Genomic DNA, 121,554 nt, shown 5'->3' with positions numbered 1-121,554 from the left:
GAAGGGTTGGGGTAGGTACTACTGATGGTGATGCCCGTGATAATAGTAGGCGCCGTTGGTGGTGGTGGGCGCTTTGGGTCGAGGTAGCCGAGTGAACCGGGTGGCGATAAAGCTTCGCGCTACCCTGTACGAGCCGGATGACTTGGCTCCTTGACGTTGATTATATTACGCGGCAGCGTACTGCTGCCCCTGGAGGCGGAGGTGGTGTCGGACGCTTTTCCGCAGGTGGTGGTGTTCTTCGTAAACGTAGAGGAAGAGGTTTATCTCACTAAGTGTGACTGCGAACGCCGACCTACTTCAACTGGACCTTGTGTCCACACAACACAACCGGTGCAGAGTTTATTACCACCCAAAATAGACGCGTAGAAACGAGATTTGTCGGAAAGAACGGTTTCGGTGCTTTGCGCTATCGACTCTTTCCTAGTTTCTGGACAATTACCTGCGTATGTGCACAGCCGGCGAGGATGTTTTGTGATCACCAAATTTTTCCACCCTTCCACTTTTTTATCTTGCCGGAAACTCATGGCAATTTTCGCTAGTGATCGCCGTTCTGTTTTTTTCCTTGCTTTCGATACTTTTGGTATCGCAACTTTCGCCCCATCACTAGGTGTGTTCGCGCGCACACGCTCCCAAGTGAACCGTAACCGTAGACCGTAGCAGCAGACCCTAACAGCAGCGCAGTTTTGTTTCGCATCGTACCTGTAATATTACATGGTAAAGGCACCCAAGTTTCCACATACGCGTTCCTCGACGACGGCTCATCGATCACGCTTATAGACGCTGATCTACAACGCGAGTTGGGTGTGTGTGGCAGAAAACAGCCGCTTTGCTTACGGTGGACTGGGGACACCCATCGGTACGAAGATGATTCGGAAGTCTGCGATATAATATTATCTTCATCAAGCGGAAAACATTTTACACTTAAAGACGTGCATTCTATGCGTGATTTGGATTTGCCAAGCCAGTCGCTTGATGTCGCGTCCCTGAAGTCCGTTCACAAACATTTGAGAGATCTTCCGCTTTATTCATACCACAACATAAAACCGAAACTCTTGATCGGTGTTAACAACAGTGCGTTACTAGCAACCACAAAGAGTCGAATAGGACCATTATCCGAGCCAGTAGCTGAGAAAACGCGTATCGGTTTGTTACGGTCTGCTGCTGCGGTCTACGGCCATGATCCCCTTGGGAGCGTGTTCACGCGAACACACCTAGCGATGTGGTGAAAGTGGCGATAAAAAGAAAAAGATCGAAAAGAAGGGAACAGACAGAGCGGCCATCACGAGAGGTAAAAAAAAAAACCAGCACGTTTTTCTTGTGCCGGAAAAAAAAAGAAGGAAAAAAAGAGGTTGGAAAGGATCTAAGTGTCCAGAAATTAATTTTTATCACTGCCAAAACAAAAAGGAACAAAATTTATGGAATTACCAACATTTGCCTAGACGAGTTGCCGGAAAAAAAAAAATTGAGCTGAGTTGGTTAACTGTGGGGGAGTTGTGCTCTTAAATTTTCCAATTAAGGGCAAGCGTACTTCCAATTGAATTTTAAAGCCGATACGCATTGTGCACATGAAAAGGATCTTATACTACTGTTCGAACCTAAAACTGCATTAATTTTCTGCAAGTCACATTTGAGATCATCAAAATCGCAATTCCAGACGCGTCTGGAAGAAATGCAGCGACAATCAGCTCCGCAGTTACAACTGAACCGAGTTAAAAGCACCGTAGAATCAAAAGACTTCTCAAAGGCAGTGTAACTAATCCCCCACTAATAACCAACATTTGTTCACCGTACACAAAATCTTACCTGCATTCCAAAGTGGGACGGACAATTGCCGAGTCCAGAATTGGTCAATTAGGGATTAAGCGAACAAATTGGGAAATACCCTAAAGCGCATTCGTGTATGTATGAAGGTACACCAAAATCACCACAAACTCCATACGCAGTAGCATATGATACAACGCCAACAACAACAACAGCCAGGCCGCCAGCTATAAGCCTGCGGAATGCCACATACAATAACCACAACGTTAAAACAATGGGTGAGTTCGTTCCGTACTACGGACCATTATAATCTGCCAAAACCGAGTTCGACAGTAGGATACTTTGGAAACCACTTATAAGATTTAGTATTTAAAATTATAGAAAGTATTATACTAACTAGATTGGAGTAATTAACACACATACATTTACATTTTCATATACCCATAAGCATAGCCATTTAAAGATAAATTGAATGCATTTCAATAGCATTAGGAATGCGCTGCTTTAGACAAGCGCTTTAAGAAGGCCGTACGCCCATTAATTTTTGTATTGCTTAATTGAATAATTGGAATACATATTATAGAATACTATTTTATAAATGATTTGGCATATATTTATCTTATTTTGGCTATTCAATTCGGGGTGATTCAAATGTGACTCAGGAACGTAGCAAAACCAATTTTGTTACCACGTTCAATGAGTCCCAGGTGAACATATAGAAGAAAAAAAAAAAAACATAACTTAAGTTACGAATCAAATAGCAGTAAATTGATACATAAAGGTCAAAAGCGTGTATAAGTACGCCCTTTTGTTTGAGTGAAGTTGGAAGCATAATCAATAATTGAAAAAATGAGAAAAGGGTATTAGAAAAAAAACAGGAGGAACACTTTTTTTCCAAATTTTTTTCCACTTCCTAAAGTCCGGTTCATTTGGATATACGCTCACTTAGAACTCACAAATATCTATAACGACACGCTCGTACCCAGACAGCGTCATCAAAGTTGTATAAAGAAATGAGTCACATGTGACTTATGAACTCATTCCACTACGCTATTATGAGTCACATATGGTTCATCGAACAGGGAAGTTGCCAATAAACTTCCATGAATACTTTTTTTTGACTTCTAGTTTTCCTTCAACTAACCCGAAGTAAACTAAATTAGGATAAAATAAAATACAATGAAATAAACTAAATTAAGATAAAATAACCTCAAATGAAATAAACTAAATTAAGATAAAATAAAATAAAATGAAACAAACTAACTTAAGATAAAATAAAATAAGATGAGATAAACTAAAATAATTAACACGGAAATAAAACCGGGGAAGAAAATATATCAAATTTTTTCAACGCCTAGTAACTTTGAATTTCGAAACATTCCAAGACGTGTGAAATATATTAAAAAGGATTCCGTACGGATCCTAAAATTTCCGAATGGGTTTAATGATACAATTTTTAAGTTTATTGTATGCATCTGCAAGTTGAAGAATAGATAGAGAGAGATAATTTTAGTTCTGCATTTCATCAAAAAGAACCTACTGTAGTGAACGTGGAAGTACCCGCAAAAATTGTTAACAAATTTTAAAAGTTATTTAATTTCTTCTATTTACCTATATAAATTCTAAGTTATTACATAAGGTAAGCTATGTAAAAGAAAATGTCCACAACGATTTCGAAAAGAAAAAAAATTGAAAACTTGAGAACTGCTTTAGAACCTTGAACATTTTGGAATTTTCAATAGATTTCTGTCTATACCGTTTTACACGGATAAATAAAGCCCAATAACGTTACGGAGAATTAGAAGCAAAATTTTGGAATTTCTTTCGAAAACATTTTTTTTTCTGTTATTTTTAAAAGCTTTCAATATACCGCTAATTAAACTGGTTGTTAAAATTAGCGAAATAAAAAAGGGGGAAAAGTTCGTTGGTCTTAACCTCAGAGATTTATCTAGTATGTATTAAATATAAATATAGTCTAAGTTTCACAGGAATGAATTGTCAATAAAAACATTGTAGTAATGGGAATGCTGGCGTTCTTTTTTACTTAGAAGGCACGTAGGGTATACAGGTAAGGGGCCACCGGAATTTTAGGTGCGTCGGTGGCCATGGATTTTGAGGGTGGGCATAGCACCGGGCGTCGCAACACCACCCGCGGCGCCCCCTATGTATATTCGGCCCTTTTCTTTTTTATTTTTAATTTTTTCAGCTTTTTTGTTATTATTTAATTTTTCAGCGTTTCCGTTGAGTTTGATTTAAACTGTTAGTAACCGGTCATCTCCGGTTCGGTAATTTTTTTTTGCGGTTATTTTTTTTGAATTTTAAATTATTGAATTTTTTTTGAATTTAGATTTTGAATGTCAACGGTCTGTCCGTGACATCCGGTTCGGCCGGATGTTGTTTTATTTTGAATTTTTAAGCGTTTTGAGTTGTCTCTGCGCTTCTGTTAGGTTTTTTTTTGAATTTGACAGCTGCTCGTTTTGATAGGCATGATATGACCATTTTTTCTGTTTATGGCGCAGGAACAGTAAGGTTGGCAAGGACCCGCCCCAGCCGACAATGACTAGCCACTGTGCACCAACACATCATGCCGACCGCCTTCCTTACTGATTCCACTGTAGATGCGTTACCATAACAGATGGCGCCCAACGTGGTTCTTGAGGCGCTGGTCGCGGGGGTCAGTCGGGTCAACCTGTGAGGTTGACCATCCCACCAGTCCGAGTGCGCAGTCACAGAAGCTGCCACCTACGTTGCGGTGGGATGGTTAGACGGATCAGGTTGTCCGGGCTGGTCATCGGGGGCAGTGGCCGAAGGAGCCACGGACTTTACGTCAAGTCTCCGGATTTTTTTTTTGTTTTCACCCGATGAGGCAGTGCTAAACGCACTTGATTTTTTTTTGTAAGTGGGATTGTAGTTACCGGAAGTTGTCCGTTAGTCGGCTTTGGAATAATTTTGTCCGCTAATTGGGTTTTTTTTTGTAATGTTAAATTTTTTTCTTTTATTTGCCGAATTTTGTGTCGTCAGTGTGAGTGCGTGTATGTATGTGGAAAAAGAACCCCGGCTCATCCCACGCCCCAGGTGGTAGTTTAGAATACCACCTGGACTGTGGAGGGTTGAGCTGGGATTCAGAGTGGCACTCCTTCCTGTCCCGCCAGACTGGGGGAGCGGTTCCGAAACCGCTCCACCCATTGCGGCGGAGGCAGGAGGGGTGTCCAGTAAAAATGAACGGGAGGCCTCAACACCCCCAACCAGTCCCAGGGGCAAGCCCCTGGAGACTGCCCCTGCGTTGCGGCTGGGCGTGTTGAGACCAACCCGTGTGTGCCTGGAGTGACCCTAGTGGCCTCAGACCAGTCTCGGAGGGGGGCCTTAAGACCCCCTCGCACTGCGGTTGGGAGCACTAGGGCCAAGTATGAATGTGTTTGTAGTAAATTTTTTTTTTCTCAACCTGTAGCCCAGGTGCCTTCTGGGAATGGGATGTCAGCGTTCCCATTACAATTGCTACCAAGTTTTCTCAACTCCTCGCGTAATTTTTATATACACATTTTTTTTTTTTTCAAGGCATCGCCTAAAATATAAGGTAAAAGGGGGAATTCTGATTTTTTTTTGTTGACCCCTAACTGCGCTACGCGGCAAAAGTTTTTTTTAACTACTACGTAACGAGCTACATTTTTTTTATATAATTATTTTTGATTATGTCACGCGAGCAATCGTTCGGCCAACCGGGGCGAAATACTCCGTTCGGGAGTGCGGGAGGGTTCCGGGGAAACCAAAACCGGGTCGGTAATAGGGGGGCTACCTCCAAGGCCAAGCGTCCTTTGGTGGTGCATACCCCAGTAGGGGGGCAATACGGAAATCCCGCGGGGACTCATATAGGCTCGGGCCCGAACGACGACCGCGACAAACTGGACATACCTGTAAGCACCAGCAATTTAAATGCATCGCTGCTAAACACACACAACATCTCGGGGATAATGACCAATGTGTCGAACTATGCACCAGATGGAGCGGGTGCCTTACCACCAAATCAAGAGGTTGGAAATTTTGGGGACGCTACCAGCGATCAGGCGAACCTCCTAGGAATGCAGGACGAAGCCACTCGTGGAGGCTCGTGGGTGGACGTGCTACACCAACTGTTCCAGGCTTCGCAGGAGGAAATGCGGAGAGAGATGGGCTCAATTAGAGCCAACATGGCCCAGCTCAACGCCGCTCTCGAATCCACGCAGCAAGCACACCAGCAACACAGGAACGCAAGCAGGATGGACCGTAACCCATTGCCATCGGTAGTACCGCCAATGTACCCGACTCCAAGCAGCATAACAGTAAAACCGCAGGAGTGGAAAATCGCATTCGACGGCACTGGGAGTGTAAGCGATTTCCTCTTCAAATTAAACACCTTGTGTGAGCGCACACAATGCCCTGACGAACAAATAATGGCCAGTTTCCACTTATTCCTTTCGGGACGAGCCGAAGAATGGTACTGGCTGTTCACAAAACAAAACCCAAATGCGACATATGCCTTTTTGTGCTACTCCTTAAAAAGAGAGTTTGGCACCTTGAAAACGGACCACGAGATCATGATGGAGATCTCCATGCGCAAGCAAAAGGCAAGTGAGTGTTATGACGTGTTTCACGCGGACATAATCTCCTTGAACGCGCGCTTAAGGGAGCCGATGTCAGAGCTTCTACTGATTGACATAATAAAAAGGAACGTCAACAGTAGCCTTAAGCTAATGCTTTTTAATGCGGACGTAAGGAACCTCCATGATCTGCGCGATGTAGCACGCCGAGGTGAACAAGTGCTGAAAGAGAGCAAGCTGCTGGGAGCCAATTACCCAGGACGGCATGTAAGCGAGGCACGCGTGACAACCCCGGACATGAAGATGGAAGGTGAGGACGGCGAGATAGATCCGCAGATAGAGGCGCTGGAATATAGACGCAGCAGAAGGCCGGACTACTCGGGAATCCAATGCTGGAATTGCCAGGGAATGGGGCACTCCTATATATATTGTGAGGAACCCATAAAAAGTCCTTTTTGTTTTAAATGTGGGTATAAGGGTGTATTCACCCCTAAATGCCCTAGGGACCATCGCAGGCAGGGAAACCAGTACCCGAGCGAGAAGGCGGGGGAACCTCGTTCGGGTTCATAGCTCCCACATCAGCCAGTGCTCGAGGCGTCGTCCCGTGCGCTGACCCAGAGGGCGAATCTCTGCATGGAGGTGGTGAGCTTCCGAGGTGCAGTAGTACCCTGGCAGAAGAGCCCTCAAAAGTAATAATAACTTACCCTGACAGTACAGACAGTTCTGAAGCCGAGAGTCAAACGTCTTCATCCGCGATGAGCGAGCCGAGTAGAATTCTGCGACGCCAGCATAGGGATGTCGCTTGCCAGACGCAACTTTCACCAGACCTAGAAGAAAGGGAACATGGGTACGAACACATAAGACATACCATTTTTGAACACTACCCGGTATCGGAAAATATTTTGAAATGTAGGAAGAGATACCACAGGAGAGTACAGGAGCGTAGACTGCTGCAAGCCACCACGTTAACGCTTACAGAGGACGAAAGGCCTTTAGTAAAGGCTAGAATTAAAAATAGTTTTCTTGTAGGGTTGTTAGACTCGGGAGCCAACGTCTCCATCCTAGGGAAAAATGGAGTAGAATTCCTAGAGGATAACGGCTTCGAATATCAGCCCTTACATGCGTTCGTATATACCGCAGGCGGCAACAAGCAAAAAATTTTAGGCTCAGTATCTCTACCGGTCACTTTTAAAAATATCACAAAGATTATTCGTTTTTACCTTGTTCCCTCATTGCTCCAAGAAGCATACTTCGGGGTAGATTTTTGGAGAGCATTTGCGTTAGCTCCCGAAATATTCCCGAGCGTAGAGTGTTTAGAGACTAAGCTTGAAAAGGAAGAGGAACTTAACCTCCATGAATTGTCACCAGAACAGAAATCAGAATTGCGAAAAGTCATCGAGACGTTTCCTTCGTACGAGAAGTTAGGCCTAGGGCAAACTAAATTAGTGGAGCATCACATCGACACCGGTGATGCTGTACCTATAAAAAGCAAGCATTTTCCTCTTTCGCCGCCGAGGCAAGCCGAAGCTTTTAGAGAACTAGACAGGTTACTACAGTTAGGAGTTATCGAAATAAAACCGGGGAAGAAAATATATCAAATTTTTTCAACGCCTAGTAACTTTGAATTTCGAAACATTCCAAGACGTGTGAAATATATTAAAAAGGATTCCGTACGGATCCTAAAATTTCCGAATGGGTTTAATGATACAATTTTTAAGTTTATTGTATGCATCTGCAAGTTGAAGAATAGATAGAGAGAGATAATTTTAGTTCTGCATTTCATCAAAAAGAACCTACTGTAGTGAACGTGGAAGTACCCGCAAAAATTGTTAACAAATTTTAAAAGTTATTTAATTTCTTCTATTTACCTATATAAATTCTAAGTTATTACATAAGGTAAGCTATGTAAAAGAAAATGTCCACAACGATTTCGAAAAGAAAAAAAATTGAAAACTTGAGAACTGCTTTAGAACCTTGAACATTTTGGAATTTTCAATAGATTTCTGTCTATACCGTTTTACACGGATAAATAAAGCCCAATAACGTTACGGAGAATTAGAAGCAAAATTTTGGAATTTCTTTCGAAAACATTTTTTTTTCTGTTATTTTTAAAAGCTTTCAATATACCGCTAATTAAACTGGTTGTTAAAATTAGCGAAATAAAAAAGGGGGAAAAGTTCGTTGGTCTTAACCTCAGAGATTTATCTAGTATGTATTAAATATAAATATAGTCTAAGTTTCACAGGAATGAATTGTCAATAAAAACATTGTAGTAATGGGAATGCTGGCGTTCTTTTTTACTTAGAAGGCACGTAGGGTATACAGGTAAGGGGCCACCGGAATTTTAGGTGCGTCGGTGGCCATGGATTTTGAGGGTGGGCATAGCACCGGGCGTCGCAACACCACCCGCGGCGCCCCCTATGTATATTCGGCCCTTTTCTTTTTTATTTTTAATTTTTTCAGCTTTTTTGTTATTATTTAATTTTTCAGCGTTTCCGTTGAGTTTGATTTAAACTGTTAGTAACCGGTCATCTCCGGTTCGGTAATTTTTTTTTGCGGTTATTTTTTTTGAATTTTAAATTATTGAATTTTTTTTGAATTTAGATTTTGAATGTCAACGGTCTGTCCGTGACATCCGGTTCGGCCGGATGTTGTTTTATTTTGAATTTTTAAGCGTTTTGAGTTGTCTCTGCGCTTCTGTTAGGTTTTTTTTTGAATTTGACAGCTGCTCGTTTTGATAGGCATGATATGACCATTTTTTCTGTTTATGGCGCAGGAACAGTAAGGTTGGCAAGGACCCGCCCCAGCCGACAATGACTAGCCACTGTGCACCAACACATCATGCCGACCGCCTTCCTTACTGATTCCACTGTAGATGCGTTACCATAACAGATGGCGCCCAACGTGGTTCTTGAGGCGCTGGTCGCGGGGGTCAGTCGGGTCAACCTGTGAGGTTGACCATCCCACCAGTCCGAGTGCGCAGTCACAGAAGCTGCCACCTACGTTGCGGTGGGATGGTTAGACGGATCAGGTTGTCCGGGCTGGTCATCGGGGGCAGTGGCCGAAGGAGCCACGGACTTTACGTCAAGTCTCCGGATTTTTTTTTTGTTTTCACCCGATGAGGCAGTGCTAAACGCACTTAATTTTTTTTTGTAAGTGGGATTGTAGTTACCGGAAGTTGTCCGTTAGTCGGCTTTGGAATAATTTTGTCCGCTAATTGGGTTTTTTTTGTAATGTTAAATTTTTTTCTTTTATTTGCCGAATTTTGTGTCGTCAGTGTGAGTGCGTGTATGTATGTGGAAAAAGAACCCCGGCTCATCCCACGCCCCAGGTGGTAGTTTAGAATACCACCTGGACTGTGGAGGGTTGAGCTGGGATTCAGAGTGGCACTCCTTCCTGTCCCGCCAGACTGGGGGAGCGGTTCCGAAACCGCTCCACCCATTGCGGCGGAGGCAGGAGGGGTGTCCAGTAAAAATGAACGGGAGGCCTCAACACCCCCAACCAGTCCCAGGGGCAAGCCCCTGGAGACTGCCCCTGCGTTGCGGCTGGGCGTGTTGAGACCAACCCGTGTGTGCCTGGAGTGACCCTAGTGGCCTCAGACCAGTCTCGGAGGGGGGCCTTAAGACCCCCTCGCACTGCGGTTGGGAGCACTAGGGCCAAGTATGAATGTGTTTGTAGTAAATTTTTTTTTTCTCAACCTGTAGCCCAGGTGCCTTCTGGGAATGGGATGTCAGCGTTCCCATTACAATTGCTACCAAGTTTTCTCAACTCCTCGCGTAATTTTTATATACACATTTTTTTTTTTTTCAAGGCATCGCCTAAAATATAAGGTAAAAGGGGGAATTCTGATTTTTTTTTGTTGACCCCTAACTGCGCTACGCGGCAAAAGTTTTTTTTAACTACTACGTAACGAGCTACATTTTTTTTATATAATTATTTTTGATTATGTCACGCGAGCAATCGTTCGGCCAACCGGGGCGAAATACTCCGTTCGGGAGTGCGGGAGGGTTCCGGGGAAACCAAAACCGGGTCGGTAATAGGGGGGCTACCTCCAAGGCCAAGCGTCCTTTGGTGGTGCATACCCCAGTAGGGGGGCAATACGGAAATCCCGCGGGGACTCATATAGGCTCGGGCCCGAACGACGACCGCGACAAACTGGACATACCTGTAAGCACCAGCAATTTAAATGCATCGCTGCTAAACACACACAACATCTCGGGGATAATGACCAATGTGTCGAACTATGCACCAGATGGAGCGGGTGCCTTACCACCAAATCAAGAGGTTGGAAATTTTGGGGACGCTACCAGCGATCAGGCGAACCTCCTAGGAATGCAGGACGAAGCCACTCGTGGAGGCTCGTGGGTGGACGTGCTACACCAACTGTTCCAGGCTTCGCAGGAGGAAATGCGGAGAGAGATGGGCTCAATTAGAGCCAACATGGCCCAGCTCAACGCCGCTCTCGAATCCACGCAGCAAGCACACCAGCAACACAGGAACGCAAGCAGGATGGACCGTAACCCATTGCCATCGGTAGTACCGCCAATGTACCCGACTCCAAGCAGCATAACAGTAAAACCGCAGGAGTGGAAAATCGCATTCGACGGCACTGGGAGTGTAAGCGATTTCCTCTTCAAATTAAACACCTTGTGTGAGCGCACACAATGCCCTGACGAACAAATAATGGCCAGTTTCCACTTATTCCTTTCGGGACGAGCCGAAGAATGGTACTGGCTGTTCACAAAACAAAACCCAAATGCGACATATGCCTTTTTGTGCTACTCCTTAAAAAGAGAGTTTGGCACCTTGAAAACGGACCACGAGATCATGATGGAGATCTCCATGCGCAAGCAAAAGGCAAGTGAGTGTTATGACGTGTTTCACGCGGACATAATCTCCTTGAACGCGCGCTTAAGGGAGCCGATGTCAGAGCTTCTACTGATTGACATAATAAAAAGGAACGTCAACAGTAGCCTTAAGCTAATGCTTTTTAATGCGGACGTAAGGAACCTCCATGATCTGCGCGATGTAGCACGCCGAGGTGAACAAGTGCTGAAAGAGAGCAAGCTGCTGGGAGCCAATTACCCAGGACGGCATGTAAGCGAGGCACGCGTGACAACCCCGGACATGAAGATGGAAGGTGAGGACGGCGAGATAGATCCGCAGATAGAGGCGCTGGAATATAGACGCAGCAGAAGACCGGACTACTCGGGAATCCAATGCTGGAATTGCCAGGGAATGGGGCACTCCTATATATATTGTGAGGAACCCATAAAAAGTCCTTTTTGTTTTAAATGTGGGTATAAGGGTGTATTCACCCCTAAATGCCCTAGGGACCATCGCAGGCAGGGAAACCAGTACCCGAGCGAGAAGGCGGGGGAACCTCGTTCGGCTTCATAGCTCCCACATCAGCCAGTGCTCGAGGCGTCGTCCCGTGCGCTGACCCAGAGGGCGAATCTCTGCATGGAGGTGGTGAGCTTCCGAGGTGCAGTAGTACCCTGGCAGAAGAGCCCTCAAAAGTAATAATAACTTACCCTGACAGTACAGACAGTTCTGAAGCCGAGAGTCAAACGTCTTCATCCGCGATGAGCGAGCCGAGTAGAATTCTGCGACGCCAGCATAGGGATGTCGCTTGCCAGACGCAACTTTCACCAGACCTAGAAGAAAGGGAACATGGGTACGAACACATAAGACATACCATTTTTGAACACTACCCGGTATCGGAAAATATTTTGAAATGTAGGAAGAGATACCACAGGAGAGTACAGGAGCGTAGACTGCTGCAAGCCACCACGTTAACGCTTACAGAGGACGAAAGGCCTTTAGTAAAGGCTAGAATTAAAAATAGTTTTCTTGTAGGGTTGTTAGACTCGGGAGCCAACGTCTCCATCCTAGGGAAAAATGGAGTAGAATTCCTAGAGGATAACGGCTTCGAATATCAGCCCTTACATGCGTTCGTATATACCGCAGGCGGCAACAAGCAAAAAATTTTAGGCTCAGTATCTCTACCGGTCACTTTTAAAAATATCACAAAGATTATTCGTTTTTACCTTGTTCCCTCATTGCTCCAAGAAGCATACTTCGGGGTAGATTTTTGGAGAGCATTTGCGTTAGCTCCCGAAATATTCCCGAGCGTAGAGTGTTTAGAGACTAAGCTTGAAAAGGAAGAGGAACTTAACCTCCATGAATTGTCACCAGAACAGAAATCAGAATTGCGAAAAGTCATCGAGACGTTTCCTTCGTACGAGAAGTTAGGCCTAGGGCAAACTAAATTAGTGGAGCATCACATCGACACCGGTGATGCTGTACCTATAAAAAGCAAGCATTTTCCTCTTTCGCCGCCGAGGCAAGCCGAAGCTTTTAGAGAACTAGACAGGTTACTACAGTTAGGAGTTATCGAAGAATCCAACTCCCCGTGGTGTAGTCCTGTAGTACTGGTCCGGAAACCAGGCAAAGTCAGGCTGTGCATAGATTCGAGAAAGGTCAACGCGGTGACTAAGAAGGATTCGTACCCCCTGCCTCATATCAACGGCTTATTGAGCAGACTCAAGGACACGCATTTTATTAGTGGCATTGATCTGAAAGACGCGTTCTTCCAGATCAAATTGACAGAGTCCTCTAAGGAAAAAACAGCATTCGCAGTTCCGGGGAGGCCTCTGTACCACTTCAAGGTGATGCCATTTGGTCTGTGCAATGGACCGCAGACTATGAGTAGGCTGATGGACAAGGCGATCCCTTCGCGTCTGCGAGAGAACGTCTTTGTCTACCTGGACGATCTGATGGTATGTAGCACTAATTTTGAGGATCATCTAAAATTGCTAGCGGAAGTGGCGAACTGTTTGAGAGATGCAGGTCTGACAATAAATGTGGAAAAAAGTAAATTTTGTCAGAAGGAAATACGCTACTTAGGGTACTTGATAGGCAGCGGGTGTCTGAAAGTGGCTCCGGGAAAAGTAGAAGCAATACAAAACTTCCCGATCCCTAAATCCCCTCGGCAAGTGCGTAGGTTTGTGGGCATGGCGAATTGGTACCGAGCATTTATTACCAATTTTGCTGACTTGGCAGGTCCCTTGACCGACTGTCTCCGCAAGTCAGCAGGCCCGTTTAAACTCACTCCTGAAGCTATAGAGGCGTTCGAAAAACTAAAAGTAGCTTTGAGTTCCGCCCCTGTTTTGGCCCAACCAGACTTTTCAAGGGAATTCGTGATACAATGTGACGCTTCCAAAATAGGTGTTGGCGGAGTATTGTTTCAGGTCGATGATGATGGCGCTGAGCATCCAATCGCATTCGTGTCGAAAAAGCTGAATAATGCTCAACGCAATTATACAGTAACCGAGCTGGAATGTCTTGCAGCCATAATTAGCGTGAAGCGTTTCCGACCCTATGTCGAAGGATTACCTTTTCGGATTATTACGGACCACTCCAGTCTCAAGTGGTTGATGACACAAAAGGACTTGAGCGGGAGGTTGGCGAGATGGTCACTCTTACTGCAAAGATACGACTTTAAAATGGAACATCGTAAGGGCACCCTGAATGTAGTACCAGACGCGCTGTCGCGTTTTGATGTTGACGAGTTAACTTTCACTACCACACCCGGAGAAATAGATTTAGTCTCTCCCGAATTTTGCAGCAACGAATATTTAGACTTAATTCGGACCGTCACCGAAAACGAGGAATCACTTCCGGATTTACGAGTGGTGGACGGTGTAATTTTCAAAAGAGTTAAGTTTCGTAAGGGGATGGAAGGGGAAGAAGACTCGCTGTGGCGTTTATGGTTGCCAAAAGGGTTGACTGAGGAAGCAGTGAGATTAGCACATGACGCTAACCGGAGTTACCATGGCGGATGGCTGAAAACCTTAGAACGTGTTAGGCAGAAGTACTTCTGGCCGCAGCAGGCTAAGGACGTCAGGGACTACGTCCAGCGTTGTGACACCTGCAAAACGGTAAAACCCACCAATCAGCAGTCGAGACCACCTATAGGGAGTACCTTTGAATCCGAAAGGCCATTTCAGCGGTTGTATTGCGACTTTCTAGGGCCGTATCCGAGATCTAAGCGGCGAAATCAATTTCTTTTCATAGTACTAGACCATTTTTCAAAATACGTTTGGCTAAAGCCCATGCACAGAGCCACCACTGTAAACGTTATAAATTACTTCGCTTCAGACATTTTTCCGGCTGTAGGGGTCCCTGAGTTTATTCACAGTGACAATGGTAAACAGTTTATCTCGAAGGAAATGAACCAATTTTTAGTAAATTACGGGGTGACGCACGTGAGGACGGGGCTATATTCTCCCCAAGCGAACGCATCCGAACGCGTCAACAGAGAAATTGTTTCTAAGATTAGGATTTTCCTGAAAGATAAACCTGACCATACCGATTGGGATAAGCATATACCCGAGATTTTATCAGTTTTGAGAAGTGATTTTCATACGGCGATTCAGTGTTCTCCATACTTTGCATTATATGGCCAAAACATGGTCCAGCATGCCTCAACGTACAACATTTTAGGGAAACTCGGCAGCCTTCGAGAAGACCAGGTTACGGTAGTAAGCCGAGCTGACAAGTTGACTAATATTCGTGAGCAGATCCGTAGAAATTTAGATCATGCCAAGGATAGGGGAGTAACCACCTATAACAAGCGCTCTAGACAAGTCAACTATAAGGAAGGTCAGGAAGTTTTTCGGAGAAACTTTGCCTTAAGTAACTTCAAACAGGGCATTAACGCCAAATTCCTACCCAAATACCTGAAATGTCGCGTGCTTCGAAAGATAGGCAATGCATTGTATGATCTCGAGGACCTAAACGGGAAATTGATAGGTCGCTTCCATGCTTCGGATATTCGTCCGCAATGAACCAACAAGGGCGTTTCTTTTGCCAATTTACAATTTGATTTTTTTTATATATACTTTTTTTGTCTGGGCGTTTTGGCGGTCGGGGACATCTCGCCCAGTATTCTCCCCGAGCAATGACCTCATAGGTTGTTCACACGCGTACTCACCGAGGACCGTGAACACCCTGGCAGTCCACGCTAAGGTCGGACTAGCCTTTCGGAGTTTGGACGAGTTCTCCAGATCAAAATGTCTACACCTTTTTTTTGTTTTGCATTCCGGTGGGAGCTATAACCTCTAGGAATCATCTTTCGGAGTTTTGACGAGTTCTCCATAACAAATGTCTAATTGCCGCAAAGCCCGTATAACTAGGAAACAGAAATTATTCCCAACTTGACTTAATTTTTTTTTGATAGACCTATGTTGCCCGGCTAGCTTCGTAGTAGGACTTTGAGACTCTTATCTCAGGGGTGAGTCGTGCCCCACGTTGCTTGTCGTCGGAGATCCCTGGCAGTAGCTTCCCACAGAGGATCCGGTTTCCTGTTCGCTTCATCGTCAGGTCTTCAAAGCGAAGCAGGTTTGTTACGGTCTGCTGCTGCGGTCTACGGCCATGATCCCCTTGGGAGCGTGTTCACGCGAACACACCTAGCGATGTGGTGAAAGTGGCTATAAAAAGAAAAAGATCGAAAAGAAGGGAACAGACAGAGCGGCCATCACGAGAGGTAAAAAAAAAAACCAGCACGTTTTTCTTGTGCCGGAAAAAAAAAAGAAGGAAAAAAAGAGGTTGGAAAGGATCTAAGTGTCCAGAAATTAATTTTTATCACTGCCAAAACAAAAAGGAACAAAATTTATGGAATTACCAACATTTGCCTAGACGAGTTGCCGGAAAAAAAAAAAATTGAGCTGAGTTGGTTAACTGTGGGGGAGTTGTGCTCTTAAATTTTCCAATTAAGGGCAAGCGTACTTCCAATTGAATTTTAAAGCCGATACGCATTGTGCACATGAAAAGGATCTTATACTACTGTTCGAACCTAAAACTGCATTAATTTTCTGCAAGTCACATTTGAGATCATCAAAATCGCAATTCCAGACGCGTCTGGAAGAAATGCAGCGACAATCAGCTCCGCAGTTACAACTGAACCGAGTTAAAAGCACCGTAGAATCAAAAGACTTCTCAAAGGCAGTGTAACTAATCCCCCACTAATAACCAACATTTGTTCACCGTACACAAAATCTTACCTGCATTCCAAAGTGGGACGGACAATTACCGAGTCCAGAATTGGTCAATTAGGGATTAAGCGAACAAATTGGGAAATACCCTAAAGCGCATTCGTGTATGTATGAAGGTACACCAAAACCACCACAAACTCCATACGCAGTAGCATATGATACAACGCCAACAACAACAACAGCCAGGCCGCCAGCTATAAGCCTGCGGAATGCCACATACAATAACCACAACGTTAAAACAATGGGTGAGTTCGTTCCGTACTACGGACCATTATAATCTGCCAAAACCGAGTTCGACAGTAGGATACTTTGGAAACCACTTATAAGATTTAGTATTTAAAATTATAGAAAGTATTATACTAACTAGATTGGAGTAATTAACACACATACATTTACATTTTCATATACCCATAAGCATAGCCATTTAAAGATAAATTGAATGCATTTCAATAGCATTAGGAATGCGCTGCTTTAGACAAGCGCTTTAAGAAGGCCGTACGCCCATTAATTTTTGTATTGCTTAATTGAATAATTGGAATACATATTATAGAATACTATTTTATAAATGATTTGGCATATATTTATCTTATTTTGGCTATTCAATTCGGGGTGATTCAAATGTGACTCAGGAACGTAGCAAAACCAATTTTGTTACCACGTTCAATGAGTCCCAGGTGAACATATAGAAGAAAAAAAAAAAAAACATAACTTAAGTTACGAATCAAATAGCAGTAAATTGATACATAAAGGTCAAAAGCGTGTATAAGTACGCCCTTTTGTTTGAGTGAAGTTGGAAGCATAATCAATAATTGAAAAAATGAGAAAAGGGTATTAGAAAAAAAACAGGAGGAACACTTTTTTTCCAAATTTTTTTCCACTTCCTAAAGTCCGGTTCATTTGGATATACGCTCACTTAGAACTCACAAATATCTATAACGACACGCTCGTACCCAGACAGCGTCATCAAAGTTGTATAAAGAAATGAGTCACATGTGACTTATGAACTCATTCCACTACGCTATTATGAGTCACATATGGTTCATCGAACAGGGAAGTTGCCAATAAACTTCCATGAATACTTTTTTTTGACTTCTAGTTTTCCTTCAACTAACCCGAAGTAAACTAAATTAGGATAAAATAAAATACAATGAAATAAACTAAATTAAGATAAAATAACCTCAAATGAAATAAACTAAATTAAGATAAAATAAAATAAAATGAAACAAACTAACTTAAGATAAAATAAAATAAGATGAGATAAACTAAAATAATTAACACGGAAATAAAACCGGGGAAGAAAATATATCAAATTTTTTCAACGCCTAGTAACTTTGAATTTCGAAACATTCCAAGACGTGTGAAATATATTAAAAAGGATTCCGTACGGATCCTAAAATTTCCGAATGGGTTTAATGATACAATTTTTAAGTTTATTGTATGCATCTGCAAGTTGAAGAATAGATAGAGAGAGATAATTTTAGTTCTGCATTTCATCAAAAAGAACCTACTGTAGTGAACGTGGAAGTACCCGCAAAAATTGTTAACAAATTTTAAAAGTTATTTAATTTCTTCTATTTACCTATATAAATTCTAAGTTATTACATAAGGTAAGCTATGTAAAAGAAAATGTCCACAACGATTTCGAAAAGAAAAAAAATTGAAAACTTGAGAACTGCTTTAGAACCTTGAACATTTTGGAATTTTCAATAGATTTCTGTCTATACCGTTTTACACGGATAAATAAAGCCCAATAACGTTACGGAGAATTAGAAGCAAAATTTTGGAATTTCTTTCGAAAACATTTTTTTTTCTGTTATTTTTAAAAGCTTTCAATATACCGCTAATTAAACTGGTTGTTAAAATTAGCGAAATAAAAAAGGGGGAAAAGTTCGTTGGTCTTAACCTCAGAGATTTATCTAGTATGTATTAAATATAAATATAGTCTAAGTTTCACAGGAATGAATTGTCAATAAAAACATTGTAGTAATGGGAATGCTGGCGTTCTTTTTTACTTAGAAGGCACGTAGGGTATACAGGTAAGGGGCCACCGGAATTTTAGGTGCGTCGGTGGCCATGGATTTTGAGGGTGGGCATAGCACCGGGCGTCGCAACACCACCCGCGGCGCCCCCTATGTATATTCGGCCCTTTTCTTTTTTATTTTTAATTTTTTCAGCTTTTTTGTTATTATTTAATTTTTCAGCGTTTCCGTTGAGTTTGATTTAAACTGTTAGTAACCGGTCATCTCCGGTTCGGTAATTTTTTTTTGCGGTTATTTTTTTTGAATTTTAAATTATTGAATTTTTTTTGAATTTAGATTTTGAATGTCAACGGTCTGTCCGTGACATCCGGTTCGGCCGGATGTTGTTTTATTTTGAATTTTTAAGCGTTTTGAGTTGTCTCTGCGCTTCTGTTAGGTTTTTTTTTGAATTTGACAGCTGCTCGTTTTGATAGGCATGATATGACCATTTTTTCTGTTTATGGCGCAGGAACAGTAAGGTTGGCAAGGACCCGCCCCAGCCGACAATGACTAGCCACTGTGCACCAACACATCATGCCGACCGCCTTCCTTACTGATTCCACTGTAGATGCGTTACCATAACAGGTTGGACAGTTAAAGGGCAATTGGGAAAAAATGTTTCTACAGCCCATCATCATGTTTTTCACATATGTGACTGCGAAAGTTCCGCTTGTACAGAGTTAATCGACACGCTTAAGACTTATATTTGCATGGATAATTTGGGCGTTGCTGCTAAACCCGCAGCGAATATGTCAGAAGAAGACCAAAACGCATTATACCAGCTAGATAAAAACACCAAACGCATTGGAAATCGTTTTGAGACTAGCCTGCTATGGAAATACGATGAAACTGACATAAGACTTCCCGACAGCTTTCCAATGGCTAAACGTAGAGCGCTTTGCTTGCGCAACAAGATGCAAAAGGACCCTCTCTTGTCTCAAATCTTACAGGATAAGATTATAGACTACGTCAATAAAGGATATATACGGAAATTACTGCCGGAAGAAGAGAAATCACAAACATATTGGTACCTACCTATATTTCCGGTCGTAAATCCCAACAAACCCAACAAGGTGCGTTTAGTTTGGGATGCTGCTGCTAAGGTGAATGGAATTTCATTGAATTTATTGCTTCTAAAGGGACCGGACCAACTAACGTCTCTACTGTCAGTATTGTATCGATTCCGACAACGACGAATTGCCATCGGTAGTGACATAGCCGAAATGTTCCACCAAGTGGGCATCAGACCACCATAACGACAAAGAGCCTCCAACATATGTATGTCATGAGGATTATGACGTTTGGTGCCACCTGTTCCCCCAGCTGTGCGCAATATATTAAAAATAAAATTGCCGAACAATACAGAAATAAGTATCCTAAGGCCGTGCAGAGTATTATTGAGAACCATTACGTCGACGATATGCTCGACAGTGTAGACACCGAGGAAGATGCATTGCACTTAGTTAAAAGCGTGCAGCATATACATGCCAACGGTGGGTTTCTAATTCGAAATTGGGTGTCAAACTATGCAACGGTACTAAAGGCTCTTGACGCCAATATCCAAGGCAACATTAATCTCGACATTGAAAATGACATGAGTACAGAAAAGGTGCTAGGAATGTGGTGGTCGACCAGAGAAGACATGCTCACATTTAAAATGTCACAACGAATGTAAGATAGCGACATACTACGCAATAACCGGCGGCCAACAAAGAGAGAGGTTCTTAGTTTGATTATGACTATATATGACCCTTTAGGCCTTATTGGACACTACGTTATGTACGCAAAAGTAATAATGCAAGAGATATGGCGAAGTGGTTGCGCTTGGGATGAACAAGTTGCTGATGACGTATACTCAAAATGGCTACGATGGATGCAAAATCTTCCGAAAATGGAGTCTCTTAAAATTCCAAGATGCTATGGACAGTCGATCTGTGTGTATCCGGAATTGGAGTTACATACGTTTGTAGACGCCAGCGAAAATTGCTATGCAGCAGTAAGCTTCTTTAGATATAGAAAAGAGAGTGTGGTCAGATGTACGCTTGTTGCCTCGAAAACTAGGGTATCCCCGATGTACTGGGTGTTCGGCTTGCAAATAATATTGTTGACTCTCATTCAGTTCGTGTAATGAAGCGCTACTTCTGGACCGATTCTCGTACAGTTCTTTCATGGATCAATAGCGATCACCGCCGCTATAAGCAGTTCGTCGCTTACCGCGTCAGCGAAATATTGGAAACCACAGACTTTTCTGATTGGCACTGGATATCCACAGACGACAATGTTGCTGACGAAGCAACCAAGTGGAAGAAGATTCCTGACATCAGCTCAGATACTCGCTGGTTTACTGGACCATCATTCTTGTGCTGTGATACGCAAGATTGGCCAACACCGACCACACCACTGAAGGTTGTCACTACGGAAGAACTTCGAGCACAGTATATAGGTGTCCACCATGCAAAAACATTGAACGCATTTACTATATTGGAACCAAATCGTTACTCATCTTGGCGGCGTCTTCTAGCAATAACAGCAGCGGTAGTATGTTGTGCCCGTATATGGTTAAGCCGGGTCAAACAACGCGCCACGTGCACCACATCAGATATAAGTTACACCGCGCCACAAACCGAGGACTTCCGATCTGCTCAAATAAATTTGTGGAGGCTAGCACAGGCTGATGCATTCAAAGACGAGATATTTTCACTGATGGATAATAGATATGTTGAAAAGTCCAGTTCACTCTACAAGTTATCCCCTTGCCTAGATGATCACAAAGTTTTACGAATCAGCTCGCGGTTACCTTCGAATGGTGAATACGACGTAGTCATTCTCCCTAAAGATCACCAAATAACACGACTTATCATTGTTGACTTTCACGAAAAATATCATCATGGTAATACGGAAACAGTCGTGAATGAACTTCGTCAACAGTATTGGGTGCCACGGTTGAGAGTTGTTGTTAGAAAGATACAACGCCAGTGTCAATGGTGTAAAGTCAACAAAGCACGACCGCATCCCCCGAGAATGGGTCCTTTGCCCACGGCCAGGGTTGCCGCCTTTCATCGGCTCTTCTCATACGTTGGAGTAGACTACTTTGGACCACTGGCGGTATCCATTAGAAGAAGCCAAGAGAAGCGTTATGGTGTATTGTTTACGTGCCTTACGACAAGGGCAGTTCATATTGAAATCGCTCACAGCCTCTCGACTGATTCCTGTATAATCGCAATAAGGAATTTCATAGCACGACGAGGTAATCCAGTGGAGATTTATAGTGACCAATTTTAAAGGAGCAGAAAGGGAGCTACGTACCATATTTGATTTAATGGATAAAGATAAGATCATCAAGGAGTTTACTGGTCCGGCTATGAGTTGGAAATTCATCCCACCAGCATCGTCGCACATGGGTGGTGTATGAGAAAGGCTAGTGCGCTCCGTGAAAAATGCATTATACTAAGTACTAAACGGGCGTGTGACAAACGACGAGCTATTGCGGGCAGCGCTAGCAGACGCAGAAATGGTAATTAATGCTCGGCCTTTAACATACATGCCGATAACTCATGATGAAGACGAAGCCCTTACCCAGTATCACTTCCTCCTTGGTGGTCCAGTCAGTGCCAAGCCTATGTCGGAACTCTTAGCAGATGGAACCACAATTCGCAGGGGATGGCAGGCATCTCTGCAACTGGCAAATACCTTTTGGAAGCGGTGGCTCAAAGAATATCTTCCAGTTATTACACGGCGACCGAAATGGTTCGAGAATGTGAAGCCCATAGAACCTGAGGACATTGTCTATATTATTGACTGTAACAGTCCACGCAACTGTTGGCCTAAAGGCAAAGTTACAAACGTTCTGCTAAGCAGCGATGGACAGGTAAGGAGTGCGACCATTCAAACGATAAACGGGCTATATAAGAGACCGGCAACCAAGTTAGCCGTTATTGAGGTAAAGGAGTTGGTGGAACCTAGTCAGGTTACACCAGGGTAGAGTGTTGAGAAAGATCTGGTAACTCTTCATCGTGAGTGACAAGCTATGAATGACGGATAAACTTGTGTCCTGCCAACGTGTCAAGCTACGATTGACAAGTCAGCAGTAATCGATGAACGCCAAACTTCTGCTTCTGTCAACGTGGCAAGTTCTGCTTGGGCAATGAAGGAGTGAGAAAATTGCAATTCATGACAGTTGATATACATACGAAAGAAAAAATAGCGAATTTTTTTGGCAACTTCAGACACAGGCAAGAGAAGACAAGTTTTTTAACGTCGCTGATAACTTAATAAATTCTTTTTCAATGTCTTATATGTATATTATTGTTTAAATAAAATTTGAATTCAGTTGTACCGCGCGTTCAAAGAAAGTCTTCTTTTATTCGCCTAAACACTGTCAAAACCTTAAAAAGTAGCCATATTGAACATTCTGTCAGGTATTTGACAGATAAGATATCACACTTAGTTATCATTCACAATGTTGTCAATCGTTCTTTCTTTCAAAAGTGATGGAAGAAGAAAAATTTCACATGTAATTTTCGTCAACAAAGCCAAACCAAAAAAAGAAAAAAGTTGGTTTGCTGATGAAGCTGGAGGAAAAAGACATTTTTAACGGAAAACAAAGGTAATTAGCTGATTTTTAAATGATATATATTTAATTTATTGTTATTATTTATTTACATATAGCAGCTGAATCATTTCTTCAACGTTTCCAGCGCATCAACTCTTGGTAATTCTATACGACAGCATGACACTGATAATACGCGTCCACAAATATCGAGATAGGTGATAAAATACGCGCATTGACCTCGACAACAATAATCCGAAGGCGGAGGTAAAATATTTTGTGTTGGTTAAGAGATATTTGCCAATATTTGATAATGCCAGGTTTCGCGAGGCGAAAAAACTGGAGAGATCAGGGAGGTAGCCGTTTATTCTGTTGCAGAGCTCATCGATCTGTGGCCTGGGCCTATGGCCATTATTGTGCAGTCATCGGCGTATGAAACGATTGTGACTCCTTCTGGTGGTGAAGGTAGCTTAGATATGTAGAAATTAAACAAAAGTGGGGATAGGACACCACCCTGTGGCACCCCTTGTTTAATTCTTCTTGGTTTTGATGTTTCGTTTCTAAATTGCACCGATGCCTGCCGACCACCCAGATAATTTTCGGTCCACCTTTTAAGACATGGGGGAAGGGTGGAACCTTACAGGTCTTGCAGTGCCATGGTTGACCGTATCAAAAGCTGTTGATAGGTCTAGCGCTACGAGTAGTGTTTTATTTATCATTATTGATGGCCTTAAAAGATGTGGCATTGTCTAGTGCCTCAGGATGTATTTCTGCATCACTGGAACCTTTGTACGTACTACGTGCGATTGGAACTGATGAGGATTTGGCACATAGTTAAATAAGGTATACGAGTTTACCGTACTGAATTGTGTAGTTAATTTTAAAGTAATTTATTGTTAAATTTTTATAGGTTTGGTATTGGTCGTTTTACCATCATTGAAGAGGTTAATTATATTACCGATACATGCATCAAACATGTCGAACGTTTACGTGAAATGTCCCCATTATGGGAGATGGTGCTAGAACCAATTGATTTGAAAAATATCCAATGGTCGCAACATTAATTTTGTTTATGATATATAAATAAGGGACCGTTTTGTATTGTATGCATCTTTTAATGTATGTATTTATATTCCAAAGCAGTTTAATGTAAAGTGAGATACAACTTTTTAGGAAGTATATACATAGTTCCTACTTTATCTGCCTAAGGTCGTTATTTTTAGTATTAAAATTATATTGGGAAATGCTATTGCTATTGCTAAATGTTTTTTGTAGTGGACCTTATTTTCAATACATGTATGTATGAGTGCTAACGTTACTGTCTTCAAGGGATGTTGAAAATTTAGGATGAGATTGTATATAAAATGCTGAGTTAATAGTATGTTCATGAATAATTACAGATTTATTTTAAAATTTCATGTATTTTGTAAAGTGAAAATTAAGTAATTTAGTAACCTAATAAATATCGAAGACACATATATACATAATAACGTTTAACGTTGGAAACTCGTCGTGTCGGTATTTGAGGTGCAGATTTCTTTGAAGGATATGTACTCCATGTCTTGAGATGTAATCTTTTTTAATTAAAAAAAGCACGGGTGTGTTGAAAATTTCAAATTGAGTCGCTATACCACAGAACTTTCGGGTTCAGCGCCATTTCATGGTTCTTTTGATCCAATTTTTCTTTTGGCTCCTATGTTCGGAACCGATTTTGCTTTCGGTTTAATTTTTGGATACTAGTTCGGTTGTAGTACTGACTTCAATTACGGCTCCGGATTTTTCTTCTGGCTCTAGCCAGGAGGCTTTTGTAGCAATTTCGGCTTTAGGCTGGATCTGGTATCGGTACCTGCTATGGCAAAAGTTCGGCTTGGAATATTTGCGTTTTCAACTCCAGTATCGGTTATACTCCAGTTTTTTTCTTGTCATCATATGGATGATATAAATAATCCAAAGTAAATCTATAGTATGCAAAACATAATTGTCTACCAATATTTTCTCTTTGTAAACTGTTTGTGGCCCTGATAAGGGCCGCTTTTCTTAGGTATAATTGTTTAGCAATCTTTTTCTCTTTGTTGACTAGTGATGGTGAATATTTACATCAAAGACGGTAAATATAGCGATGGAGTGGAGTTGGGCATAAAATTTACTCTCTGAGCTCCCACAATAAGGTCACAGGCCTGAAAATGGAGCGAAAAAATTAAGCCATTTTAGGGAAGCTAACGCCACAAGCTTTTCCCAATTTTTCCTCTTCCTTGATATTGCGGGGTAATTCTTTACTTTAGCTCAAAAAATGCGTTTTGGACTCAGGACGACGAATCCGAAAGCAAAAATTAAAAATTTTATTTCTGCCAAAAAATATTTCCAAAAAACTGAAAAATGGCACCGGAGCGCTCCGAAACCGGGGGTGGAATCCATAGTATTTTTACGCAGATCACCTTTCTGCATTGGCGGCCTTTGCCCGCGCTTATAAAAAATTACCATGGGAGACCAAATCTATATCCGCGCAAAACACTTTTACCCACAGTTTTTTTTTGTGGGTACGCAACATTGATGGTGTTCAATTATATGGTTGGCTCATCTCATCAGCTGATTTTATTTATTTCGTTGCCTGGCCGATGGGATTGTCAAAAGGAAATGGCAAACTCAAAATGAAACCAACACATTGGCAAAATTTTCTTACACATACAAAAACTGCTAAGTTTTAGGTTTCCATTCCATACCATTCGCACTAACACCAATACACAGATTTTGAAAATTTGAACAGACATATTTTGTTATTGCACAGATGAGCCAAACATATAGTTGAACCATGATCAAAATTATAACAGCCACATGAAAATTTTCAACTTTCTTTGTAAATATATCTAGAAAGAAATAAAATTTTCAATTTCCGTTTTCGGATTCGAGGTCCTGGGTCCAAAGCGTGTCTTTTGACACCTATCCCGATATTTTTGGACGTATTTTAGTAGTTGTGAGCTAAAGTAAGGAATTACCTAATAAATTTTCACATCAAAAGTAAATAAACAAAAAATGTAAACATAAACAAAGTTTGACATTTTATAACTAGCTTCGAATGAACAAACATGTAAAATGCAACTCTGGTGCTTTTACCTGGGGCCTTATTCAGTAACTGTGAGTTTTAAAATGTACACTTTTTCTTCATATAATTTGTATGAAAGAAAAATGTACATTTCAAAACTCGTAGTTACTGAATAGGGCCCCTGAGGCCCTAACCGCTAACTGTGAGTTTTAAAGTGTACACATGAAATTGTGTAAACTTTGAAATTCTGATTCTGTAAAGCAAAACTGTGAACAAAAAAACTCACTTTAAAAACTTCGTGAGTTTTTTTTTTGGCAGCTAGTGTACACTATTGTGACATTCAAAACACACGCACTGTTGCAACGACTTTTTTGTTGTCATGGCGTTTGATGAATATTTTCTCACTGAAATAAGACTTTTACATTCAGCGCTCATTCACCAAAACAATGTGCACAATAATTTACAGAATCGCATGAAAATTTTAAGTGTAAATTGTGTGTGCAAATGAGTGTTCAATGAGTGTACATTTTTCAGTTCTTCACAGTTAGGGAATTGACCCCAGGTTATTGTACCATGGCACGCACTTTTAATATTGCGTTAAACACATCTATATTAAGGTCCAGTTAAACTTCCATAACCCTAACGTCATAGTCGTAACCATACCCATATCCATAACCATCTCCATTGTGATCGATTAATGGTGCCATAACCTTAAACAGGTGACATTTTGGTAGTAGTGCAATTTATGGTACCCACCGAAATTTGGGCCGAATTTTTCTAGTGAGGTATCAAAAGACGCATATCCACGCCTAGATTAAGAATCCGAAATCGGAAATTTACTTTTTTACCCGTTTAAAAGTTATCGGCGAGAAAAAGGTTTGTGTGATACATATTGTTCCCGTGTTGGATTTTATATAAGGTGCCACGATTATCAAACTTTTGTTGATTTGTTGGGTAGAGGGGGTCCTAAAAATCGCAAAATTATCATCCGCAGCTCTAGGAAACTCTTTGTTTATGAAATATAAGCTTTTTAATTTCCAAATTTAGTAAAATTTCAACTTAAGTCCTGGACTTAAAATTCGGGTCGCACATGTCGATAGCGGTATCAAAAGACGCGTATTTGCGTCAAGATTCAGAATCAGAAACTACAGAAACTACATTTTTTATCTCGTTTAAAAGTTATTCGCGGAAAATCCGTCGGTACTATTGTCGCTTTTTTCGTTGTTGCAATTAAACAAACGAAAACAAATGAAGGTGGTGAATAGTGTTGCCAGCTCGGCAACAATATCTTTTTATCTTGGTAGAACATTATAATGTGGTGGTACGTCGACATAAATGCAAACAAACATACACTATCAATGTATTTTGTTTTTGTAAAACACTTTTAATAATTTGTAGTCTAATATTATTTGGGGTGCTGCGCAGAAGGGTGTACTACGCAGAAGGACATCACCGTGGCGGTAGCCACGGTTATACCACACACCCGAATTACCGTTGGAATCAGCATAACAATCTCTAAAAAGTCCGATTTTTTAGTTTTTTTTTTTTGACAAATGTATGTATTCTGCACTTGTTCCAATTAAATATATTAATTTTCAATTATTCAGAGAATTACAAAACAAAATACATTGATAGTGTATGTTTGTTTGCATTTATGTCTACGTGCCACCACCTTATAATGTTCTACCAAAGAGGATAAATACAATAAGAGCCGTCACTCGTTATTTTTTAGGCATTTACTCGATGTATACTGAGAGGTAGTCGCTACTTTTTTTTTGGGCGAGATGCTTATAAATGTCTTCTATACATTTTCGTGGGGCTTTTGTGTTTATTTATTGTGTTTATTTACTGTATTTAACTAACTTATTTAATTCTCTTTCCAAAAATCACAGTTGCGCAATGGGCCTACACGGCATGGATAAATGCGAGACAATTAAAAATGTCCCTCTCAGAAAACATTCGGCATAAATTTTTTCAATTTCCAGCGAAATACTCGCCACAAAATAACGAGTGACGGCTCTTATTGTATTTATCCTCTTTGGTTCTACCAAGATAAAAAGATATTGTTGCGGAGCTGGCAACACTATTCACAACCTTCATATGTTTTCGTTTGTTTAATTGCAACAACGAAAAAAGGGACAATAGTACTGGCGTGTTTTCCGCGAATAACTTTTAAACGAGATAAAAAAATATAGTTTCTGCTTTCGGATTCTGAATCTTGACGCAAATACGCGTCTTTTGCGACCGAATTTTAAGTGCAGGACTTAAGTTGAAATTTTACTAAATTTGGAAATTAAAAAGCTTATATTTCATAAACTAAGAGTTTCCTAGAGTTGCGGATAATAATTTTGTGATTTTTAGGACCCCCGCCACCCCTCGAAAAAAAAAGTTGGAAAATCGTGGCATTCAAAATATTTCCCTTGTTCGCGCACGTTTACAATCTTTTAAGCGCACACATCACTTTACTTTTTATATTTAGTATATTAACATAATCCAACTTGCACGAATTAACGAAAAAATTATGTTAAATTTCACTAATTTACTTATAAAATATCAACACAAATATTGTTACCATTAGCAAATGATACACAGATAAAAAAAACTTCAAATACAGCAAAACAAGGCAATGCGATTAATTTTAAAATGCTCGAATAGAACACCTAGAAGTACATTGTTAAATATATTAAATTGGCTTAGTATAAAACAGTCCATAAATTACTTTACATTGAAATTTATTCATCATGTGAAATTAGGAATACTTTTGAAGTATCTAGGCAACAAAATACATTTTAATCATGAGATTCACAACTATGAAACTAGAAGTAGTAAAAATATAAGACTGCCTAGGGTAAGAACCGAGTTCGCTAAAAAGACTTCAGAATATATAGGTTATAAAATAAATAATGAATTACCAAATGAGATAAAAGGCTGTGAAAATATTAATAAGTTTAAAGAAAAGTTATTTTTATACTGTAAATCATTAAAGTTGTAATTTAAACTAGGTCTTAAAGACCGTGAATAAATACACACAAAAAAATAAAAAAATCTGTCCAAATGAAAACACATGAAAGTGAACAGTGTTGCCAGCTCAGCAACGATGAAAATTACCTTTGTTGTGTTCTGTTAGGATTAATAAAAGGCGGTTGCGGCTCAGCATAAATTTAAATAAACATACAATTACATTGGCCCGTAATCATAGTCGCTGACTAAAATACTCTTTAGTTAAAATCTTGCCTAAATTAAAAATGGGATTTAAAATTTTGGTCTGTCCTAGACATATTACACACAGTTTCCAGCTAAAATAAACATGGACAGGGTATCCGCATGAAAAAAATATATTGATTGGCGCTATGAAGAACTTTTTTGAAATTTTAGTTCACCCTGTTCCTTACGACCGTGGTTACTTGACTCCACGTATAAAAAATGGTAATTTTTTACTTAAAATACCACAAAAATTGTCAAAGGAGTACCTGAAAACGCGTTTTGATTATAATCCCGTGGCGGATAATTAGCATTAAATTCTATTTAAAAGTTATTAGCAAACGTTTTGTAAAAATTCGCTTTTTTTTATCAGCCGTCAATTTTTTTTTCTTTATTGATGGCGTATTTTAAAAATAATACAATGTTTTCTCGAAAAAAATACATTTTGTATGAGAAGATAGCTTAACATGTATGTATATTTGCTTCCTACGCCGTCAACTGCGTTAAGTACACTAGTTTACATTTAAATTATTTTGGTACATACTAACAAGTGTGTTGTGCCAGCTTAAATATACTGGCGCCGAATTATTTTAACATACTTATTTAGTTTTTTTTTTTTTTTTTTTTATAAAAAACATATAAGAAACAATTACATATATTTGTATTTTACAGGCTAAAGTTATAATCTAGTAACAAGAGGCTTTTAACTTGCCTCTTGAAATGCAAATAATTGGAACATGTTTTAACATTGTCGGGCAATTTATTAAACATTTTAGCATCATAGCTACGTATTGAATTTGTGCTTCTTTGAGTACGGAAAAAACAAGTGCACAATATTTTAATTGAACATGAACATACTTATTTAAAGAAAATTTACTTAATTTCGTTCTTAAAAAATTATTTAAATCTCGCAACATAAACGAATAAGTAGTTAAAGCGGAATTTCTGAGGTAGGGATTCTTAAGATCCTCATAAAACCAGGTTATATTCCGACAGTATTTTCAATTCAATAGGTTTTTCATGGCCCCACGCCAGTCACAAAATCAGTAAAGTTTTTAATATTTACTTTTCCACAGCTAGTGCAAAATACCATAGAGGCCAGAACCACGTGGAGCAGCTTGCGAATTGATGTCAATTTTTGTAATTGTTCGTAATTTCAATTGAGATTGGTATTTCGATGGCACCACGCCAGGTTATATTCAATTTGCCAATTTATTAATCAATGTTCACAAAAAGTGATTTTAAAATTTTTGCAATCAAAATTGCAATTTAATGTACATCGATATGCACTGAGTATTGCATAGATTTTAACACGAGCTGCTTATTAAGCATAAATTATATATTATAAGCCGTAATTTGTTCCGTTATAATTCCGCGAATTTCCTTAATTTCCAGTATATGGCCTGTTGCCATGTGCTAAACACTGTCCCGTTACGACAGTTTTATGTAAAGCGAGTTGGTTTTATGTCGCCCACGCCAGGTTTTAAATTCCAATATTTCAATATGCGTTCACTTCTAATTTCCCTGATTCCTGTTAGGAGTGCACAACACCATCTGACTCCAGGTCAGTAGAGCACTGCATCTCCCAACTCCGCCGAAAAGCCAGAAGGAAGCACAAAGCCAACTTTGGAGCCTATTTAAAATGTCCGGCTCAACTAAAAAAGCCCGACAAATTGCAGTTGAGCCGAGGATGACCCGCACGACCACTTCGACGAAACGACTAGAACGAAATGATTTAGGCTGCTTAAAGCAAAGGAAGCAACAAGGCTATCCACTCATACACTAGTATTCATGTTGAATAGTTTATATAGTTTGTAAGAATGTTGTAAAGAAAAGTTGTTTGCATTAAGACAGATGTGGCGGCCAAAATGAAGCAAACTTTAAACGGTAGGTGGCCCTAACCGTTAAAGCCGTTTAATTTAATAGGCCCGAAACCGAATAGGGATGCCTCTAACCTCGATACTAATAAGTATGCAGGACATTCAATGATAATCAGGTTAAATCAAATTTAGGTTTGTCTTCGCAAAGTCAGCATAAATAAAGGGAGTTTAATATAATTTTCCATAAGAAAGAAGTGACCTAGAATGTTGAGCCATTGTGCATGAACCTGCAAAGTGTAAGTCCCTTTTATATTGGAAAATCATTGTGTTTAACTGCAACAAAGCCATAGGCGAGTTTTTTTGATATTTGGGTTTCCTTAATAAGAATAAATAACTGAAATTCAAAGTTATTTTTTCATTAATTCGTGTATATCAAATAACATTAATATACCAAATATCGGAATTTAGTCGATTCATGTGCCTACAATAACGTAATTGTGCCGGAACAAAACGTGCGCAATGGAACAGTTTTTCGAGGATAACTTTTAAACGGGTAAAAAAGTTAACTTCCGCTTTCGGATTCTTGATCTAGACTTGAATACGCTTCTTTTGATACCTCACTCGAAAAAAGGTCCAAATTTCGGTGGGTACCATAAACTGCATAATTACCGACATTTTCATAAAAATGAGGAAAACGCAAAAAATTACAAATATATTCCACAAACAATTAGTCTCTTAGTCAAAACGTATCCTAAAAAAAATATACAAAAAGTTAAAAAATTCACCAACTCAAATATTTTTAGGTTATGGATATGGCGAAAAACCAATAACAAATTGATTGGAGTTAAGTAGTCTATTTGATCTATTTGGTTTTCAGTGCAAATAAAACAATTTTACTTCACTGCTGCAGCTCGACGTTTCGCTAGTCACCCTAGCATCTTCAGGAGCGAGTTCTATTGTTACGGTCTGCTGCTACGGTCTACGGCTACGATCCACTTGGGAGCGTGTTCACGCGAACACACCTAGCTATGTGGCGAAAGTGGCGATAAAAAAATATCGAAAACAAGAAAAAGACAGACCGGCCATCAGTAGGAAGAAAAGGCAAGGAGAAACGACACGAAGAAAGATAGAAAAAATTTTGGTAAGAAATAAAAATCGAGAAAAATCGCCGTTTCCGGCCAGATCGACACCAAAAAAGATGATGGTGGTAAAACGTATTTACCTAGTGTGTTTATACATGATTATTGGAACTTACAACGTGAACATTTTCCCATCAATGAAACAACGCCAGAATTAGATTTGCATTTAACCTATCAACCATTAGGCATGTTCAAGTGGCAATTGTATGCAGCGCAGCAAATGTAAAAAATTGGGTGGTAATAAATCTTAACCTAGTGAGGACACTACCACCGGCGTAAAGGCCAGCACGAAGCTTTATCGCCACCTGGGTCATTTGGTCACCTCGGACCACAGCGCCAACCGCCACCAACGGTGCCTACTATTACCACGGGCATCACCATCGGTAGTACCTCCCCCAACTCCTTCATAAGCGCAACCACGATCGCAACAACCATCAGACGTACCGCCACACCAGTTGCAACGCACGTAGCGGGGCCACGTACATAGGCTTGCGGCCACTAATGGTAACACCAACAACAGGCGGTACCACCGACCCAAATACTAGCCGCATCTTTATTAGCTGCGTTCATACCGGCAATAATACTACTAGTGCATCCTTATTGGCTGCGTCCATCCCGGCTATAACAATACTAGCACAACCCGTATCAGCTACGACCAGACGGGCTACAATAAACCAGCTACAATGACGATCACAGGGCAGCGAGTATAGGACTGCGGGCATTCCAATTGCGATAACGAACATCAGCGGTTAAAGCGGTGAGTTCGTTCCACTACTGAACTAAAGTTATGTATTTGTAGCCTTAACCCTATCTTTTAAAATTATATTTTTTGACTCCGCAACATTATGTACGTTCAAGTTGTTGCATACTGAAAAGAAATTTTAACCAACACAAACAAAGCATATTTTAATGGTCATAGGTGTGCAATTTATACTGCCTGTGAAACAAAGAAAAAGGTGTTTCAGGTATTGAAATTTGCTTTGCGTTGTGGTAGAATTTTACTATTACATTTTTTTTAATTGATGCCATCGTGGCGAATATGATTTTGGAGTGAGCAAAAGTGTTGATATCGTTTCGGTAAGGAATAAAGTTTTATTGGTAATTCAAGTTCAGTTGCATTATCAGTAAAATGCATTAACTCTATATTGAGAGACGCAAATAACAAGTAATGCGGGTTAGCTTGCGTTATCAAAACAAAACTTTTTGTTGTATACATTTTTTGGTGACTGAGTTGGACTAAACCCGAAACAATACCAACCCTGACTGTTACATGTAAAATAGTTAACGTTTCAACTGAACAAGTAAAACAATTTCATTAATTGTACTACAAGTTTAAAGGGTTCATGTTTTACCTGAACAGGTGAATGACTTCGGTAATTTTTCCATGAATCTAAAAGCTTACGTTTTACTTGAGCTTGTGAAACAATATTTTTTGAGGGGTAGGATTTACCCCAAGTTTAGTCCTAGTTGCGTTTATAACTAATTTCTTAGTGCATAGTACATATTACTGTCATTATACTATGTGTAATACCGAAATGATGTTCAGTTAAACTCAAAGTATGTTTAATACAACAACGATTAATTTTGTAAGGGGGCCCCAATTATCAGAAGTTGTATCCAAACTGTACAGCCCTAAGATAGATTTGTAAAACAAAAAAAAAAGAGAAAAGGGCATTTATCAAAATTTCTGAAAAAAAAGGATTTTTTTATTACATATATAGCCTTTTTGATTGCTATAAATTTAAAAAAAAAAAAAATTATTTATAAGCTTAAATATATTCAAAACCCGTGCAGTAAGAAGTAAGAGAAAAAAAAAGAGAAAGCTATGTTAGTAGTAATAATGAATTTTGAATAAAAGTTGTTAATAATATGGGAATGCTGGCGTCGCCAATGATTTAGAAGGCATAGGGTAAAACAGGTAAGGGGCCACCGAAAAATAGGTGCGTCGGTGGCCATGGATTTTGAGGGTGGGCAAAGCACCGGGCGTCGCAACAACACCCGCGGCGCCCCTCTATATATTCGGCCCTTTTGTTTTTATTTTAATTTTCAGCTTTTTTTTATTATTTGATTTTCAGAGTTGGTAACCGGTCGCTTCCGGTTCGGTATTTTTTTTGCGTTATTTCTTTTGAATTTGAATTTAAATATTTGCATGTTAACGGTCTGTCCGTGGCATCCGGTTTGACCGGATGTCGTTTTAATTGGTATTGATAAGCGTTTTGAGTCGGTCTCTGCGCTTCTGTCAGGTTTTTTTTGAATCTGACAGCTGCTAGTTTGATAGGCATGATATGACTTTTTTTTCTGTTTATGGCGCAGGAACAGTAAGGTTGGCAAGGACCCGCCCAGCCGACAATGACTAGCCACTGTGCACCACCACATCATGCCGACCGCCTTCCTTACTGCTTCCATCGTAAATGCGTATCCATAACAGATGGCGCCCAACGTGGTTCCTGAGGCGTCGGGTGCGAGGGTCACTCCTGGTCAACTTGTGAAGTTGACCATCCCACCAGTCCGGGGTGAGCAGCCGCAGGAGGAGCCACCTGCGTTGCGGCGGGATTTTAAATTTTTTTTCTATGCCGAATTTGTGTTGTTAGAGTGAGTGTGTGTGTGAATTGCAAGGACCCCAGCTCACCCCACGTCTCAAGTGGCAACCCATAGTGCCACCTGGATTGTGATGGGGTGAGCTGGGATTCAGAGTGACACCCCTTCCTGTCCCACCAGACTGGGGAGCGGTTCCGAAACCTTAAGACCCCCTCGCACTGCGGTTGGGAGCACTAGGGACAAGTATGAATGAGTTTATGTAATCTTTTTTTTTCGCCGGTAGCCGAGTGCCTTCGGGAGGGGGATGTCAGCATTCCCATTGATTTCACGATATATTTAAATTGCTTAATCGCTTTCTTTTCCACCTTTTGGAAGTTCTATTTTTTTGCATATAAATATATATACATAAACCTTTTTTTTGAATCCTTAACTGCCTTACGTGGCAATAGTTTTTTTTTGACCTACGACTTGACCATTTTTTTTTAATATGTCGCGCGACCAGTCTTTCGGGCAACCGAGCCGGAACACTCCGTTTGGAAGTGCAGGGAATTATCGGGGAAACCAGAACCGGGGCGGTAGTAATAGGGGGGCTTTCCCCAAGGCTAGGCGTCCCTTGGTGGTGCACACCCCAGTAGGTGGACCATATGTAGATCCCGCGGGGCCGAACATGGGCCCGAACCTGACTGACCCTCGCGAAAAATTGGACAGACCGGGAAGCAACAGTCAATTGAACGCGCCCCTATTAAACGCGCATGATATCTCGGGGCTAATAACCAATGCATCGATCTATGCACCCGAAGGAGCTGGTGCTTTACCACCAAATCAGGAGACGGGAAATTTTGGGGACGCTACAAGTGATCGGGCAAATACCCTAGGAATGCAGGGAGAAGCCACTCGTGGAGGCTCGTGGGTGGACGTGCTACACCAGCTGTTCCAGGCTTCGCAGGAGGAAATGCGGAGAGAGATGGGGTCAATTAGAACCAATATGGACCAGCTCAACGCCGCTCTCGAATCCGCGCAGCATTCAAATCAGCAAAATAGGAACGCAAGTAGGATGGACCGTAACCCATTTCCAACGGGGGTACCGCCAATATACCCTGCTCCGAGCAATATAGTAGTGAAGCCGCAGGAGTGGAAAATCTCGTTCGACGGCACTGGAAGTGTAGCCGATTTCCTTTTTAAACTGAACACCTTGTGTGAGCGCACACAATGCACGGACGATCAAATAATGGCTAGTTTCCACCTGTTTCTTTCCGGCGGGCCGAAGAATGGTACTGGCTTTTCACTAAACAAAACCCAAACGCGACCTATGCCTTTTTGTGCTACTCATTGAAAAGAGAGTTTGGCACTTTGAAAACTGACCACGAGATCATGATGGAGATCTCCATGCGGAAGCAAAAAGCAAGTGAGTGTTATGACGTGTTTCACACGGACATAATCTCCTTGAACGTGCGCTTAAGAGAGCCAATGTCGGAGCTTTTACTGATTGACATAATAAAAAGGAACGTCAACAGTAGCCTTAAGCTAATGCTTTTTAATGCGGACGTAAGGACCCTTCATGATCTACGCGATGTAGCACGCAGAGGTGAACAAGTGCTGAAAGAAAGCAAGCTGCTGGGAGCCACTTACCCAGGACGGCATGTAAGCGAAGCACGCGTGACAACCCCGGACAGGAGGATGGAAAACGAAGACGGCGAGATGGATCCGCAGATAGAGGCGCTGGAATATCGACGCAACAGAAGACCGGACTATTCGGGAATCCAATGCTGGAATTGCCAGGGAATGGGGCACTCCTATATATATTGTGAGGAACCCATAAAAAATCCTTTTTGTTTTAAATGTGGGTATAAGGGTGTATTTACTCCTAAATGCCCTAGGGACCGTCGCAGGCAGGGAAACCAGTACCCGAGCGAGAAGGCGGGGGAACCTCGTTCGGCTTCATAGCTCCCACATCAGCCAGTGCTCGAGGCGTCGTCCCGTGCGCTGAACCAGAGGGTGAATCTCTGCATGGAGGTGATACGCTTCCGAGGTGCAGTAGTACCCTGGCAGAAGAGCCCTCAAAAGTGAAAATAACTTACACTGACAGTACGGACAGTTCTAACAGTTCTGAAGCCGAGAGTTAAACGTCTTCATCCGCGATGGGCGAGCCGACTAAAGTTCTGCGACGCCGGCATAGGGATGTCGCTTGCCAGACGCAACTTTCACCAAACCTAGAAGAAAGGGAACATAGGTATGAACAAATAAGACATACCATTTTTGAACACTACCCGGTATCGGAAAATATTTTGAAGTGTAGGAAGAGATACCACAGGAGAGTACAGGAGCGTAGACTGCTGCAAGCCACCACGTTAACGCTTACAGAGGACGAAAGGCCTTTAGTAAAGGCTAAAATTAAAGATAGTTTTCTTGTAGGGTTGTTGGACTCGGGAGCCAACGTCTCCATCTTAGGGAAATATGGAGTAGAATTCCTAGAGGATAACGGCTTCGAATATCAGCCCTTACACGCGTTCGTATATACCGCGGGCGGCAACAAGCAAAAAATTTTAGGCTTAGTATCCCTACCAGTCACCTTCAAAAATATCACAAAGGTTATTCGTTTTTACCTTGTTCCCTCATTGCTCCAAGAAGCATACTTCGGGGTAGATTTTTGGAGAGCATTCGCGTTAGCTCCCGAAATATTCCCAAGCGTAGAGTGTTTAGAGATTAGGCTTGAAAAGGAAGAGGAACTTAACCTCCATGAATTGTCACCAGACCGGAAATTAGAATTACAAAAGGTCATCGAGACGTTTCCTTCGTACGAGAAATTAGGCCTAGGGCAAACCAAATTAGTGGAGCATCACATCGACACCGGTGATGCTGTACCTATAAAAAGCAAACATTTCCCTCTTTCGCCACCGAGGCAAGCCGAAGCTTTTAGAGAACTAGACAGGTTACTCGAGTTAGGAGTTATAGAAGAATCCAACTCCCCGTGGTGTAGTCCTGTAGTACTGGTCCGGAAACCAGGTAAAGTTAGGCTGTGCATAGATTCGAGGAAGGTCAACGCGGTGACTAAGAAGGACTCATACCCCCTGCCTCATATCAACGGCTTATTGAGCAGATTGAAAGATACGCATTTTATTAGTGGCATTGATCTGAAGGACGCGTTCTTCCAGATCAAATTGACAGAGTCCTCTAAGGAAAAAACAGCATTCGCAGTTCCGGGGAGGCCTCTGTACCACTTAAAAGTAATGCCATTTGGTCTGTGCAATGGACCGCAGACTATGAGTAGGCTGATGGACAAGGAAATCCCTTCGCGTCTGCGAGATAACGTCTTTGTCTACCTGGACGATCTGATGGTATGTAGCACTAATTTTGAGGATCACCTGAAATTGCTAGCGGAAGTGGCCCAATGTTTGAGAGACGCAGGGCTGACAATAAACGTGGAAAAAAGTAAATTTTGTCAGAAGGAAATACGCTACTTAGGATACTTGATAGGCAGCGGGTGTTTGAAGGTGGATCCGGGAAAAATAGAAGCAATGCAAAACTTCCCGATCCCTAAATCCCCACGGCAAGTGCGGAGGTTTGTGGGCATGGCGAATTGGTACCGAGCGTTTATTACCAATTTTGCTGACTTGGCAGGTCCCTTGACCGACTGTCTCCGCAAGTCAGCAGGCCCGTTTAAGCTTACTCCTGAAGCTATAGAGGCATTCGAAAAACTAAAAGTAGCCTTGAGTTCGGCGCCTGTCTTGGCCCAACCAGACTTTTCCAAAGGATTCGTAATACAATGCGACGCTTCCAAAATAGGTGTTGGCGGAGTGTTGTTCCAGGTCGATGATGAGGGCGCTGAGCATCCAATCGCGTTCGTGTCGAAAAAGCTGAATAATGCTCAACGCAATTATACAGTAACCGAGCTGGAATGTCTTGCCGCCATAATCAGCGTGAAGCGTTTCCGACCCTATGTCGAAGGAATACCTTTTCGGATTATTACGGACCACTCCAGTCTCAAGTGGTTGATGACCCAAAAAGACTTGAGCGGGAGGTTGGCGAGATGGTCACTCTTACTGCAAAGATACGACTTTAGAATGGAACATCGTAAGGGCACCCTGAATGTAGTACCAGACGCGCTGTCGCGTTTTGATGCCGATGAGTTGACTTTCACTACCACACCCGGGGAAATAGATTTAGTCTCTCCCGAATTTAGCAGCAACGAATATTTAGACTTAATTCGGACCGTCACCGAAAACGAGGAATCACTTCCGGATTTACGAGTGGTGGGCGGTGTAATTTTCAAAAGAGTTAAGTTTCGTAAGGGGATGGAAGGGGAAGACGACTCGCTGTGGCGTTTATGGTTGCCAAAAGGGTTGACTGAGGAAGCAGTGAGATTAGCACACGACGCTAACGGGAGTTACCATGGCGGATGGCAGAAAACCTTAGAACGTGTTAGGCAGAAGTACTTCTGGCCGCAGCAGGCTAAGGACGTCAGCGACTACGTCCAGCGTTGTGACACCTGCAAAACGGTAAAACCCACCAATCAGCAGTCGAGACCACCTATAGGGAGTACCTTTGAATCCGAAAGGCCATTTCAGCGGTTATATTGCGACTTTCTAGGGCCGTATCCGAGATCTAAGCAGCGAAATCAATTTCTTTTCATAGTACTAGATCATTTTTCAAAATACGTTTGGCTAAAGCCCATGCAGAGAGCCACCACTGTTAACGTTATAAATTACTTCGCCTCCGAAGTTTTTGCGACTGTAGGGGTTCCTGAGTTTATTCACAGTGACAATGGTAAACAGTGTATCTCGAAGGAAATGAACCAATTTTTTGCAAATTACGGGGTGACGCACGTGAGGACGGGGTTATATTCTCCCCAAGCAAACGCATCCGAGCGCGTTAATAGAGAGATTGTTTCGAAGATTAGGATTTTCCTGAAAGATAAACCTGACCATACCGATTGGGATAAGCATATACCCGATATTTTATCAGCTTTGAGAAGTGATTTTCATACGGCGATTCAGTGTTCCCCATACTTTGCATTATATGGCCAAAATATGCATGCCTCAACGTACAACATTTTAGGGAAACTCGGCAGCCTTCGGGAAGACCAGGTTACGGTAGTAAGCCGAGCTGACAAGTTGACTAATATTCGTGAGCAGATCCGTAGAAATTTAGATCAGGCCAAGGATAGGGGAGTAACCACCTATAACAAGCGCTCTAGACAAGTCAACTATAAGGAAGGTCAGAAAGTTTTTCGGAGAAACTTTGCTTTAAGTAATTTCAAACAGGGCATTAACGCCAAATTCCTACCCAAATACTTGAAGTGTCGCGTGCTTCAAAAAATAGGCAATGCACTGTATGATCTCGAAGACCTAAACGGGAAATTGATAGGTCGCTTTCACGCTTCGGACATTCGTCCGCAATGAACCAGAAAACGTTTCCTTGCCAAATTACAATTTGATTTTTTTTCTATACCTACCAATTGGACTTTTTTTGTCTGGGCGTTTTGGCGGTCGGGGACATCTCGCCCAGTATTCTCCCCGAGCACTGACCTCATAGGATGTTCACACGCGTACTCACCGAGGACCGTGAACACCCTGGCAGTCCACGCTTAGGTCGGACTAGCCTTTCGGAGTTTGGACGAGTTCTCCAGAGCAAAATGTCTACACTTTTTGTTTTGCATTCCTGTGGGAGCGATACCCACTAGAAATCATCTTTCGGAGTTTTGACGAGTTATCCATAACAAATGGCTAATTGCCGCAAAGCCCTTTTAAACTAGGAAACAGAATTAATTCCCAACCTGACTTAGTTTTTTTTGATGGACCTATGTTGCCCGGCTAGCTTCGTAGTAGGACTTTGAGACTCTTATCTCAGGGGTGAGTCGTGCCCCACGTTGCTTGTCGTCGAAGATCCCTGGCAGTAGCTTCCCATAGATGATCCGGTTTCCTGTTCGCTTCATCGTCAGGTCTCCAAAGCGAAGCAGGTTTGTTACGGTCTGCTGCTACGGTCTACGGCTACGATCCACTTGGGAGCGTGTTCACGCGAACACACCTAGCGATGTGGAGAAAGTGACGATAAAAAAATATCGAAAACAAGAAAAAGACAGACCGGCCATCAGTAGGAAGAAAAGGCAAGGAGTTTCCGGCTGCATACACACGAAGAAAGATAGAAAAAATTTTGGTAAGAAATAAAAATCGAGAAAAATCGCCGAGTTTCCGGCCAGATCGACACCAAAAAAGATGATGGTGGTAAAACGTATTTACCTAGTGTGTTTATAAATGATTATTGGAACTTACAACGTGAACATTTTCCCATCAATGAAACAACGCCAGAATTAGATTTGCATTTAACCTATCAACCATTAAGCATGTTCAAGTGGCAATTGTATGCAGCGCAGCAAATGTAAAAAATTGGGTGGTAATAAATCTTAACCTAGTGAGGAAACTACCACCGGCGTAAAGGCCAGCACGAAGCTTTATCGCCACCTGGGTCATTTGGTCACCTCGGACCACAGCGCCAACCACCACCAACGGTGCCTACTATTACCACGGGCATCACCATCGGTAGTACCTCCCCCAACTCCTTCATAAGCGCAACCACGATCGCAACAACCATCAGACGTACCGCCACACCAGTTGCAACGCACGTAGCGGGGCCACGTACATAGGCTTGCGGCCACTAATGGTAACACCAACAACAGGCGGTACCACCGACCCAAATACTAGCCGCATCTTTATTAGCTGCGTTCATACCGGCAATAATACTACTAGTGCATCCTTATTGGCTGCGTCCATCCCGGCTATAACAATACTAGCACAACCCGTATCAGCTACGACCAGACGGGCTACAATAAACCAGCTACAATGACGATCACAGGGCAGCGAGTATAGGACTGCGGGCATTCCAATTGCGATAACGAACATCAGCGGTTAAAGCGGTGAGTTCGTTCCACTACTGAACTAAAGTTATGTATTTGTAGCCTTAACCCTATCTTTTAAAATTATATTTTTTGACTCCGCAACATTATGTAATGTTAATGTACCACCATACTCAAATTTAGGGCTATCACCCTATTTTAAAATCAAAGCAAATGTGCATACGAATGCAATATGCACAATGACCGGAGGAAATGAAAAGTTAAAAAGAAAAGAAGCAATTCTTATTGTACGTTCAAGTTGTTGCATACTGAAAAGAAATTTTAACCAACACAAACAAAGCATATTTTAATGGTCATAGGTGTGCAATTTATACTCCCTGTGAAACAAAGAAAAAGGTGTTTCAGGTATTGAAATTTGCTTTGCGTTGTGGTAGAATTTGGCTATTACATTTTTTTTAATTGATGCCATCGTGGCGAATATGATTTTGGAGTGAGCAAAAGTGTTGATATCGTTTCGGTAAGGAATAAAGTTTTATTGGTAATTCAAGTTCAGTTGCATTATCAGTAAAATGCATTAACTCTATATTGAGAGACGCAAATAACAAGTAATGCGGGTTAGCTTGCGTTATCAAAACAAAACTTTTTGTTGTATACATTTTTTGGTGACTGAGTCGGACTAAACCCGAAACAATACCAACCCTGACTGTTACATGTAAAATAGTTAACGTTTCAACTGAACAAGTAAAACAATTTCATTAATTGTACTATAAGTTTAAAGGGTTCATGTTTTACCTGAACAGGTGAATGACTTCGGTAATTTTTCCATGAATCTAAAAGCTTACGTTTTACTTGAGCTCGTGAAACAATATTTTTTGAGGGGTAGGATTTACCCCAAGTTTAGTTCTAGTTGCGTTTATAACTAATTTCTTAGTGCATAGTACATATTACTGTCATTATACTATGTGTAATACCGAAATGATGTTCAGTTAAACTCAAAGTAAGTTTAATACAACAACGATTAATTTTGTAAGGGGGCCCCAATTATCAGAAGTTGTATCCAAACTGTACAGCCCTAAGATAGATTTGTAAAACAAAAAAAAGAGAAAAGGGCATTTATCCAAATTTCTGAAAAAAAGGATTTTTTTATTACATATATAGTATATTTTTATTTTTTTATTACATATATAGCCTTTTTGATTGCTATAAATTAAAAAAAAAAAAAAAATTATTTATAAGCTTAAATATATTCAAAACCGTTGCAGTAAGAAGTAAGAGAAAAAAAGAGAAAGCTATGTTAGTAGTAATAATGAATTTTGAATAAAAGTTGTTAATAATATGGGAATGTTGGCGTCGCCAATGATTTAGAAGGCATAGGGTAAAACAGGTAAGGGGCCACCGAAAAATAGGTGCGTCGGTGGCCATGGATTTTGAGGGTGGGCAAAGCACCGGGCGTCGCAACAACACCCGCGGCGCCCCTCTATATATTCGGCCCTTTTGTTTTTATTTTAATTTTTCAGCTTTTTTTTTTATTATTTGATTTTCAGAGTTGGTAACCGGTCGCTTCCGGTTCGGTATTTTTTTGAATTTAAATATTTGCATGTTAACGGTCTGTCCGTGGCATCCGGTTCGACCGGATGTCGTTTTAATTGGTATTGATAAGCGTTTTGAGTCGGTCTCTGCGCTTCTGTCAGGTTTTTTTTGAATCTGACAGCTGCTAGTTTGATAGGCATGATATGACTTTTTTTCTCTGTTTATGGCGCAGGAACAGTAAGATTGGCAAGGACCCGCCCCAGCCGACAATGACTAGCCACTGTGCACCACCACATCATGCCGACCGCCTTCCTTACTGCTTCCATCGTAAATGCGTATCCATAACACTATATTCAACAACGAAATCATTATACATATTTTGCATTACATTTTGAATTTTAACAATTAAACATTGAGTTACATATGACAAAAACAAAAACTAAAAAACTTACATTATTTGTTTATATTATTAACTAAAAAATTAACTAATTATTAGTGCCGCGAGCATTGGGTATCATTGTCATACTAAGGTGGTTATAGGCATAGTAGGTACGCAGAGGCAATGTGTTATGGAAAATAATTGGAATATGTTTTAACATTGTAGGGCAATTTATTAAACATTCTAGCACCATAGCTACGTATTGAATTTGTGCTTCTTTGAGTACGGAAAAAATAAGTGCACAATATTTTAATTGAACATGAACATACTTATTTAAAGAAAATTTACTTAATTTCGTTCTTAAAAAATTATTTAAATCTCGCAACATAAACGAATAAGTAGTTAAAGCGGAATTTCTGTGGTAGGGATTCTTAAGATCCTCATAAAACCAGGTTATATTCCGACAGTATTTTCAATTCAATAGGTTTTTCATGGCCCCACGCCAGTCACAAAATCAGTAAAGTTTTTAATATTTACTTTTCCACAGCTAGTGAAAAATACCATAGAGGCCAGAACCACATGTAGCAGCTTGCGAATTGATGTCAATTTTTGTAATTGTTCGTAATTTCAATTGAAATTGGTATTTCGATGGCACCACGCCAGGATTATATTCAATTTGCCAATTTATTAATCAATGTTTACAAAAAGTGATTTTAAAATTTTTGCAATCAAAATTGCAATTTAATGTACATCGATATGCACTGAGTATTGCATAGATTTTAACACGAGCTGCTTATTAAGCATAAATTATATATTATAAGACGTAATTTGTTCCGTTATAATTCCGAGAATTTCCTTAATTTCCAGTATATGGCCTGTTGCCATGTGCTGAACACTGTCCCGTTAGGACAGTTTTATGTAAAGCGAGTTGGTTTTATGTGGCCCACGCCAGGTTTTAAATTCCAATATTTCAATATGCGTTCACTTCTAATTTTACTGATTCCTGTTAGGAGTGCACGACACCATCTGACTCCAGGTCAGTGGAGCACTGCATCTCCCAACTCCGCCGAAAAGCCAGAAGGAAGCACAAAGCCAACTTCGAGGCCTATTTAAAATTTCCGGCTCAACTAAAAAAGCCCGACAAATTGCAGTTGAGCCGAGGATGACCCGCACGACCACTTCGACGAAACGACTAGAACGAAATGATTTAGGCTCCTTAAAGCAAAGGAATCAACAAGGCTATCCACTCATACACTCGTATTCATGTTGAATAGTTTATATAGTTTGTAAGAATGTTGTAAAGAAAAGTTGTTTGCATTAAGACAGATGTGGCGGCCAAAATGAAGCAAACTTTAAACGTTAGGTGGCCCTAACCGTTAAAGCCGTTTAATTTAATAGGCCCGAAACCGAATAGGGATGCCTCTTACCTCGATACTAATAAGTATGCAGGACATTCAATGATAATCAGGTTAAATCAAATTTAGGTTTTTTAATATGAATTTGGAGCTTTTAGGCCGATTTAATTAAATAAAACAAGTTTATTTTTTTATTTCCGACGCATTTCGACACATTTTCGTGTCTTCCTCAGGGAATTTATTTATTAAATACGAAAAACATATATGTTACATATACAATAATTGGTATTAATGTTCAATATTAAATCACTTACATTGTTTAAACCAGTGGTTTTTGTCACATTTCTTTAAAAATATATGTACACATATTAATAACAAACAAATAAGAACAATAACTAAAAATCACACCGACATTTGCTACATTAAAATACCGTCTATTAACATTAAAAACAATATTGCACTTGTCACCTCCAGACATGTTATTGACGTCGCATAGGCACAATTAATATTATCAACGACCTCTTTGAAGTTAATCGTTGTTGGTAGTTTTTGTTGTATGCGCAGTCCCTCTAGTGTCATCCTTCTACGCGTTCTGTTTTCCACATCCAGTATTGTTGCGTTGTCGAAATCAGCTGTGTGTTTCTTTTCCGTAAGGTGTTGGGCCAGTGCTGTGTTGCTTTTGTTGTTTTTTGCATCTAGTTTATGTTCCTTTATTCTCGTTCCTAGTGATCTTTTTGTTGTGCCGATATAAACTTTGTTACATTTCTTTCCTTCTTTACCATGACATCGAATTTCGTAAACTACGTTATGTAGTTGTTCCTTTTCAATTTTGTCCTTTGTTTTTGTATATATGCTTTTTAATGTATGATTTGGTTTGTGCGCATAGCTTGTGTTACTGCTTGGTATGATTTTGTGTAATGTTTTGTTGTCTGTTAGGTGTGGTATGTATGTAACGCTAATGTATGTTTTTTTGGTATTTTCGCTATTTGCTGTATTCAGATTCTTGTGTTTGTTTTTGTTTATTGCTGTTTGTATTAAATTTTCTATTGTATTGACTGGATAACAATTTTTGCGTAATATGTTTATCACTTTCTCTCTGTTGTGATTTATGAACTCCTGGTCGCTCAAGGTGTAAATTTTCGATATAAAATTGATAATGGTGTTCTTCTTTTGCGTCCATGGGTGGTTTGAATGATAGTTAATTAGTCTTGATGATGCTATGGATTTTGTGTACCAGTTAGTTGTTAGTTTGTTATTGGATTTGTATATTTCTATGTCCAGGAATGCCAGTTTGCTGCCCATTTCTTTTTCTATTGTAATTGTATCTTTGTGTATTGTCTATTGAATGTTCTTAGAATTTCGTCCACGTCTTTGACCTTAACTACGGCGAATATATCATCTACATATTTCGTTATGTATTTTATATATATGTCGGAAGATTTTAGCTCAGCGATGCAAATTTAGGTTTGTCTTCGCAAAGTCAGCATAAATAAAGGGAGTTTAGTATAATTTTCCATAAGAAAGAAGTGACCTAGAATGTATAGCCATTGCGCATGGATCTGCAAAGTGTAAGTCCCTTTTACATTGGAAAATCATTGTGTTTAACTGCAACAAAGCCATAGGTGAGTTTTTTGATATTTGGGTTTCCTTAATAAGAATAAATAACTGAAATTCAAAGTTATTTTTTCATTAATTCGTGTATATCAAATAACATTAATATACCAAATATCGGAATTTAGTCGATTCATGTGCCCACAATAACGTAATTGTGCCGGAACAAAACGTGCGCAATGGAACAGTTTTTCGAGGATAACTTTTAAACGGGTAAAAAAGTTAACTTCCGCTTTCGGATTCTTGATCTAGACTTGAATACGCGTCTTTTGATACCTCACTCGAAAAAAAAGGTCCAAATTTCGGTGGGTACCATAAACTGCATAATTACCGACATTTTCATAAAAATGAGGAAAACGCAAAAAATTACAAATATATTCCACAAACAATAAGTCTCTTAGTCAAAACGTATCCTAAATAAAATATACAAAAAGTTAAAAAATTCACCAACTCACATATATTTTTAGGTTATGGATATGGCGAAAAACCAAAAATAAATTGATTGGAGTTAAGTAGGCTATTTGATCTATTTGGGTTTCAGTGCAAATAAAACAATTTTACTTCACTGTTGCAGCTCGACGTTTCGCTAGTCACCCTAGCATCTTCAGGAGCGAGATCTATATTCAACAACGAAATCATTATACATATTTTGCAGTACATTTTGTTTGACGCATTATCAAATCATCAACAAATAAAAAACCAATCGATTTATTACACTTATCAGTATGGAGTAAAAATGATCTGATGGGTAAAACGATTCGGAGGGCCAAGGATCCTATTCGTTAGCACCAATGGAACACAGCTTTGCAACGTTTTGGCTATGCAGCTGACTTCACGTTCGCAAGTGACAAAACACTCATCTCTATATTTTCACTGGATACAGAAATACATTTTTCACTCTAATTAAGCTTTGTACTTAAATTATAAAACTAAAATTAAAGTTATTTATACAATAATAATTGTAAACCCAAAAGGTCTGAGTTTTAGTTAATTTTGTGGAAGTAAAGGTTTCAGCGTATCAGCATATCATACTACGACAGTAAATTGATCTACAATCCACTGTAATTGCCGCCAGAAGGTAGGGTGCTCCAGCATTTACCGGAAAATCTCAATCGGACTGTGCTCCTGCCATCCACGCAAGTGATAAAACAAATTTCCCTTTTTGTCAAGTTCAATATTGCATTGACCAAGCTGGTCCTTCGAGCCGGATATCTTGATCTGGCTAATCGAACACAAGCAACGGTTCCTGTTGATAAATTAGTTCCCCCAACATGGCCGAAGTCAGGTCCCTCGTGTCCAAAGTCCAATTACAACAAAATCGTTTTGAATTATTAAAAATCGCCGCTGAGCCTATATTAAAGGCCTCTGTAGCGGAGTTAACCAAAATTAAGATTCAATCGCGCCTTGACCACCTGGAAAACACTTGGGAAAAAATTGAACGTGAACACGAATCAATATACGCATTAAAATTTGAGGTTATAAAAGATAGCGATTACATAACCAACAACGTGTTCGCTAGTATGTACGAAGTTTACGATCAACAAAAGGTATTTTTATTAGAAAGGCTTGCTGATTTCAACGCAGCAAATCCACACGACGGATCTGTCCTCGCCAAAACTTCCTTAGTAGCCCCTGCCTTATCCACCCGAGCAAGATTACTACCTGAATTGGTTCTTCCCACGTTCGATTGAAACTTCAGAAATTGGAGATCTTTCAGCGATATGTATACTTCACTTGTCGGGTCGAGTACGATTCTCGACAATGTCACAAAGTTACAGTATCTTAAGCGAAGTTTATCCGGGGAAGCAGCGCGTCTGCTAGCCACCTTCGCAATCACTGCTGATAACTTCGTTCCCGCATGGAATAAATTAGTTGCACGCTATGAGAACAAACGTGTTCTTATTGAAACTCAACTTGAAGCCTTATTTAAGATTAAAAAGCTCACGCAGCCGTCTGCAAAGGGGTTACAAGGGTTGCTCTCAACTGTCTCCGAAACCCTGTCCGCTGTGAAAGCTCCTGTCGACTCTTAGGACATCATGATTGTCCACCTTGTGACTCGGTGCCTCGACTCAACCACACGTCAAGCATGGGCGCTTGACCAAGGTGCATCCGCAACCCCAACTGACCTTTCAGCTCTCACCAAGTTCGTCGAAGCTCATGCTGCTGCACTTGAAACCATCGATCGTCATGACTCCGTTAAGTCGCAAAATAGTAACAAGGCGAAAAGTCATGCCACAACCTCGTCAACTTCATCATCGCGATGTTGTTTGTGCGCCGAGAATCATAAGTTAATTCAATGCCCAACCTTTAAACGAAAATCTCCTACTGAACGCAGAGATTTTGTTAAATCAAAGCAACTATGTTTTAATTGCTTAGGCCCTCACGTGTTAAAGGATTGCTCGTCAAAAGGAACCTGCCGTAAGTGTAAACAACACCACAATACGTTGTTACACATCGTTTCATCAAAACCTACTAAATCGACTGTCAACCACGTGACAGCAGATTCTGATGACTTACAATCATCAACAGTTCAATCGAGTGATTTGCAGTCAAACAATATTGAGGAAGCCGCTGTCGTCAACCATGCCACCGCAGGAGCTTGTAAACGCTCCAATGTCTTGTTAGAAACTGCACTAGTAGAAATTCAAGTTGAGCACGTGAGTCACATCGCGCGCGCATTGATTGATCCAGGTTCCGAACTGTCATTTATCAGTGAAAGAATGGTTCAACTTCTTCGATTGAAGCGTACAGCGGCCGCAATTAGCCTTCTTGGCGTAGGCGCTTCCATTGTTTCCACCACTCGCGGAGTAGTATCTGTCAACTTAAATTCATTAGCAACAAAACGATACGCGTGCACTGTTACTGCATTCATTTTACCTAAGCTTACTGCATTTTTACCGCCGAGAGAATCTAAATCCACAGAATGGGCTCACCTTAAAGGGTTACAACTTGCTGACCCAACATTTAACACTGCTGGCAAAATTGATATGATTTTAGGCGCTGACGTCTACTCCGAAATCTTAAAAAACGGTCTTCGGAAAGGTCCAATACATACTCCGTTCGCTCAGGCTACAGTTTTTGGCTGGATTCTTTCTGGATCAATCGCAGAAAATCCAGCAATGCCTTCAGCCCGTATTCATTATTGCTCGCATGATGACGAAATAAATAATCTCATCCGAAGGTTTTGGCAACAGGAGGAGGTTACCACCCTAAGATCTAAGTTGACTCCAGAAGAGGAGGCGTGCGAAACGCTTTTCCAAAGGACGCACACACGCAACGAAACTGGACAGTACGTTGTCCGATTACCTCTGAAACAATCCGTTTCAGCATTAGGGGATTCACGATCAAACGCAGTTTGTATCCTATTTTCTTTAAATCGACGACTGAACGCCAGACCGGAATACGCCCGAATGTATACCGAATTTTTGAACGATTACGAAACCAGTCTTCGCATGTCCAAAGTCCCTGATGGCTACGTACCTAAATCAATCACATATTATTTGCCTCATCATGGCGTGCTCCGACCATCTAGTACGACTACCAAACTACGAGTTGTTTTTAATGGTTCAGCTCGAGCAATGAGCGGCAAGTCACTCAACGACATAGTTTACACCGGGGAAAAACTCCAAACTGATCTTACCGATGGTTTACATTATTTGCGTAGTTACAAATACGTGATCTCGGCTGATGTTAAACAAATGTATCGTCGCGTCTTGGTTCAACAGGATGATTGGGATTTAGTCGAATACCATCTCCGTACCGTAAATTATGGTCAAGCATGTGCACCCTTCTTGCTTGTTATTGACGAAGGACATCGATTTCCACTAGCGACTCCAATGCTATCACTCGGTCGATACGAATACGACGAATTCGGTGGAGCTGACACTATACAGGAGTGCATTTAATTGGTCAACCAAGTTATACAACTTTGCAGCGCTGGTCAATTTCACCTTCAGAAATGGAGTACCAATCAACCGACGATCCTCACACATCTGGAGCCCAACCTCTTGGCTACTGAAACCAACATCAAATTTGATTCAACAAAAATTATTCGAAGCCTCGGCTTAAGCTGGAATCCCGAGTCTGACAGCTTTCATTTTTATAACAACTTTATTCCTGTTAAGACCATAACAAAACGTAACGTCTTATCTAAGATTGCGCAAATATTTGATCCTCTAGGATTTATTTCTCCGATAGTCGTCACTGCAAAAATTCTCATGCAAAATCTCTGGCTTCACAAGCTTGAATGGGATCAACAACTCCCTGATTCGTTGCAAAAGTCTTGGAAGGATTTTGAGTCTAGCCTCCAAGACTTGCACATTCTCACTATTCCTCGGCATCTAGGTCTTGCTAAATCTGCTTTAGTCGAAATTCATGGCTTTTCTGACGCATCTCTAGCAGCCATGAGCGCAGTCGTCTATCTTAAAGTTTTACATGAGGACAACATTACAGTGAGTTTGGTTCAAGCAAGGACCAAACTAACTCCTGTTTGCAGAATGTCAATTCCTCGTCTTGAGCTCACCGCAGCAGTCCTGCTCACTCGACTAACACATAACGTTATTGATGCGTTCAATCTATCATCGGCATCTGTCTGGCTTTGGACTGATTCATCAGTTACACTCACTTGGCTCACGAATCAACCCTTAAAATAGAAGGACTTTGTAGCAAATCGAGTGAGCTTCGTTCAAGAAAGGCTACCAACGGCAAGTTGGAGGTTTGTTCCGGGTAAGGAAAACCCGGCGGATTGTGCATCATGTGGTATGACGCCTCGTCAATTGCATTCAAACGAACTCTGGTGGCACGGTCCCCAGTGGCTTAAGTTGGATAGCTCGGTTTGGCCGACGAATAAATTCACTCAATCCCAACAAGCAGAAACAGAAGCAAGGAAAAGGAAAGACAAATCCACATTTCACACCAAAACTGATGATTCCGAATCAGTATTACTCGACTACTATTCGGACTTAACCAAATTATTACGCGTCACCTCATGGTGTTTTCGATTCGCGAACAAGGCTCGCCGATTCCCAATGATCAACGATGACAAATGGCTATCAGTTGCAGAAATGCAGGATTCTTTACAATTTTGGATAAAATTCGTCCAGCAGATTGCTTTCAAGGAAGAAATAAAGCTTCTAGCTAAAACCAAAACCACGGTTGCAAAAACTTCTAGTTCCATTCGTAACCTCAATCCATTTGTGGACTCTGACGGCTTTCTTCGAGTTGGGGGACGCCTCGAAAACTCCGCGTTACCATATGACGCGAAACATCCATATATTTTACCACGAAAGCCTAACTTAGCTAAGCTGATTATTCTAGACATCCATCTTCGCACGCTCCATGGAGGCACAAGTTCCACGCTCGCCTTACTCCGACAACGGTTCTGGATCTTGGGCGGCCGCGCAGCGGTACGAGAATCAATTCTTCGCTGCATCGTATGTGCTCGATATCGTGCTGAACGCCAGCCACAAATTATGGGACAACTCCCGTCGTCAGGAGTCAATAGCGCTCGTTTGTTTCAGCATACAGGGGTGGACTATGCCGGTCCATTCACCTTAAAAGAACGTCGCGGTCGCACTCGAACTGCATATAAGGCATATGTTGCTCTCTTTATTTGTTCGGCTACCTCATACATACATCTTGAGCTAGTGACTGATTATACAGCTGAAGCTTTCATTGCAGCCTACAAACGGTTTTCCGGAATCTACGGTGTAAGCAAAACACTAACTAGTGATCAAGGAACGAACTTTATTGACGCCGACAAAGAACTTAAACAACTTTTCAGTTCAGCATCAAGCAAGATGTCTCGCCTATCTCATTTATTATCAAAGAATGGAACCCAATGGCGTTTTAATCCACCATCTGCTCCAAACTTCGGCGGTCACTGGGAAGCCGGAGTAAAGTCAATGAAACATCACTTGAAACGCGTCATGAAGAGTTATTTATTTTCATTTGAAGAGTTTACAACAGCCTTACGACAAATTCAAGCTGTACTCAACTCTCGACCCCTGTGCAGAATTACGGATGATCCTGATGATATGAACTACCTATCACCAGGTCATTTTTTCATTGGTGGACTCATTGCCAGTTTACCTGAGCCGAGTTTAGCTCAGGTGCCTCAATCTCGTCTTTTACATTGGCAACTAACAAAGCGGCTAACTGAACAATTCTGGGAAAGATGGCAAAAGGAATACTTGCAGCAACTACAATCGCGTTACAAATGGCAACTGCCCACTACCTCCATTGAAGTTGGTTCAATTGTCCTTCTAATCGACGAAAGATACCCTCCATCGAAATGGCCATTAGGGAAGGTCATAAAACTACATCCCGGTCGCGATGGGTTAACCCGAGTAGTTACCGTCAAAACCGCAATCACAACTCTGGATCGTCCTATAAATAAACTATGCTTATTTCCTAATCCTGTGAATCAAACAGAAGAAGAGTCTAAAGAAAAACGACACACAACTTAATTTCGCCTTTTTCGCAACTATGCATTTGCCCCTTCATTTGGTGCAACGCGGGGAGTACGTTTGACGCATTATCAAATCATCAACAAATAAAAAACCAATCGATTTATAAAACTTCTCAGTATGGAGAAAAAATGATCTGATGGGTAAAACGAATCAGATGGGCAAGGATCCAATTCGTTAGCACCAATGGAACACAGCTTTGCAACGTTTTGGCTATGCAGCTGACTTCACGTTCGCAAGTGACAAAACACTCATCTCTATATTTTCACTGGATACAGAAATACATTTTTCACTCTAATTAAGCTTTGTACTTAAATTATAAAACTAAAATTAAAGTTATTTATACAATAATAATTGTAAACCCAAAAGGTCTGAGTTTTAGTTAATTTTGTGGAAGTAAAAGGTTTCAGCGACCATATCATACTACGAAAGTAAATTGATCTACAATCCCTTGTAATTGCCACCAGAAGGTAGGGTGCTCCAGCATTTACCAGAAAATCTCAATCGGACTTTGTTCCTGCCATCCACGTAAGTGATAAAACAAATTTCCCTTTTTGTCAAGTTCAATATTGCATTGAACACGTTTTGAATTTTAACAATTAAACATTGAGTTACATATGATAAAACAAAAACTAATAAACTTACATCATTACCGCGCGCATTGGGTATCATTGTCATACTAAGGTGCTTATAGACATAGTAGGTACGCAAAGGCAATGTGTTATGGAAACGCATTTTCTATGGGAGCAGCAAGGAAGGCAGTCGGCATGATATCTTGGTGCACATGGGTCATGCCGGCTGGGCTGGGTTCTTGCCAACCTTGCTGTCCTGCGCCATAAACAGATTAAAGGTCATATCATGCCTTTAAAATGGTCAAAAAAACCGTCAAAAAGCGCGCAGAACTCATTCAAGACGCTTGAAATTCAAAAGAAAACGACATCCAGTCGAACCGGATGCCACGGACAACCCATTAAATATTCAAAACGAAATTCAAAAAAAAACTAACGCAAAAAAAAATTTACCGAACCAGAAATGACCGGTTACCAAACGCAGAAAATCAAAATGACAAAAAAAAAAACTGAAAATCAAAACGAAAAATATAAAGGCCGAATATATTTGGGGGCGCCGCGGGTGTTGTTGCGACGCCCGGTGATTGACCCACCCTCAAATCCATGGCCACCGATGCACCTGAATTTTTCGGTGGCCCCTTACCTGAATTCCCTATGTGCCTTCTAAATCAACAAAATAATCAGTATTCCCATTTTATATAACATTTATTCTATATACATTACTAGGACATAGGTATAATAGAAATACAAAAATATTGAAATATTTTCTTTTTGTTTATAAGTTACCCTAACTGATGATTTTACATTTTGTTTACGCACTTTTATTAAACAAAAATAATCTCAAAATAACTCAATAAAATTGAAAAATTTCATCAAAATTGCTGGTATGTATAAATATGCAAAAGGCTCAAAATAAATAAAAAGCCATATCAGATGTTTACGTTAACTACTGAATGCAAAACTAATAATACCAGAAAAAATTTTAATTTAAGTTTCTTTCTTCTCTTTTCCTAATATGTTCCTAATTATTTAGTTTAAATTTAGTTATTTGTATGGCCCCGTCCATTTGCTATTCATTTATAATTGGCCTTTTGTTTTGTTAATAATTCACTTTTTCACGAGGTTTTATTTTATTTGTTTATTTTATTTTATTGATTTATTGTATTTATTTATGTATTAATTGTATTTAGGTATTTATTGTTTTATTTATTTCCTGTATATATTTATTGTACTTTAATTTATTTTAATGTAGTTTTATTCTAATTTAATTTAATCTTATTTTATTTTATTTCATATTCGTTATTTCATTTGTATACGCGCAAATAATTTTCTTTGTTATTTCCCTAATTTTAAGTTTATATATTTCACCCCTTTTCTTTGTGTTTTGCTTATTAATTAAAAGTTTTCTCTTTATTTCTATTCATTCTCCCTTTCTTTTTGTTCTTATCTAGTTAAGTAAGGGTAGTCTTATTTAAAATTATCCTTACCCTTAGTTTTATTTAATATAGCCAAACCTGCCTTATCTTAATCTATTTTAAACTTAAGTTTTCTATTTATTTTCCTTCCATTCGGTTTAAATTAAATGTAAGGCGCGATAACCTCCGAAGAGATCTAAGGCCGAGCTTCTCTTCCAATTTGCGTCGTGCTCCTCTTGATTTTCCCTACAAATTGGCCGGACGGGACCTACATGTTTTATGCCGACTCCGAACGGCATCTGCAAAGCAGATGAGTTTTCACTGAGAGCTTTTCATGGCAGAAATACACCCGGAGTGCTTGCCAAACACTGCCAAGGGGCGACCCCGCTTAGAAAAATTTTCTTCTAATTGAAAAATCTTATTTCTAAAATTTTGATGTTGCTCTGCCCGGGAGTTGAACCCAGGGCATACGGTGTGATAGGCGGAGCACGCTACCATCACACCACGGTGGCCACGGTGGTCGGTTTAAATTCATTAACTGAAATAATTTTGCTTTTTTTTCGTTTCCGATCTATCTGCAACTTTAGTTTCCTAACTCCCAATTTACGATTATTTAATTAGATTGTGTTCAATTAAGCTAAGCACATTTTTCTTTTTTTTTCTAGCTTCTAACTTTTCTAATTTTGAAATTTCATTTTCAGTTTATTATATATTTTTTTTTTTGGAACGAACTCACCCAAGTCAGGCTGCAGGCCATTGGTGTTGCTCGCCGTTGTCGTTGCCGGTGCTGCAGGAGGCTGTTTAGGTGGGCCTCTGCCTTATGATGTCACTGCCGATGCTGCAGGAGGCCATTTAGGTGGGCCTCTGCCTTTTTGTGGACACTGTTGGTATTGCAGGAGGCCGTTTAGATGGGCCTCGGCCTTTTGATGTCACTATTGGTGGTGCAGGAGGCCGTTTAGGTGGGCCTCTGTCCTATGATGTCACTATTGGTGATGCAGGAGGCCCTTTAGAAGGGCCTCTGCCTTTTAGTTGTCACTGTTGATGCTGCAGGAGGCCGTTTAGGTGGGCCTATGCCTTTTTGTGGACACTGTTGGTATTGCAGGAGGCCGTTTAGATGGGCCTCGACCTTTTGATGTCACTATTGGTGGTGCAGGAGGCCGTTTAGGTGGGCCTCTGTCCTATGATGTCACTATTGGTGATGCAGGAGGCCGTTTAGATTGGCTCTGCCTTTTTGTTGTCGCTGTTGTGGCTGCAGGAGGCCGTTTAGGTGAGCCTCTGCCTTTTGTTGTCGCTGCCGATGCTGCACGAGGCCATTTAGGTGGACCTCTGCCTTTTAGTTGTCACTGTTGATGCTGCAGAAGTCCGTTTAGGTGGGCCTCTGCCTTTTTGTGGACACTGTTGGTATTGCAGGAGGCCGTTTAGATGGGCCTCGGCCTTTTGATGTCACTATTGGTGGTGCAGGAGGCCGTTTAGGTGGGCCTCTGTCCTATGATGTCACTATTGGTGATGCAGGAGGCCGTTTAGATTGGCTCTGCCTTTTTGTTGTCGCTGTTGTGGCTGCAGGAGGCCGTTTAGGTGAGCCTCTGCATTTTGTTGTCGCTGCCGATGCTGCAGGAGGCCGTTTAGGTGGGCCTCTGCTTTTTGATGTCACTATTGGTGGTGCAGGAGGCCGTTTAGGTGGGCCTCTGCCCTATGATGTCATTATTGGTGATGCAGGAGGCCGTTTAGATGGGCCTCTGCCTTTCAGTTGTCACTGTTGATGCTGCAGGAGGCCGTTTAGGTGGGCCTCTGCCTTTTTGTGGACACTGTTGGTATTGCAGGAGGCCGTTTAGATGGGCCTCTGCCTTTTGATGTCACTATTGGTGGTGCAGGAGGCCGTTTAGGTGGGCCTCTGCCTTATGATGTCACTATTGGTGGTGCAGGAGGCCATTTAGGTGAGCATCTGCCTTTTGATGTGTTATGGTCCACTTGGGAGATTCAACCTTGGAACGTACCAGTTGGCTAGTGATAGGGAAAAGGTAGGATTCACCCTCACTCATGTCTGCCTAGATGGTTAAAGCAAAATTTTGTTAGTTTCGTGCGGGTGGCATCGCCAAAAATTCCCATGATATTGACGAATTTTCAATAACGCCTGGCGCAATGGTGTAGGTGGCTCATCTCATCAGCTGATTTTACTCGTTTCATTGTACTGGCATAGAGATTGTCAAAAGGAGATGGCAAACGCAAAATGCAACCGAAGCATTGGCAATTATGCACTGTCGTGGTTGTAAAATTTTACCTAATTTAGCGCACGACGTTCCCACAATACACAAAATTTGCAAAGTTCTACGCTTTCTCTACGTTCCATTCACCTAACATCAATACAAAGGTTTGACAACCGGAACGCGACATGTATAGTGCTGTAGGGATGAGCTAACCATAACAATGAACCATTCGATAATGGCCCCCACAAGGAGATAACTGGTTTTTTCCCATCCCTAGGAGGAAAAAAGAAAAAACGTGGCGTCGTTTGCTGTGCGGTGGTTGTTTCTTTTTTCCGGTTTTTTGCTGGTAAGTAAAACTGTTTCGAGAACACCCGGAACTATTCTGATGATAATCTGGACATCATCGAATGCGAAATAACAAAATCAACAAAGAAAAAACTTCAAGGCAGGACAAGCTGGTCAAACTACAAAAATCAGCAAAAAAAAATCGTGCACGATATAAAGGCAATAAAACGAAGAAGCCAAAGGAAAGCGTGGTGGTTCTCAGGAGGTATTGGTCGGTTTGTGCGCTGCTCGCCCACGCGGAAGTGCCCCATGCACTCTAGAACTTTCTAGAAAATTTTGCTATGAATACTCAATACTAATAAAAAAAAAGATTCGAGTTGGATATTGACGTCCCGAAGGCAGTACTCATTATAAGAATTATAATAAAAAGTGCACAAATAAGTGGGGTTTAACAAAAATGTACGCAATGACCGGTTAAATGTGATTATCGATTTAAAGCGGAGATAGTTTGCACTTATGTGTACCAAAATACGGAAGAATAGCGACCAAAGGCCCTTGAAGAAAACGTGCAAGACGCAAAGAAGTCCGGAGTTATAAGCAAATTCTTATAAATAATACGAGCACCAAATAATTGTCTGCGCGGGAGGTAATTTAATTGAAAACTAGTAAAGGCATCTAAGCTCGGTTGTAACCGAACACTATACACTCAGCCGCAACAAAACTTTCACAGCCATCCTTTGAGTTTCGCAGAAGCCTTAACCTATTTAAAACCAACTACTGCAATAAAGCAATATTGAAAAGCGAACTTCACGAATTCGCTGCAGCATAAACTAATTAACACAACTCCTTTTGCGCAATAACCACCACCACCAACGCCCGACGACCTGCCACCACAAGCAGGCGACCACCTTTCGATTCAGCCCACTAAAACAGGCGGCCAATAACCATCACCATTAATCGCGCGCAACCACCAAACAGGCGGTCACGATAACAACCTCGCACGCCAAAACCGAGCGCCAAATCCACCACCTCGTCCACGCAACCACAAGCGCAGCACCACCAGCAGGGCCGCTAAACATAGGCCTGCTGCAACACCAGAGTTAACAACAACAGCAGGGCCGCCGAATGTAGGCCTGCTGCAACAGCACTTACAACAACAACAACGTTTGGAACCTGGTGAGTTCGTTCCGAATACGGAAAACACTATTTTTTTTTTGGTTACCTGAAGTTTAAGGAATTCATATTAGGTTTTTAATTCAAACTATCTTAAATACACCTCAATGTAGGTATATGCCAACATTGGAAAAGAAATGAATGTATATTAGATGGAATTATCGCTATCTAAAATATACATAACTGTAGGCATATGCCAACATCAGGAAGAACTGAATGGTCAGTAGATTCTGAATTAACACCATCACAGATATACATAAATGTGGGTATATGCCAACATTCAAAGGAAAAATGAATTTATATTAGATTTAGAATTGACGCTACCTAAAATATACATAAATGTAGGCATATGGCAACATTCAAAAAAAAAAAATTTTCAGAAGGGGGGGAAAATACTTGCTATCTATATTAGAGTGGGTCGTTCCATTCTGACTTGTTCAATTGACCGGGTTTCTCAACTCAACGAGGGAACTAGATATATGTATAAAGCACGTATTTACTCATAACCCCATTTGCGATATGCCTGAATGTATGTATATGCAAAAAGGGTAGAAACGAAAAACACCTAAGATTATATGAACTTCATTCACGTTTTTTTAAAAGAATTTTTTTTCGATAGTAAATACGTATATGACGCCTAGGGCGTGTTCATTTAAATATGCTTAGATTATAAGGGAGCACACTTTTGAAAGGCGAAACTATTGAGTGACGGCCAATAAGCATTGACCTTTTAGCCACATCTGTTCATGATTATCGAAACGTTAATATTTAAGGCTAACCCCAAATTGGATAATTAAAATTAAAAATCCCTATTAAATTTAAAATCAAATGGAAAAAAAATTAAGGATTTGATATCAAACGCCTAATCATGATTAATGCATTGACCGTATATGTACATCTAGCTTTTAAAGACTACAGAATAATCCTTATGCTATATACACATTTTAATTAAAAGTGTTCAACCATTTTCATTTGCCCTTATCGAAGATTAATGCAATTATACATACATAGATATATAAGAGCTTCTTTGATTTGCAACTTCGCAAGTAAACATACTATATATTTTAGTTTTTTTTGGAATGATATCTAAATAAAATTGTAATTTAAAATGGGAATTCTGAATTCCATAATTATTTAGAAGGCACTAGGTAGGACAGGTAAGGAGCCACCGAAATACAGGTGCGTCGGTGGCCATGGATTTGAGGGTGGGATAAGCACCGGGCGTCGCAACAACACCCGCGGCGCCCCCAAGTTATATTCGGCCCTTTTCTTTTTTTATTTTAATTTTTCAGCGTTTTTTTATGTCTGACTTTCAGCGTTAGTAACCGGCCATGTCCGGTTCGGTAATTTTTTTTGCGTTTAGCTTTTTTTTGCATTGTAAATTTTTGAATGTTTAACGTTCTGTCCGTGACATCCGGTTCGGCCGGATGTCGTTTTAATTTTGAATTATAAGCGTTTTGAGTCGGCTCTGCGCAGTTTTTTTAAAGGCATGATAGGAACTTTTTATGTTATGGCGCATGAACAGTAAGGTTGGCAGGGACCCCGCCCAGCCGACATGACTAGCCACTGTGCACCACCAGATCATGCCGACTGCCTTCCTTGCTGCTCCCGTAGAAGATGCGATTCCATAACAGATGGCGCCCAACGTGGGGCACGAGGGTCACTCCTGGTCAAACTGTGAAGTTGACCATCCCACCAGTCTGAGGTGAGCAGCCGCAGGAGCAGCCACCTGCGTTGCGGTGGGATGGTTGAACGGATCAGGGTGTCCGAAAAGATCATCGTCTCCGGTAGCTGAGGGATCCACTGGACTTAACGTCAGTCCTCCGGATTTTTGTATTCACCCGATGAGGCAGTGCTGAACGCACTTTATTTTTTTTAGTAATTGGGATTTTAGTTTTCCGGATGTCGTCCGTTAGTCGACTGGGAAATATATACGTCCGCTAATTGGGGTTTTTTTATAATGTAAAATAATTTTATAGTTTTTCCCTTTTGCCGAATTTGTGTCGTTGGTGTGAGTGCGTGAGTGTGTGAGTTGTAGGACCCCAGCTCATCCCACGTCTCAGGTGGCAACACATAGTGCCCCCTGGATTGTGACGGGTTGAGCTGGGATTCAAAGTGGCACTCCTTCCTGTCCCACCAGACTGGGGGAGCGGCTCCGAAACCGCTCCACCCATTGCGGCGGCGGCAGGAGGGGTGTCCAGTGCGGATGAACGGGAGGCCTCAACACCACCAACCAGTCCCAGGGGTGAGCCCCTGGAGACTGCCCCTGCGTTGCGGCTGGGTGTGTTGAGACCAACCCGTGTGTGCCTGGAACTGACCCTTGTGGCCCCAACCAGTCTCGGAGGGGGCGCCTTAAGACCCCTCGCATTGGGGTGGGGAGCATTAGGGACAAGTATGAATTGATTTGTGTTGTTTTTTCTTCTTTTCCCTGTAGCCTTACTGCTTTCTGGGGATGGAATGTCAGCATTCCCATTGTTCATATAGGATATATATTCAACTAACCACTTCCTTTTTCAGCTTAACATTTTTTTTGACACGATTATCGGACCAACGTGATTATTGTATTTATTCTCGCGAAATTTTTTTTGTTCCCTCGCGCTAAAACTTCTTTTTTTTATATATATACACTTTTTTTTTTTAATCGAATCATCGCCTAGAATATAAGGTAAGGAGGGGTGAATTCTGACCTTTGCCCTAACCCCCAACTGCCATACGTTTGGCTGTAAATAAAAAGTTTTTTAATACAGATACTAGGATTTGACAAATTATATCTTTTCCCTGATTATAATGTCGCGTGACCAGTCATTTGGGCAACCGGGCCAGAATACTCCGTTCGGGAGTGCGGGAAATTTTCGAGGTAACCAGCACCGGGGTGTTAATAATAGGGGGGCCTTTTCCAAGGCCAAGCGTCCCTTGGTGGTGCACACCCCAGTAGGGGGGCAGTACGGAAATCCCGCGGGGACTCATACAGGCTCGGACCTGAGCGACCACCGCGAAAAATTGGATAGACCTGCAGGTACCAGTAATTTGAACGCGCCCCTACTAAACGCGCATGATATCTCGGGGCTAATGACCAATGTGTCGACCTACGCACCGGATGGAGCTGGTGCTTTACCACCAAACTATGGAATGGGAAATATTAGAGAAGCTGCAAGTGACCGGACGAATACCCCAGGGATATATAACGAAGCTCCTCGTGAGGACTCGTGGGTGGAAGTGTTACACCAGCTGTTCAAGATCTCGCAGGAAGAGATGCGGAGGGAGATGGGGTCAATCCGAAACAATATGGACCAGCTTATCGCCGCGCTCGAATCTGCGCAGCGGCCCATAAATTTGAATAGGAAGGCGAATAGAATGGAACGTAACCCACTTCCAACAGTAGTACCACCGGTGTACCCTGCTCCGAGCAGCATAGTAGTGAAACCTCAAGAGTGGAAGATATCGTTCGACGGTACTGGAAGCGTGGCAGATTTTCTTTTTAAGCTAAACACTCTGTGTGAGCGCACACAATGCACGGACGAACAAATAATGGCTAGTTTCCACTTATTCCTTTCTGGACGGGCCGAAGAGTGGTACTGGTTGTTCACAAAACAGAACCCAAGCGCGACATATGCCTTTTTGTGCTATTCCTTGAAGAGAGAGTTCGGTACTCTAAAAACTGACCACGAGATCATGATGGAGATCTCCATGCGGAAGCAAAAAGCAAGTGAGCGCTATGACGTATTCCACACGGACATAATCTCCTTGAACGCACGCTTAAGAGAACCCATGTCAGAGGTATTGCTGATTAACATCATAAAAAGGAACGTCAACAGTAGCCTTAAGCTGATGCTTTTCAACGCGGATGTAAGGACCCTTCATGACCTACGCGATGTAGCACGCAGAGGAGAGCAAGTGCTGAAGGAAAGCAAGCTGTTGGGAGCCACTTACCCAGGACGGCATGTGAACGAAGCCCGTGTGACAACCCCGGACATGAGGATGGAAAGCGAGAATTGTGAAGTGGATCCGCAGACAGAGGCGCTGGAATATCGACGCAGCAGGAGACTGGACTATTCAGGAATCCAATGCTGGAATTGCCAGGCAATGGGCCACTCTTATATATACTGTGCGGAACCCATTAGGAATTCTTTTTGTTTTAAATGTGGCCATAGGGGAGTATTAACTCAAAAATGCCCTAGGGACCATCGCAGGCAGGGAAACCAGTACCCGAGCGAGAAGGTGGGGGAACCTTGTTCGGCATCAGCTCCCACACCAGCCAGTGCTCGAGGCGTCGTCCCGTGCACCGAACCAGAGGATGGATCCCTCGCAGGTACCGAGTTGCATGGAGGTGGTGAGCTTCCAAGGTGCAGTAGTACCCTGGCGAAAGAATCCTCACATGTAATAATAACCTTCCCAGACAGCACGGACAATTCCAATAGTTCTGAGTCCGATAGTCAAACGTCCTCATTCGCGATGGGCGAACCGACCAGAATTCTGCGACGCCAGCATAGGGATATCGCTTTCCAGACGCATTTTTCACCAAGTCTATAGGAAAGGGAACAAATAAGAAATGGCATTTTTAAACAATACCCGGTATCAGAAAATATTTTGAAGTGCAGGAAAAGATACCACAGGAGAGTACAGGAGCGTAGAATGCTGCAAGCCACGATGTTAACGCTTACAGAGGATGAAAGGCCTCTCGTAAAGGCTAAAATAAAAGATAGCTTCATTGTAGGGTTGTTGGACTCGGAAGCCAACGTCTCCATCTTGGGGAAAAATGGATTAGAATTCCTAAGGTATAACGGATTCGATTATCAGCCCTTGCATGCATTCGTATATACCGCGGATGACAAAAAGCGTTAGCTCCCGAAATATTCCCAAGCATAGAGTGCATAGAGATTAGAAATGAAAAGGACGAAGAACTTAATCTCCATGATTTGTCGCCAACCCGGAGAATAGAATTACAAAAAGTCATAGAGACGTTCCCCTCATTCGAAAAGTTAGGTCTGGGGCAAACAAAGTTAGTGGAGCATCACATTGACACAGGTGATGCCGTTCCTATAAAAAGCAAACATTTCCCTCTTTCGCCACCGAGGCAAGCCGAAGCTTTTAGCGAATTAGACAGGTTACTCGAATTGGGAGTTATAGAAGAATCAAACTCTCCGTGGTGTAGTCCTGTGGTACTGGTTCGGAAACCAGGTAAAGTTAGGCTGTGCATAGATTCCAGGAAGGTCAACGCGGTAACTAAGAAGGACTCATACCCCCTGCCTCATATCTACGGCTTATTGAGCAGACTGAAAGATACGCATTTTATTAGTGGCATTGATCTGAAGGACGCGTTCTTCCAGATCAAATTGACAGAGTCCTCCAAGGAAAAAACAGCATTCGCAGTTCCGGGGAGGCCTCTGTACCACTTCAAGGTAATGCCATTTGGTCTATGCAATGGACCGCAAACTATGGGTAGACTGATGGACAAGGCAATCCCTTCGCGTCTGCGGGAGAATGTCTTCGTCTACCTGGACCTGATGGTATGTAGTACAAATTTTGAAGAAATTGGCAAAAGTGGTAAAATCTTTGACAGACGCAGGTCTGACAATAAACGTAAAGAAAAGTAAATTTTGTCAGAAGGAAATACGATACTTAGGGTACTTGATAGGCAGCGGGTGCTTGAAAGTGGATCCAGGAAAAATAGAAGCGATACAAAACTTTCCGATCCCTAAATCCCCTCGGCAGGTGCGTAGGTTTGTGGGCATGGCGAATTGGTACAGGGCATTTATTACCAATTTTGCTGACTTGGCAGGTTTGACCGACTGTCTCCGTAAGGCATCAGGCCCGTCCAAGTTTACCTCTGAAGCAATAGAGGCCTTCGAAAAACTAAAAGTAGCTTTGAGTTCCGCTCCTGTCTTGGCCAACCCGGAAAGGCACCCTGAATGTAGTACCCGATGCGCTTTCGCGGTTTGATGCTGATGAGTTAACCTTCACTACCACACCCGGGGAAATAGATTTAGTCTCTTCCGAATTCAACATTAACGAATATCTAGATTTGATTCGGACCGTCGCCGAAAACGAGGAATCGCTTCCGGACTTACAAGTGGTGGACGGTGTAATTTTCAAAAGGGTTAAATTTCGTAAGGGGGTGGAAGGGGAAGAAGACTCGCTGTGACGTTTGTGGTTGCCAAAAGGGTTGACTGAGGGAGCAGTGAGATTAGCACATGACGCTAACCGGAGTTACCATGGCGGTTGGCAGAAAACCTTAGAACGTGTTAGGCAGAAGTACTTCTGGCCGCAGCAGGCTAAGGACGTCAGGGAATACGTCCAGCGTTGTGACACTTGCAAGGCAGTAAAACCCACTAATCAACAGTCGAGACCGCCTATAGGGAATACCTTTGCCTCCGAGAGACCATTTCAGCGATTATATTGCGATTTTCTAGGGCCTTATCCGAGATCTAAGAGGCGAAACCAATTTCTTTTTATAGTATTAGACCATCTATCAAAATACGTTTGGCTAAAACCCACTGTAAACGTTATAAATTACTTCGCTTCAGAAATTTTTCCAGCTGTAGGGGTCCCTGAATTTATTCATAGTGACAATGGTAAACAGTTTATCTCTAAGGAAATGAACCAATTTTTAGTAAATTACGGGTTGACGCACGTGAGGTTATATTCTCCTCAAGCAAACGCGTCCGAGCGCGTTAATAGAGAAATTGTTTCGAAGATTAGAATTTTCCTGAAAGATAAACCTGACCATACCGATTGGGATAAGCATATACCCGAGATTTTATCAGTTTTGAGAAGTGATTTTCATACGGCGATTCAGTGCTCTCCTTATTTTGCATTATATGGCCAAAATATGGTCCAACACGCCGCAGCGTACAATATTTTAGAGAAACTCGGCAGCCTTCGGGAAGACCAGGTTACGATAGTGAGCAGAACTGACAAGTTGACTAATATTCGTTAGCAGATCCGTAGAAATTTAGATCAGGCCAAGGATAGGGGAATAAACACCTATAACAAGCGCTCTAGACAAGTCAACTACAAGGAAGGTCAGGAAGTTTTCCGGAAAATCTTTGCCTTAAGTAACTTCAAACAGGGCATTAACGCCAAAATCTTGCCAAAATACCTTAAGTGTCGCGTGCTCCGAAAAATAGGCAATGCACTGTATGATCTCGAGGACCTAAACGGGAAATTGATAGGTCGCTCCCATGCTTCGGATATTCGTCCACAATGAACCAACAAGAACATTTTTTTTGCCAAATTACAATTTGACTTTTTTTTATAAACCTACCAATTGGACCTTTTCTGTCTGGGCGTTTTGGCGGTCAGGGACATCTCGCCCAGTATTCTCCCCGAGCAATGACATCATATGATGCTCACACGCGTACTCACCGAGGACCGTGAACAGCCTGGCAGTCCACGCTTGGGTTGGACTAGCCTTTCGGAGTTTGGACGAGTTCTCCTTATCAAAATGTCTACATCATATTTTTTTGCCTTTCTGTGGGGGCGATAACCACTAGAACTATACGGAGTTTTGACGAGTTCTCCATAACAAATATCTAACTGCAGCAAAGCCTTAAACTAAGAAACAAAATTAATTCACAAATTGACTTGACTTTTTTTTTGATGGACCCTGTTGCCCGGCTAGCTTCGCGGTAGAACTTTGAGACTCTTATGTTAGGGGTGAGTCGTGCCCCACGTTGCTTGGCATCGGAGGTTCCTGGAAGTGGATTCCCACAGGTGAACCGGTTTCCTGTTCGCTTCATCGTCAGGTCTTCAAAGCGAAGCAGGTTTGTTATGGTCCACTTGGGAGATTCAACCTTGGAACGTACCAGTTGGCTAGTGATAGGGAAAAGGTAGAATTCACCCTCACTCATGTCTGCCTGGGGTGGTTAAAACAAAATTTTGTTAGTTTCGGGCGGGTGGCATCGCCAAAAATTCCAATGATATTGACGAATTTTCAATAACACCTGGCGCAATGGTGTAGGTGGCTCATCTCATCAGCTGATTTTACTCGTTTCATTGTACTGGCATAGAGATTGTCAAAAGGAGATGGCAAACGTAAAACGCAACCGCAACATTGGCAATTATGCACTGTCGTGGTGGTAAAATTTTACCTAATTTAGCACACGACGTTCCCACAACACACAAAAGTTGCAAAGTTTTACGCTTTCTCTACGTTCCATTCACCTAACATCATAAAGGTTTGACAACCGGAACGCGACATGTATAATGCTGTAGGGATGAGCTAACAATAACAATGAACCATTCGATAATGGCCGCCACAAGGAGATAACTGGTTTTTTCCCATCCCTAGGAGTAGATAACAACATTTTTTGGAAAAAAGAAAAAACGTGGCGTCGTTTGCTGTGCGGTGGTGGTTTCTTTTTTTCTGGTTTTTTGCTGGTAACTAAAACTCTGTTTCGAGAACACCCGCAACTATTCTGATGATAATCTGGACATCAGCGAATGCGAAATAACAAAATCAACAAAGAAAAAACTTACAAGGCAGGACAAGTTGGTCAAACTACAAAGATCAACAAAAAAAATCGTGCACGATATAAAGGCAATAAAACAAAGAAGCCCAAGGAAGACGTGGTGGTTCTCAGGAGGTATTGGTCGGTTTGTGCGCTGCTCGCCCACGCGGATGTGCCCAATGCACTCTAGAACTTTCTAGAAAATTTTGTTATGAATACTCAAAACTAATAAAAAAAAGAGTCGAGTTGGAAATTGACGTCCCGAAGGCAGTACTCAGTATAAGAATAATAATAAAAAGTGCTCAAATAAGTGGGGTTTAACAAAAATGTACGCAATGACCGGTTAAATGTGATTATCGATTTAAAGCGGAGATAATTTGCACTTATGTGTACCAAAGTACGTAAGAATAGCGAGCAAAGACCCTTGAAGAAAACGTGCAAGACGCGAAGAAATCCGGAGTTATAAGCAAATTCTTATAAATAATACGAGCACCAAATAATTGTCTGCGCGGGAGGTAATTTAATTGAAAACTAGTAAAGGCATCTAAGCTCGGTTGTAACCGAACACTATACACTCAGCCGCAACAAAACTTTCACAGTCATCCTTTGAGTTTCGCAGAAGCCTTAACCTATTTAAAACCAACTACTGCAATAAAGCAATATTGAAAAGAGAACTTCACGAATTCGCTGCAGCATAAACTAATTAACACAACTCCTCTTGCGCAATAACCACCACCACCAACGCCCGACGACCCGCCACCACAAGCAGGCGACCACCTTTCGATTCAGCCCACTAAAACAGGCGGCCAATAACCATCACCATTAATCGCGGGCAACCACCAAACAGGCGGTCACGATAACAACCTCGCACGCCAAAACCGAGCGCCAAATCCACCACCTCGTCCGCGCAACCACAAGCGCAACACCACCAGCAGCCTTAGTAACAACACCAGCAGGGCCGCTAAACATAGGCCTGCTACAACACCAGCGGTAACAGCAACAACAGCAGGGCCGCTAAACATAGGCCTGCTGCAACAGCAGATTTAACAACAACACCAACAGGGCCGCCAAACATAGGCATGCTGCAACACCAGCGTTAACAACAACAACAGCAGGGCCGCTAAACATAGGCCTGCTGCAACACCACCAGCGTTAACAACAACAACAGCAGGGCCGCTAAACATAGGCCTGCTGCAATAGCACCTACAACAACAACAACGTTTGGAACCTGGTGAGTGCGTTCCGGATACGGAAAACACCATTTTTTTTTGGTTACCTTAGGATAGGTTAGGTGGTAGCTGCCCTGATAAGGATAGCTCACTTGGACAACACGAAGGTCCGTTGTGATACCACATACACCAAAAATAACCGTGACCTAGATCCAGCTACTTAGAGAATCGTTGGGTAGCAACGATAAAGCTCCGAATGATACCGATCTCAACTTTGGATATATCATCGGGAGATCCAAGTGAGTCGCGACCGAAGTACTTTCGCCTAATTCTGGCAAAAGCTGGACAATCAAGCATAAAGTGATTTGGTGATTCCACCTCATCATCCTCCATACAGCTGCAGCAGGATGGAGTTTCCAGTATATTGAGACGTACCGCATGGATACCCATGGGACAGTGCCCTGTCAAAACCTTAATGACCATTGATAGGTGAGCCTTAGTGAACCCAATTATTTCAGCAGACCTCCTGCCATCCACTTTCGGCCAGAAAGATCTTGCTACCCTGCAAGACGTGGTATCCGCCCAACGTTTGCTGAGCTGATTCGAGGCCCAGCTATGGAGGAGCAATCCACAGGTGGCCAGCGGGATCCCGAAGTCCCTACAGCCATCTTCATCCGGTTCAGTTGTACCGATGCGGGCTAAGAGATCCGCTTGACAGTTACCCGGGATATCACTATGACCCGGGACCCAGATAATCTTAATTATAAAATAATTCGATGCAATCGCAAGCGAGGTCAGGCACTCCCAGACCACCCTCGATCGCACTGTAGTTGAGCTCAAGGCCTTGATAGCCGATTGGCTATCAGAGTAGATGTTAAATTCCCTAACCGTGGTAGCACTGGATAGCATTCCATCCACCGCATCCTTAATCGCAGCAATTTCCGCTTGGAATACACTGCAGTGATCAGCCAACTTAAACTTGCGGCTTAAATTTAGCTCTTGACAAAAGACCCCCCCACCAACCTTTCCATCCAGCTTCGACCCATCCGTGAACAAGTTAACCGGTCCCATGCCCCAGATAATTCCTCTTCCCCAATCCTCTCTCTCTGGAATAACTGGGGTGAAGGTTGTATAGGGAGCTGTTATCGGCATACAGTAGTCCGTTCTGTCCGGGATGAAGTCGAAACTGGTAAGAAGGCTAGAGTGTCCGCGGTCAGAAAGTCTATATCCCATATCACGAAGCCTGACCAACGACCTTGCCGCGGCCGCCTTTCCCGCAATATCTACTGGGTATATGTTCAGCATGACGTTCAGTGCCAAGGTAGGCGTTGTTCTGAGAGCGCCACTGATACCGATCAGCGCCGTCCGTTGCACTGACACTAACATTTTGGAGGTGCTCGCCGTGTCCAGTGCTTTCCACCAGACCAGCACCCCATATAGCAGAATCGGTTTGACCACCATCTCATAAAGCCAGTGTACTATTCTTGGCGAGAGTCCCCATCTCTTTCCGATAGCTCCTCTGCAGCAGTACAAGGCAATGGCGGCCTTCCTGGCCCGATCTTCCACATTGGGTCTCCAGGACAGTTTCTTGTCCAAAACAATCCCCAAATATTTAACCCTATCAGAAAGTACCAACGGTACCCCTCCAATCGAGGGAGTTCTGAAATCGGGCACCTTATGTCTTCTTGTGAAAAGGACCAATTCCGTTTTTCCCGGGTTGACCGCCAATCCACATGAATCAGCCCACCCAGCCACAGTATCCAGGTAGCCCTGAAGAACATCGCGCAGGGCGCTCAGAAATTTGCCTCTGACTAGGATAGCGAGGTCATCTGCATAGGCAACCACCCGACAACCATTGGCTTCCAGCTCCACAAGAAGCTCGTTGACTACCACAACCCAGAGGAGAGGAGATAGGACACCCCCCTGTGGCGTGCCCCTGCACACCTTCCTCTTAATTATGGCCCCTCCCCACTCCGCTGCGACAATTCTGCCGCATAGAAGTTTGCTAATAAATTCAACCAGAGCCGCCTCGACTCCTAAACCCACCAGAGCTCTTTCGATTGACCCCGGTAAGACATTGTTAAAAGCTCCCTCGATGTCTAGAAAGGCACCCAAAGCATACTCTTTGTGTTCTAGGGACCCCTCTATTTGCTTTACAATCGAATGGAGAGCCGTTTCCGTCGATCTGCCCTTGCAGTACGCATGTTGTGAAGCCGACAGTAACCCCCGAGGTATCCTTTCCCGTAGGTACAGGTCAATCAACCGCTCAAACGTCTTAAGAAGAAACGACGAGAGACTGATTGGCCTGAAATCCTTAGGTGATACATTTTGGTTACCTTAAGTTTAAGGAATTCATATTAGGTCCTTAATTCACACTATCTTGAATACACCTCAATGTAGGTATATGCCAACATTGGAAAAGAAATGAATGTATATTATATTGAATTATCGCTATCTAAAATATACATAACTGTAGGCATATTCCAACATCAGGAAGAACTGAATGGTCAGTAGATTCTGAATTAACACCATCATAGATATACATAAATGTAGGTATATGCCAACATTCAAAAGAAAAATGAATTTATATTAGATCTAGAATTGACGCTACCTAAAATATATATAAATGTAGGCATATGGCAACATTCAAAAAAAAAAAATTTTGAGAAGGGGGGGAAAATACTTGCTATCTATATTAGAGTGGGTCGTTCCATTCTGACTTGTTCAATTGACCGGGTTTCTCAACTCAACGAGGGAACTAGATATATGTATAAAGCACGTATTTACTCATAACCCCATTTGCGATATGCCTGAATGTATGTATATGCAAAAAGGGTAGAAACGAAAAACACCTAAGATTATATGAACTTCATTCACGTTTTTTTAAAAGAATTTTTTTTCGATAGTAAATACGTATATGACGCCTAGGGCGTGTTCATTTAAATATGCTTAGATTATAAGGGAGCACACTTTTGAAAGGCGAAACTATTGAGTGACGGCCAATAAGCATTGACCTTTTAGCCACATCTGTTCATGATTATCGAAACGTTAATATTTAAGGCTAACCCCAAATTGGATAATTAAAATTTAAAATCCCTATTAAATTTAAAATCAAATGGAAAAAAAATTAAGGATTTGATATCAAACGCCTAATCATGATAAATACATTGACCGTATATGTACATCTAGCTTTTAAAGACTATACAGAATAATCCTTATGCTATATACACATGCAATTATACATACATAGATATATAAGAGCTTCTTTGATTTGCAACTTCGCAAGTAAACATACTATATATTTTAGTTTTTTTTTGGAATGATATCTAAATAAAATTGTAATTTAAAATGGGAATTCTGAATTCCATAATTATTTAGAAGGCACTAGGTAGGACAGGTAAGGAGCCACCGAAATACAGGTGCGTCGGTGGCCATGGATTTGAGGGTGGGATAAGCACCGGGCGTCGCAACAACACCCGCGGCGCCCCCAAGTTATATTCGGCCCTTTTCTTTTTTTATTTTAATTTTTCAGCGTTTTTTTATGACTGACTTTCAGCGTTAGTAACCGGCCATGTCCGGTTCGGTAATTTTTTTTGCGTTTAGCTTTTTTTGCATTGTAAATTTTTGAATGTTTAACGTTCTGTCCGTGACATCCGGTTCGGCCGGATGTCGTTTTAATTTTGAATTATAAGCGTTTTGAGTCGGCTCTGCGCAGTTTTTTTAAAGGCATGATAGGAACTTTTTATGTTATGGCGCATGAACAGTAAGGTTGGCAGGGACCCCGCCCAGCCGACATGACTAGCCACTGTGCACCACCAGATCATGCCGACTGCCTTCCTTGCTGCTCCCGTAGAAGATGCGATTCCATAACAGATGGCGCCCAACGTGGGGCACGAGGGTCACTCCTGGTCAAACTGTGAAGTTGACCATCCCACCAGTCTGAGGTGAGCAGCCGCAGGAGCAGCCACCTGCGTTGCGGTGGGATGGTTGAACGGATCAGGGTGTCCGAAAAGATCATCGTCTCCGGTAGCTGAGGGATCCACTGGACTTAACGTCAGTCCTCCGGATTTTTGTATTCACCCGATGAGGCAGTGCTGAACGCACTTTATTTTTTTTAGTAATTGGGATTTTAGTTTTCCGGATGTCGTCCGTTAGTCGACTTGGAAATATATACGTCCGCTAATTGGGGTTTTTTTATAATGAAAAAAAAATTTTATAGTTTTTCCCTTTTGCCGAATTTGTGTCGTTGGTGTGAGTGCGTGAGTGTGTGAGTTGTAGGACCCCAGCTCATCCCACGTCTCAGGTGGCAACACATAGTGCCCCCTGGATTGTGACGGGCTGAGCTGGGATTCAAAGTGGCACTCTTTCCTGTCCCACCAGACTGGGGGAGCGGCTCCGAAACCGCTCCACCCATTGCGGCGGCGGCAGGAGGGGTGTCCAGTGCGGATGAACGGGAGGCCTCAACACCACCAACCAGTCCCAGGGGTGAGCCCCTGGAGACTGCCCCTGCGTTGCGGCTGGGTGTGTTGAGACCAACCCGTGTGTGCCTGGAACTGACCCTTGTGGCCCCAACCAGTCTCGGAGGGGGCGCCTTAAGACCCCTCGCATTGCGGTTGGGAGCACTAGGGACAAGTATGAATTGATTTGTGTTGTTTTTTCTTCTTTTCCCTGTAGCCTTACTGCTTTCTGGGGATGGAATGTCAGCATTCCCATTGTTCATATAGGATATATATTCAACTAACCACTTCCTTCTTCAGCTTAACATTTTTTTTGACACGATTATCGGACCGACGTGATTATTGTATTTATTCTCGCGAAATTTTTTTTGTTCCCTCGCGCTAAAACTTCTTTTTTTTATATATATACACTTTTTTTTTGAATCGAATCACCGCCTCTAATATAAGGTAAGGAGGGGTGAATTCTGACCTTTGCCCTAACCCCTAACTGCCATACGTTTGGCTGTAAATAAAAAGTTTTTTAATACAGATACTAGGATTTGACAAATTACATCTTTTCCCTGATTATAATGTCGCGTGACCAGTCATTTGGGCAACCGGGCCAGAATACTCCGTTCGGGAGTGCGGGAAATTTTCGAGGTAACCAGCACCGGGGTGTTAATAATAGGGGGGCCTTTTCCAAGGCCAAGCGTCCCTTGGTGGTGCACACCCCAGTAGGGGGGCAATACGGAAATCCCGCGGGGACTCATACAGGCTCGGACCTGAACGACCACCGCGAAAAATTGGATAGACCTGCAGGTACCAGTAATTTGAACGCGCCCCAACTAAACGCGCATGATATCTCGGGGTTAATGACCAATGTGTCGACCTACGCACCGGATGGAGCTGGTGCTTTACCACCAAATTATGGAATGGGAAATATTAGAGAAGCTGCAAGTGACCGGACGAATACCCCAGGGATATATAACGAAGCTCCTCGTGAGGACTCGTGGGTGGAAGTGTTACACCAGCTGTTCGGATCTCGCAGGAAGGGATGCGGAGGGAGATGGGGTCAATCCGAAACAATATTGACCAGCTTATCGCCGCACTCGAATCTGCGCAGCGGTCCATAAATTTGAATAGGAACGCGAATAGAATGGAACGTAACCCACTTCCAACAGTAGTACCACCGGTGTACCCTGCTCCGAGCAGCATAGTAGTGAAACCTCAAGAGTGGAAGATATCGTTCGACGGTACTGGAAGCGTGGCAGATTTTCTTTTTAAGCTAAACACCCTGTGTCAGCGCACACAATGCACGGACGAATAAATAATGGCTAGTTTCCACTTATTCCTTTCTGGGCGGGCCGAAGAGTGGTACTGGTTGTTCACAAAAAAGAACCCAAGCGCGACATATGCCTTTTTGTGCTATTCCTTGAAGAGAGAGTTCGGTACTCTAAAAACTGACCACGAGATCATGATGGAGATCTCCATGCGGAAGCAAAAAGCAAGTGAGTGCTATGACGTATTCCACACGGACATAATCTCCTTGAACGCGCGCTTAAGAGAACCCATGTCAGAGGTATTGCTGATTAACATCATAAAAAGGAACGTCAACAGTAGCCTTAAGCTGATGCTTTTCAACGCGGATGTAAGGACCCTTCATGATCTCCGCGATGTAGCACGCAGAGGAGAGCAAGTGCTGAAGGAAAGCAAGCTGTTGGGAGCCATTTACCCAGGACGGCATGTGAACGAAGCCCGTGTGACAACCCCGGACATGAGGATGGAAGGCGAGAATTGTGAAGTCGATCCGCAGACAGAGGCGCTGGAATATCGACGCAGCAGGAGACCGGACTATTCAGGAATCCAATGCTGGAATTGCCAGGCAATGGGCCACTCTTATATATACTGTGAGGAAACCATTAGGAATTATTTTTGTTTTAAATGTGGCCATAGGGGAGTATTAACTCCAAAATGCCCTAGGGACCATCGCAGGCAGGGAAACCAGTACCCGAGCGAGAAGGTGGGGGAACCTTGTTCGGCATCACAGCTCCCACACCAGCCAGTGCTCGAGGCGTCGTCCCGTGCACCGAACCAGAGGGTGGATCCCTCGCAGGTACCGAGTTGCATGGAGGTGGTGAGCTTCCAAGGTGCAGTAGTACCCTGGCGAAAGAATCCTCACATGTAATAATAACCTGCCCAGACAGCACGGACAATTCCAATAGTTCTGAGTCCGATAGTCAAACGTCCTCATTCGCGATGGGCGAACCGACCAGAATTCTGCGACGCCAGCATAGGGATGTCGCTTTCCAGACGCATTTTTCACCAAGTCTATAAGAAAGGGATCAAATAAGAAATGGCATTTTTAAACAATACCCGGTATCAGAAAATATTTTGAAGTGCAGGAAAAGATACCACAGGAGAGTACAGGAGCGTAGAATGCTGCAAGCCACGAGGTTAACGCTTACAGAGGATGAAAGGCCTCTCGTAAAGGCTAAAATAAAAGATAGTTTCATTGTAGGGTTGTTGGACTCGGGAGCCAACGTCACCATCTTGGGGAAAAATGGATTAGAATTCCTAAGGTATAACGGATTCGATTATCAGCCCTTGCATGCATTCGTATATACCGCGGGTGGCAACAAGCAAAAAATCTTAGGCTCAGTGTCTCTACCGGACACTTTCAAGAATATCACAAAGATTATTCGTGAAAGTTCTCCAAGAAGCTTACTTCGGGGTAGATTTTTGGAGAGCATTTGCGTTAGCTCCCGAAATATTCCCAAGCATAGAGTGCATAGAGATTAGAAATGAAAAGGACGAAGAACTTAATCTCCATGATTTGTCGCCAACCCGGAGAATAGAATTACAAAAAGTCATAGAGACGTTCCCCTCATTCGAAAAGTTAGGTCTGGGGCAAACGAAGTTAGTGGAGCATCACATTGACACAGGTGATGCCGTTCCTATAAAAAGCAAACATTTCCCTCTTTCGCCACCGAGGCAAGCCGAAGCTTTTAGCGAATTAGACAGGTTACTCGAATTGGGAGTTATAGAAGAATCAAACTCTCCGTGCTGTAGTCCTGTGGTACTGGTTCGGAAACCAGGTAAAGTTAGGCTGTGCATAGATTCCAGGAAGGTTAACGCGGTGACTAAGAAGGACTCATACCCCCTGCCTCATATCAACGGCTTATTGAGCAGACTGAAAGATACGCATTTTATTAGTGGCATTGATCTGAAGGACGCGTTCTTCCAGATCAAATTGACAGAGTCCTCCAAGGAAAAAACAGCAATCGCAGTTCCGGGGAGGCCTCTGTACCACTTCAAGGTAATGCCATTTGGTCTATGCAATGGACCGCAAACTATGAGTAGACTGATGGACAAGGCAATCCCTTCGCGTCTGCGGCAGAATGTCTTCGTCTACCTGGACGACCTGATGGTATGTAGTACAAATTTTGAAGACCACCTGAAATTGCTGGCGGAAGTGGCAAAATCTTTGACAGACGCAGGTCTGACAATAAACGTAAAGAAAAGTAAATTTTGTCAGAAGGAAATACGATACTTAGGGTACTTGATAGGCAGCGGGTGCTTGAAAGTGGATCCAGGAAAAATAGAAGCGATACAAAACTTTCCGATCCCTAAATCCCCTCGGCAGGTGCGTAGGTTTGTGGGCATGGCGAATTGGTACAGGGAATTTATTACCAATTTTGCTGACTTGGCAGGTCCTTTGACCGACTGTCTCCGTAAATCATCAGGCCCGTTCAAGCTTACCTCTGAAGCTATAGAGGCCTTCGAAAAACTAAAAGTAGATTTGAGTTCCGCTCCTGTCTTGGCCAACCCGGAAAGGCACCCTGAATGTAGTACCCGATGCGCTTTCGCGGTTTGATGCTGATGAGTTAACCTTCACTACCACACCCGGGTAAATAGATTTAGTCTCTTCCGAATTCAGCATTAACGAATATCTAGATTTGATTCGGACCTTCACCGAAAACGAGGAATCGCTTCCGGACTTACGAGTGGTGGACGGTGTAATTTTCAAAAGGGTTAAATTTCGTAAGGGGGTGGAAGGGGAAGAAGACTCGCTGCGGCGTTTGTGGTTGCCAAAAGGGTTGACTGAGGGAGCAGTGAGATTAGCACATGACGCTAACCGGAGTTACCATGGCGGGTGGCAGAAAACCTTAGAACGTGTTAGGCAGAAGTACTTCTGGCCGCAGCAGGCTAAGGACGTCAGGGAATACGTCCAGCGTTGTGACATTTGCAAGGCAGTAAAACCTACTAATCAACAGTCGAGACCGCCTATAGGGAATACCTTTGCCTCCGAGAGACCATTTCAGCGATTATATTGCGATTTTCTAGGGCCTTATCCGAGATCTAAGAGGCGAAACCAATTTCTTTTTATAGTATTAGACCATCTGTCAAAATACGTTTGGCTAAAGCCCATGCAGAGAGCCACCACTGTGAACGTTATAAATTACTTCTTTTCAGAAATTTTTCCAGCTGTAGGGGTCCCTGAATTTATTCGTAGTGACAATGGTAAACAGTTTATCTCTAAGGAAATGAACCAATTTTTAGTAAATTACGGTGTGACGCACGTGAGGACGGGGTTATATTCTCCTTAAGCAAACGCATCCGAGCGCGTTAATAGAGAAATTGTTTCGAAGATTAGAATTTTCCTGAAAGATGAACCTGACCATACTGATTGGGATAAGCATATACACGAGATTTTATCAGTTTTGAGAAGTGATTTTCATACGGCGATTCAGTGCTCTCCTTATTTTGCATTATATGGCCAAAATATGGTCCAACACGCCGCAGCGTACAATATTTTAGAGAAACTCGGCAGCCTTCGGGAAGATCAGGTTACGATAGTGAGCAGAACTGACAAGTTGACTAATATTCGTTAGCAGATCCGTAGAAATTTAGATCAGGCCAAGGATAGGGGAATAAACATATATAACAAGCGCTCTATACAAGCCAACTACAAGGAAGGTCAGGTAGTTTTCCGGAAAAACTTTGCCTTAAGTAACTTCAAAAAGGGCATTAACGCCAAATTCTTGCCAAAATACCTTAAGTGTCGCGTGCTCCGAAAAATAGGCAATGCACTGTATGATCTCGAGGACCTAAACGGGAAATTGATAGGTCGCTTCCATGCTTCGGATATTCGTCCACAATGAACCAACAAGAATATTTTTTTTGCCAAATTACAATCTGACTTTTTTTTATAAACCTACCAATTGGACCTTTTCTGTTTGGGCGTTTTGGCGGTCAGGGACATCTCGCCCAGTATTCTCCCCGAGCAATGACATCATAGGATGTTCACACGCGTACTCACCGAGAACCGTGAACAGCCTGGCAGTCCATGCTTGGGTTGGACTAGCCTTTCGGAGTTTGGACGAGTTCTCCTTATCAAAATGTCTACACCATATTTTTTTGCCTTTCTGTGGGGGCGATAACCACTAGAACTATACGGAGTTTTGACGAGTTCTCCATAACAAATATCTAACTGCCGCAAAGCCTTAAACTAAGAAACAAAATTAATTCACAAATTGACTTGACTTTTTTTTTGATGGACCCTGTTGCCCGGCTAGCTTCGCGGTAGAACTTTGAGACTCTTATCTTAGGGGTGAGTCGTGCCCGACGTTGCTTGGCATCGGAGGTTCCTGGAAGTGGATTCCCACAGGTGAACCGGTTTCCTGTTCGCTTCATCGTCAGGTCTTCAAAGCGAAGCAGGTTTGTTATAGTCCACTTGGGAGATTCAACCTTGGAACGTACCAGTTGGCTAGTGATAGGGAAAAGGTAGGATTCACCCTCACTCATGTCTGCCTGGGGTGGTTAAAACAAAATTTTGTTAGTTTCATGCGGGTGGCATCGCCAAAAATTCCAATGATATTGACGAATTTTCAATAACACCTGGCGCAATGGTGAAGGTAGCTCATCTCATCAGCTGATTTTACTCGTTTCATTGTACTGGCATAGAGAGTTGCAAAGTTTTACGCTTTCTCTACGTTCCATTCACCTAACATCAATACAAAGGTTTGACAACCGGAACGCGACATGTATAGTGCTGTAGGGATGAGCTAACAATAACAATGAACCATTCGATAATGGCCGCCACAAGGAGATAACTGGTTTTTTCCCATCTCTAGGAGGAGATAACAAAATTTTTTGGAAAAAAGAAAAAACGTGGCGTCGTTTGCTGTGCGGTGGTGGTTTCTTTTTTTCTGGTTTTTTGCTGGTAACTAAAACTCTGTTTCGAGAACACCCGGAACTATTCTGATGATAATCTGGACATCATCGAATGCGAAATAACAAAATCAACAAAGAAAAAACTTACAAGGCAGGACAAGTTGGTCAAACTACAAAGATCAACAAAAAAAATCATGCACGATATAAGGGCAATAAAACAAAGAAGCCCAAGGAAGACGTGGTGGTTCTCAGGAGGTATTGGTCGGTTTGTGCGCTGCTCGCCCACGCGGATGTGCCCAATGCACTCTAGAACTTTCTAGAAAATTTTGTTATGAATACTCAATACTAATAAAAAGAGTCGAGTTGGACATTGACGTCCCGAAGGCAGTACTCAGTATAAGAATAATAATAAAAAGTGCTCAAATAAGTGGGGTTTAACAAAAATGTACGCAATGATCGGTTAAATGTGATTATCGATTTAAAGCGGAGATAGTTTGCACTTATGTGTACCAAAGTACGGAAGAATAGCAAGCAAAGACCCTTGAAGAAAACGTGCAAGACGCGAAGAAATCCGGAGTTATAAGCAAATTCTTATAAATAATACGAGCACCAAATAATTTTCTGCGCGGGAGGTAATTTAATTGAAAACTAGTAAAGGCATCTAAGCTCGGTTGTAACCGAACACTATACACTCAGCCGCAACAAAACTTTCACAGCCATCCTTTGAGTTTCGCAGAAGACTTAACCTATTTAAAACCAACTACTGCAATAAAGCAATATTGAAAAGCGAACTTCACGAATACGCTGCAGCATAAACTAATTAACACAACTCCTTTTGCGCAATAACCACCACCACCAACGCCCGACGACCCGCCACCACAAGCAGGCAACCACCTTTCGATTCAGCCCACTAAAACAGGCGGCCAATAACCACCACCATTAATCGCGCGCAACCACCAAACAGGCGGTCACGATAACAACCTCGCACGCCAAAACCGAGCGCCAAATCCACCACCTCGTCCGCGCAACCACAAGCGCAACACCACCAGCAGCCTTAGTAACAACACCAGCAGGGCCGCTAAACATAGGCCTGCTACAACACCAGCGGTAACAACAACAACAGCAGGGGCGCTAAACATAGGCCTGCTGCAACACCAGAGTTAACAACAACAACAGCAGGGCCGCTAAACATAGGCCTGCTGCAACAGCAGATTTAACAACAACACCAACAGGGCCGCCAAACATAGGCATGCTGCAACACCAGCGTTAACAACAACAACAGCAGGGCCGCTAAACATAGGCCTGCTGCAACACCACCAGCGTTAACAACAACAACAGTAGGGCCGCTAAACATAGGCCTGCTGTAATAGCACCTACAACAACAACAACGTTTGGAACCTCGTGAGTGCGTTCCGGATACGGAAAACACCATTTTTTTTTTTGGTTACCTTAAGTTTAAGGAATTCATATTAGGTTCTTAATTCACACTATCTTGAATACACCTCAATGTAGGTATATGCCAACAAAGAAATGAATGTATATTAGATTGAATTATCGCTATCTAAAATATACATAACTGTAGGCATATTCCAACATCAGGAAGAACTGAATCGTCAGTAGATTCTGAATTAACACCATCATAGATATACATAAATGTAGGTATATGCCAACATTCAAAAGAAAAATGAATTTATATTAGATCTAGAATTGACGTTACCTAAGATATATATAAATGTAGGCATATGGCAACATTAAAAAAAAAAAATTTGAGAAGGGGGGGGGGGGGGGGGGGGGGGGAAATACTTGCTATCTATATTAGAGTGGGTCGTTCCATTCTGACTTGTGTTCAATTGACCGGGTTTCTCAACTGAACGAGGGAACTAGATATATGTATATAGCACGTATTTACTCATAACCCCATTTGCGATATGCCTGAATGTATGTATATGCAAAAAGTGTAGAAAGAAAAACACCTAAGATTATATGAACTTCATTCACGTTTTTTTAAAAGAATTTTTTTTCGATTGTAAATACGTATATGACGCCTAGGGCGTGTTCATTTAAATATGCTTAGATTATAAGGGAGCACAATTTTGAAAGGCGAAACTATTGAGTGACGGCCAATAAGCATTGACCTTTTAGCCACATCTGTTCATGATTATCGAAACGTTAATATTTAAGGCTAACCCCAAATTGGATAATTAAAATTTAAAATCCCTATTAAATTTAAAATCAAATGGAAAAAAAATTAAGGATTTGATATCAAACGCCTAATCATGATAAATGCATTGACCGTATATGTACATCTAGCTTTTAAAGACTATACAGGATAATCCTTATGCTATATACACATTTTAATTAAAAGTGTTCAACCATTTTCATATGCCCTTATCGAAGATTAATGCAATTATACATTCATAGATATATAAGAGCTTCTTTGATTTGCAACTTCGCAAATAAACATACTATATATTTAAGTTTTTTTTTGGAATGATATCTAAATAAAATTGTAATTTAAAATGGGAATGCTGACTTTCATAATTATTTAGAAGGCACTAGGTAGGACAGGTAAGGAGCCACCGAAATACAGGTGCGTCGGTGGCCATGGATTTTTCCGGTTCGGCCGGATATCGTTTTAATTTTGAATTATAAGCGTTTTGAGTCGGCTCTGCGCTTTTTTTACAGTTTTTTTTAAAGGCATGATAGGAACTTTTTATGTTATGGCGCATGAACAGTAAGGTTGGCAGGGACCCCGCCCAGCCGACATGACTAGCCACTGTGCACCACCAGATCATGCCGACTGCCTTCCTTGCTGCTCCCGTAGAAGATGCGATTCCATAACAGATGGCGCCCAACGTGGGGCACGAGGGTCACTCCTGGTCAAACTGTGAAGTTGACCATCCCACCAGTCTGAGGTGAGCAGCCGCAGGAGCAGCCACCTGCGTTGCGGTGGGATGGTTGAACGGATCAGGGTGTCCGAAAAGATCATCGTCTCCGGTAGCTGAGGGATCCACTGGACTTAACGTCAGTCCTCCGGATTTTTGTATTCACCCGATGAGGCAGTGCTGAACGCACTTTATTTTTTTTAGTAATTGGGATTTTAGTTTTCCGGATGTCGTCCGTTAGTCGACTTGGAAATATATACGTCCGCTAATTGGGGTTTTTTTATAATGAAAAAAAAATTTTATAGTTTTTCCCTTTTGCCGAATTTGTGTCGTTGGTGTGAGTGCGTGAGTGTGTGAGTTGTAGGACCCCAGCTCATCCCACGTCTCAGGTGGCAACACATAGTGCCCCCTGGATTGTGACGGGCTGAGCTGGGATTCAAAGTGGCACTCTTTCCTGTCCCACCAGACTGGGGGAGTGGCTCCGAAACCGCTCCACCCATTGCGGCGGCGGCAGGAGGGGTGTCCAGTGCGGATGAACGGGAGGCCTCAACACCACCAACCAGTCCCAGGGGTGAGCCCCTGGAGACTGCCCCTGCGTTGCGGCTGGGTGTGTTGAGACCAACCCGTGTGTGCCTGGAACTGACCCTTGTGGCCCCAACCAGTCTCGGAGGGGGCGCCTTAAGCCCCTCGCATTGCGGTTGGGAGCACTAGGGACAAGTATGAATTGATTTGTGTTGTTTTTTCTTCTTTTCCCTGTAGCCTTACTGCCTTCTGGGGATGGAATGTCAGCATTCCTATTGTTCATATAGGATATATATTCAACTAACCACTTCCTTTTTCAGCTTAACATTTTTTTGACACGATTATCGGACCAACGTGATTATTGTATTCATTCTCGCGAAATTTTTTCTGTTCCCTCGCGCTAAAACTTCTTTTTTTTTATATATATACACTTTTTTTTTTGAATCGAATCATCGCCTAGAATATAAGGTAAGGAGGGGTGAATTCTGACCTTTGCCCTAACCCCTAACTGCCATACGTTTGGCTGTAAATAAAAAGTTTTTTAATACAGATACTAGGATTTGACAAATTACATCTTTTCCCTGATTATAATGTCGCGTGACCAGTCATTTGGGCAACCGGGCCAGAATACTCCGTTTGGGAGTGCGGGAAATTTTCGAGGTAACCAGCACCGGAGTGTTAATAATAGGGGGCCTTTTCCAAGGCCAAGCGTCCCTTGGTGGTACACACCTCAGTAGGGGGGCAATACGGAAATCCCGCGGGGACTCATACAGGCTCGGACCTGAACGACCACCGTGAAAAATTGGATAGACCTGCAGGTACCAGTAATTTGAACGCGCCCCTACTAAACGCGCATGATATCTCGGGGCTAATGACCAATGTGTCGACCTACGCACCGGATGGAGCTGGTGCTTTACCACCAAATTATGGAATGGGAAATATTAGAGAAGCTGCAAGTGACCGGACGAATACCCCAGGGATATATAACGAAGCTCCTCGTGAGGACTCGTGGGTGGAAGTGTTACACCAGCTGTTCAGGATCTCGCAGGAAGAGATGCGGAGGGAGATGGGGTCAATCCGAAACAATATTGACCAGCTTATCGCCGCGCTCGAATCTGCGCAGCGGTCCATAAATTTGAATAGGAACGCGAATAGAATGGAACGTAACCCACTTCCAACAGTAGTACCACCGGTGTACCCTGCTCCGAGCAGCATAGTAGTGAAACCTCAAGAGTGGAAGATATCGTTCGACGGTACTGGAAGCGTGGCAGATTTTCTTTTTAAGCTAAACACCCTGTGTGAGCGCACACAATGCGCGGACGAACAAATAATGGCTAGTTTCCACTTATTCCTTTCTGGGCGGGCCGAAGAGTTGTACTGGTTGTTCACAAAACAGAACCCAAGCGCGACATATGCCTTTTTGTGCTATTCCTTGAAGAGAGAGTTCGGTACTCTAAAAACTGACCACGAGATCATGATGGAGATCTCCATACGGAAGCAAAAAGCAAGTGAGTGCTATGACGTATTCCACACGGACATAATCTCCTTGAACGCGCGCTTAAGAGAACCCATGTCAGAGGTATTGCTGATTAACATCATAAAAAGGAACGTCAACAGTAGCCTTAAGCTGATGCTTTTCAACGCGGATGTAAGGACCCTTCATGATCTCCGCGATGTAGCACGCAGAGGAGAGCAAGTGCTGAAGGAAAGCAAGCTGTTGGGAGCCATTTACCCAGGACGGCATGTGAACGAAGCCCGTGTGACAACCCCGGACATGAGGATGGAAGGCGAGAATTGTGAAGTCGATCCGCAGACAGAGGCGCTGGAATATCGACGCAGCAGGAGACCGGACTATTCAGGAATCCAATGCTGGAATTGCCAGGCAATGGGCCACTCTTATATATACTGTGAGGAACCCATTAGGAATTATTTTTGTTTTAAATGTGGCCATAGGGGAGTATTAACTCCAAAATGCCCTAGGGACCATCGCAGGCAGGGAAACCAGTACCCGAGCGAGAAGGTGGGGGAACCTTGTTCGGCATCACAGCTCCCACACCAGCCAGTGCTCGAGGCGTCGTCCCGTGCACCGAACCAGAGGGTGGATCCCTCGCAGGTACCGAGTTGCATGGAGGTGGTGAGCTTCCAAGGTGCAGTAGTACCCTGGCGAAAGAATCCTCACATGTAATAATAACCTTCCCAGACAGCACGGACAATTCCAATAGTTCTGAGTCCGATAGTCAAACGTCCTCATTCGCGATGGGCGAACCGACCAGAATTCTGCGACGCCAGCATAGGGATATCGCTTTCCAGACGCATTTTTCACCAAGTCTATAAGAAAGGGATCAAATAAGAAATGGCATTTTTAAACAATACCCGGTATCAGAAAATATTTTGAAGTGCAGGAAAAGATACCACAGGAGAGTACAGGAGCGTAGAATGCTGCAAGCCACGAGGTTAACGCTTACAGAGGATGAAAGGCCTCTCGTAAAGGCTAAAATAAAAGATAGTTTCATTGTAGGGTTGTTGGACTCGGGAGCCAACGTCTCCATCTTGGGGAAAAATGGATTAGAATTCCTAAGGTATAACGGATTCGATTATCAGCCCTTGCATGCATTCGTATATACCGCGGGTGGCAACAAGCAAAAAATCTTAGGCTCAGTGTCTCTACCGGACACTTTCAAGAATATCACAAAGATTATTCGTGAAAGTTCTCCAAGAAGCTTACTTCGGGGTAGATTTTTGGAGAGCATTTGCGTTAGCTCCCGAAATATTCCCAAGCATAGAGTGCATAGAGATTAGAAATGAAAAGGACGAAGAACTTAATCTCCATGATTTGTCGCCAACCCGGAGAATAGAATTACAAAAAGTCATAGAGACGTTCCCCTCATTCGAAAAGTTAGGTCTGGGGCAAACGAAGTTAGTGGAGCATCACATTGACACAGGTGATGCCGTTCCTATAAAAAGCAAACATTTCCCTCTTTCGCCACCGAGGCAAGCCGAAGCTTTTAGCGAATTAGACAGGTTACTCGAATTGGGAGTTATAGAAGAATCAAACTCTCCGTGCTGTAGTCCTGTGGTACTGGTTCGGAAACCAGGTAAAGTTAGGCTGTGCATAGATTCCAGGAAGGTTAACGCGGTGACTAAGAAGGACTCATACCCCCTGCCTCATATCAACGGCTTATTGAGCAGACTGAAAGATACGCATTTTATTAGTGGCATTGATCTGAAGGACGCGTTCTTCCAGATCAAATTGACAGAGTCCTCCAAGGAAAAAACAGCAATCGCAGTTCCGGGGAGGCCTCTGTACCACTTCAAGGTAATGCCATTTGGTCTATGCAATGGACCGCAAACTATGAGTAGACTGATGGACAAGGCAATCCCTTCGCGTCTGCGGCAGAATGTCTTCGTCTACCTGGACGACCTGATGGTATGTAGTACAAATTTTGAAGACCACCTGAAATTGCTGGCGGAAGTGGCAAAATCTTTGACAGACGCAGGTCTGACAATAAACGTAAAGAAAAGTAAATTTTGTCAGAAGGAAATACGATACTTAGGGTACTTGATAGGCAGCGGGTGCTTGAAAGTGGATCCAGGAAAAATAGAAGCGATACAAAACTTTCCGATCCCGAAATCCCCTCGGCAGGTGCGTAGGTTTGTGGGCATGGCGAATTGGTACAGGGAATTTATTACCAATTTTGCTGACTTGGCAGGTCCTTTGACCGACTGTCTCCGTAAATCATCAGGCCCGTTCGAGCTTACTTCTGAAGCTATAGAGGCCTTCGAAAAACTAAAAGTAGATTTGAGTTCCGCTCCTGTCTTGGCCAACCCGGAAAGGCACCCTGAATGTAGTACCCGATGCGCTTTCGCGGTTTGATGCTGATGAGTTAACCTTCACTACCACACCCGGGGAAATAGATTTAGTCTCTTCCGAATTCAGCATTAACGAATATCTAGATTTGATTCGGACCGTCACCGAAAACGAGGAATCGCTTCCGGACTTACGAGTGGTGGACGGTGTAATTTTCAAAAGGGTTAAATTTCGTAAAGGGGTGGAAGGGGAAGAAGACTCGCTGCGGCGTTTGTGGTTGCCAAAAGGGTTGACTGAGGGAGCAGTGAGATTAGCACATGACGCTAACCGGAGTTACCATGGCGGGTGGCAGAAAACCTTAGAACGTGTTAGGCGGAAGTACTTCTGGCCGCAGCAGGCTAAGGACGTCAGGGAATAAGTCCAGCGTTGTGACACTTGCAAGGCAGTAAAACCTACTAATCAACAGTCGAGACCGCCTATAGGGAATACCTTTGCCTCCGAGAGACCATTTCAGCGATTATATTGCGATTTTCTAGGGCCTTATCCGAGATCTAAGAGGCAAAACCAATTTCTTTTTATAGTATTAGACCATCTGTCAAAATACGTTTGGCTAAAGCCCATGCAGAGAGCCACCACTGTGGACGTTATAAATTACTTCGCTTCAGAAATTTTTCCAGCTGTAGGGGTCCCTGAATTTATTCGTAGTGACAATGGTAAACAGTTTATCTCTAAGGAAATGAACCAATTTTTAGTAAATTACGGGGTGACGCACGTGAGGACGGGGTTATATTCTCCTCAAGCAAACGCATCCGAGCGCGTTAATAGAGAAATTGTTTCGAAGATTAGAATTTTCCTGAAAGATAAACCTGACCATACTGATTGGGATAAGCATATACACGAGATTTTATCAGTTTTGAGAAGTGATTTTCATACGGCGATTCAGTGCTCTCCTTATTTTGCATTATATGGCCAAAATATGGTCCAACACGCCGCAGCGTACAATATTTTAGAGAAACTCGGCAGCCTTCGGGAAGATCAGGTTACGATAGTGAGCAGAACTGACAAGTTGACTAATATTCGTTAGCAGATCCGTAGAAATTTTGATCAGGCCAAGGATAGGGGAATAAACACCTATAACAAGCGCTCTAGACAAGTCGACTACAAGGATGGTCAGGAAGTTTTCCGGAAAAACTTTGCCTTAAGTAACTTCAAAAAGGGCATTAACGCCAAATTCTTGCCAAAATACCTTAAGTGTCGCGTGCTCCGAAAAATAGGCAATGCACTGTATGATCTCGAGGACCTAAACGGGAAATTGATAGGTCGCTTCCATGCTTCGGATATTCGTCCACAATGAACCAACAAGAACATTTTTTTTGCCAAATTACAATCTGACTTTTTTTTATAAACCTACCAATTGGACCTTTTCTGTCTGGGCGTTTTGGCGGTCAGGGACATCTCGCCCAGTATTCTCCCCGAGCAATGACATCATAGGATGTTCACACGCGTACTCACCGAGAACCGTGAACAGCCTGGCAGTCCACGCTTGGGTTGGACTAGCCTTTCGGAGTTTGGACGAGTTCTCCTTATCAAAATGTCTACACCATATTTTTTTGCCTTTCTGTGGGGGCGATAACCACTAGAACTATACGGAGTTTTGACGAGTTCTCCATAACAAATATCTAACTGCCGCAAAGCCTTAAACTAAGAAACAAAATTAATTCACAAATTGACTTGACTTTTTTTTTGATGGACCCTGTTGCCCGGCTAGCTTCGCGGTAGAACTTTGAGACTCTTATCTTAGGGGTGAGTCGTGCCCGACGTTGCTTGGCATCGGAGGTTCCTGGCAGTGGATTCCCACAGGTGAACCGGTTTCCTGTTCGCTTCATCGTCAGGTCTTCAAAGCGAAGCAGGTTTGTTATAGTCCACTTGGGAGATTCAACCTTGGAACGTACCAGTTGGCTAGTGATAGGGAAAAGGTAGGATTCACCCTCACTCATGTCTGCCTGGGGTGGTTAAAACAAAATTTTGTTAGTTTCATGCGGGTGGCATCGCCAAAAATTCCAATGATATTGACGAATTTTCAATAACACCTGGCGCAATGGTGAAGGTGGCTCATCTCATCAGCTGATTTTACTCGTTTCATTGTACTGGCATAGAGAGTTGCAAAGTTTTACGCTTTCTCTACGTTCCATTCACCTAACATCAATACAAAGGTTTGACAACCGGAACGCGACATGTATAGTGCTGTAGGGATGAGCTAACAATAACAATGAACCATTCGATAATGGCCGCCACAAGGAGATAACTGGTTTTTTCCCATCTCTAGGAGGAGATAACAAAATTTTTTGGAAAAAAGAAAAAACGTGGCGTCGTTTGCTGTGCGGTGGTGGTTTCTTTTTTTCTGGTTTTTTGCTGGTAACTAAAACTCTGTTTCGAGAACACCCGGAACTATTCTGATGATAATCTGGACATCATCGAATGCGAAATAACAAAATCAACAAAGAAAAAAAACTTACAAGGCAGGACAAGTTGGTCAAACTACAAAGATCAACAAAAAAAATCGTCCACGATATAAGGGCAATAAAACAAAGAAGCCCAAGGAAGACGTGGTGGTTCTCAGGAGGTATTGGTCGGTTTGTGCGCTGCTCGCCCACGCGGATGTGCCCAATGCACTCTAGAAATTTCTAGAAAATTTTGTTATGAATACTCAATACTAATAAAAAGAGTCGAGTTGGACATTGACGTCCCGAAGGCAGTACTCAGTATAAGAATAATAATAAAAAGTGCTCAAATAAGTGGGGTTTAACAAAAATGTACGCAATGACCGGTTAAATGTGATTATCGATTTAAAGCGGAGATAGTTTGCACTTATGTGTACCAAAGTACGGAAGAATAGCAAGCAAAGACCCTTGAAGAAAACGTGCAAGACGCGAAGAAATCCGGAGTTATAAGCAAATTCTTATAAATAATACGAGCACCAAATAATTGTCTGCGCGGGAGGTAATTTAATTGAAAACTAGTAAAGGCATCTAAGCTCGGTTGTAACCGAACACTATACACTCAGCCGCAACAAAACTTTCACAGCCATCCTTTGAGTTTCGCAGAAGACTTAACCTATTTAAAACCAAGTACTGCAATAAAGCAATATTGAAAAGCGAACTTCACGAATTCGCTGCAGCATAAACTAATTAACACAACTCCTTTTGCGCAATAACCACCACCACCAACGCCCGACGACCCGCCACCACAAGCAGGCAACCACCTTTCGATTCAGCCCACTAAAACAGGCGGCCAATAACCACCACCATTAATCGCGCGCAACAACCAAACAGGCGGTCACGATAACAACCTCGCACGCCAAAACCGAGCGCCAAATCCACCACCTCGTCCGCGCAACCACAAGGGCAACACCACCAGCAGCCTTAGTAACAACACCAGCAGGGCCGCTAAACATAGGCCTGCTACAACACCAGCGGTAACAACAACAACAGCAGGGGCGCTAAACATAGGCCTGCTGCAACACCAGAGTTAACAACAACAACAGCAGGGCCGCTAAACATAGGCCTGCTGCAACAGCAGATTTAACAACAACACCAACAGGGCCGCCAAACATAGGCATGCTGCAACACCAGCGTTAACAACAACAACAGCAGGGCCGCTAAACATAGGCCTGCTGCAACACCACCAGCGTTAACAACAACAACAGTAGGGCCGCTAAACATAGGCCTGCTGTAATAGCACCTACAACAACAACAACGTTTGGAACCTCGTGAGTGCGTTCCGGATACGGAAAACACCATTTTTTTTTTTGGTTACCTTAAGTTTAAGGAATTCATATTAGGTTCTTAATTCACACTATCTTGAATACACCTCAATGTAGGTATATGCCAACAAAGAAATGAATGTATATTAGATTGAATTATCGCTATCTAAAATATACATAACTGTAGGCATATTCCAACATCAGGAAGAACTGAATGGTCAGTAGATTCTGAATTAACACCATCATAGATATACATAAATGTAGGTATATGCCAACATTCAAAAGAAAAATGAATTTATATTAGATCTAGAATTGACGTTACCTAAGATATATATAAATGTAGGCATATGGCAACATTAAAAAAAAAAAATTTGAGAAGGGGGGGCGGGGGGGGAAATACTTGCTATCTATATTAGAGTGGGTCGTTCCATTCTGACTTGTAATTGAACAAGTCAGAATGGAACGACCCACTCTAATATAGATAGCAAGTATTTCCCCCCCCCGCCCCCCCTTCTCAAATTTTTTTTTTTAATGTTTAACCGGGTTTCTCAACTGAACGAGGGAACTAGATATATGTATATAGCACGTATTTACTCATAACCCCATTTGCGATATGCCTGAATGTATGTATATGCAAAAAGTGTAGAAAGAAAAACACCTAAGATTATATGAACTTCATTCACGTTTTTTTAAAAGAATTTTTTTTCGATTGTAAATACGTATATGACGCCTAGGGCGTGTTCATTTAAATATGCTTAGATTATAAGGGAGCACAATTTTGAAAGGCGAAACTATTGAGTGACGGCCAATAAGCATTGACCTTTTAGCCACATCTGTTCATGATTATCGAAACGTTAATATTTAAGGCTAACCCCAAATTGGATAATTAAAATTTAAAATCCCTATTAAATTTAAAATCAAATGGAAAAAAAATTAAGGATTTGATATCAAACGCCTAATCATGATAAATGCATTGACCGTATATGTACATCTAGCTTTTAAAGACTATACAGGATAATCCTTATGCTATATACACATTTTAATTAAAAGTGTTCAACCATTTTCATATGCCCTTATCGAAGATTAATGCAATTATACATACATAGAGCTTCTTTGATTTGCAACTTCGCAAATAAACATACTATATATTTAAGTTTTTTTTGGAATGATATCTAAATAAAATTGTAATTTAAAATGGGAATGCTGACTTCCATAATTATTTAGAAGGCACTAGGTAGGACAGGTAAGGAGCCACCGAAATACAGGTGCGTCGGTGGCCATGGATTTGAGGGTGGGATAAGCAGCGGGCGTCGCAACAACACCCGCGGCGCCCCAAGTTATATTCGCCCCTTTTCTTTTTTTATTTTAATTTTTCAGCGTTTTTTTATGTCTGACTTTCAGCGTTAGTAACCGGCCATGTCCGGTTCGGTAATTTTTTTTGCGGTTAGCTTTTTTTTGAATTGTAAATTTTTGAATGTTTAACGGTCTGTCCGTGACATCCGGTTCGGCCGGATGTCGTTTTAATTTTGAATTATAAGCGTTTTGAGTCGGCTCTGCGCTTTTTTTACAGTTTTTTTTAAAGGCATGATAGGAACTTTTTTTGTTATGGCTCAGGAACAGTAAGGTTGGCAGGGACCCCGCCCAGCCGACATGACTAGACACTGTGCACCACCAGATCATGCCGACTGCCTTCCTTGCTGCTCCCGTAGAAGATGCGATTCCATAACAGATGTCACTATTGGTAGTGCAGGAGGTCGTTTAGGTGGGCCTCTGCGTTTTTGTTGACACTGTTGGTATTGCAGGAGGCCGTTTAGCTGGACCTCTGCCTTTTGGTGTCACTATTGGTGGTACAGGAGGCCGTTTAGGTGGGCCTCTGCCTTATGATGTCACTATTGGTGGTGCAGGAGGCCGTTTATATGGGCATCTGCCTTTTTATTGACACTGTTGTGGTTGCAGGAGGCCGTTTAGATGGGCCTCTGCCTTTTTGTCGTCACTGTTGGTGGTGCAGGAGGCCGTTTAGGTGGGCCTCTGCATTATGATGTCACAATTGGTGGTGCAGGAGGCCATTTAGATGGGCCTCTGCCTTTTTATTGACACTGCTGGTATTGCAGGAGGCCGCTTAGATGGACCTCTGCCTTTTGATGTCACAATATGATGTAACTATTGGTGATGCAGGAGGCCGTTTAGATGGGCCTCTGCCTTTTTGTTGTCGCTGTTGTGGCTGCAGGAGGCCGTTTAGGTGGGCCTCTGCATTTTTTTGTCGCTGCTGATGCTGCAGGAGGCCGTTTATGTGGGCATCTGCCTTTTGATGTCACTATTGGTGGTGCAGGAGGCCGTTTAGGTGGGCCTCTGCCCTATGATGTCACTATTGGTGATGCAGGAGGCCCTTTAGAAGGGCCTCTGCCTTTTAGTTGTCACTGTTGATGCTGCAGGAGGCCGTTTAGGTGGGCCTATGCCTTTTTGTGGACACTGTTGGTATTGCAGAAGGCCGTTTAGATGGGCCACTGCTTTTTCATGTCACTATTGGTGGTGCAGGAGGCCGTTTAGTTGGGCCTCTGCCTTATGATGTCACTATTGGTGGTGCAGGAGGCCGTTTAGATGGGCCTCTGCCTTTTGATGTCACTATTGGTGTTGCAGGAGGCCGTTTAGGTGGGCCTCTGCCCTATGATGTCACTACTGGTGCTGCAGGAGGCCGTTTAGATGGGCCTCTGCCTTTTTGTTGTCGCTGTTGTGGCTGCAGGAGGCCGTCTAGGTGGGCCTCTGCATTTTGTTGTCGCTGCCGATGCTGCAGGAGGCCGTTTAGGTGGGCCTCTGTCTTTTTGTGGACACTGTTGGCATTGCAGGAGGCCGCTTAGATGCGCCTCTGCCTTTTGATGTCACTATTGGTGGTGCAGGAGGCCGTTTAGGTGGTCCTCTACCATATGATGTCACTATTGGTGATGCAAAAAGCCGTTTAGATGGGCCTCTGCCTTTTTGTTGTCGCTGTTGTGGCTGCAGGAGGCCGTTTAGGTGGGCCTCTGCCTTTTGATGTCACTACTGGTGGTGCAGGGGGTCGTTTAGGTGGGCCTCTGCTCTATAATGTCACTATTGGTGATGCAGGAGGCCGTTTAGGTGGACCTCTGCCTTTTCGCGGACACTGTTCGTATTGCAGGAGGCCGTTTAGATGGGCCTCTGCCTTTTTATGTCACTATTAGTGGTGCAGGAGGCCGTTTAGGTGGGCCTCTGCCCTATGATGTCACTATTGGTGATGCAGGAGGGCCTGTGGATTTTAGTTGTCACTGTTGATGCTGCAGGAGGCCGTTTAGGTGGGCCTCTGCCCTTTTGTGGACACTTTTGGTATTGCAGGAGGCCGTTTATATAGGCCTCTGCCTTTGGTATCACTATTGGTGGTGCAGGAGGCCGTTTAGGTGGGCCTCTGCCCTATGATGTCACTATTGGTGATGCAGGAAGCCGTTTAGATGGGCTCTCTGCCTTTTTGTTGTCGCTGTTGTTGCTGCAGGAGGCCGTTTAGGTGGGCCTCTGCATTTTGTTGTCGTTGGCGATGCTGTAGGAGGCCGTTTAGGTGGGCCTCTGCCCTATGATGTCACTATTGGTGATGCAGGAGGGCCTCTGCCTTTTAGTTGTCACTGTTGATGCTGCAGGAGGCCGTTTAGGTGGACCTCTGCCTTTTTTGTGGAGACTGTTGGTATTGCAGGAGGCCGTTTAGATGGGCCTCTGCCTTTTGATGTCACTATTGGTGGTACAGGAGGCCGATTAGGTGGGCATCTGCCTTATGATGTCACTATTGGTGGTGCAGGAGGCCGTTTACATGGGCCTCTGCCTTTTTATTGACACTGTTGTGGTTGCAGGAGGCCGTTTAGATGGGGCTCTGCCTTTTTGTGGACACTGTTGGTATTGCAGGAGGCCGCTTAGATGGGCCTCTGCCTTTTGATATCACTATTGGTGGTGCAGGAGGCCGTTTAGGTGGGCCTCTGCCTTATGGTGTCACTATTGGTGGTGCAGGATACCATTTAGGTGGGCCTCTGCCTTTTGATGTCACTATTGGTAGTACAGGAGACCGTTTAGGTGGGCCCTTGCCTTTTTGTTGGCACTGCTGTGGTTGCAGGAGACCGTTTAGATGGGCCTCTGCCATTTTATTGACACTGTTGTGATTGCAGGAGGCCGTTTAGATGGGCCTCTGCCTTTTTGTCGTCACTGTTGGTGGTGCAGGAGGTCGTGTAAGTGGGGCCCTGCCTTATGATGTCACTGCCGGTGTTGCAGGAGGCCGTTTGGGTGGGCCTCTGTATAGGCTGTTTATAAGCAATTTATTAGGTTTAATTTAATAAAAAAACGCACTTCGTTTTTCACCACTACCACTCACAATAAAAACTCACTTGGCGGAACAGTACCGCTGCCAACGATTGCAATTTTGCTAATGATTTCTACAAATAGCGCCCCACGCCGTCATTCGTTAAAACAAAATTCCACAATTATTGCGACTGCGCAGTGGAACGGCGCCGTTAAATCGCATGATTTAACTGTGGTTGCCATGGTGGAACCATACAAGGTGGTAGTCGCTGTGACATTCCTGCAGCCATCATTAAAAGTTCCATATACTTGGTTTTTGTGAACCGATGGAATAATGTCAAAATCGTACTGCGCTGAAAGGTGAAGTGCCAAATCGTAATAAAACTACAAGTCAGCTGTCACCTTGCATAGTTACGCCATGGTGGTTGCCGTTATTGGTAATTTTCCTATACCATTGAATTCTTTCGCGATGCCACCTGCGCGAAATTAACAAAAATTTGTTTTAACCACCCCAGGCAGACATGAGTGAGGGTGAATCCTACCTTTTTCCCTATCACTAGCCAACTGGTACGTTCCAAGGGTGAATCTCCCAAGTGGACCATAACAAATGTCAGCTGTGTCTTCCTTTTTATTGAATGTGTTTTCCCTTTGTTGTAATATTCGTAAGCTTTCCAAAGTGTATCTCGCTCTCCCTCGTTTGTTTTTGTCCAATATTTTTGTGTTTGTCCGATCAGCTGTGTGTCCACTGGTTGTTGTGTGTTGTGATAATGCGGTTTTTGTCCAATATTTTTGTGTTTGTCAGATCAGCTGTGTGTCCACTGGTTGTTGTGTGTTGTGATCATGCGGTGTTGCTTTTGTTTTTGTACCAAGCCCACAAACAGAAAAACAAAAGCAACATCGCATGATCACAACACACAACAACCAGTGGACACACAGCTGATCTGACAAACACAAAAATATTGGACAAAAACAAACGAGGGAGAGCGAGATACACTTAGAAAAGCTTACGAATATTACAACAAAGCACAGTCAATAAAAAGGAAGACACAGCTGACATTGCCTCTGCGTATCTACAATGCCTATAAGCACTTTAGTATGACAATGATACCCAATGCGCGCGATACTAATAATTAATTAATTTTTTAGTTAATAATATAAACAAATAATGTAAGTTTTTTAGTTTTTGTGTTTGTCAAATGTAACTCAATGTTTAATTGTTAAAATTCAAAATGTAATGCAAAATATGTATAATGATTTTGTTGTTGAATATAGATCTCGCTCCTGAAGATGCTAGGGTGACTAGCGAAACGTCGAGCTGCAACAGTGAAGTAAAATTGTTTTATTTGCGCTGAAAACCAAATAGGTCAAATAGCCTACTTAACTCCAATAAATTTAAGAAAATTTACCGGAATCACCAATAACAAAAATAAATTGGTATGGTTATGGCGTTATGGTATGGCACCATTTATCGATTACATTGATTTCCATAAGGTTGGCTCGATCAACGGTTTTATCTGGTTATGGATAAGTCACCATTAATTGACCCGTTTACAACTACTTATGTGAGGGGGGTTTAACTCTGAGAAACTCATCTCCATGAACATTTTTTCCAGAGTTGAATTCCTATTTCGCTATGCTGGCAACGTTGTAGATAAACTTAGAACGTGTTTTGATCAAAGATGAGTATATCCCACTTTATTTTATTTAACACCTTTTTTAAATTGAAATCATTATGGTGAGCCATAAAAAGAAGCTCCGATCTGAAAAAGCGAAAGTTAAACTAAAGGCAACAAAACTGCCCAAAGGTCTTAATGTTACCAAAACTGAATTTAAAGTTCGTAAAATTGCTATAAGAGAGCAGCTGAAGGAAACTCAATACACGAGTGAGGGGCAACCTCAATTGAATTTGAAGGAAACCATATCTCGTTTAAAGCATCACAGTTCAAAAATTCGAGCAGATGCCCTTAGAAATTTAAGGGAAGCTATTGGAGCCAATAGCGTAAGTACCATAGGTTATATGAATAGCCTTGTCCAGAGTGTATCAGCTATATCTCTTGATGTTGATAGAGATACCCGAAGAGACTCGTTTAAAGCTTTAAAATGCCTCTTGGGAACTTTAAAAACGGAAGAAGTCGTTCCATTCTTTCATATAATTTCCTCGTATTTGCGATGCGCTATGACACATATTAATACAGCTATACAGGAAGATTCCCTTCTCATGCTTGATGTATTATTAGAAAACGTTCCAAAATTGGTAGTAACTCATAGCACAAAAATTGTTCGTAATTTTCTAGAAATGATTTCTCGTGTCCGAAAAGAGGGAGATCACAACAGCAGAACTCTGACTTTTCGTTTAGGACAGAAACAAACAGCAATAAAATGGCGCACAAAGGTATTGGAACGTTTAAATCAAATACTTGCAACACTGGCGGAAAATAAATATAATAATAGTCCTGGTAAAACGGCAAAAAGTTTCGGTAAAATAGTTACATTTAATCCAAATGCTCCACAACACTATTCTATTAAGCGACAGTTAATTAGTCCATTAGACGATTTCGATATTTTATGTCATATGAGACCATCTTTGGGAATAGCTAATGATAATCGAATAGAAGTCAATGAAACAGAAAGGTTACGAGAGTATGTCACACATTTAGTGCCCTTACTTGTGGAATCTTGGATTGAAGTACGTCCCAAGCAACAAACAACCTCGTTAACGTTAGCAAATGAAGCAGCACAAACATTGAAAATTGTGCTGGAAATACTGCAAAATCTTTGGCATCTAATCGAGTTGCAGGAACAGCCAGAAAACTCTAAAGAATTAAGCACTTGGTTTAAAAATGAATATGCAAATGTCTTTTCTAACACCTTTGTCACTGATGGTTTTCCCTATCAACAGATTTGCTGCATAAGTAAGTTAAAATTAAATTCTTTATTTGTACCAGCTATGAGTTTAAAAATAATAATTTCCCTCTTAAATTTTCAGATGAAGAATTAAAGAAAAAATCATATAAAAAACAAATTAAATCATTTAATTCAAGCGGCGGTCAATTATGTTTGGAACAAAATATTTGTGTAGCATACTTAATGCTTAAATTGTATAAAAATTACATTTCCCCACAACAGGAAGTTGACGAGATTCCCAAGATATTGGAATATCTTACAGAAGTCATTTCAAATCTCAAAGCATATTCTCTTAAGGATTATCACCTGCTCATAATGGCTTTGCGCGCTTGTTTAGTTGATAATGGTATTCATTTTATAGAAATACATCGTAATTCAATGCAAACTTTATTAAATGGCACTATAGACGCTTTTCTGCAGAATTCATTTCCTAACAAAGTTGACGCAGAATCAGAAGTACTGACGCTTATTTGTGATATCGTACACTCAGTGGAGCTGAGACAGAGTTATGGAAATGATACATTTCAACGTTTTCTGGAGTATTTGCCACATCTTTTGATAAAGCCAATTATTCATTTGTCTACCCTAATATCTATGTCAATTTTGGCTAAGCAAAAAGAACTAATTTTTTTGCATTCTATTGAGAACACAATTGAGGACATCCTCGAAAATATACAAAAAATTCTAGTCGTTGGAGCACCAAATGCATTTGAGGGTAAAAAACATATATTAAACTTGTTTTACTGGACCGAAAGAAATTTTAGTTTAGAATACAATGATAGCTTACATCAAAGTATTGATAAAAATATTACGGACAAACGTATTGCAAATTACGCGAAATATATATTCTCTTAAAATTTGGGAGTTTTCATTGTACCGGTCGCGACACTTTTGGGAAAAACCTTTATAACTTTAAGAAAAATTGTCAAAGTAATGATTGGATTATTGTATGCAAAGTATACTGCAAGAAGTAAGATATATTTTCAGGTATAGGTAAAAAAAGAGCGTGTCGCGTGCGACATTATAACATAGACAAATTGTGGGGCTGATTCTTTTTTTTTTTTTTGTAATCAAAATATACGAGTGTTCACTGGCGATAAACGATAATAGCTTTTTTATGGTTTGTAGCAACGCAACCATACATACTAACTAAAAAAAAACAAATTTATTGTAACGAATTCTGGGGAATTCCGATTTTTATGCAGTTTCTGCTAACGTTCGAAATGCTAAACTGTTGAATAAACCACTCCAATATTCAGTATTGCAAACTGCTCTTTATTTAGATTACTTTGGGAATAGTACTTCACAATTATACTTCACCACCAAGAGCGTGTTTAAATCAAAACTGATTAGTTCGACTTCGTTTTCTGACGTCGTCGCGTCAAGTTCGGTTTTCCCCACATCTCAACCGCGTGTTATTAAGGGACTTTACTCACGCGGTTTGAGAATAAAATGGCGGATAGTGCGGGAGTCGAAATGACAAAAATTAATTAAAAATACTTACGAATAGTGCGCTGTATCGTAAAAATATGCAAATTGTGCAAAAAATAACAATCATTTGCTATCGGGCAAAAATCCTAAAAAACTTTAAAATAAAACATGCACTTTGTGCAAAAACATACATATAATTGCTATCGTGCAAAATCAAATTTAACATTAAAGTGTTAATAAATATATCAAACGTATAAACAAATTTAAAATTAAAATTAAAAGAAATTAAAACACAAGTAAAACTTTCGTTTTACACATATACATACATTACTTTATGATACTATCATCAAGTGCGATAAACGGAACATGTAACGGGGTGGTGATTACCTTATATATAAATGACGAAAATGCATATAACTGCACCGGGACAAATAACGGGATAGAAAATATCCTCATATTTTAATGTACAGTCATGTACACATGATGAGTGAATATGAAAAATAATTATAATAATTTAATGGATAATTAACAACTTAAGACATTTTGAATATAACCTGGCGTGGTGCCATGAAAAAACCAGCTTACAAAGCACAAAGTTAAATACAAATAGCAAGCTGCTACACATGGTTCTGGCCAGTTGGTATTACCATTGTGTACGCGTGGAGCCAAAATTACTTACATACTTTGGAAAGTTAATCCAGAAATTAATCATTTTATGCATTGGACAATAACCTGGAACTGGGGCTTTCAAAGATAAAAAGGTCCTCCTCCATGCAATCAAATCTCAAAAAAAAAAAAAAAATCTGATTAGTTATTACTCACCCTGCGCTGCTTTTATACTCTCTGTTGCCTCGTCCGCATATTTCTCCAAAGGTCTCTAGACATTTCACCTTCTAGAACTCTTGCATATCCTGCTTGGTAAACAGCTATATACATGTATGTCTGTAGTCCATGCCTTTCCCATAGACATATGCGCGTGTATGTTTACTACTTCGGCTGTTGTCCACATGTGTGTGTGTGAGATATGTTGTTGTTGTTGTTGTTGTAGCAATGCTTCACCCCACCTAATAGCCGCGACCGATCACAAATTGTCATCAATATCCTCTACGGGGACTCCAAGGAAACTTGCGTATTTCCTCAAAATGCTTACGGAGATTACTCCTTAAGTCCCTAGGCGATGTTGGCTCATCAATCAGATGTCTGTTGGGATGCCCAGGTTTCTGTGTATTCAACAGGAACTGTTTGGTTAGCATCTCATTTCTCTCCCTGATGGGGAGTATTATCGCCTCATTATGTAGATGGTGTTCTGGGGACATAAGAAGACAGCCCGTGGCGGTTCTGAGCGCAGTATTTTGGCAGGCCTGTAGCTTATTCCAGTGGGTTATTTTTAGGCTTGGCGACCATATAGGGGACGCGTAGCATGCAATCGGGTGGCCAATTGCTTTGTATGTGGTCATGAGCGTTTCTTTATCTTTTCCCCAAGTACTGCCAGCAAGGGATTTAAAGATTTTATTACGGCTCTGGATTTTCGGTACAATTGCGGCTGCGTGCTCACCAAAATGTAGATTCTTATTAAACGTCACACCCAAGATTTTGGGGTGTAGGACAGACGGTAGCGTAGTGCCATCGACGTGGATGTTCAAAATGGTCATTTGGGATGTCCATGTTGTAAATAAGGTCGCGGAGGATTTAGTCGGTGATAATGCCAGGTTTCGCGAGGCGAAAAAACTGGAGAGATGAGGGCGTTTATTCTGTTGCAAAGGACATCGATCCCTGGGCCTGGCCTGTGGCCATTATTGTGCAGTCATCGGCGTAGGATACGATAGTAACTCTTTCTGGTGGCGAAGGTAGCTTAGATATGTAGAAATTAAACAAAAGTGGGGATAGGACACCACCCTGTGGCACCCCCTGTTTAATTCTTCTTGGTTTTGATGTTTCTAAATTGCATCGATGGCAGACCATCCAGAAAATTTGCGGTCCACCTTTTAAGACATGGGGAAAGGGTAGACCCTTCCAGGTCTTGCAGTAACGTGCCATGGTTGACCGTATCAAAAGCTTTTGATAGGTCTAGCGCTACGAGTACTGTTCTATGGTGGGGGTTTTAATTTAAACCGCAATTTATCTGGGTGCTGATGGCATTTAGCACGGTGGTGGTGCTATGGAGTTTTCTGAAGCCATGCTGATGGCAGGCTAGCTGCAAATTTGCTTTGAAGTAGGGGAGCAAAATGGCTTCAAGCGTCTTGGCTACTGGCGATAGGAGATATATCGGGCGATATGATTCCTTTATTAGCTGGTTTCACAGGCTTTAGTAGCGGGACCACCTTGGCCAATTTCCATTTTTCGGGTATGACAAAGGTGGAAAGAGATAGGTTGAAGACATGTGCTAAATATTTGAAACCCTCCTTCCCTAGGCATTTAAGCATCGGCATGGCTATGCCGTCTGGGCCCACTGCTTTGGATGGTTTAGCATGACCGATGGCATCCTCAACCTCTTTGGCGGTGATGGTAATTGGCGACGCGCTGAACTTATGTTTATGTGCGTGTCTGTTGGTCCTCCGTCTATTTTTGTCGACCGTAGAATGCATTATATATTGTCGGCAGAAAGCGCTCGCGCATTTTTTCGCATCCGACAGCACTTTGTCGCCAAAGGCGATGGAAACTTTGTCACTGTGCCTAGACGGATTCGATAGGGACTTTACAGTGGACCAAAGTTTACCTACACCGGCAGAGAGGTTACAACCGCTTAGGTGCTCTTCCCATTTCGCCCGCTTGTGTTCATCCACAAGCAATGTGATGCGTTGGTTTATATCCCTTATTTTGGGATCGCCGGGATCGAGCTGTCTTATAAGGTCACGTTCTCTCGCTAAACTTGCGGCCTCTGCCGGGAAGTGGGGCCGAATTTCGGGAATTCTACCGGCGGGAATGAAACGAGCCGAGGCGGATTCAATGACCTTGCGGAAAGCACGCTCCCCTTGGTGGGCATCAGTTGGGATAGGGAGGGCAGCAAAGCGGTTGTCTGTAAAGGATTTGTATTCGTCCCACTTTCCTTTTTTAAAGTTAATGAAAGTGCGATTTTCTGCGACGATGAAGTCGGCGGAACGCTCGAGCGAAATAAGTATAGGCAGGTGGTCGGATGCCAATGTTACCATCGGCTGCCAGTTGACGCAGTTTACGAGTTCTGCAATATCCGGCGAACTGTGACAGCTTCCTACCATACGTGTGAGCGCGTCTCCGTTTATTGTGCAGAACGTCGTTTCTTCTATTTGATCCGCTAACATCTCACCCCTACTGTCCACCCTTAAGTTTGAATGCCATAGATCGTGATGGGCATTGAAATCGCCTAAGATAATGCGATTGTTTCCAGTGAGTACGCCGCTGATATCAGGGCGGTATCCGATGGGGCAATAGGTGACAGGAGGGATCTAGATGTTGATGATTTCTAGGTTTGCATCGCCCGACCGGACAGATAATCCTAGACGTCTAAAACACTGTCCCTGCGGTCGATGTCGGGATCAAATATGTATATGATACTGCACAGTGTGGTGTATGATAAACGCGAGGCTGCCTTCCCAGTTAATCCATAACAGTGTAACTGCAGAATTCTGAAGTGCATTGTGGTAGGCCAGAACGCGATTGCTGTTGTGGCCCTGGGACAAGACGTCCTTGGGTAAACATTGGGGTACCCGGTGCATTTGGGTATGCGGCCTGGCAGCATGACGCAATGAAACCCGTCGGTGGGTTGCCGTCACGGAGACCAGAACATCTAGGAAAGTGGCACCGTCCATGGCAGGAGCTGCATTGGGCGGATGACGCAAACGTATATATTCTGTGCTGGCAAACGGTGCAAAGGGAGGTCGGGACTAAAAGTCTGTTTCCCTGACCTACACAATTGCTGCCTTGCTTCCCAAGGCAGTCGGTTCTATGTACCTGAGCGACTCGGGATTTTTCCCGACCAAGGACTGTCATTTCAGTGTAACCCCATTTAATTTGTTGCGTCCCTCCCACAAATTGTCATCCTTCCAGCAGCTCCTTGCAGCAGGACTGCTCCATATTCTCTTGCTCCGGGAAGGTATCGAATCAAATCCGGGTCCGTCTCCTGACCCCGGTCCTGAGAAATGGTTTTGCTGCATCTGCCGGAAAAGAATCTTTTTAGGACGGTCATACTCTGTTCAGTGTGTCTCGTGTAAGGGATGGTTGCATCGGACGGGTTGTTCTGGGCTTGGTCCCAAAACCCGACGTCCACGTAACTTTTATAAATCTTTTGTGGCTCCTTGCTGTTCACGCCCAAGGGCGTCCCGTAGTCTACGCCTAAGCGCCCCCCACTACCTTCCAGCAGCCCCGCTACTCAGCAAGCCACAACAAGTACCCGCTGCTGCTCGCGCCCACGACGCCAACAACTCAAACAGCTGCTACCACTCATAACTACTATCTTCGTAGTAGAGTCGGTAGCAATGCTGAGCATCAGCCCCTGCCCCGTCTTCTCCCCCTCTTTTCCGGCAGCAATCGTGTAGGTCAGGGAAACAGACTCTTAGTCCCACGGGAAAGATCGCGAGAGCGGAAATGGAGGCGGCCTCGCGTTTATCATACACCACTCTGTGCAATATTATATATTTGATCCTGGCATCGACCGTAGGGACAATGTCTTAGAACGTCGACACGCGGTCGCGGTCCGAATCACAGTAAAAAACTTCCTCCCTATCTACTTTTCCCTTTAACTTATTATATATTTATTAGTTATTAAGACTGTGAAAACAAAAAAATAAAGCAATTTGTGATATCTTATAAAAAAAATGTTTAAATGGAAGGAACCAAATGAATAAAAAACTAAATAAAAGAGTTGGCGATTGCGCAGCAAACAAATTTCATTCGCCTAGTAAGAAGCATAAACGAAAAAGCAGAGGAAAACAAAAAAATCTAGAAGCAACTGCGAAAGGCAAACGAAAAAAATATGCAGAAAGAAAATTTTAGTGCGGTGGTTTTGGCAAAACAAAGAAAGCCACACAGAAAAAATGCGGGCCAATAGGGCTTAGGGCCAGGTACCATACATATGTGTATCTACTTATGTATGTATATGTACATAGGTTGGTATATGAAAAAAACAAAAAAGGTGATGTGGCAAACAAACTAGAAGCTACCTATCAACCTTATGGTGATACAAAAATTATTTACAAAAAAAATTCTTAAGACCAACTTGAATAACAAATGAACAAATTATTTTTGTTGTTTACGGCCTTTGAATTATAACTTTTTAAATATAAACGAGCTCTAGGCCAAATAATTGTATATTCTTAATAAAACACAATACGTGAATTTTTGATATACAATTATATTATTTAATTTGTCGATATTTCGACTTCAGTCTGAAGTCATCATCAGGAATTGTTAACATATCGACATATTGCATTCAACAATTCAAATTCACGTATTTTGTTTTATTAAGAATATACAATTATTTGGCCTAGAGCTCGTTTATATTTAAAAATGAACAAATTAAAAATTAATTTCAATGCGGTGAACCCAACAAAACCAAATCGTCTAATAAAAAAATATAAAAAATTATAAAAATACAAAAATATTGAATAATAAAAAAGAAAAATGCAAAATTCAATAGTGCGGCAACTAAATATACTGATTAAAAATTATCCAAAAAAAAAACTCTCTAATGAGTTAAAAAAAGTTCAAATGAAAATAATGTAAATTCCGGCCGCGGCGCACGGATTATTCTGCTCCCTTCTTGGCCTCTCTCCTCGGGTTTGCTTTCCTCCTCCAATCTATGCTCAAGTTAATGATCGCGGTGCCAGGACAGGAGCGTCAAGATGTCCCTCTACTCCTTTGACGTATAGCCTGGCACCGTCTGTATGCTTCCCCTTCCTTGATACTAAATACTACCCCTCTTTTTTTTTGTGCGTTTATGACTCTTGATGGTGGTGCAGAGGTGGCAGGCTTCTTGATGATAAATACTACCCCGCTTTCTTTTTGCGTTTGTGGCTTGTGATGGTGGACAGCTTAAATTTTTGCACAGCAATCTAGATGTGTAAAGGGGAAGAATATTAGGGACTGGGGTAATGGCAGCAGAGGAAGACACATTAGGGTGCATGTGATCTTATTATATTTATTGACTTTTATCTACTTATTTCATTTTACCTATTTATGTCATTTTATTCATTCATTTGGTTTTATTTATTTTACTTGATTTTATCCAAAAGATTTTTATTAAATATCTGGCTTTATTTATTTATGTATGTACTTTTAGTTATTTTACTTAGTTTTATATTTAATTTTATTTTATAATTTTAGTTAATTTATTTTAATTTGATTTTATTTTTAACTTTCATTATTTCATCTAATTTTTTTACTTAATTTTATCTCTGTATATAATTTCATTTATTTCACTAAATTTTATTGATTGTAGGTATGTAGTTTTATTTAAATTAGTTTCCACTTTTAACATTTTTTTAAATTTATTTTCACTATTTGTCCACATGCACCATGGACTGGGGAAAGGGGTTTCACTGGACTCACCTGGGGCTGTTGTCAAGCAGGGTATGGGCTCCCGGTTCCTTCTTGGGATTCCGCTAAATTACCCGTTAGCACGGTTTTATGAAAAGAAAAATCGCGAACTTTTTTTTCGCAAAAAAATATATATAATTAAAACTTGCTTCCGCACTCAAGTCAACTTTTCTTTTGAGACATTCTCTGCAATCGTTTGGCGGTCGTAGCCCATAAATCAAAAGCCTTTCTTTCTCACCACTTTCGCTCAAGAACGAAAGACACCAATACATACAATCCTATTCTGGCGGGAAACGACGAAAATAAACTTTCACGAACTAACTTCACGCATACTAACAGATACATGTTCGAACATCTATCCAAGTGTTTGCTTCCTACCAGTTACTAACACAAGTAAGCGTAGCTATGCTGGTATATGCACACAGATGCATACGTAAATGTGTGAACATCCATACCATCGCATTAACCCACAGGCTGCCGCTACAAAACTTTGGTCCACCGTAAAGTCCCTATCGAATCCGACTAAGCACAAAGACAAAGTTTCCATCGCCTTTGGCGACAAAGTGCTGTCGGATGCGAAAAAATGCGCGAGCGCTTTCTGCCGACAATATATAATGCATTCTACGGTCGACAAAGATAGACGGAGGGCCAACAGACGCGCACATAAACACAAATTCAGCGCATCACCAATCCCCATCACCGTTAGAGAAGTTGAGGACGCCATTGGTCGCGCTAAACCATACAAAGCAGTGGGCCCAGACGGCATAGCCATGCCGATGCTTAAAAGCCTAGGGAAAGAGGGTTTCAAATATTTAGCGCATGTCTTCAACCTGTCTCTTTCCACCTTTGTCATACCCGAGAAATGGAAAATGGCCAAGGTGGTCCCGCTACTAAAGCCTGGTAAACCAGCTAACATAGGAGAGTCGTATCGTCCGATATCTCTCCTATCGCCAGTAGCAAAGACGCTTGAAGCTATTTTGCTCCCTTATTTCCAAGCAAATTTGCAGCTAGCCTGTCATCAGCATGGCTTCAGAAAACTCCATAGCACTACCACCGCGCTAAATGCCATTAGCACCCAGATAAGTTGCGGTTTATTCAAAACCCCCACCATAGAACAGTACTCGTTGCGCTAGACCTATCAAAAGCTTTTGATACGGTCAACCACGACTCATTACTGCAAGACCTGGAAGGGTCTACCCTTCCCCCATGTCTTAAAAGGTGGACCGCAAATTATCTGGGTGGTCGACAGGCATCGGTGCAATTTAGAAACGAAACATCAAAACCAACGAGAATTAAGCAAGGGGTGCCACAGAGTGGTGTCCTATCCCCACTTTTGTTTAATTTCTACATATCTTAGCTACCTTCACCACCGGAAGGAGTCACAATCGTTTCCTACGCCGATGACTGCACAATAATGGCCACAGGCCCAGGCCCACAGATCGATGAGCTATGCAATAGAATAAACGGCTACCTCCCTGATCTCTCCAGTTTTTTCGCCTCGCGAAACCTGGCATTATCACCGACTAAATCTTCCGCGACCTTATTTACAACATCGACGTCCAAAATGTCGACCATTTTGAACATCCACGTCGATGGCACTACGCTACCGACTGTCCTACACCCCAAAAGCTTGGGTGTGACGTTTGATCAGGATCTACAATTTGGTGAGCACGCAGCCGCAATTGTTCCGAGAATTCAGAGCCGCAACAAAATCCTCAAATCCCTCGCTGGCAGTACCTGGGGAAAAGATAAAGAAACGCTCATGACTACATACAAAGCAATTAGCCAGCCGATTACGTGCTACGCGTCACCCATATGGTCGCCAAGCCTAAAAATTACCCACTGGAAGAAGCTACAGGCCTGCCAAAATACTGCTCTCAGAATTGCCACGGGTTGTCTTCTTATGTCCCCAGAACACCATCTGCATAATGAGGCGAGAATACTCCCCATCAGGGAGAGAAATGAGATGCTGACCAAACAGTTCCTGTTGAATACCCAGAAACCTGAGCATCCCAACAGACACCTGATTGATGAACCAGCACCGCCTAGGGGCTTAAGGAGTCATCTCCGTAAGCATTTTGAGGAAATACGGCACCTGAGAACCCAGCCGTATGAAGCGAAAAAACACAAGCAGGTCCTTGGTGAACTCCACAAACAGGCATCGGACCTTTATGCCGGGAATTGCCCGGTGAATCCAGTACTCAAAGAAAGGTATCCAAAACTGGCGGAAGAGGAACGCATACTCCCCAGGGAAACGCGTGTCACTCTTGCTCAACTTCTGGATACTGTAACAGGTTAAACTCTTACCTATCCAGAATCAACCCCGACATACAAAATGTATGCCTCCCTTGCAATGTGTCCCCACATGACATCTCTTTAATTGTAATGTGTAACCAACGCCTCTAACACCCCTTTCCTTATGGTCCACCCCTGTTAAAACAGCAAGTTTCTTTGGACTCCCGTTAGAGGATATTGATGACAATTTGTGATCGGTCGCGGCTGTTAGGTGGGGCGAAGCACTGCGCACTACGGGACATCCTAGGGCGTGAACAGCAGGGAGCCACAGAAGAAGAAGTTACGTGGACGTCTGGTCTAGCCCAGAACAACCTGTCCGATGCAACCATCCCTTACACGAGACACACTGACAAGAGTATGGCCGTCCTAAAAAGATTCTTTTCCGGCAGATGCAGCAAAACCATTTCTCAGGACCGGGGTTAGGAGACGGACCCGGATTGGGTTCGATACGTTCCCGGAGCAAGAGAATATGGAGCAGTCCCGCTGCAAGGAGCTGCTGGGAGGATGACAATTTGTGGGAGGGACGCAACAAATTAAATGGGGTTACACTGAAATGGCAGTCTTTGGTCGGGAAAAATCCCGAGTCGCTCCGGTACATAGAACCGACGGCCTTGGGAAGCGATAATAATCTGCCTTTTACATCTTTATTCGACTTGTTAAATCTTATTTTAGCTTAATAAAAGTTAGCATAATGCAGCGCACTCTGAAATTTGGAATCACCTTAAATGATTCGTACAACACCAAAAATGATTCCCTGCTTTTTAGAAGGCAGCAATGTCATTCCAGGTATATGACGATGTTAACGTGGTGAAAGCAACTTGCATCATACAATGACAAAAAGTAGCGTATTTTTGAGGGGTTTTCATGCACATGCACACGCAAACATTTTCGTTCATATACTAATGTATTTCAAATAACAATATCTAAGAATGATTTCTTCTTATTCGCAAAACTCGAAATATAGTTATCCGTTGAGCTTGTTCAAGCAAAAAAAATACCTACGTATATGTGTATGCCTTTTTTTGTAACCTTGAGCACTAAATTCTAGTCTAAAAAGGCAAAAGTAAAAAAATATACTTACAAACATCATTATTACAAAGCCATTAAATGCGGTTTTGCATCTTTTGTAAAAAAATTTATTTTTATGGGCGGATAATATGTATATTGATTTAAGCCTTTTAAATTTTTTAAAATTTTAGTAGATAGACCGAATTAGAATTCGAATGGAAACATTTGGTATATTTAAATCCTACCTACTCGCGCAAGTAAATTAAGCATATGACCAAGGGTAATTATGAATGTAGATTTTAGGTAGAGCAACATTTTAACGTTAAAAATTGTATATATTCAAAATTTTCACGCGAATCTGACATGCAAAGTTTAAAGTAGTTCCTGATATTAGCTGGGTTTTTTTCACGTCTATATACGTTTACGCTTGAACTTTATATGGACTGCTAAGCGACACACTTTAAATACACATCTGAAATTGCTACGCATAAAATTAGTGCTACTAAATTTCAATACGCATTATACTCAGTTGTAACTATAATATATGTCCATGTTTCACCCTCTGCGCTAATTCCATGTATTCTATGCGCGTCCACTATTGCCGTCTTTCAGTGAGTTTTACAGCTCCGACTCACGCTCAATTCTCACGGGAATGCTCTGGATCATTGAGAGACTTGAGAAGCATATAACAGCACTGCGTTACCCGCCTTTACGCAACAAAACACACCCCTGCGTGCAAGTGGCATCGCCGTCAGCTGTTGCTGAACAGCAATGCCAATTGCACTCAGCAGTGGCAATTGCATTCAGCTATATGGAAAAATGGCAACGCAGCGTGGATACATGTTTTAGAGTTGATATAGAATCGGCAAATTACAGACACGCGAATAAAAATTGCGAGTAGAAACTAAAATCGAAGTAAAAAAGAATAAACTAGAAACTAAGAACTAAAGTGTGTAAACACAAATAAAACAATTAAACTTAAAAATTTAAACAAACATTTATTGAACTAAAAGAAAAACGTAAGTGCGTGTGTGCGGCATATTTTTGGTGTCCAAGATGGACACCTTTCATGGCGACCGTGGCCCGAAGGCCTGCATTTATGGCGAGTGGCCAAAAGGAGGCAAACCTCCCAACATGCGTGGGTGTACCACCGATTAAGTGGAAAAAAAAAAAACCACAAAAGGTTACAAAAAATTGAAATGAAATACTAACAAAATACACATATACAAAAAGAAAAAAGTTTAAAATTAAAAAAATCTACAAAAAAAAAAACATAAAATCAAATAAAAATCCAAAAAAAATATAAACATGTAAAAATTTTACACAAAAATTTAAAAATTCCAAAAACTATACAAAAAAAATGTTCTTTAAAAAACTATAAAAAAAATTTACAAAATTTAGGCAAACCCTACAAAAAAGAAAAAATTTTAAAAACATTCAAAAACCCATACAAAAAAAATGTTTAAAAAACATGAAAAACTTTCCAAAAAAATATACGAATATTCAAAATATACGAACAACACAGAAGAGCTACAAATACAACATAATCTAGAAAACTAATAACAACAGAGGTAAACTACAAATTATTAAAAATGGAAAATTCGCAAAATTTAATACATAACGGAGTTAATTTATACATACATACGGTAATTATTTGCAAAATTGATAAATCCTAAAATAATATAAAACCTAAAACTACAAAAGGGGTACTGTACCTCAAATACCACAAACGGTCATAGTGAGAACACGCCAAAAACAATTACGGCTATATGTACAGCTATACCTATACATAACGCCGAAAACTACAGCAAACATCAGCAGCAGCAGAACGCTAGCAGAGAAGGTTATTATATAACAGAAGAGGGTATCATATGGCAGGCTAGCAGCGGCAGAGATGATTATATTATTCGACTGGCAACTAATAGCGGCTTCAGAAAATTTGCAGTACGGGTATGGCGCACAGTGTGCACAAAAGTAGACTATTAAAATTTTCTTTCAACTTGTTCTTTAAAAAGATTGTAGTTTCGAATTTTCATACTATCCCATCACTTTAGTATATTATAATTAACTTTTCCTATAAATAAACATCACCTATGTAATTCATATTACTATTTTCAAACAAAATTTATTATTATTATTATTAAAACATTACAAAAAAAATACAAAAAAAAAAATGAGAAAAGCACAACACAAACACATTTATAAAAATTTTCAACGAATCTTTTAAATAATATAGGTCACAGTTAGACAAAACCAAACCTAAAATTTTCCAATTAATGCATCTAATCAAATAAAATTCTTTTTTCTACTTTTTCAAATTCAGCATAATTCAACTGTCTTAATCACAACTTCATAAATAAGTAAAAATTTTATCTCGTTGATTCTAATTCAATTTATGAAAATTCTAATCATTGTAAACTTTCACAAAAACATAACTTTCTAACATTTTCATTATAAGAACTTTTTTTTGGTTTTTGCCCAACTCCCCCATATACGTACTTACGTTTCAAGTGTAACAATTTATTTTGCCAACCTCTCATGGCAACACAAATATGAGATTTTGATTTTTTTTTGGAAATACGGTGCGTCCGTAAACAAACATACATAATTTTCTTTGCATAAAGCGGTGGTTCCGTAATTAACCAAAAAGATTTTTTTTGCGTAAACGGTGGTTCTGTACAAAACCAATGAATTTTTTTAATCCCGGTGCGTCCGGGGATATTCGTATTACAAATTTGAAAAGATGCGGTGCGCCCGTATCTATAAAAATAAAACCATACAATTTTAATAAAAACGGTGCGTCCGTAATAACACAAACACATTGAGATCTTTTTTATAAAGCGGTGCGTCCGTTATCAACAGCCAAGTCCTTTTACCAAAATAAAATATTTTCCTTTGAAATCAATTTAGATTAAATTACTTCAAGATACATTCAATTTATCATTAAATATTCAGTCTTTCATTAAATTGCCGGATAATTCTTTCAATTTCACATCAACATTCAATTCGATTTCAATTTCTGTTAAATTTTCGTAAGCAATTTCTACAAATTCGACTTTAATCAGTTTAACTATTTCTCCTTAGCTTCCTACTACATATGTTTCTTAGAAACCAAAAAGTAGTTCCCAGAATAATAGAGCAAGACTCAGATTCCGAAAATTCAGATTCTAATTCCAAAAATTCAGATTCCAATTCCAAAAATTTTAATTCCGAAGGTTCCGATTCCGAAAATCTTGATTTTAAAAGCCCAGTTTCCGAAGGCTCAACCACATATTCGCCCAGTACAATCAAAAACCTTGTTGTTAGACTTTCTTTGTCCGGAGAATTTCACGGATTTGAGGAATTGCCCGAAACAAATATTTCAAATCCTCCTAGTTCCGATACAAATATGGCGACTCCTGAAGAAAAAAGGACGTTTATCAGCATGTGTGCTGGTATTATGCGTGAAAATTATAGCGGTGAGCCCCTAGGTCTCGAATCTTTCATTAATAAAATTGAGTTAATCGAACAATTTGTCGACGAAAATTTAACTGGCATTTGTATTTCATATATTAAATCCAAACTCGATGATAAAGCTCGAGAAGCGAAACCAACTCAAGTACTTTCAGTTAATGATATAAAAATAGCACTACGTAACCGTATAAAACCCGACAACTCCAAAGTTGTGGCCGGAAAAATTGCAGCTTTGCAAGTTAATAATAATAATTACACCGATTTTGCAAAACGAGTCGAGGAATTGTCTGATGCTTTAGAGCGTTCGCTCATTATCGAAGGGATTACTCAGGCCAAAGCCCATGAAATGGCCATCGAGCAAACAGTTAACGTTTGCCGATTGAACGCAAAAACCAGTTTAGACAAATCAATCCTCGCTTCAACCAATTTTTCTGATTCCAAGGACGTAGTAGCTAAACTGATTGTAGAGCAATCAAATGAAATAAAAGAACTCCAAGTTTTAGCATTTAGAGCTCGGAACAATAACAATTTTAGAAATTTTCAAAGTAATAACCGAGGTCGAAACTTCCAAAATCAAAGTCGTAATTTTAACAATTATAGACAAAATAGACCATCCTGTAGTAACAGTAACTATGGCAACAACTTCAATCGCGGCAATCAAAGGCAAAATTTCCGTTCCGGCGGCGGAAATCGGAATCAGCCTAATAATAATAATAATAGCAACAATAGTCGTACTAGCAACAATAGCGGTTCTAACACTTCCAATAATAGAGCTAGAAATGCAAGCGTCCGGGCTTTAAACAGGGAAGCCCCTCAGGAGCGAACACTGAGGGAGGACGCAACAAATTACTAACTGATTCAGCTCACAATTTTTCTTCTAAAAACGTTTATTGTCTTAACTTAAATTATTCCGATTTTATACAAATAAATATTACTGGTTCTAACAAATTTTGTACATTTCTAGTCGATACACAAGCCGACATTTCGTTAATTAAAATTTCTTCTCTTAATAAAAATTTGTCAATTAATAACAATGATACAATTAATATTACTGCAGTAACAACAGATACAGTTTCTACATTAGGTACTTTTACAACTAACTTACACTTTTCAAATTTTTATATCAAACATACGTTGCACGTGGTACACAATGATTTCAACATTCCATCAGATGGAATACTTGGTAAGGATTTCCTAAAAACAAATAAATGCGATATCAGCTATGCAACAAATTGCATTTCCTTCTGGATAAGCAATGAAAAGATCGCACTTCCCATCCTTCACGGAATGGAAAGCGATACATTTGTTATACCACCTCGTTGCGAAGTTTATAGAATTTTCGCCTTGGAAAAAGACTCAGAACCACTTTTCGTGGATTCTCAAGAGATTTCTGACGGTGTTTTCACAGCGAAATGTATAGTTGATACTAGTAATCCGATCATTAAAGTAATAAACACCACAAATAGCGTAAAATACGTAAATAACTGCAACATTCAAACAGAAAAACTTTCGAATTATAATGTTTATAAAATCAATAACCCAGTAAAACAAGATAGTCGTATCAAAGAACTTAAAAGCATTTTAGAAAAACAAATACCTAATTATGCTGAAAATAAGCTTATTAACTTATGTTTACAATATTCCGATATGTTTGCGCTAGACAATGATAAAATGACAATAAACAATTTTTATGAACAAAAACTAAGACTAAACGATACGACGCCAATATACATTAAAAATTACCGTCCCTTGATTTTGGTACCGAAAAAAGACCTAAATGGCCAAAAATCGTATAGAATGTGCGTTGACTTTAGGGCTGTAAATAAAAAGTTAATTGCCGATAAATTTCCTTTGGCACGTGTAGACGATATTTTGGATAACCTTGGCCGTGCGAAATTCTTTTCTACTTTAGATCTTTTTTCGGGTTTCCACCAAATTCCACTTCACAAACATTCAAGAGACATGACATCTTTTAGTACTGACCGCGGAGCTTTCCGATGGAAGGTGTTACCATTTGGTCTAAACGTGGCTCTAAATTCATTTTCAAGAATGATGTCAATTGCATTTTCTGGTATTTCACCCAACCAAGCCTTTATGTATGTAGACGATATAATAGTAATTGGATGCAGCGAAGCACATCATCTCAATAATCTAAAAAAAGTTTTCGAAACCTGTAGGAAGTTCAACTTGCGACTTAACCCAAAAAAATATAATTTTCTTCGACCTGAAGTAACTTTCTTAGGGCATAAATGCTCAGCAAATGGTTTGCTACCAGACGATTCAAAAATTGAAGCAATTAAAAGGTATCCTAAGCCACGCGATAAAGATGCTGTCCGAAGATTCGTGGCATTTGCAAATTATTATAGGAGATTCATTCCAAATTTCGCTTCTTTAGCAGCTCCATTGAATCGTTTGAGTAGAAAAAAGGTTGAATTTAATTGGGATACGGCATGCGAGTTAGCTTTCGAAAAACTAAGAAAAAGTCTGATTTCTCCAAAACTATTACAATATCCAGATTTCACCAAAGAATTTTTAATTACGGTTGATGCTTCAAAGCTAGGTTGTGGTGCGATACTGAGTCAAAATCATAACGGTAACGACTTGCCAATCTGTTTTGCTTCAAAATCCTTTAGCAAATCAGAACAAAATAAAGCAATAATGGAATTAGAACTTTTGGCAATATATTTTGCAATAAAGCAATTTCGTGCATATATTTATGGCACTCACTTCAAATTTAAATCAGATCATCGTCCACTAGTTTATCTATTTAATATGAAAGATCCGTCGTCAAAACTTTCCAGAATCCGTTTGGAATTGTCCGAATATAATTTTACCATAGAATATATTAAATAAAAATTCCAATAATCAAATTTTAGCGGTACAGACTAGGTCTATGACGAAACGTCACGAACAATTACAACAATCGGCTGAAGACATAAACGAAGAAAATGTCAAATTACAGGTATTCGACAAATTTTCATATAATTTTTCCAAGAAAATCCATAGGATAAAAAGCCAAATATGTCATGACAACGATAATGATAAAATCAATTTAAAAATATATGCGCATTTAAAACATAAAAAACTCGAGTTACTTAATATTGTGTGTACTAACAAAATAATGCAATTAGATGAATTACTTTTGAAGCTTGAAAAAGAAGCTGGTAAACACAGTATTAAGCAAGCAGAATGGCAAAAAGATGATCAGTTATTTAAATATTTTTCTATTTCAAATTTTAAAGGTACAGGGAATTCAATTTTAAAAAATTTACAAATACTATTAATAGAACCTGTCGAAATAGTTACGGACAACGACAAAAAACTTAAATTAATGGAAATTTACCACAATGACCCGATATCAGGAGGTCACTGCGGAAATAAAAAGCTTTACTCAAAAATACGTACAAAATATTATGACTCGTGATATTGCCACATACGTCAAAAATTGCAAAAAATGCCTTTTGAATAAAGTCAAGCCAAAAACCAAAGAAAATTTGGTACTTACACCAACACCCTGCAAACCTTTCGATGTCGTAGTTATGATACAATAGGACCTTTGCCTGAGTCGAATAATGGGAATAGGTTCGCGGTTACCATTATGTGCGACTTAAGCAAATACCTAGTTACAATATCAATCCCTGATAAGACAGCAAAAACAATTGCAACAGCCATTTTTGAAGGCTTCATCCTCATTTATGGCATAATGAAATCAATTAAAACCGATTTAGGAACCGAATATAAAAATGAAATTTTCTCTGAATTAACTAAACTCCTAAAAATCGAACATAATTTTTCTACAGCTTACCATCATGAAACCCTAGGTACAATTGAAAGAAATCATCGGGTGTTTAATGAATATTTACGAGCTTTTCTAAATGATAACTTCCCCGAATGGGACGTTTATTTGAAATATTTACATTTTTGCATAATACAACTCCTAGTACAGTTTTGATAATGGATTTACTCCATACGAATTAGTATTCGGTAGAAATGTTACCTTCCCAAATGAAGTTCAAAAGGAACAAATCGATCCAATTTACAATGTTGAAAATTATGCAAAAGAAGTAAAATATAGACTACAAAAAACACATAAAATAGCAAAAGATTTAATTAATAAACATAAAATTAAAAATAAGGATCTATATGATAAGAATGCGTGTCCGTTAGCAATTAATATAAACGATAAAGTAGTAGTACAAAAAGAACCTAGAAATAAACACGAAAGCATTTACCAAGGACCATATATAGTCACAAAAATTGATGGAGTTAATGTCACGGTTTTAGATGAAATAAATAACAAGGAAGAAACCGTTCACAAAAACCGAATCAACAAGGTAAACTTAAAAGTTTTTTCTCATACAAATTTACAAACTAGCTTGTAATTAATTTTAAATTTTCATTAACCTGTTATTGAAGCATGAAATCTCAAATTAAAATTTATATTAATATACCAAACAAAAATTTCAATTTGCATGTAAATAAAACCAAATATTAATATGTACGCACTATTTGTAATAAAATATATAATACATTAATTTAGTGCAATAGAAATTAGAAAACAAATTACATGTAAGTAATTGAATTAATGTTAACAAAATTTCATATGTAAAAGGGAAAATTGTTCTGATTGAACGAATGAGAAAAAAGGGGAGGAACACCCTAATATCATACATTCGTTCAACCAAAACAATTTGAAAGTCATGAGAACAAGAAGAATATGACAAATCTGATCAACTTGTCAGATTCTTCTTTTTCTAAGGAAGGGTGGTATAACCGCACTGCGTTACCCGCCTTTACGCAACAAAACACACCCCTGCGTGCAAGTGGCATCGCCGTCAGCTGTTGCTGAACAGCAATGCCAATTGCACTCAGCAGTGGCAATTGCATTCAGCTATATGGAAAAATGGCAACGCAGCGTGGATACATTTTTTAGAGTTGATATAGAATCGGCAAATTACAGACACGCGAATAAAAATTGATAAAAATTGCGAGTAGAAACTAAAATCAAAGTAAAAAAGAATAAACTAGAAACTAAGAACTAAAACGTGTAAACACAAAGTTGTAAATAAAACAATTAAACTTAAAAATTTAAACAAACATTTATTGAACTAAAAGAAAAACGTAAGTGCGTGTGTGCGGCATATTTTTGGTGTCCAAGATGGACACCTTTCAAGCAGATGTCGTGAAATTTTCGCACACGTGAAATGTGATAGGCAGATATCGCCGCTGTTTTTCGTTTAACTCATACGGCGAAAGGCTAAGCAGCGACATCTATTTTTGAAAAAGTAGGTATATTAAAGGCCGCGTTGGCAGCCTAAAAAGAAGTAGTTAACAAATTATCTGGCTCACAAATTGAACCAGACTTCTATCTGGATTTATCTGGCTCAAATCGTTGTTGCATTTACATGCAAAATTATTTATCTGGCTCAGGATTTTGCCACCGGATGATAGCTTATCTATCACAACTGATTCAGCTATATGTTATACACAGAAATACAACGGTACACCCTGTAGCTGTAGCTAGTTGTTTAACCACTGCCGCTAGATGGGTCTCCTAAGTAATTTCTAAGCGAGGATAGGCGTTTTTTCTTCACGCGCAAACGAAACGTATACGCGTATAAAAAAAAACACGGATAGTATTTACCATGGACAACCAAGAAATTATTAGCAAAATTTTGAGCGGAAGTTACTCCATTCTTCCTAAGGGAAAAGTAAAAGCCAAATCTGGAAAGTATTTGGGCAGGTCAAAAAGGAAGACGACACAGTAATAGATAAGATTGCGTACTTCGTTAATCTTGGAGCAAAGATTGAAGAAATATCAACATAAAAGATATGATTCCTAGTTCTACTACATTATACCGGCATGTCGGCCAAAGGGCTCAACAGAAGAGGTAATAGTAATAGATAAAATTGCGTACTTCGTTAATCTTGGAGCAAAGTATGGAAGAAATATCAACATAAAAGATATGATTCCTAGTTCTACTACATTATCCCGGCATGTCGGCCAAAGGGCTCAACAGAAGAGGACAGAATTATCAGCAGAGTTAGGGCATTTTTTTAGAAGAGGGGGTGTCAACTACATGCGACCTTTGGAGCGATAATTTTGTAAGAAGAAATTTTTTTATGTATGTGCTACTCTTCATTTACAAAAAAGTGTCAAGCCAGCAGAGTTAGTCTTATGTATAAAATCTCTTGAATTCGAGAGATGTACAGGAGAACATATTTTGTCCAAGCTTCAATCACTTTTAGAGGAATTTAACATAAGAGACCTTCAAAATGTTACATTTGTAACAGATAGTGGTTCCATTATAGTTAAAGCTCTTGAAGGCTTCAATAGAATTAACTGTGCTAATCATTTGCTGAACAAAGTTAAATGTTCTGCATTTGAAGAAACTGAGGAACTAGGCCCAATTTTTGACTCTTGTAAAAAACTGGGCCGTTATTTCATAAAATCAAACTTACAGCAAATGCTAGATACTTCATTAAACATTTTTTGCACTACGCGTTGGAGTTCCCATCTTAATTTATTCAAATCAGTTTTAGCTAATTGGGTTAAGATAGGCGAAATATTGTCCAATCACAACGAAATATATAGAAAAAGTTCGATATATTAACCGACTTTAAATGCATTGGTAGAACTTTTTGAAAAGTTTGATAGAATCAACAGAAAGCTACAGGGAACAAATTATTTGTCAATAAACTATGTATACCTTTCGATTTCCAGCATGAGGCAGATTTGTTCTCCTAATCACGAAGACTTATTAGTCATACTAACATTGAAAGATACGATTTTGCATCAAATAGAGGAGAAGTGGATTCCAAATCTTAGCATATACCACAAAGTAGCTTGTTTTTTGTATCCTCCCACTAATAATTTAATTGAAGACAATGCTGAAATCAAAATTTGGAAAGAAATATGGTTAACTCAACAATTGATTTAGAAGTCGAGAATACCTCAATGAGTTCCACAACTCAAGATCTAGATTTCAGTTTATTTTTCGCTAGTGTGATTAGTACAGAGTACCGTTCTGATTGGGAGCGTGTAGGAGATGAATTGCAAAGGTACTGCTCGTGTAAAGAAATCCTGATAAAAATTTTGAGCCATTGAAATGGTGGGATCACCATTCATCAGAATTTCCCAGCCTATCAAAATTTGCAAGAATTATTTTGTGCATTCATGCCAGCAGTGCTCCACCTGAAAGAGTTTTTTCACTCGCGGGACCGCTTAGGACCAAAAAGCTTAAATAATTTATTATTCTTAAATTCTTTAAGTAATTTAAAAAAATAACAATAACTAAATATATAATTAGATATATATGAATTTTTTTGTATCAAGAAAAACTCATTCAACTGAATTTTAAGATTTTGTACTTTTGTACGTGGAAATATTATAGTTTTAGAATAAAATTAAAATTATTTAAATAAAATTATTTAAAATATATAACATTTTTTTCAATCACGAAATAAATTTGATAGGCAGAATTTGTTTTTATTGATAAAATATTAGAGTACTATTTTAGTAATACAGTCGATTATCCGTGATCCGGTTAATCGGTAACCCCGATTAACCGTGATGGCCAAAGATCAGTCTATTGTTTTTTCTTTGCAGTGTTTTCAAATTGTTTGCTTCGATTAACCGTTGCCGTCTTTCAGTGAGTTTTACAGCTCCGGCTTACGCTCAATTCTCACGGGAATGCTCTGGATCATTGAGAGACTTGAGAAGCAGATGTCGTGAAATTTTCGCACACGTGAAATGTGATAGGTAGATGTCGCCGCTGTTTTTCATTTAACTCATACGGCGAAAGGCTAAGCAGCGACATCTATTTTTGAAATAGTAGGTATATTAAAGGCCGCGTTGCCAACCTAAAAAGAAGTAATTAACAATTTATCTGGCTCACAAATTGAACCAGACTTCTATCTGGATTTATCTGGCCCAAATCGTTGTTGTTGCATTTATATGCAAAATTATGTATCTGGCTCAGGATTTTGCCACCGGATGATAGCTCGCGATTACCTCTATTATCCGTGATGGCAGCGAAAATTGTGTTTGTGTTAATAGCACGTCACTGTAGATGAATGTGTACATATGTATGTATAATAAACATGTAAACGGGGAATTCCTTGTTTGACGATGAGCCAGAAGCATTTACAACCCTGCAAAAACGCTCGCGTCAATCCACGTCATTTGACTAGGCATTTTACAGTCATAGGTTACATTCATAGTCACATTTGCATGGGCGTGGGTAAGTTTTGTGACCAAATTTTTTGTAGGGAAGTTATTATTGTAGTTTAATTTTGAAATTTGAGAAGTGCGGGTGGTTAGATCTAAATATATTTAGTATGGCACCGTTACCAGTGGTAAAAAGAAATAGAAACGTTTCAAATATTGAAGATACAAGTAAAAATAATTAACGAGTATTTGAAAAATAATGTGAGTGTTAAAATGATAGCTCAAAAATACGAAGTTGGGATGCAGACCGTTTATGACATTTTAAAAAGCAAAGACAAGCTTTTAAAGTTTTGTGCAGAGAGTGATTCGGTGGTTGGATTTCGTAACCGAAAAACTTTAAAGACAGCTGAAGAACCAAAAGTAGATTTGGCACTTTACGAATGGTTCAGACAAGAGCGTTTTAAAGGCACTCCAATTACAGGACTGATGATAAGAGAAAAGGCTAAAATATACCACACAAAACTAAACATTGATTCTGAGTGTGAATACTCCAACGGGTGGTTGCAAAATTTTAAGAATAGACATGGAATAAAAAGACTTCATGCTGAAGGAGAAAAATCTTCAGCAGACTATGTAAGTGCCACAATGTTTGTAGAACAATTAAATGAATTGATATCAACGGAAAATCTTACCAGTGAGCAAATTTATAATGCGGACGAGACAGGCCTTTTTTTGAAGTGTTTGCCGGAGAGCAGTTTGGTTTGTCATAAAGAAAGATTCATAGATGGACATAAGGTGTCAAAAGAAAGACTAACCACTTCAGTTTGCGCTAATGCTGCTGGTGCACAGAAGTGCAAAGCTTTAGTTATTGGTAAAAGTGCTCGTCCAAGAGCCCAAAAAAATGTATACGACCTTCCCGTAATTTATAAGGACAATTCAAAAGTATAGGTAACGCAAACAATATTTTTATAATGGTTTACCAAAAACTTTGTGCCAGAGGTAAAAGAGCATCTTAAGAAAATCGGTCTTACGGATGATAGCACGGCACATCCAGACGTTCACGATTTTAAGGCTAAAAACGTTATTGTAAAATATTTGCCACCGAATTGTACGTCCTTGATGCAACCGATGGATCAGGGTGTAATATGGAGTTATAAATGCCATTATCGTAGAGAAGATTTTAAGAAAGAATTTAATATAAAGAAAGCCCTGTGGTCCATTGATAATGCTTGAGACGCTGTTACTTCTGAAGTTTTGAAGAACGCTTGGAATAATTTGTTATGCCCAGATAATGAAGGTGCGTAGGCATATTTTTATAATTTTATAAAATATTTTCATGCAAAAATTCATTGATTTTTGTTATAGGTATGGACATATCGAATACGCACGTGAATGTGGCACAAATGATCAATATTACGGATGACTTCACCACAGACGATATAGAGACATGGCTGAAATGTGATGAAAATGCCTCCCAATTTGCTGTTTTGTCAGATGAAGAAATTATAAGCATGGTAAACAGTAACTCAGATGAACCTGAGCGAGACAATGGATTGGAAGACATTGATGAAGACGATGTAATTGTTTCAGAAACCACTTTAAAAGAAGCGATAGAGGCATCAAGCACATTGCTGAATTTCCTGGATAGCCCTGGTTGTCCCGGAATTACAGAGCAGGATAAAATTCAAGTTTATCGCATACAAGAAAAACTTATAAAAGAAAATTATAAATTTAATTGGGGATTGCCCGTATT

At 41.2% G+C, this 121,554-nt stretch overlaps 1 protein-coding gene and 1 long non-coding RNA gene across 2 annotated transcripts; both read left to right on the top strand.

Annotated features, from left to right (window-relative positions):
- The first annotated feature begins 11,154 nt into the window (after nt 1–11,154).
- LOC137250215 (uncharacterized) lies at nt 11,155–18,386 on the top strand. The gene is made up of 2 exons (XR_010952868.1): nt 11,155–12,567; nt 12,617–18,386. It is a non-coding gene; the product is annotated as an uncharacterized lncRNA (long non-coding RNA).
- Nucleotides 18,387–53,124: 34,738 nt separating this feature from the next.
- On the top strand, nt 53,125–108,254 carry LOC137250217 (testis-expressed protein 10). The gene is made up of 3 exons (XM_067782639.1): nt 53,125–53,418; nt 95,303–96,942; nt 97,017–108,254. Exons 2-3 carry the CDS (start codon nt 95,763–95,765, stop codon nt 97,787–97,789), a joined length of 1,953 nt encoding a protein of 650 aa, XP_067638740.1. The 5' UTR covers nt 53,125–53,418; nt 95,303–95,762; the 3' UTR covers nt 97,790–108,254.
- Nucleotides 108,255–121,554: the final 13,300 nt, after the last annotated feature.

The sequence above is a fragment of the Eurosta solidaginis genome, chromosome 4 (assembly GCF_040869045.1).
Source record: "Eurosta solidaginis isolate ZX-2024a chromosome 4, ASM4086904v1, whole genome shotgun sequence".
Lineage (NCBI taxonomy): Eukaryota > Metazoa > Arthropoda > Insecta > Diptera > Tephritidae > Eurosta > Eurosta solidaginis.
The sequence above is the reverse complement of the archived record's forward strand: the minus strand, read 5'-3'. Positions and strand labels throughout refer to the sequence as shown.

What these genes read in the sequence shown, in the direction of transcription:
- LOC137250217 (XM_067782639.1), top strand. Translation starts at nt 95,763, where the DNA reads ATGGTGAGCCATAAAAAGAAGCTCCGATCTGAAAAAGCGAAAGTTAAA. An exon ending in TCAACAGATTTGCTGCATAA is followed by an intron (nt 96,943 to 97,016) that starts GTAAGTTAAAAT and finishes TTAAATTTTCAG; the next exon opens with ATGAAGAATTAAAGAAAAAA.